The sequence below is a fragment of the Mesoplodon bidens genome (genome assembly GCF_964165515.1).
Source record: "Mesoplodon bidens genome assembly, chromosome: 5".
Taxonomy (NCBI): domain Eukaryota; kingdom Metazoa; phylum Chordata; class Mammalia; order Artiodactyla; family Ziphiidae; genus Mesoplodon; species Mesoplodon bidens.
In genome coordinates, this window is record NC_138161.1 from 2,720,497 (window position 1) to 2,864,140 (window position 143,644).

The 143,644-nt window shown below is 51.2% G+C and overlaps 2 protein-coding genes across 4 annotated transcripts; one reads left to right on the forward strand and one right to left on the reverse strand.

Moving 5' to 3' along the window:
* Positions 1 to 4,191: 4,191 nt before the first annotated feature.
* AGPAT3 (1-acylglycerol-3-phosphate O-acyltransferase 3) lies at positions 4,192 to 95,443 on the reverse strand. Of its 3 annotated transcripts, none has more exons than XM_081234748.1 (10): positions 95,346 to 95,443; positions 71,316 to 71,381; positions 26,986 to 27,212; positions 18,116 to 18,285; positions 17,362 to 17,523; positions 16,286 to 16,439; positions 15,704 to 15,806; positions 11,086 to 11,161; positions 5,088 to 5,286; positions 4,192 to 4,453 (listed from the first exon to the last, which is right to left on the reverse strand). In XM_081234748.1, the coding sequence occupies exons 3-10, from the start codon at positions 27,161 to 27,163 to the stop codon at positions 4,365 to 4,367; spliced, it is 1,131 nt and encodes a 376-aa protein (XP_081090874.1). In that variant the 5' UTR covers positions 27,164 to 27,212; positions 71,316 to 71,381; positions 95,346 to 95,443; the 3' UTR covers positions 4,192 to 4,364. The 3 variants fall into 3 exon arrangements, with proteins under 3 accessions (XP_081090874.1, XP_081090875.1, XP_081090876.1); XM_081234749.1 differs by lacking the exon at positions 95,346 to 95,443 and adding an exon at positions 71,696 to 71,926; XM_081234750.1 differs by lacking the exon at positions 71,316 to 71,381.
* On the forward strand, positions 36,891 to 37,450 carry LOC308617481 (enhancer of rudimentary homolog). Its single transcript, XM_081234695.1, has one exon. The coding sequence runs from the start codon at positions 36,933 to 36,935 to the stop codon at positions 37,245 to 37,247; it is 315 nt and encodes a 104-aa protein (XP_081090821.1). The 5' UTR covers positions 36,891 to 36,932; the 3' UTR covers positions 37,248 to 37,450.
* Positions 95,444 to 143,644: the final 48,201 nt, after the last annotated feature.

The window sequence follows — 143,644 nt, forward strand, 5'->3', positions numbered from 1 at the left end:
AAGAGAGATATTTTCATTTACAGCTACAGTACTTGCTGACGACCCTTATGATTAAGAAGCCAGTTGAATTTCCTGGCGTTTAGGCAAGTATTATTTGATTGTCACCACGTACAACTCTGAGACAATAAATACAAGTAGATCAGATGCATTTCTTCATGGTATCAAGTAACTCCAGTTTAATACAATTTAGTGCATTTCAGCATCTCATTCACAGTTCAACTTCTGTCCAAAATACTTGTGCAACAAAAAGTTAAGAAACTGAAAAGTTTATGGGAAAAGAAAACTCCAAGTGAACTTGTTCATCACAAAGCTTAAAACTTTAAAGCGATTCAATTGTCTTTGAAAAGAATACGCGGCCGCTGCCAGGCTGACTGGCGTCAGCCACCCTGTGATTCCCTGGGCTCCCTGAAGTGCTCTTATTTCCAGAGCGTTTTGTGGGAAACTCCACCATTGCCACTGAGTTAGCTAGTGGCTGATGCTTGCAGTGAATTTAACTCACGTGTGTCCACCCCTTCCCTCAAGCAGAGTGCAGTGTGACATCTCCTACCCAAAAAAACGTCCCTGCATTCTTGTGTCCTGGCCCTGATATGCAAGGACGCAGAACCCGCATGAACATCTGCACACACCCCGCAGCACCACTCACCTCGTGGGACCAAGTCAGGGCCGTGGCCGGGGTGTGGCCGGTGCCACGGGCCACGCCCAGGTGCTGGGGAGAGGCTTGCCTTTGCTTTGGGAGCTAACTTGCTAGGGAGAGGGGCAGACACGTGGGCCGGGGACATGCTGTCTCCAGACGGAAGGCAGGTAGGCACGTCAGGCCCATGGTTTTAACCCTAAGCCCGGTTACACTGCAGAGGGTTGAAGGCCACGTGGCACCACTGCCCGCTGTGTTGCATGCCGGGGCTGCATGCAGCTGTGGGTGAGAAATTTGCAGCACGAGTTCACGCACAGGGTCGGACAATTCAGCTGAAAATCAGTTGGGCTGAGAAGATTCTATTTGGCTTGTCTATAGGTGTCTTGGGCAGAGACAAAGCAACATGCAGAGAAATACTTATTCTTCACCCCAAATCTGACACAAATGGGGGGGTCCCATGGGTGTGGACAGCTTGGAGACAGCTCTTGACCTGCATGTGACTGCACGCACCGCTTTCTCCCCAGATCGATTTCGGTGCTCAGTAACTAGTGTGACAAAGAGTGCGTGCCACGTGCACACGGGGGCGACGGGGCAAACGGGGTGGAGATTCCAGACTGACCGGCGATCATGCCTGCATTGCCTTTGCAAGAAAGTTCTGTTCACGTCGCTGATTTGTGTCATTACTGAGTGGTTTGTATAGAGACCACTCTTCAGCCTGACTCTGTGTTTCTCAGGCAGGGGCTGTGGACAGACAGGGCCACACATCCCGTACGCCGTCACCGAAGACCGGATGACCGACATCACTTCTTTCTTTGGGGTTAAAACTCTTGTCAGTGGTCTCCCTGAGCAGGTAAGCCTTTCCCCAGCGTCTGCTCACCTGCAGGAGCGAGGCCATCTCTGCTCAGTGCTGTCACAAAGACCCCGAGAGGGGCCAGAAAGTCCCCAGGTGCTGTTAGCTGTCACAAGGTCACCATGAAATGCCACAGGCACCCTAGAAGCCCCCTGGAACTTCCCAGAGGGGACTGCTGGACACACGGGGAGGGCCCAGAAGCCAAACTCTACTCGCCAGGCTGCACCAGGATATGTGTGCAGGTGACAAAAGACACGGCACCAGGACCTGAGCTGAGAAACACTCCGGCCAGCAGCCCCCGGGCTCAGAACTCAGCCTGTTGGGCATTTGTGGAAGGGGCCCAAGGCCTGGCACCCCGCCCTTTGTATATCTCCAGTGGGAGGGGGGCTGGCCCTGGAGGCTGCCACAGGCCACAAAGCTGCCCCTACAGAGAGGTCAGCAGACCCCTCCCCTGCAGAGAGGTCAGCAAACACCACAGAAATTCCTTGCCCCGCCCAACTCAGGGCCTAGCGTGTAGGCTGCCAACGACTTCAGTCTAGAGAACACCCTCCCCGACTATGACAAGCACGACTGTCCCAACATTCAGCCTGAATTTGGACAATGGTAACATCAGAAACAAAGGGGGTAAAGGAAAAGAAATAAGAAAAACACTGTTCTGAGATTTATTAATTTAAAAAATCAAAGGGGCCTCCCCCTTCCCTTCTGAAGTGCATGAAAAGCAAAATCCACCCCTCCAAAAAAAAAAAAAAAAAAAAAAACCCAAACATTCATGGTGTAGTTTTTATTGCTCTCAGACGGCTTGGTATTCAAATGCACAAACTAATCTTTGTTAAATCAGAAGGAAGTCACTGAGATTTAAAACCTACACGTAGTCTCAATCTCCATTCATCTAGGAGTCTTCACAGCTTATCACTGACTCAATATAGAATTTACACATTGTGTATTAATTTCAAGGGGAGGGAACTTAGCTGAGAAGCAAGAACTATTAATTAAATGGTAAAAGATCTAAATTTGCATTTTCCAGGTAATATATCTTCACAGTAGTACCCTTCAACTTTTTCCTTTAAGATTTTTAGGGATTAGTGAATTAGCAAATGACATAAACACACAGAGACAGATGAGCGGCCTACTGTGTGAAGAAATAGAAGATCTAAGGTAGCCGCTCACCGCAGTGGAAGCAGCGCCCCTGCTCGGTTAGGCTCCAAGGGAAGAGGGGAGACGAGCTCTGCGGCAGAGGGAAGCTCTCTTCTGAGAAAGCACTTCAAAGCTGCCTTTCAACCTCATGAGGACTTGTGTGCATTCACTACCGCTCATGAGCAAGCCCAGAACTGTGATTCGCTTCCCTGTGACCTTGGTCCCTTCACCAAGGTTACCATGCACAATTCAGTAGTGTCATTATGAAGGGTATATGCTGTTTCCATAGGTCTCCCCAGAATGCATACTTAGGGCCAATGCATTTTTCCAGTTTAGTTTAGAATGTTTTCCTTGCCTCTCTTCCATTTTTTTCCCCTAGAAAATTCAACCTGCCTCTATTCTAAACGCTGGTTACAGTATTATCAGAGATAACACCCATTATTTTTCTTTCCCTTGCTAAAAAAGATGAGGGGAATGTGACTTAAAAAAAACAGGTTGAACGTTTAAGACGAAAGTCCGATGCAGGCAGGGTGACGGTGGAATGGCCTGGCGGAGTGCGGGGCTCCCGTCCCAGTCCCCCGACTCTGCCCAGCAGCCCGCAACTTCCAGCCCGGCCAGGCCAGCGGCCAAGCGCGCACGAAATACCTCCCTCTGAGGAAGAAACGGCTCCCACCAGGGCAGCAGGCTGGAGGGGACGAGGTCAGGGCACTCCGGTCGCCCGCCCCCAGGACAAGTGCATCTGCTCGGAAGGGGGGCGGCGGAGGAGGGGAAGGCTCGCCACCTCTAGTTTCCATCAGGAAGTTGAGAGCCATCAACAGATCAACTGTGCAAATGAAACCTCTAAAAGCTGCGTGTTAACAGTCTCCTTTAGAAGACAGGGTGATGGTGACACTGCCTTTTCAAAAATCCAACAGTCCTGCGGGCTGCGGGCGGAGGTCTCCCCGGCACACAGCGCCTCCGGCTCCGGCCGGCTGGGGAGGGGGCCGCCCTGCACCCCTGCACCCGGCGGGGCGACCGGGTGGCACAGAGGAGCTGAGCTCCAGGCACGGGAAGGACTCGACGTCTCACCGCGTTCTCGGGCTCCGCTCGCTTTAAAACCGATTTAAGGTGTGTCAGGCAGGCTTAGGTGGGCAGCGCGGGGACGCTCCGGAAACGACCAGGGGGCGTGTCCCGCCGCCAGCCCCGCCCAGTGTGCTTATCACCGAGGGGACGCCCCCAGGCCCCGCCCCCATCGCCTGGAATCGAGGTGCCAGCAGGTCGGGACCAGCGGGTGCTCTGGGGACCCCGGGACCCACGCACACCGTCCCCCGGGGGGACGGGGGAAGAGAGTTTGCAGGGAGAACAGGGGAGGAGGCGAGGGGCAGGAGGAAACTCCCGAGGTAACGGATAAAAACCAAAAACTGGATCTAAGTGTGAGAAGAGAAAGCATCCAAAGGCTCCCTCGGTCAGGCAGAGCTCTAGAGAGACGGCAGGGGTGAGACCCGTTGTCCCGGGAGCGGGTCCCCCGGGCCTCTCTGCCGGCAACGGACGCGCAGGTGCGAGGCTGGCGTCTGTCTCCATCTGCGGGCCTTCCGACTGCTTTGCTCTTGGCTCAAGTTTTATTGGTCAATATTAGTCACCAGTTAATAAGAAAAATAGTTTCTAAGTGTCTTTTTTCCCCACCCCCCGCTCTGTGTGTGTTGCTCTGTTTTTAATTGAGTTAATTGGATACCACGGTCAGGTGTATGTGTGTTCAATCACAGGCGTTAATTATTCCTTTTTCTTAAATTCTTGGTTTCCATAGCTGGAGCCTTTCTCTATTTCAGTCACTCCTATCAGTCGGCGGACTCCAAAGGAAGCTTTAAAATAGGAAACAGGTGAGGTTAGACCGATTGCTGGCAAGCTGGGAAAATCGTCACGGGGGCGGGCGGACCTTCGGCCTCAGACTTCCCCGGGCGGGGCAGGCCGGCCTCCTCCCCTCCTCCGCCCCTCCCTGCCCTGGCCGCTCAGCCTGTCCCGGGCGGCGGCCGGCTTTGCTCCCCCACCAGCCCAGGGGAGTGTGTGCCCGCCGCGAGGTGCAGTTCTCAGCCAGGGCTGAGGGCCGTAGTGCCCAGCCAGGTGCCCGACAGACCGGGTGCCCAGCAGTGCACTCAGGGCTGCAGGGCCTCGAAAGCGTCCTGGGAACCTCAGCCCATCACACCAGCCCACGCCCCTAACTGCCCGAGTGCAAACCGGTGGCCCAGGCCCTCCCCACACAGCTCTCAAAACGAGATGCCAGGCGGGCGGATGGCCGGCCAGCTTTCTGGACAGATGGCCCTGCAATCTGGCTATGGTCTTCACGGCCCTGTGGCTCAGTGGCCAGAGCAGCTCTCTGAGGCCGGCAAGGCTCAGGTTGCATCCCGGCTCCCAGGTGACCATCTCCAGGCCTGGGCGCCGCGGCCGGCACACGGAAGACTCCCAACCTCAAGCCGCGCCATCATGCCCGTTCATTACCTGCCCCGACAAACCCCAGGAACGTCAGGATCAGGAGAGGAGATCCACTGGCAAAGACGCCTAAGACAAAGCTGAAGAGAGGAGACAGGAGAAGTGTGGCCCAGAAGAGGAAGTTCAGGAGTGTCCACGGCCGCCGGGCGGGTTTGAACTGCTCCCCCGGAAACACGCCCTTCTGGTTATACATCTCCTGCAGCGCATCCTGAAACAGTCAACCAGAAAAGGGGCCTCTTTGTGTGCTGTTGTTACAACCCCACAGTGAAAAATGACTCAACCTATAAATAAAGGGGACGGATCATGCAGGCTGCGGGTGGGAGATGAAGCTGGCATGACCTTCGTGGAGAACCTCAGTGGCCTGTACCAAAAGCTTGAAAAATACAAACCCTTCGACAGGGCAACTTTCCTAGGAAAATTATCAGCCGGTGCCTGGTGTGCGACACGCACCTTCAACACCCAGGACTGCGGTGTCGGCCAGCCCCTCACTGTCTCCTGGGACATCGCCAGGGCGAGGGTGGCGGCCACCACCTGCTGGGAGTCCAGCGGCCTGGCATCACCCCCCGCTGGCTATGTCACCCACAGAAAGCTATTTAACCTCTCCTTCCTCCGTGTCCTGGTGGCTCATGATGGGACGACAGAGGCCCGGGTGAGGACATGAGAGCATCCTCAACAGGGAAACGGGACACACGCTAAACACTGAGCACCAGCTGCCTGAGAAACTGCGATGCTGACATAGATTTCTCTGCAGCCACGACACGTCACGTGCTAACAAGGAGATACACTCACGATAGTTTGTTTTCTGAAAGAAGTTAAGTGCCACATAATTCCACTTAAGTAAAAATATGTACGCCTATATATTTGTCTAGGACAGAGTCTGGAAAGATGCACACCCACTCGATCTTAATTACCCGGGGGAGTAAATCTCACCTGTCCTCATTGTTTTTCTATTTTATTTTCTGCATTTAGCTTTCTACAGCTGTGTTGTGTATTACATAAAAACAGGGCAGGGGGATTTACAAACACCCAGCCTCGCAGCCTCTTCCAGCTTGTGGTCAGGTACCAACTGCCCCTGCTGGTCGACGGGGCACGGGGCAGGCACCACAGGTCCTGTGCGGTCAGGAGCCACTGCGACCCTTATGCCCATGTGTACACCTCCGGGTGACCACACGAGCCCCCCACCAGAAGGCCCTCCCCTGTGCAGCCCTAGAACATCTTCAAGCCCGCTCGCTCGGCCAGCTCCGCTCTGACCACCTGCCCCACACAGACGGGCCATGCCCTCCTTCTGCTCCCAGAGGACCTGTCGGGGGGGAAGCAGGGGCGCCCTGGGGCTCTTGGCGAGCTCACGGGTCAGGTCAACTGGGCCCGGAGGCCACCCAGAAACAAGAAGGCAGGACCTAGCCCCGCAGGAGAGTCCACTGTGCTTACAGATTTGCACCAAGTTTGTGACAGGCCTTTTGATCACCCGAATAAAACACACACACACACACGTGACCCTAACGCAGATGCTCATGTACAATCTCACCCACTGCCTGCCATCGGCACCCACGCCTGGCGGTCCTCCCCGTGGGGTGGGCCTCCAGGCAGTGGTGGTAGCCTCTGTCCCGTCCTGACCTGTCAGTAATCCCACACACACCCAAAGGCTTCCCCCGTCGCTGTCCCTCCCACCAGCAGACAGCACCCCGCGCCCCCGACGGGCCTGCTCCTGCTTCCCGACGTTTCTCCAGATGCTCCTGACCCCCCCTTGCCAGGCCCCGTCATTCTGGGAGGGCACAGAGCAGGGTCCAGAGGCCAACCCGGCCACCTCCAGCCAGGCACTCAACTCCAGGAGCACAGTCCCCTTGTCCGTGTCCTGCTCGCAGGTGCAGGTGGGGTTAGACCACGGGAAGGTCACCCACTCTCCTGGGGAGGGACCTACCCCACGCACTGCTGCTCGTGTCGCTCGGACATCACGTCCTTTCTCCCAACCCTGACGCCTTGCTTGACTCATCTCGTCTTTCCCCTTTCTAACCTCTGTTGAATGTGCTTATTGTGGAACTTTAGAGAAACTGACCCCACCTAAACCATCAGCGTCTCCAGCCTCCCTCGCCCCATCCCTCGGGGGCTCCAGGCCGTCGGTCATTACAGGCCCCTTTCCTTCACCAACCCCGCCTGGTCAGCACAGCAAGCATGGCGGGGGTGGGGGGCAGAGGCTGGGAGACCTGGGGACAGTTCCACCCACAGGATAGTCACCTCCTTCTCAGGACCTTAGTTCCCACATCTGCAAAATGGGGAAACTGTCTGGAATGCCCTTCAAGGCCCTTTGGTGACACCGAGGTCTGTTTCCACGTTACGAACGGAGCTCACTGGTAAATGACCAGAGGCGTCGGTGTCTCCGGAAACACGTGTGTTACAGCAGGACCAAAGCACCCAGTTTGGCTGCTTCAGGGTCTGCGTATTCCCTGGCAGGGGGCAATGGGGCCGAAGGCAGTGCAGACCCCCCACTCACAAGACGGGGAGAAAGGGCTTCTCGTGCTCGGCTGGGGACATAACGGGCAGGCTCTCTGAAGCACAACTTAGAGACATTTCACAAGGGACCAGAGCCTCCTACCACCAGTCACGGCGTTAACATCTGGCAGAAACGCTCCCACACATGCCCTGCCACACAGGGAACAGCAGAAAGTTCATAAATAGTTCATAAATGTTCACAGGTAGGAAGACGACCAGCCAAAACGGGGCGTCATCACATGGGAAACACACACGCTGGAGCACAGCATCTAAAGGGGTGAATTAAATCTATGTCAATGCTGACAGATGTAACAAACAATGGTCACTCAAAACAGAATAAATGGGAGAACGTGACACACAGTGTGGTCCCTGATGCAAATTACAATATAAGTGACATGAAAAGCGATAAAAAATGTATATGTTTCAATATTATGGAAAAACATAGCAAATAATAGAAAACACCCAAATAAATCAGTTATGTCAAAACCTGTCACTTGCTGTAGTTGCATCAGGTTGTTTTAGAAAGTAACCCTTAGAGATGAAGACAAAGCCTGTGGTCCCATCCCCGCCAGGAGTCATCACACTTCAGCTGGCGATCTCCATCCCCAGGAAGGGCTTACACCTGCACTCCTGTGCTCGGGTACCTCTACGATAACGCACCGTACTGCGCCTGCGCTTGGTGATTTTCTGTGAATAGCATCACACTATACGCCTATTGCAATCTGCTTTTTTTTACACCTGCTTTCTCAAGATTCATTTAGATTGATAATGTGCAGTTCATTCATTTTAACTGAATCACAGTTAAATTAATACACATACATAATGTATCTATTTCCTAATAATGCACTTCTGGGTTCTCATTTCCTGCTAAACAAATACTGTTGCTTGCAAATGTCACTCTTTGTAAGAGTTTCAAACTTTAAAAAATATTTATTTATTTATTTGGCTGTGTCAGGTCTTAGCTGTGACACGCGGGATCTTTCGTTGCGGCACGCAGGCTTCTCTCTAGTTGTGGCGCGTGTGCTCCGGAGCGCCGTGGGCTCAGTAGTTGCAGCACACGGGCTTAGTTGCCCTGCAGTATGTGGGATCTTAGTTCCCCGACCAGGGATCGAACCCACGTCCCCTGAATTGGAAGGTGGATTCTTAACCACTGGACCACCAGGGAAGTCCCTTCAAACTTTTAAAACTTGACCCTGATCCAGAGATGCATCTCTTGTGCAGCGTCGTGCATACAGCGTCTTTCTGCCCATCCACCATGTGATGCACACACACTCTATTCCTTTTTATTTAGGTTTCTTTTTCTTCTGGAGAGTTTTATTGTTCTTGAAAATCACACATTTCATCCAAGTTTTCAAATGTAGGAGCATAAAGCTGTCATATTCTCTCATACTATTTCCACTCCTTGCTCTTTGGTTGTGTCACCGTTTTTATTCCCATTAATGCCGGCACTCTTTTTTAATTGGTCAGTCTCGCCCAAGGCTTTCTATTTTATTAATATTTTTAAAGAAAAGCTTTTGGTGCAGTAGATTCACTCTTTTGTAGCTTTGCTTTGTGCTTAAATAATTGATGCTATTTTTATTTTCTTTGTTCTCTCTCTGGGCTTACTCTATCTTGTGTATGTTTGTATAATGTATATGTGTGCATATGTGTACACACATATATGTACATTATATACATTCTTTTTATCTATCCTATCCCAGACTTGGGTTTCTTGAAGCTGGCGAAACCCATGTTCATCGGTTCTAGAAGTTTTCTGGTTTATCTCTGACAACTGCTCTTCACCATTCTTCCCACCTTCTCCTCTGGACTTCCTAATTGTTACATTCTGGACCTCTGTTTATCCTCTGGATCTTTTAAACTTCCTTTCTACATTTTCACTTCCTCTGTGCTGCATTCTGAGTAATGTCCTCAAAACCTGCCAGCTTACTAATGATCTCTTCAGCTGTATCTAATCTGTTAACTAAGATTTTGCTGTCAGTTAGTAGATTTCTCATGCCTATACATTTTACTTGGTTTTTCTCAAATCTGTCTCATTTTTTAATAGGTTTTGTTCTTTTGTTTTCAATCCCTTCTTTTTTGCTTAGTCATTTCAAACATACTGATGCAAGTCTGCCTGGTGGTTCCATTAGCTGGAGTCTCGGGAGGGTTTAATGTTTCTGTTTGCCTGTTGTACTTGCCCACCATGGACGTTGGTGACGAGTGCATTTCCAGCAGAACTTTCCTGAAGAAATCTCGGGCAGCTTAGGTTTGGAGTCGTGTTCTTCTAGTTGTACATGTGCTTTTCTCAGGGACTCTACAGAGATTCACCTAGAACCACGTTTTATGCAATATTTTGGCTCAGTTCTTCTTGAGCTATGCTGTTAGCATAACTTCAATCCCCACACCTGTTTGAGGACAGCGTTGTGATTATGAATTACCGGGGAGACGTTTAGAGACCAAGGGGGAAAGGCAACTTCAAAGTCACTTCCTATGCTGGCAGTTACATTTTCCAGTTTAACCACTTGAGGGCGAAACGCCCAGAGGGTCCCAGCTTCATTAGGGTCTTCAGTTCCAACTTCCAGCCCCGAGTGAGGTCAAATCTTTGTTCTCTGCTTCCATGTAGGCATTAAAACTCAAGACTTCAGGTTGGGTGGACCAGCAAACTTCTCGAGCTTCAGCTCACAGCGTTCCCACCTGGATTTCAGTCCCACCTCCTCTTTTGCTCCCTAGAGATTTCCCTTACTTTCTTCAGCACTTGTCAATGTATCTAAAAGGATATGTGTATTATACTAGAAGGATTTTCTGATTATCCAAGCCTCCCCTATTGCTGAAGATGATAACCTAGTGTCCTGTTTGTTTGTGTGTATAAAATAAACTTTATAGGGGCTTCCCTGGTGGCGCAGTGGTTGAGTCCGCCTGCCGATGCAGGGGACAAGGGTCCGTGCCCCGGTCCGGGAAGATCCCACATGCCGCGGAGCTGCCGGGCCCGTGAGCCATGGCCGCTGAGCCTGCGCGTCCGGAGCCTGTGCTCCGCAACGGGAGAGGCCACAACAGTGAGAGGGCCGCGTACCACACACACAAAAAAACCCAAAAACTTCATACACACAGTATAAAGGCGGGGGTGAGGCATGTTGGGGGATGGAGGAGGGACCGGGTGGGGTCATCATAAGAAGCCTGTCCCATCAGGTATATTGTGCCTTACCTATTACATCATATATATACACATACACATACATAATGCGTGTTATAGGTCAAATTTCTTTTATATGAAAAATTGAAACAAACGTGATAAAATGTTATTGCCAATGGCTATACAAGCATTATGGTATCCATTACACTTTTCTCTAGTTTGTTAATTCCTCAAAAGTTAGGGAAAATGAAAGACGAAGAAGAGGATTGGAAAGAAGAATTGGAGAGTGGGCAGCGCTCCCGTCCCCAGAGGAAGCCAACGTGCTACCGCCTGCCCCGTTAGCTGCCCCTCTGAAACCTCTTCGTGAGACCCCGAGAAGGGGGTGGGGTGGGGAGAGCCGAGCGCCTTTACCTTCTCCTGGTACAGCTTATGAAGCCACTGAGCCGCTTCCTTTTCATCCAGCGGGATCTCTTCCAGAGGAAATCTCCTGTTTTATTAAGAAGATTGAAAGCAAAGTGAATTACCAGATGACATCAAACTGAAAAGGGGAAAAATAAATCATTATGCATCCGGGTTACTTGTCAGCCCTGCCTTTTCTATTCAAATCTGACTTTCAATTTCTAAACACACACACACATCAAAGTAACTTCTCGGGCACTGCCCGGTGGGACTGCAGGGAACCATGGAGGGGCCGGGAGGTGCTTCATGTGCCCGGGAGCGCGGAAGCCTTGCCCGGGGACACCCAGGAGCAGTCAGCTGAGCAGACTGCGCCCCCAGCTCCGTTGGGAAAACTGACCCTTCATTAAGCAGTTTTGGTCTTTCTTAGTAGTTTGTTCTTTGGGAGTGACCATGGCTGAGAGTGTCTTTTATGAGGCAAAGAAGAGTTTGTGTTTCACAAATGAAATCCATTTGCTTCAAATATGAAAAGCAGTGGAGATTTCGAAACTTTAATCTCAATTAACAGACGGCTGGCTTCAACGATGACACTGACTTCTGTACAAGCCCTATCACCAGCTGAATTACCAGCCCCACCAGGGGAGGTGTCTACCTGGTAACACAAGCAGGGCAAGGACCGCTTTCTACGGCAACTGTAGTACCTCTGGATCGCCAGGAGGGGCCACTGAGCGCACGTGTGAGCAACAGTAACTTAACAAGGGACCGTGATCATTCCGGGGGCCTGGCTGCCCACCTCAGAGGGCCCACGGTGACAGCAGAGCCAGGAGAAAAGTCCACGGCCAGAGGCAAGTCTCCATGTGTTTAGGGATCTCCACCTGTTTGGTTTTTAAAATAAATTTATTTTTATTTATTTATTTTTGGCTGCGTTGGGTCTTCGTTGCTGCGCACGGGGTTTTCTCTAGTTGCAGCGAGCGGGGGCTACTCTTCGGTGTGGTGCTTTTCATTGCAGTGGCTTCTCTTGTTGTGGAGCACGGGCTCTAGGCACGCGGGCTTCAGTAGTTGTGGCACGTGGGCTCTAGAGCGCAGGCTCAGTAGTTGCGGTGCACGGGCTCAGTAGTTGTGGCACGCAGGCTCTAGAGTGCAGGCTCAGTAGTTGTGTTGCATGGACTCAGTAGTTGTGGCATGCGGTCTCTAGAGTGCAGGCTCAGTAGTTGTGGTGCACGGGTTCAGTAGTTGTGGCTCGCGGGCTCTAGAATGCAGGCTCCGTAGTTGTGGTGCACAGGCTTCTCATTATGGTGGCTTCTTTTGTTGTGGAGCACGGGCTCTAGGTGCGTGGGCTTCAGTAGTTGTGGCACACAGGCTCAGTAGTTGTGGCCCGCAGGCTCTAGAATGCAGGCTCAGTAGTTGTGGCGCATGGGCTCAGGAGTTGTGGCACGCGGGCTCTAGAGCGCGGGCTCTAGAGCGCAGGTTCAGTAGTTGCGACATGCAGGCTCTAGAGCGCAGGCTTAGTAGTTGTGGAGCACGGGATTAGTTGCTCTGCTGCATGTGGGATCTTCCCGGACCAGGGCTCGAACCCATGTCCCCTGCATTGGTGGGCGGATTCTTAACCACTGCGCCACGAAAAAGCCCAAAGCCCTACCTTCTTGTCTCTAAAAGTTGAGAACTTTGGTTTTTGTGGGTTATACTGATCCATCTTTACCATCCATCTTGTAAAACTTCCCAGTTTTACAAGCACACACGCAACCAGACATCCAAGCGATGCTGGGCCACATGTCATGCAGCCTCTGGGAGACTCCGCTGTACGCTCAGAGGAGAGAAGAAGACTTAGAACCTCCTACTAAACAAAACGGTTTAACTCTGTGGACCCGAAAGGTGCTGGGGACCTCCAGGAGTACACGGTGAGAAGTAGCGCTTGAAGGGTTTGCCACAGGTGCCGTCTCAGGAAGGAAAGGAAGTTGGAAGGGGTCTGTCCACAGAGGGATGACGGCCAAAAGTGTCAAACTCACGTGACTGTTCTCCCCTGATTTCACATTACCACATTCAGGTTCTGTTGTATGTCTGTTATATGCAGGACAAAATATATAAAATAAGAATTTTAAATGATGAGATAAAACATAAATACAACTCTGGAGTTGACTCCACTTTGAGGACGCTGGCCCCAACTGCCAGCATGGACACAGGAGAGCCTCAAACCACCATCCCCAAGGCCCTGGCCATGCCCAGTCTCAGGCCCCCGGGGAAATGAGGCACAACTCCACTGGGTCACGGGAACCTTGTCTTCTTTGATTACAGGCATGTTTTGGACCCACTGGGATATTGCTTTTACTCAAGACACCCGTTTGGTAATACAAAACAGTAAGTTAAAACGTTTAGAAATTCTAAGAATATATTTATTAAGATATGATTGGGTGAAATATAGCCTCACGTTTTCTGCAACAAAGGGGAAAAGGAGCAGATTAAAGCACCACTCTTCTCCAGCTGGAGCTGAGCACCCACGTGGAGGGGCGGTATAGCCTAGAGGGTGGTGTGAGCATCGGCCTGCAGCTGGACCAGGCGGGCTCCCACAGCTCTGCCACCTACCAGCTCTGATCCCGGGCGGCTAAGGCTGCCAGAGCCCTCCTACCCAGGGACAAGAGCACCATCTGCCTCTGAGGGCTCCCGTGAAGATGACCGGGACCATCCAGGGCCCCTGTTGGCCACCAGTGGTCAGCCCCCCGCCAGGGGTTCTAGAGAGCTAAGGGCAAGGGTCCTGGGCTCTCCCTTGATCCCGGGATGGAATAAGAGACCTTACAGCGACTTTGAGCTAGTCCTCTGTGAATGTCAGAGGGAAAAAGCCACCCAGCTTCCTGTTTATCTTCACTAAATTATTCCTGGAAACTTCCTACACTGGGGCAGGAGAACTGAGTGGTATTTTTTTTTAACTTGTCCTGGCTCAAGCTCTCAAGAAGAGGGCCGGTCAGATCCTCCTTGGGTCAGACTGACCAGGATGGACACCAAGTCAGTGGTGGTCAGTGGCCGACATGGGGCTGACACAGAGATGGGGCTAAGTGGTTTATACACACAGGAACGTCCTGCCTTTCTGGGCACATGTGAGTGAAACAGGAGACTGGTGAGTTCAAACAGGATGATCCAGACGACACATGGACCTGGAAGGTCTGCCTGGAATTAGGCCTGGAGCCGGAATCAGGTCAGAACACCACTTAATGAATAGAGCAGCCCCCAGGTTGTGCTTTAAGGTAAAAAGACTTTTGGGTGGATTCTGTTCTCTTCACGAGGCAGAAAAACATGGAGCATCAGAGCGTGGCGTGGCGGAGAGACACAGCGACCTCCGGTCACAGCCCTAGTCCTTGACCTTGATCTTGTGTTACAGACATGGAGCCCGCTCTCCCAGTGGAGCCTCAGGCTCTGCCAGTGGCCCTGGACGTCTGGACATTTCACCAAGACCACGAGTCACTCGGGATGGAACCCAAAAGGCATTCTGTTCCCCTCTGACCCTGAGATCCCTGCCCCTCTAGGCCAAAAGCCACCAGTGCCAGCAAAAAGTCACTGCATAAGCAGTGCAGCGTCAGGCCGTAAGGTTCCGTGGGAGGGAGACCCTGCACTGCAAAGCTCAGAGAGAGGCCGGTTTCTATCCGGGGTGAAAGGTCAGCACCATGGGGGGGGCGGGGAGGGAGCGGAGCCAGCCGCAAGGGCTTCTGCAGAGGTGGGAGGACAGGGTGCGGGTGGCCTCTGCCATTATGGCCCAACAAACTGGAGAAAAAGACGGTCACTTTGTCGTTTCCCTTCCTCTGCTCCCAGAGTGGCGCCTGGAGCCCCGCCCGCCGAGCACGTTTCTGCATCGCGGCCCCAGGGAAGGGCTTGGGATGGGCCCTGGGAGCTCCCCCGCCCACCGAGCACGTTTCTGCCACTGCAGCAGGGAATCCTTTCAGAAGCTCCCTTCTCTCTGATCCCTCTACCCTCTTCCTGTGCATACAGCAGACACGCAATAAATGCTCACTGCACAGACCAACGGGAATAGTTTCTGATAACCTGGGGACACTTTAAGGGCCATATGGGGCCCCTCCTCGGGCTGAGTTTCGCTTCTGGGGGATCCTCGGGTGTCCCAAGGCGGCCATCCAGAGCTGCCCTGCGTTCACCAGTTCGGGCGGGGCTGCCTCTGAGCCAATGGGGTGGAGGCTGGCTGGGTGGAACCTCCCAGCTCAGACCAGGCAGCCAGGAGCCCGAAGCCCAGCATGCGGCCCTGACCCCACCTCCTCTCCCAGGTGGTCTGCGTGGCTGTCCACCATGAAAAGGGGGACACATGTGCGTCCCATTCAGACGGGGACAGCTTGTCCTTCTCCTGTCTATGCAAGTCCTACTTGCTGTCCAAGGTTTAGCTCAGAAGCCTCCTCCAAAAAGCCTCGCTCCCCCTGGTGGGAGGGGTCACGCCTCCCTTGGAGCTTCTGGAACATTCCTCCTGTAAGTCGCACCCACTCCTTTGCTCTGTACTGTCCCCACCGTGTGCCCGCCCTGGAGGGTGGAATGCCGGCCATCTTCACATGGGGGCCGCAGGGAGGCAGCCAGGAGGTGGGAGGAGCCGGCCCCAGTCCCACCCACCTGCCGGCCCCGCCCCTGTGGGCCCCTGTCTGCTCACCTCACACACATGTCCGCCTCGTACTTCTTCCCGTAGAGGATCCCCAGCAGAGACGGGTTCTTGTTTCCTCGGAAGTTCAGTGTGACGTCGTAGACAGCTGCGACTGCAGGGAGAGGGGCAGAGGGTGCCAGGTGCCAGCTGACACCCTGCAGCAGGGCGCGCCGCGGCTCCTGACCTGGATGGCTCCTTTTAGTTGATTCACATCTACTGTACTTACCGGCACGTTTGTGTTTAAAGCTACTTTTCCTATCCATCCTGTTCTTTGTCCCTTTCATCTTGCCTTCCTTTTGGATTAATTGGATATATATTTTTTCCTTTATAAGGTTTCCAGTTATATAACTTTTTTATTATCATTTTAGTTGTTTTCCATTAACTAGTATTTTATCACCTCAAAAAAATGATACGAGAATCTTACAACGTGTAAATCCGAGTACTCAGTTCTCCCTTTAACGCCACCGGCATCCTGTATTTTACACGGAACTCACTGATCTGGTTTTTGGCAAATCACTGATTTCACGTCTTGCTTTGCTCGGAGCCCAGGCTGGAGACAGTCCCAGCTCTTAGTCCCAGGGTGGCTCTTACCTGTCCCACGGAGGCACTGGACCGCGGTGGTGAAGCCCTTGGTCCGAGGCAGCAGGTGGTACTTGAGGACGGGCAGCCCCTTGGAGGCGGCCACCTCCATGCTGACCCGGTGCTTCTTCTCCGTGAAGCGCGTGCCCTCACAGTACAGGAGAAACTAAGACACAGACAGGGGACGGAGGTCAGTGCGGTGCTGGCGACCGGGACTGGAGCCCGACAGGCTCCTCATCGCCCGTGTACGTGCCCCCGCCTGGCGGCAAAGTCTTGTGGAAATGACGCCCCCCAGCAACCAGAGCGGGGCATGACCAGAGATGCCGCAATCACACTCTGCACACAACTCCTTCACAGACAGCGACAGCCCTGCACCTATTCTCAGGGAATGAAAAGACACTTCCCGGAGAGAGTGAGACAAGGTATCCCTAGGCAGCAGCCTTCCGATGGCGAGTGGAAAACAAAGTCTTCTATCCCTTTGCCTTGATGAGTTACAAACACCAAATAAGTAAGTAGCCAGTTCTCAAAGAACTGCCGTCAGAGACCGGAACTGATATGCAAACCGATGGATACCGATCGTTTCAGATGGCTGTCCATCAAACTCCATCCAGGGGCTCAGAAAGGACCACCAGAGCCCCACCCCAGGGCCCTGCCCTGCCCTTGAAGGGTGGCTGTTTTAAGTGCAGCGCAAACCTTTTAGCAACTGAAGTCCACGTCAACCCACAGAACTGTAGCTCACGAGATCTTGTCCTGAGCCCTGACTCGGCAGAACAGCCTGGGTGCTGCTGGGCAGACGGCCCGCTAATGTCTCCAGGGAGCCCCGGCTCAACCGAGCAGGCTCTCCTCTGAGTGGGGCCGGGTGTGAGGGGCGGCGGTGCCCCTGGCGTGGCGGGTCCCACCTGGGGCAGGTGGAAGCAGGTGGTCCAGGAGGGGTTCCCGAGCCTGCAGGCTCAGAGGGGCGGGGCCCCGGCCCTCCTCAGACAGCTTCCCTGGTGCTCGGAGGCTCTTGCCGGCTCACCGCTAAGAACTCAGGCTGCGCCCCTGAGACTCAAGACAGCACAGTCCGTGCGGCTCCACCCCTCACTCACCCACACGTATTCGGGGTAGCCAGCCAGGCGCCTCAGCCCTTTGATGACGGCATCCCGGTCTTCCTCCCATTTCCGTTTGCAGAACACGATCTCCAGGAAGTACCACGTCCAGCCGATGAGGGGCACGTAAAGCAGCTCCCTTTTAGCCAGGACTTTGGAACTCTGGGGGGAGGGCAGAGCAGCTGACGCATCAGGACCGCAAGGTCCCCGAGGGCACGCCCCCGCAGGCCGCCCCCAGGACTGGCTGTCCTCGGGAGACCCTGCCTCTGAGTGTGACGCTCTAGATAAGCACAGACCCAGAGTGCAGGCGCCACCAGATGGGGAAACCACGGGCAGGCAGGCAGGACAGGAGCCAAGGACATAAGAGGTTGTGCTGGCCACCAGGCCCGGGGCTCTCTGAGGAAGACGCCAGGGCTGCCACGCACTGCGCTTCCACCGTAGGGGACCCCTCATCCTGTCTCATCTGAGGCGGCTGAGCTAACCGGGGGAGGAAGGATTTGAGAGGAAACGCAGTTAACACCTGGTCTCATGAGCAAGCCCTGGGGCAGCTGGGGGCAGCCTGCAGTCCCAGGCGCCCTGCGGTCAGCCATGCTTGGACTCCTAGCTTGGAGGGACCAGGGGCTAAACCAGAGGGAAGGCCAGACCCCAGGGAGCCATGCCAGCACCTCCCTGGGACCCCATGTCACTTGCCCCACCCTCCTGCAACCCTCGCGTCTCGCACCCCGCTCCCTCCCGGGATCCCCGCATCGCTCACCCCCAGCACGCCAAAGCGCTCACACATGGTCCACCCACAGAGGAAGTCGATTTCGAAGTTGTGGTTGAGGATGATGACCACATGCTCCTTCCCAAAGTGGTCCACTGTGGCCTGGTCGGTGAACAGGGTGCACTCCGTGCATGACCACCACTCCAGAAGCATGACCAGCTCTGAGGACACACAGGCAGGGACGTCGGTGAGGTGCAGACCACCGCACTCCGGGCCAGGCCCTCCCTACCTGCTCCCTGCTCCCTGACGTGGGCAGGCTTGTACGGTATCAGCCCGACTGGGATTTTCGGCTAGAAATGAGTTTTGATGGTTTATGTTTATGTTTAAAATTAAGTTTTCTAAAATTCTAATTATGCTTCTCTAGGCAGAAGTCAGGGGAGAAGTCAAATGAAAGCAGAAGAGATGGAGGAGGGAACCCATTTTAGGTGGATGTGTTTCTGACCAACATATCTAAAGGACTTAATTTAAAATATTTTTTCTTAAAAATCAGATCTTCGCTTTTCTTAAAAATCAAATATCCCATAGGATGGCATGGTGAGCAAAGCATTTGCTTATTAAGAGAATACACCATCAGCATTATATTATATTATTATCAACAACTACAAGTTATTGAATACCGACAGTATACCACGTGCTCTGCTATGTAAATTACATACGTTATGTCATCTACGTCTCAGGCGACTTGAGTTAGTGCTATTGTTATTCCCAAAGCACAGATAAAAAGTGGTGGAGTTCCAATCTCAGCCCAACACACTGAGCCCGGGGCTCTGTGGAAAGTTTCAGAGGAAGCTTAAAAACACAGAAATAGACAAATAAACTAGGGTGCTCATGGGGCTACACAGGGGTCCTCAGTTTATGTACGTGAAGCACTGCTACTTTTACCCACGTTACTCTTTACAGAGTTCAGGTGGATGCCTTTAGCGTCACGTCCGACTGCAGTTCTCACAGGTGCTGTGCACTGACGGGACGGCACACATTCCGTCCCCAGAAGAGCAGGAAGGGGAACCTGCAGGCCCACAGCCAGCCAACACCACACCCACCACGGCCAGGCGCCCGAGGACGGTGGCCTCAGACCAGGAAGCGTGGCTCCCAGGCTCAGGACGCCCACCAGACAGCCTGTCCTTTGTTTGCTGGACACCAAGCCATCGGTTTTCCGGAGACCGGCCCTTGGGGAGGGAGGCCAGGGAAGGCTGATGGGGCAGGACAGCCCAGCGTTTAGACAGTGGGCTGTGAGCCTGACTGCCTGGGCCTCGGTTTCCCCGTTGACAGGAGACAGTAGTGGCTTCCTCACAGGGCTCTGGGGGACTGGATGGGACTCGGCACGGGGCCTGGTTTCTCCTTCCACTTAAGTTTCTCCTCCCCACCAGCCCAGGTGGAAGTGGGGGACACACGGCTCCACCCCACGTGCTGGCGTCTTAACTTCCTTTTCTACACAAGGTGGGGACTGGACGGAAGGCCGACTCTCAAGGTAACACCTGAACACTCTTGAACCACAAACCGCGGTCCCTCCTACCCTCGGGGCAGTCAGAGGAGGGGTCATAAAGAGGTCAGCTCCAGGACATGCTCGCCATAAGCTTCATCAAGGGACCAGAGAGGGCTCTCAGGGGACACAGGCCAGGTCAACAGAGGCAAACTCCCCCCCTGGGATGAACCTGTTAGCCTGGCGACTTCCAGCCAGCATTCAAGGCACGAATAAAGACCCAAGGAATGGAAAGACAAGAGGCCCTGAACAGACATTCTCCAAAGATGATTTACAGACGGCCAGCAAGCACACGAGTAGGTGCTCGGGAAAGCGCAGGCCAAAGCCACGGCGAGGCAACCACGTCACACCCACCAGGACACTGGCATCCAACAGACAGACAATAAATAGCAAGTGCTGGTGAGGACAGGGTGCCTAGGACCCCTGACGCTGCTGGTGGGGATGTAAAAGGTGCAGCCACATTGGAAAACTATGTTCCAGACAGAGTAACCAGAGGACCCAGCGATTCCACCATTAGGTAGATGCCCAAGAGAAATGAGGACGGATGTCTGTGCCAAAACTTGAACCCGGATGTTCATGGCAGCGTTATTCACAAAGGCACAAAGGGGAAACAACCCAAATGTGCGTCAGCTGATGCATGAACAGACAGTGCATAGCCATACAGGGTGACGTCTTTCAGTGACGCGGGAACGTGGGCCTCACACGCACTACAGTGTGGACGAACCTTGGAAACACTGAGCTGTGAGTGAAAGGAGTCAGACACGACCACACACTGCATGGCTCCATTTGCATGAAACGTGCATAAGAGGCAAAGCCACCGAGACAGGAGGTAGAACAGTGACTGCCAGGGGCTGCGGAGGGGTCAGAATGGGGGGGGAGGGTGACCACTTCTTTACGGGGTGAAAATGTTCTACCATTAGACTGTGCTGATGGGCACGTGACTCTATGAATACACTAAAACCACCGGACTGCATGCTTTAAATGGGTGAATTTCACCCCCTGATAGCTGTTTAAGAATCACAAAGCAGAAGGAAACAGGGACTTTCCGGGTGCTCCAGCGGTTAAGACTCCACGCTCCCAATGCAGGGGGCCCAGCTTCGATCCCTGGTCGGGGAACTAGATCCCACATGCCGCACCTAAGACCCGGCACAGCCCGATAAATAAATATTAAAAGAAAAAAGAAATAAAGAGGCCCAAGGTTAGGCTGACCTGTCCATCTGGAAGCACAGGCAGCTGCTGGGGGCTTGCCGAACACCCCACCCAGGCGGCAGGGACCAGGGTTGAGACAGACCCACGTGCAGCTTGGCGATGGCCTGTTCCTGCTCCTTTCTCGATGACAGAGGCCTGGGCAAACCTCCATGTGTCAGCTGGTCAAGTAAGAGCCTGTGACTGAGACCGTTGCTTCTGAAGCAATTTGCTTGGGAACAAGGAAGGGTTTATTCATTATTGTAGTGAGGACATTTATTTTATTTATTTATTTTTGGCTGCATCGGGTCTTCGTTGCTGTGCACGGGCTTTCTCTAGTTGAGGCGAGCTGTGGCTTCTCTTGTCGCGGAGCACGGGCTCTAGGCGCACGGGCTTCAGTAGTTGTGGCTCACGGGCTCAGTAGTTGTGGCTCATGGGCTCTAGAGCGCAGGCCCAGTAGTTGTGACGCACGGGTTTAGTTGCTCCGAGGCATGTGGGATCTTCCCGGACCAGGGTTCGAACCCATGTCCCCTGCGTTGGCAGGCGGATTGCTAACCACTGCACCACGAGGGAAGCCTGTAGTGAGGACATTTAACTCGAGGCCTACCCTCCTCACAGATTCTGCGTGGACAGTACAGTACTGGTAACTGTGGGGCTCTAGAACTTACTCACTGTGCGTAACTGACGCTGCACACCCATCTGACAGCGCTCACCCCTTCCCCTCCCCCAGCCCCCGGCAGCCCCCGTTCTCTCCTCTGCTTCCTTGAGCTCGATTACGTCAGGCCCCTCATACAAGAAGGACAAGTGCAGTCTGTCCTTCTGTGACTGGCTCCTCCACGTCTTGTCCTCCAAGTTCACCCATGTTGTCACATATAGCAGGATTTCCTTTCTAAAGGCTGAGTAATATTCTCTTGTACGTATGGACCACATTTTGCCATCCGTTCGTCCGCTGATGGACACTGACGTTGTTTCCACATCTTGGCTATTGTGAACGATGCTGCAGTGAACACTGCGGTGTGGCCGACTCTTTGATGGGGAAATCCTGCGATGCTTTCTCACCACAAGTCTGAGAGGAATCAATACCGCCTCAACCCACTGACGTAAAAATCACCCGGCAGGGAGGGTGACGGCCTGGATGAGCTGCTCCGACCCGCGGGCCCCTCGTCCAAGGAGCAGGGACCTCAGCCGCCCTCTGGGGAGGATGCAGAGCCTGCGGGGGTTTCTCAGGACCCCAGAGAACCCGGCTCTCCCAGCCGTCCCCGTGTGTGACGGAGGAAGCCCTGGACGAAGCGAGTAGGGGTGCGAGTCTAAGACCCGCCCCCAGACACGGAATTTTCTAAAAAAGCTACCTTTCAAAGTCATTTCTTCACTTAGGCCTGACAACACATGCCTCACTCACGTGGACACTGACGCCGCATCTAAAGGCCCCTTGTTTCCAAGACTGCCTCCCAGGATGAGCTGCGAATCACGCTGCTGGACACCACAGCGCCGGCTCAGAGCTGCGACCCTGTGGCACCGTCTAGGCACGTGAGGACCACTGCATGGGACTGTGCGCTCATCCCTGGGCGGCCTGCACGGGTACACGGCCTCCTCGCTACACGGCGGGCTTCTGTGGGCGGGAGCTCCGGCCAGCAGCCAGGATGCAGAGGAGAAAGTGCGCACGGGGTGCCTTCCCCTGGCCGCACACCCTCCCCTGGCAGCACTTGGGACCTGGGCATTTCTGGTCCAGCGCGCGAGGTCTGGCCCAGGTGGGGCTGGTGAGCAGGAATGAACTGAAGACAACACAGGCAGCCCCTGCAGGCATCCTACCCCCCGTCCGGAGAGTGGGCCCAGCAGAGGGTTGCCTGCAGGAAAGCGGCGTGTCAAGGCAGCTCTGTTCCACCAGCTGCCAGCACGGCCTGGTGGGCTGCTCAGCCCATTTCCAGTCACATCGGTCTCTTGTAGATCATAGATCGTAGATCGTAGATCGCTACACATGCGGCCAGGGCTGACGCCGTGACTGTGCTCACGGTCAATTTGGAGAATACTTTGGATGAGGAATCGTTCTGTGATTTCCTTCATTCACACATGTGCTTGCCCTGACACACATGAGCAAGCCGTGCTCCGCACATTCCGACGAATGATTGTTTGAAAAATTCAAACCTGCCTACTAATAGTGATCGTTTACTGAGCAGTGTTGTATGCACACTCTATGCGCCAATTTAATCTTGATGGTCCAGCTGAGAGGCACCGCCTCTATTTCACAGCCGAGAAGGATTAGAGCCTTGGCTGAGGTCAGCAGGGAGCCAGGGCCCCAGCCAGGCTGTCTGGTTCCACATCTGTGCCCTTAACACAGCATGAAGACTCCTCGGGCCTGAGGACGACAGAGTCACCCTGGGCTCGGGAGGACAGCAAAAGACACCTGGCATCACAGAATGAACGCAGGGATGCTCGCAGAGTTGAAAATAAAACAGTGGTTCAGGGTCGTCTACACCAGGGGTCCCCAACCCCCGGGCCGCAAACCAGTACCGGTCCTCGGCCTGTTAGGACCCAGGCCACACAGCAGCAGGTGAGCGGCTGGCCCGCTAGCGAACCCCATCGCTTGCATTACCGCCCTCCGTGCGCGGAAGAACTGTCATCCACGAAACCGGTCTCTGGTGCCAAAAAGGTTGGGGACCGCTGGTCTACACATTTGTGTGACTCTCACTCACCCCACATGCCCACGGAATCGGGGAAAGGTTTCACCAGCTCAAATCCGGGAAGGACTCCTGCTCGTGTATTTAAGAAACAAACAAGTGGAGAAGCTCCCCAAATTCACCGGGTCCTGGGGGAAACTCTCACAGAATGTGGATTCAGTGGGCACCTGTGTTCCTTCCAAATATTGGGGGATTTTACATAAATCTTAACTCCTACCTTGAGTTTTCTTATTTTTATGCTTTTTTATACTTTCTTGCCTTAAAAGATGAATTTGTCTTTGCTTTTTTAATCCATCTTTTTCAAATAGTTTAGAAGTTATGTTTGATTTCTGTTTTCCACCCTACACTTAGTTAACAAAGTCTTAAGGAAAGATCTCTGCTGCCTTCCTGACAAATACAGGAATGACGGAGCCCTAACTTTGGTCCCCACTCCTGACTGACAGACTGCCTGCTGCTGGTCCTGTCTGCTCTCAGCCACGCGGGTTGGGGCATCGTTATTATTTTATAGGACTGTTTAGATCTACCTGCTTACCAATTTCTCAGTCTTTCTGGTAACTCATACCCTACTTTTTTTGATGGCTTTTGTTCTTACTGAAGAATATTCTTTAAAAAAATTTCAGGTGATGATATACTCACTTTTTGTTCCCCTCAGGCTGTTTTATCTCATTCTCATTCCTCAAAGGTCACTTTGCTGGAGGTAGAGTTCTAGGCCGAGGCTAGAGACAGCCCACTGCCTCTGGCTCTGATTACATACGTTCTGCCGAGTCAGCTGGGCGTCTGTCAATCTTTGTAGGTGTTCTAGATTTCTTTTCTGGGCGTTTTTTTTTTTTTTGCGGTACGCGGGCCTCTCACTGCTGTGGCCTCTCCCGTTGCGGAGCACAGGCTCCGGACACGCAGGCTCAGCGGCCATGGCTCACGGACCCAGCCGCTCCGCGGCATGTGGGATCTTCCCGGACTGGGGCACGAACCCGCATCCCCTGCATCGGCAGGCGGACTCTCAACCACTGCGCCACCAGGGAAGCCCCTTCTGGGCGTTTTTAAGATTTTCTTTTTGTCTCTGGTGGCTTGTGAGTTCTCTGTGATGGGTCTAAGTGTGAACTTCTGCTTATATACCCTGCTTCGTATACATCTGCTTCCTAGAGCTGCAGAATCTTGTTTTTCATCCGTTCGGGAAAATTCTCAGCCATCATTTCCTCCAGTGGTGCTTCTGCTTCCTCTTTCCTCGGGTGCAGGAGCCCAAGACCTGTTTCATAGACTTTCACTCTCCCCTTACATCTTTTAACTCCTATTTTATATTTTTCATCTTGTCTTTCTACTGCAATCAGGATGATTTCTTCATAGTAATGTCCAGTTCACTCACTCTCTCATTAGCTGTATCTAATCTGATGTAACATTCATTCACTAAGCTTTTACTTTTGAAAAATATTATAATTACAATTTTTATTCATAGAAATTCTGTTTGTGTTTTTTTTTCCAATCTGGTGACTTTGGGTAGTCTTTTGTCTAAATCTGTTGTTTTGTGTTTGTTGTTCTTTGACTCTGAGCTCATATATGATTTGTTTCAATCTGTGTGATTCTTCAGGCCTGAATCAGAGACACTCCCCTGAGAGCACATTTCCATTTGCCTCTGCTGACCCCATGGGCACTGCTAACCTGCTCACTTCAGCGAATCCTCAGGATCCTGGTTTAGACTCAGCCCCTCTCCTGCAGCTGCTAAGGCGAGGGCCCCTGGGAAGCAGTGCCGACACCCCATCTTAGTGCCCTCTTCTGTGAGGGGGCGGGGGCGAGGCTGAGGGATTTCCTTTACTTACTATGAACACAGCAGTGCATTAAAAAGCCGGCTTTATCCAGAGTTTGGCTGTTTTGTAGTGTTTTAACTTCAGAATACTGCCGGAGGTGGAGTCTATGATTTTCATCTAGTTGGCATTTGCCCTTTAGGTATGTACTCATCTCCCACGGCGATACTCGTAAATAACTCACCTGTATGTCCTATATGATAGGATTTCTAATTCTCCTTCTCACACACACACAAAGGTGGCCTTTTATTTAGGAAAAGACCACCTGGGAACTGAAACTATTGCAGTTTATGCTATTTATTTATTGCAATTTAGACTATTTATGGCTGGAAGCACAGGCGGGGCTGCTGCGCCTTGCGGGGGGGTGCACACACCTGGGGGTGGACACTCCCATGGCAGCGCTGCCGTCTTCCTGCTCCTGCACTGAGAGGGGTCACAGGGACAGGCACACAGACTCACCACTTCCCATAGGAAGTAACGTGTATTATTTTCTCTTCATTGTAAAAGAAACGTGTTCTCATGCTAAGAAGTGTAAACAGTACACAGTATGAAATAAACATAAGAGTCCCCGCCTTCCTTCACTCCGGGGGTAGTTACGTTTTCTGTTCACCCTTCAGCTTTCTCTAAGCAGGGGTGGCCACACACAAGTGCAGACACGTCACACACGTCTTTTAAAAGTAAATAAATGCAAAGCACCCTCTGTGCTTTGTTTTATAGCTTCCGTTTTCACTTTAAAATGTTTCTTGAACTTGGTTCTCTATCAGGACAGAGAGATTCTCCCTATTGTTCTCAGTGGCCGTGTGGGGTTCCATCCAGTGGACACGCCACAGTTAGCTTCCATTAATGGGCATTTAGGCTGCTCATTTTTATATTAGTCTTGTGTTACTATAAAAGTGGTAACATGAGGATATCTGCACACATATGTACTGTTGCAGATATCTTTCTAGGTTACATTCTTACTTGGTGGACTATTTAGGTCAAAAAATAGAACCGTTTAAGTTGTCCATCGCTACCGGCAAACTGCCGTCCAAAGATGTGCCCCATGACCCCAACCTGCAGGGCAAGCGGCCCCCCAGGCCCCCTGTCAGCAGCTTCTAAGTCTCTGTCCAGCTGATGGGTGAAGACAGATTCTGTTCGTACAAATGCACACACATCACAAGGGTGTTATCGGTAACACCTGTACATGCCTAAACACATACATTTAATTAAGAGACGGGTGAGAGTCCTTGCCTTTCACAGAGAGATACCGCAACATTTACACGTGATGACAGCCCCCCCCGAGGGTAGCTTCACTGTATTCTGGTGCTAGGGTGACTGGGGATCTGGTGACCCAAGACTGGCCACGTATCGGCGGCAGCTGTTAGGGCTTGGTCATGGTGAATTGACTTTATCATTGCTCGTTTTCAAATATCCAGAGTACCGTGTGAGACCACGTGGAACTGCCACCTCTGTGGGTCCAGAGGCTCAGGGGTTGGGACGTCATGTGGTTCAGCCCAGTGAAGAGCTCGGGCCAAACCCCGCCCCCCCCACATCTACTGGCCAGGAGCAGCCCCCAGTTCCTACCGGGGGAGCAAGAGCCAGCCCACTGCGTCCTGTCTCACCACCACAGGCGTTCCCCCCCAGGGGCCCTGCACTGGATTGTCTGGGATCATCCAGCAGGAAGGTCGCTGTCCCGACGGCCCGTGGCCCCCCGATCCCCGCCGTGCACATGCGGGGGTTACTCACGGCTCCAGAGCGAGTATGCAAGGCGGCAGTTCAGCCGGCGGTACAGCTGCTTGTTCACGGGCCAGAGGACTAGTGTGCAGAGCTGGATGGAGTTGATGATCAGCCCGCTCACCACGAAGACGAAGCCGATGAGGAGGTGCACGACGAACTGGGTCTTCAGGAAGGCAAGCAGGCCCATGGCCACAGCTCAGTAGCGAGTGCAGGGCCCTTCACTGAGAACGGCCGTCCTGCAAAGACGGGGCAGGCAGTCACGTGGGGCGCCAGGGACCCCAGGGGTGAGGGGCTTCGGGCGGAGGAGGGGTCCACGGTGCTCACGCCAGAACGCAGATCTGCAGCTACCCACCACGGCGTCCTCAGGACCTTGCCTCCCGAGAGCTACGTACGTACGGGGTGGACGGGGGAGCTGATACATCATGCACACAGGCATCACCCACAACATACACACACACACATTACATACACACCACACAACGTATACACACATGCATAAAAGAAAGGAAGAAAGACAAGACTAGAAGAAATGCACACAAATATTAATAGTGAGTATCTCTAGGTAAAGGCATGATGGGTAATTTTTCTTTTCTTTTTTTAGCATCTTACTTAAAAGATCAAAACTGCACACTCAATCTCTATAAAAACATTTCAACTACTGTCTTTTAACTCCCAAGCTGCTGTACCCTTTTTTAGCTGAAAGGCTTTTGTTTTGGTTTCTAACGCAGAAGCGGTGACCCCCCGGGACTCAGCCAGCTTCTCCCGCTTCCCTTCAACACTGGTTTCTTGGTTTCAAAGATGAAGCCAGAGGCTCGCATTTCATGGCTGTACTGCTCCGCAAGCTGCCCTGGAATCTCGTGTGGACAGAAACAAGCAGACGGCTGTGACGGAGCCCTGGCACTTTCAGAGCCGGCCACGTCACAGCCTGGTGGCTGCCTGCCTCGACCGCGGCTGGGTCCTCCAGAGACATGCCCCGCGCTCTCTGGGATGCGGGTGGAGTGGGCTCCAGAGGCCTCCAGGGTGGCCCCGCTGGGCACACTGGGGCACAAGGGCCTGGCTGCTGTGCCAGACATGAGGCCATGTGACTCCAGAGGATGCCCTCCGTCCGCCCTTGGCCCCCGAGTGGCTGCCAGCAGCCACGTGGGGAGGATGCTCGGGAGGACAGGGAAGGAGCCGAAGCCTGGCGCCAGGTGTGGGAGTCCCCAGGGGAGCCGGCCCCCCAGGCCCGGGCAGGCCTTCTGATGCCCGCAGCCCCCGAGAGGCCCCAGCCCCCCGCCTTCGTGTCCAAAGCTTTGATCCCGAGAGGCCCCGAGAGGACGCACGTGCGGCGCTGCACACACTCCCTGCCACCGCCTCCTAAACTCGCACGAACCCCGGGGGACGCCGTCACTGCCCCTACGTGACGGGAGAGCAAAGGAAAGCGCAGAGGCTTTGTGACTTGTTCAGGGCCACACAGCACAAAGCAGGAGGGCCGGACTCTAGTCCCAGCAGGGAGACCCGCATCTGTGCCCCCGTGGGCGGGGACCCCTCTGTAACGCACAGACTCACACATCAGCGAGGCCAGGCCTGAGGCCAGCTGCCTTCTGGGACCAGAGATAACGGCTTTGACCAGACCTGACGCTGCCACTCAGCATCTGGACCGGCACCTGCCACCCGGCAGGCTCCCTGCACCCCCGGCCCCAGGAGACCAGGCTGTTCCCCAACCCGCCATCCTGGGTCAGGCACAATAACCATGTGGGCCACAATAACCAGGGTCCCCAAAAGCCAGCTCAAAGATTGGCCCATCAGCTGTGATGCTGTTAAAAGCAGGTTCCCCAGGTCCGTGCCAGACCTGCTGGAGAATCAGTGTCACAGAGGTATCACTCACACATGCGCAGTGTGAGGGCACCTGTCAGACTGCTGCTCGATCAAGACAAAGCAGCTCCATCACCCCCAGTCCACGCCCCCCCAGCCCCTGGCAGCCCCTCTGGGCTTTCTAACACTGGATCAATCTTCCTTTGCTAGAGGTTCACATAAAGAGGACCGCATGGGATCTGCCCACGGGCCCTGCCTGGCTGTGGTCCAGCCTCAGGTGACAGGGCGGTCTCCAGTCTGTCTGCTCACCTGTTCACCTGCCGACGGCAGCAGGTGTGCAGCCTCTGGCCCCGCACTTTCCCCAGCGAGCCTCTGTGCGGACACAGGCCTTCACTCGGGAATCTGTTTAACAAGCGCCAGTCCCTGGTCCATCTCCTGAACCTCTGGTCGAGGAAGTCCACCCCCAGAGGCCCCAGAGAGCTGCACCCCCACCTGGAACGGCCCTCCAGCCCCGCCTGGAGGTGAGCCCGGCTGGGGCTCCCGGCTGCAGTCGGCTGTCCTCCCTGGTGGTCAGTCTGTCCCCAATGCCCAGATGCGGGTCTGGTGTCCTCGCTCCCTGTGGGCCAGACCCCGTCCTAAGGCACGTCAGCAGCTGCAGTCCCGGCCCCTCCCCCCTGCCCCCGCCACGAGAGCACCCAGTGCCCACCATCTGCTTGGACAGCGCTGCCTCTCGGCCTACCACCTCTGACCCAGCTGGGCCTGACAGTCTAGATAACACGTCAGGCACACGTGCTAACTTGGAGGACCTTCAATGACGGTGCGGGGGGCTGACCCCGCAGAAGACACCCTGCTCCCCACTCAGCCCACACCCTCCCCGGCTCTCCCCCAAGGCCTGCACACTGGCAAGCAGGAAAGCATCGACTCGGCAGCCCCCCAGGAGCACTGGCTGTGCAGCCCTTGAAAACATTAAAATATATATATACATAAATTATATATATATATACATATCATCAGACAATTCTAAGTTGATTTCCACATTTTTAAACCCAAGTTTAAATATGCAAGGGGCATAAATTCTGTCATACTGTGAACTTTTACTTTTAAACATACAGATCTTCCTTAACTTACAGTGGAATTACATCCCAATAAACCCATCATAAGTTGAAAATTATCTTGTTAAGTTGAAATATATTTAATACACCTAACTTCCCAAACATCAAAGCTGAGCCTTGCCCACCTTCAATGTGCTCGGTGTACACGCACATTATCCTACAGTTGGGTAAAATCATCTGACACAAAGCCTATTGTATAGTAAAGTGAATATCCCCATAACTGATGGAATGCTGTACTGACAGTGAAAACCAGAGCGGCTCTCTGCGTCCCGCATGGTCGTCAGTGTACCGGTTGCTCACCCGCGTGACGGCGGGGCTGGCGGGGCTGCAGCCACCTCTGCCCAGCATCGGAGGGAGCATCCGACCGCATGCTGCCAGCCTGGGAGAAGGTGAAAATGCACAATTCGAGGGCTTCCCTGGTGGCGCAGTGGTTGAGAGTCCGCCTGCCGATGCAGGGGACACGGGTTCGTGCCCCGGTCCGGGAAGATCCCACATGCCGCGGAGCGGCTGGGCCCGTGAGCCATGGCCGCTGAGCCTGCGTGTCCGGAGCCTGTGCTCCACGACGGGAGAGGCCACAACAGTGACAGGCCCGCGTACCACACACACACACAAAAATTCACAATTCGAAGTATGGTTTTCACTGAATGTGTATCATAAAGTCAAAAAACCATAATTTGAATCATCATAAGTCAGGGACTTTGTACTTTTAAATGTAGAAAATGGGCTCTAAATGCCACAGTGATTTGATAGCCACATCACCATCCATTTTCAAAATACATGAAAGCAAGCTTTTCTTTAAAAGTCAGGAAATTCATTCCCTTTTCTCTTTGAATTTGTATTTCCATTGTACGTCCTCTACAGGATCTCATTGTAATACAATTTATTATGATGGAGAGTCTTTTACCAATCATCTTAACCTAACATTATGTAACAAAAATATGTATGAATATTTAATGTTTACATTTCTTGTGCATAGGCTAAATTTAAGTTTAAAAACTTCTTCTGGAATATTTGATGAAAATCCACTCCTAAGCAGTTCAGCCTATATCACCTCAGAATCCGGGCATTTGGTTGACCCAACGCCATGATCACATCTGAGAAATTTATCACTGACGTGAGCATATTACTGAATATCCTATCTGTGGTCCCCAAAATGGCCTGTGTCACTTCTTTCCATCCAGGCCCCGGTCGAGGGCCAGTGTGGCGTTCGATCGCACGCCCCTGTTCTCCTCTGACCTATAACACACTCATGCTCCCACCCACTGGAAGAGCTCGGGACAGCTGTCCTGTAGATACCCCGCAGTCTGGCTCTGCGTCATTGAGACTAATTCACGCTCAGGATGACGCTGGAGGCTCCCGGCTGCAAGGGGCACTGCCCCCTGTCCCCTTCCTGCCACAGCTTGGTGAAGGCAGCGCCCCTAGGTGTCTGAAGGCAAAAGTTCAGCCTGCTGGGCTCACCGCCCCCATCTGATGGGAGACGTTTGAGTTGATATCCACCCCCAACCGCCTCTGACCCCAGTTTCCGTCAAGGCCCCCTCCCGCCTAACTCTCACATCCTGAGCGCTAAGTGGGCAGAGCTTGTTCTGACCCGTAACCACTGCCCTGTAATGGGTGCTGTAGGGACCACCCCTGCCTGTGTGAGGCACTTAACCTCACGACACAGATGAGATGCTTCAAAACTGCAGCAACACGCAGCTCTTCCACTGACGTTGGTGTAAGCTTTTAGAAGACACGTGATACGTCCTAGAATAAAAGAACCCATCTAAGGTAGAAATTATGAGGCATAATTGGTATCCATCCATCCCCCGACACCCCCAAGGTAACCGCCATTTTCCCATAAAGTTTTGTTTTAAAATAAAAGACATTGGCCCCTTTTCATTAATACTCAGATGCTGTTGCTGAACTGGCCAGGAAACCTGAGCCCAAGTCCCATCGTTAGGTAAGAGTTTAGGTTGTTCCAGAAGCCTGGCACCTGCACAGCCTGGTCCTAAGGGTATTGTGGCCCCGTACAAGCTGCCAGGACCCCACCTTCTCGGGGCAGGGGATGAGGTGCACTCACCCTCCCCAAAGGGGAGACAGAGGGTGGCACTGCCACTTGGGGACAAGGGGCACAGAACAGAGGCCGGCCGGGGGAAGGGGAGGGGCCGGGCACTCGGCAGAGCCATGCTGCCCACAGTTCCAGGGCGGGTGAGTAAGGCTCCCAGAGCTGCAACACGACACGCGTCCCCTGAGAGACACCGACCGGGGCCTCTCGGGAGCTGCCAGAGCTCCGGTGGGGCAGGAAGGGCCGGGAGCCAGACCAGACCCTCCTCCCAGCTCCAGCACTGCCCCCTCCCCCTGCCCCAGAAGCAGGACCCTCGTGGATCTGACACTGTCCCTCCAGGGCTTTTGCTGCTAGTTCCGAGCCAGTTCCCGTGGCCGCGTTGCTCGGGGCTCAGGGTGGTGAAGGGGAGACCTGGGAGCCACGAGCGCCTGGACCACCTCCCCACTATCCCGCCAGGGTCCCGGCCCGCTGCTGGGCTCTGCCGCCGCCACTGCCAGCCCCGACCTCGGCACCTCTTGTTACGAGTGAATTGTGTCCCCTCACAAGGGTATGTTGGGGTCCTACTGCCAGCACCCCAGCATGTGGCTGTGTTTGGAAATACGGTCTCAACAAAGGAAATCAAGTTAAACGGGGGCACTAGGGTGCGCCCTAATCCAATCGGACTGGCAGCCTTATAAGAAGAGATTAGGACACAGACGTGCACAGTGATGGCCACGCGAGGACACGGGTGGAGGCGGTCTCTACACACAGCTGCTTCCTTCACAGCCTCCGACACCCTGGCCTCGGCCTTCCAGCCTCCAGGACAGGGAGAATCGGTGTCTGTTGTTTAAGCCCGCAGCCTGCGGTGTGTGTCAGGGCCCCAGAGCAGAGGAACACAGCTCTTAGAAGTATGCAGGCCTTGTTTCCAGATCCTGTAATTCTATACGTGCACAGGCCCCTTCCCACGTCCTGCTGCCCAGGAGGCCCGGGGTCTGCCGGGGACCCTGGCCCAGCCTCACCCTGCTCACGTCCCCTGCACCTGCCTCAGGGCCCACCCCCAGATGCCCATAGGACCGGCACTGGTCCCTTTGTCCCTCTTCCTCAAGAACTAGCCCGTCAGATGGTATGGTCTTCAGATCTCCTTACCAGGCACACCCCCATCTTTCCAACGAAGCCTTTCCACAGAAACCAAAGCTGTAGTCGAGGGCCCGTCAGGGTGCTTCCTCGCTCCACGCAGGGAAGGTGAACGGCTCTCTCTGAACGTGGAAGACCGCTATTCCATTTACACACAGGGCCCACGTCCATCCCTCCAGCCTCTGCCAACTCGGTCTAATCTTACAGCTGGGGGAGCAGCGCCCGATCGGAAACTGCACCCCCAGCCTGAAACATCCAGGGCTCTGGCTCTCCACTGGGGCAGAAGCTGGCCAGCTCTGGGGGACGCCACTTCAGCTGACCTGCTGCCCTGTTCCTGAGATCCAGGGAGAAGGCATCGCCGCTGACAACCACTCTGGGCCAGCTACCTCTTGGAGCTGAGGTCAAAGCCTGGCAGCCTCACCCTGCCCTGTGGGGGCAGCCTCTCGTGAGCGGGTCTGACCTTGAGCACAGTGGCTGGTGAAGGGAGAAGACATTAAACATGCCAAAAGTGCCTCGTTTTTTTTTTTGCAGTATGTGGGCCTCTCACTGCTGTGGCCTCTCCCGTTGCAGAGCACAGGCTCCGGACGCGCAGGCTCAGCGGCCATGGCTCACGGGCCCAGATGCTCCGCGGCATGTGGGATCCTCCCGGACCGGGGCACGAACCCACATCCCCTGCATCGGCAGGCGGACTCTCAACCACTGCACCACCAGGGAAGCCCAAAAGTGCCTCGTTTTTGATGTTCTAGATAGGAAGTCTGGATTATAGGATTAAAAGAACGGTTTAGTTATATGTGATCCAAATTCAAAGTCTATAATGAAGGAGAACCAAGGCTGTTACCTTCCCTTCTTCCTTCCTTTGTCCCATCCACCCACCCACCCACCCATCCCTCCACCCATCTACCCATCTACCCATCCATCCACCCATCTACTCATCCATCCACCCACCCATCTACTCATCCATCCACCCACCCATCCACCCATCCATCCACCCATCCACCCATCCATCCCTCCACCCATCTACCCATCTACCCATCCATCCACCCACCCACCCATCCATCCACCCATCCACCCATCCATCCATCCACCCACCCACCCATCCATCTGTCCCATATCTGAGTGCCTATATGTGCAGTGAGCAGAGCAGACGTGGTCTGCTATGGGGCAGCAGAACAGAAAGGCCACGCTGGCTGGCTGCACGGGGGGCAAACTGCATGGGGGGCAAACTGCATGGGGGGCAAACTGCATGGGGGCAAGCCCTAGGTTTTTGTTTTGCGTGTGAATAGTTCTGTGGTTTCCGAGTCAGGAAACACTGGAGAAAAGGTCTATGAACAAGACTGACTATTGGAAACAAAGGACAGTAGAGAGAGAACCTTATCTCTAATAGTTTTAAAGTATCTTAAGATAATTTAGGTGGCAACGTCTGCTGTTCAGAACATAGCCAAGAATGGGAATAAACCCCCATCGCTTTCTGAGCAGCCAGTCTGGGTATCAGGGACGCAGACACGTCACCCACGGGGACTCCTCAGCTCCTAGAAGGGCTCCTCCTCACTCCTGCTGGCAACACAGCTGGGACCTGTGGGACTGGGTGGTCTCCTGGCCCACAGCCGAGCCGAAGTGCCAGATGAGAAAAGAGGGGGCGGCAGGCGCTGGAGGCAGGCATCCTGCTGACGGCAGCACGAGGGCAGAGGCAAGCCCGCGACCGGACACAGCACCACCTGGAGGGCATCCGGGGCTGGGGCAGCTCGCAGACCCAGCGGCCCCATGATGACATCACAAATGAGAACATAATGCAGCAACTGTTGTCCGCCCTGACCGCGCCCCCGCGCCAGGGGGGCTGCGCCACTCACCGCGGCACTGATGGTGCCGAGGGGCAGAGAAGGATTTTCATGAGTCTAACGAAAATTTTAGATGAGACCAACACAATCCTGTTTTTGAGGTTTAAAGGGGCTGGCTTCAGTTCTCGGGTAAATTCACTTACAGGGACCACCTTGTCTTTCAATAAGGCTGCAAAATATGACATTTCTTTGCTAATAATCATGTGTTGCTGGTCCAACCTCATAAGCCTAAAAGCTGAAAAGGAGGAGTAAAATCATCCCTGCTTACAGCTGGTGGGTTTGTACTGTATAGACCCAAAAGAGTCCACTGTAACCAAAGTGCCACTACAAACAGTAAAGGCTTACAGTAATGTTGAAAGGGACGAAATTAATACAATGTCAGAAGTCAACATTCTAATAATGTTCAACAACTAGTTCTACCTGAAGTAATCAGGAGGCACTAAGACAATAGAGAAGTTTATTTCTTTCTGACGTAACAGATCCAGGTCGCTGGCCCCAGATGGTTATTTGGGACAATGGAGCAACCTAGGAAGCCATGCACTGAGATGCAGCCCAGCAGCTCCGCCCACCGTGGTCACCTGGGGCCCAGGCTGCCAGGAGCCCTGCCATCTTCAATGCGTGGCTTCCTGGGTTGCTCCATTGTTCCTCTCTAGCAGGTACAAAGGGGTAAAATGGCAAGTCCAGGACTAGGGATTTCCTCTAAAGCAAGAGGGGTGCAAACTCACAATCCAAGCCCTTGGTGACCAGAACGATGAGGACACAGAGCCCTGCTGTATGTCCAGGCCACCAGACAGTGTGGCCCAGTGGGCACACCTCCACGTGAACACACAAAAACAGAAGACACAGTGGAGAAGACCCTGTGTACGTTTGCAATAAAAAAGACAAAATACCTAATCACAAAATTCAGCAGAAATAAACAGGTTTATATGGGTAAACCTCAGAATATCCAGAAAGAGACAAAAGCAGAAGTAAACAAATGGGAAAACACTGTGCAGCAGGGGCAACACTGCCCCCTGCGCTCACGCCCTGGTAAAGCAGCACTGTTCTCCCCATCAAGATGTGGGGTCGGCTTCCCGGTCCCGGAACGCAGGCTGGCCACAGGGCTCACCCCTAAATAGACCGGGGTGGGTGGGCCTTGCATCATACGACTGACTCCCGAGCCTGGGCCTTCAGAGCCCTTGCAGCTTCCAGGGCACCCTCCGGGCACCAGAGGAGGAAGCTCGGGCCAGCCAGCTGGAAGGTGGGCCCACATGGAGCAGAAATGGACCCACGGCCCCAGGCAGGCTGCCGACTGACTGCAGCCTTGCAAATGACCCCAGGTGAGATGAGCAGAAAGCTGCCCTGATGAGCCCAGCCCAAAGTGATGACCCACAGCTGTGAGCTAAGAAAACAGTGGTTGTTTTCCATCACAACCTTTTGAGGTGGTTTTTTAGATAGCAATACATAAATAACACACAAGCCATTCTTTCTAAGTTAATTTATAAATGTAATTGAACTCTAATTAAAATACCAACAGGTCCCCCATCCCTCAGCCCTGGAGCTAGAAATGCTGATTCTGCGGTCCACATGGAGAAACAAACAGGAAAGAAAACCAATAAATCATGAAAAAGAACCAGGGAACAGCCTGCAAGATACGATCATGTACAACGAAGCCTCTGCTATTAAGAGTGTGGACCTGGCCTCCTGGAGTCCCTGGGCACCTAGAGCAGTAAGCCTGCAGCCGCTGGTGGGAGACTTGGAAGCCGTGTGGCCTGGGTGTTGCTGCAGGCTGAGCCGAGGGCACAGGACACGTCTCACATGACTGGCTTTCCTTTGCACTTGCCTTTAGGCAGACTTGTATTTCTACTGTATGTACAATAAGTAGGATACAGTTGGCACTTCCCTGGCAGTCCAGCGGTTAAGACTTCCCTTCCGACGCAGGGGGTGCAGGTTCGGTCGAGCTAAGATCCCACACATGCCGCACGGCCAAAAAAAAATGCAAAACAAAACAAAACATAAAACAGAAGCAATAGGAGTCGGCGGCGGAGTCGGCAGCGGCGGCAGCGAGAGTTTGGCGCGATGTCTCACACCATTTTGCTGGTACAGCCTACCAAGAGGCCAGAAGGCAGGACTTATGCTGACTATGAATCTGTGAATGAATGCATGGAAGGTGTTTGTAAAATGTATGAAGAACATCTGAAGAGAATGAATCCCAACAGCCCCTCTATCACATATGACATCAGTCAGTTATTTGACTTCATTGATGACCTGGCAGACCTCAGCTGCCTTGTTTACCGAGCTGATACCCAGACATACCAGCCTTATAACAAAGACTGGATTAAAGAGAAGATCTACGTGCTCCTTCGTCGACAGGCCCAACAGGCCGGGAAGTAGTTGAGTTTGGAAGCGTTAGGGGGATGGGGGTGGACTTGGAACACAGGTGTGTACAGTGTGCTGTAGTAGAAGTTTTGTATTATAGTAATCCTGTTTCCATTTTGGTACACTCTAGCCAGGATTGAATGTATTAGATGAAATCTGAGGATCTTGTTCAATCTGAAGCCCCCTTTGTCCCCTTCTCTCCACTCCTTTTTTTTTTACTTAAAACATTTTTATGATGATTTAGGTGGAAGTTGGTTTTTGTAAGTTAATGTTGGTTCCAGTCCTTCAGATCTGCTTTATAACATTCACTGTACTAACCCTTCTTCAAATCAGGGTGGGGGTGGTGACGCGGTTTAGTTATGTCCTCAAGACAAAGTCTTAGTGAGAAAAAAATAAATGTTCTTTAGTTATAAAAAAAAAAAAAAAAAAAACAGAAGCAATATTGTAACAAATTCAATAAAGACATTAAAAATGGTCCACATCAAAAAAAAATCTTAAAAAAAAATAGGATACAATTAACTTAAAACCATCACTGGGCTCACGAAACTCTTTTGGCATTCCGTATCTCTCAACCAAGGGGTAAGGAAGGTATCATGAAAGGATGTACCAAACGGCCCCTCCAGGCCTCCGTGACAACCGCCCCTCATGAGAGAGCTCGGCCATGGCAGCAGCGCTCCTCCTTGGGCCCTGGGAGGGGACCCCCAGCCCCAGATCTAAGCCATAAAGGTAACCCTGTCCCCAGTTGGAGCGGCTGCTCCAGGGATGGCCCAGTTCCAGGCAGTGGGGCCTTCAGGGGCTCCCAGGAAGGCGTCTGCTTTCCTAGACCAGAGACAGCACCCGCCCCCCACACCATGCTGCCCCTCTGTTCTTGGCTCTCCTTGAGTGAGTAAGGGGTGTCCACGGCAGCCACGTCAGGAGCACGAAGGGACAAGCAAGGGGAGAAAGGACCCACGCTGTGGGCGGCGGCATCGGCGAGCAGCCGGCAGCTGCCACAGCCAAGAGGCAGAGGGGACACAGGTCTCGGGTATTTCAACCACCACTTCTGTTACCTGCGGCCCAGACCCCCGCCCGCGCACCCTCACCGCTGCTGGCACCGTCACGCACACAGGTCCCACACATAACACACGACGCTCCGGCAAAGCTGGCTAAAGGGACGCCTCGTTCACGTGCGACACCAGCAGCGTGACTCCGGAAGCTCGTGCCTTTCACGTGTCATCACGAGCTGCCTCAACGACAAGTTTCCTGAAAGACCAACATTACGGCAGAGCCGATGTAGCACGTTACCTGACGGTCTCATCTGAGACTCTGGAAACCCTGTCCAACTCCGGACGGGCCAGTGACGTTGGCTGCAGAGGGGCCGTGCAGGCTGGCGGGGGAGGGCTCCGGACTCAGGACAAAGGAAACCGCCCATATTTCCAGGTCCCATGGGAGACACCTGGGGCATTGCTGCAGCGAGCGATGGCCGGACAGATAGCTGGCTGCCCCGGCTGAAGGGCACGGGCCACGCGCAGCCAGCACTGCCCTGACCGCGGGCTGCTGGAGGAGCCTGCTGGATCAAAGGGTCCCCAGGCCCCCAGGCCCCTCTCAAGGAGGCCGAAGCTCCCAGCCAGGCTAGGAGAAGGGCCTGGGGACTACAGACTGAGGACAAGGGTGGGGAAGTGCCGTCACGTCCCCAGGGGGCTTCCCACTGTAGAAACGGTGCCCCAGGCAAGAAGGGAGGGGGGGCTGGAGCAGAAGCCCAGGGACAGACGGCCACGGGCCACGGTGAGAAGGCGTGAGAGGGACCTCCGGGCCCCCCCCACCCCACCTCCCAGAGCTCCAGGATCCTCTGTCTTTCTGAGGTTGTGCTGAAGGTTTTACTGGCCCGAGCAGTGGTGAGGTTTGCAGTGCATGGTGGGAGGAACGTGAAGAGCTCCCAGGCCTGATGACTGCACAGTAGGCCTGTGACAAGCCTCTAGGCCTGAGGACACAGTGGGCACCCCTCACACAAAGGTGGCCGCCTGGCCTGTACGCACACGCGCACACATGCGCACACACGCACTCACACGTGTGCACGTGCACACATAAAACAGGCACAGCTAAGTTGCCTTGGATGTAACTTTGTGACAGTGATCTGCCCTTTATAATAAAGTTTTACTCTTAGAGAAACAGATGGGAGTTTGCTTTATAATTATTCAGTAAATTGGTTGTTAATGCACTTTTCTACATGTACAATATATTTCACAATTTAAAAAGTTACATCAAGTCCTGGTGTTCCCTTAGGAACGCAGAGAGCTTGTCACTCCCAGCCTGCAACAAGATAAAGCCAGACAAACTGCAAGTTCATGACTTTTCTTGACCCCATCAGAGATGTGAGGTCACAGGACAAGCAATTAAAAAATGTGGAGTGAGGTGGGCGGCTGCAGGGGGCGGGACTGAGCCCTGGGTTCCCGGGGACAGACCCAGGAGGAGCTGGTCACAGGAGGCCACGCAGCTGGGGACGGTGTGAGGTCCCAGAGCTGCCAGTGCGGAGGGAGTCTCCCCTCCCGCAGGCTTTTTCTCCATGACTCCCAACCAGCATGCCCGAGAGAGTCTGGGAAAAGCTTCTCCTACACAAACCCTAGAATCTAGAGGTAATTGACAGTGCTTTTTGAGAAAGCAGAACACAAATCTCAAAGGATGAACAAGGTCACTTACAAAGATAAAAAATGTTGTCACATTTGCCATTAAAGAGGCATCATGTTTCACACACTTAAGAAGATAAGAGTTTTAGAAAGGCAGGATTGGGACATTGGGATTGACATATATACACTAATATGTATAAAATAGATAACTAATAAGAACCTGCTGTATAAAAAATAAACAGGGCTTCCCTGGTGGCACAGTGCTTGAGAGTCTGCCTGCCGATGCAGGGGACACGGGTTCGTGCCCCAGTCCGGGAAGATCCCACATGTCGCGGAGTGGCTGGGCCCGTGAGCCGTGGCCGCTGAGCCTGCCCGTCCGGAGCCTGTGCTCCGCAACGGGAGAGGCCACAGTGGTGAGAGGCCCGCGTACCGCAGAATAAATAAATAAATAAATAAAGCCTGGGTCGCGGGCAACGTGGGCACATCCGGGGGTGGGGTGGGGTGGGGTGGGGTGGGGTGGGGGAGGAGACTTGAGACCACTGGACGTGACGCAATCAGAGGCCTGCAGGGCGCCCTAGAAAGAGCATGGCTGTATCTGAGGAGCAGGCCTTGCTTTTGCTCTTTTGGGGGGAACCAACCTCTTGCTGTGATCACTTTCAGATGATCCTGCTCGGGGAGGACAGGTCAGCAGCTGCGGGAGGACGGCTGCCTCCAGGGCAGACCTAGCCCCACAGTGTCCTTCCCTAAACGGCGGGCAAACCTGCAGCAAGCAGGCTGGCTGCTGTTCTGCCCTGATCTCACCCAGTGCCCAGCACTCAACAGAAACAGCACAGGAATCAACGACGAATCCTGTAGGTGAACGTACCAGCCACACATCTCCCACTGATAGCCCCGTTATGTAAGGTAACACATCTACTTCCAAAGATACGAGTTATAACAAAATTTGTTAATATTTAAAAGCACAATAGATAAAACATTTTCTGAGTTTAATGTTAATAGAGCCATGGAAGGAGTTACCAGGGAATCTGGTGACCTTTACAGATTTGTCCAGCTGTGACAGAGAGTTAATACTGAAGCCTGAGCAAGAAGACAGAGGACGACCTTTCTAGCTCTTTCTAGCGCTGGACTTTTCTCCTTTATCAATAAATACTTATGAAGCACCTGCTGTGGGCAGCCACTGTTTTTTCGTCCTAAGAGATAATGGCACAGATCACCACCTAAGTTCAGGACGCAACGCTCTACTTGACAGAAAGACCAAGTATCAAGATAGAATAATGCACTGAGCGGAAGAAAAGAGAATTAAATTCATGAAATGGCAAAGATTCGCTAGGATTAATTTCATCTACCAAATGATACCCCGTTATGGTGGCAATGATTTTGCAACATTTAAAATGTTAAATTGCTTATGAAGTTTTAATCCCTTCCAGTCAGCATAGAAACTCCAAGTCCTCTACATTTGGCGCTGCTGACGGAAGGTCCCAACACGGCTGGAGTGCTCGCCGCCCCGCCCTCTGCCCCTGCGTGAATGGCCACGCACTCTGTCCAGTACCCTTTGGAAAAAGCACCGGGAATGATCACCCTCTCTGAGCTGCCCTTTCTTCTCTCCTGCACAGCTCACTCACTCCCATTCTACGGATTTTTCTAACTTGTAACATACATAGCAGTGACGGGTCTATTGACTGAACCAAGAAATAATAATACATTCGTACTACAAATGCTTTATTTTCATATTAAATGTATTGAAATGGTTATCTCACTACCAGCAGCATCTGCTTCCTAAGTGCTTTCAGGTTGAAACTTTTATTTAGGTCAATAGCAGTGGAACACAGAAGGTTTTTTCTCAAGGATTTGATGCTTGAGCCCAATCCAAAATGTGGCCACTTTACAAATTTCACAGAATTTGGACCCTGGGACCAAGAACAGTAAAATTTAATTCCATGATTCTCCTCCTACTTTCCCCTGGACTCTCCTTCCCCACAAAAAAATGTGCTGAAATAAGTCACACTATCTGCAAGAACTTGTTAACTCAAGTTCTTTTTTACCCTCTTCTTGCTTTCTTAATCTCTGCCTACACCTTTGTAAAGAGCCCCTTTACTAATCCTCCCTTCACATATTTGTTTTCTGTCAGGACGCTGACTCACACAAAGAAGAAGACAAAAATTATGGCAACCTCATGATAGGCAAGGTTTCAGAAAATTTAACTTCCACTCATCCTTTGTGAAAAGATTATTTGAGGATGTAGTCCAGCAAAACAAGAAGGAATCTAATGAAGAGGAAGACATGGAATTTAAGAAGAAGAAGAAATAGGCAGTTCTGCAATGAAAAGAAATGCCAGGATAACAACTTTATAGATGGCCTGGAAAGAAACTCATCCAAATTAAAACAGGAAATCTTTCAAGAAGAAAATAGAATTTGTTCAACAAAGAATATAACTAAGGAGCTGGAAGTTTTGGGTATTGAAGAGGGAATATGTGTCTTTTCTCAAAAATAAAAAACAAAACAAATAAGATTTTTCAAGTAATAAAAATGCTATGCAAGGAAATTGTGACCCAAATGTAAATCAAATTAACAGGGGGGTTTAATAAGGTGCTTAAAACTTCCTCCTTCAAGCAGTAGAGACTTAAGGGCTTAGATTTCTAGTTCTTCCTTTGCAGCGTCTGCAGCAACAAATTTTTAAAAATTTTGTTGTGAATGCTGTTTCTGGACTTTTAATATTTACAATCAACCTACGAAAGAAGCATGGAGAATTTAATTATAATTACACAACAGAATATAAACATCATAAACCCAAATTATTTTACATAATGGGGGTCTAGAGATTTTTGTCTAAGTTGATCCAACAAAAAGTGGAAATTTGAGTACATTAAAGTTTTAAGGGAACAGTAAAATAACTAAAAACAATAGTATAAGTAACAAAAGTTAGTGGCAGCATTGGAGAGAAGGTGGGAGGCCTGTAAGTTGACTAAATCCCTCATGACTCAGCGTGAGGAGTGGACAGGTACCTCTGATGAGGATGGGGGTTTGGTCCATCCTACACACTGACAACCAAAAATCTAGAACAGTGCCTGGGACACGGTGGACACTCAGTAAAAATCTTTCGGGGAACTGGATAAAGTTTAAGTCAAGAGAGAGAGGCACATGCAAACTCTGTGGAATGAGCCCGAGCACTCATTCTCAGTGGCGACTCTGAAGATGAATTCTGTCAACGTGTCAGTGTCCACCCTCAGTGCCCAGGGTCCCGCCCGCCCGCCACGGTTTTCTCCACCAAAAAGGGGGAGTGTGTTGGCACTGGGGCTTAGGACTGCATTCTTGTCCCGTGTCTGTGGCCTCGGCAGGTGACATGATCCTTTTGAATTTCTGTATCTGTTTGAAGATGGGGGTGAGGCAGGCTTTACATGCAGTAGCACAGGCTGGCTCTAAGGGTTAATAAGCCTCCCTCCGTCCTTCCTTTATAAACAGCTGAGGTCTGAAACAGCCTTTGTAAGCCAAGTTTTAAAGGGCATTCAAGTTCCCAGGTCAGCAAACAAAGGTGCTATTTTCCCTACAAATTATGGATATCTGAATCATTTTGAGCGTCTGTAAAACCGCATAATTCAGCTGCTAACCCCAAGAAACGGCTTATACAAGAGGGTCTTGTTGCCACATTAGTTTGGGAAATCCTGGGTGCCCCACTCCATGCTGAAGATAACGGATACACACTCTGAGACGCTTGGCAGGGAAGAGACGGGCTGAGCAGTTACTTCCCAAACTGTGAGCTCGTGAAGCTCTTAGTGTCTCTCGTTTGCCAGTTTCACTAATTCAGACTCACTTTCCCTCCTCACTCTACATTAACGAGGTTTTAATTATTCTCTACACATTTCATTTCGAAGGGCGTGGTTGGAATCTGATTATTGGACGTGGTTATAAATAACTACCATGAAAAACAGCTACCGTTATAATTTCAAACAAGGTTTTCAGCACTAGGTTTTTTTTCTCTCCCCCCAAAACACCCTAAAACCCCAGAGCGATAAACACACTTCAACAGGGAGGGAAACTTATCAAACTTAGCAAGGCTTCCTGAGAAGAGCAGGGCTCCATCCCAGCCCCGCAGCCCAGACGAGGCGACTCTCCCCCACCTCACCCCCCGGTCAGAGGTTCCGCGTGGCACCTTCCGTGACCCCGCAGGGCTGCCAGACCAGACTCCCCCACATAAAGCCTCAAAAGGGGACCCCCTCACGGGGCAGGGCGCCTTCTCCCCCAGACCGTGCTGGCCGCGTCCAGAGCCCTTGTGAGCAACGGGCTCACACCCAGCAGCAGACAGAGCTGCTCTGGCCAGAGTCCCTGCCCACGGAGAGAACCAGAGGAGGTGGGCCTCTGTCCTGGGTGCTGGGACGTCCCGGGCAGCTGTGACTGTAGCCACCCCGGTGCCCGCCAGGGGAAGGTCCCTCCCGCTGGACTTCCCGTGCTGCTCCCAGTAGGGGGAGCCGAGATTTACATGATCTGCAGCACGGAGGCCGCCACCCTGTCCTTGAAGTGTGCACACGTCCACGAACGTGCGCCGGCCTCTCGTGGAGCAGGACGCTCCTCCCCGCACTCTCCGACTAGGAGCTGGGCTGCGTCTGTCCAGTGAGCTGCGAGCCCCCAGTCGCCCCTCCGCAGGGGACCTTCCGCCAGCACTGAGCCAGTGCCCGCCCGGAGCAGGGCGCGGGGTCACTGGGGACAACAGCCACGGAACAGGCGGCGCTGGAGTACAGCCCTGGCTGGGAGGACAGCTCTGCAGACCCAGAGAATGACAACCTCGACACCCCCTCTCAGTTCTCAGCCTCGGGGACCCGACAGGGGCCGCCAGACTCTCTGGTTGGATCATGGCTGCTTCAAGAATGTTCCTTGAACTGGGTCTCTACCCGTTTGTGGATCAAGAGACCACTGAGTGGCTGGGACAAGCGTCGGCGGAGGGAACGTGGGAGGACCAACCAGACTAGAAACCAGCCGCCCCTCCCCTGCCCCACGCCCAGCAGGAGCGCACAGACTGCCCCGTCCCTGCCTTGACTCGCCATCCACATGACGACGGGGTGACAGACACACCCGCCGCCCACACCAGGGGCCCGAGGCCGGCCCCCCGCGGAGGCTACCTGTGGGCAGTGGTGCTGCACACCTGTGCCGTGGCCCTTCACCCTCAGGAGTGTCCCGGAGTCTGTGGTAAAGTTACTGGTCACTCCTCCTATGCGGGCCACTCCTGGCCAACAACGGCTGCTACTCACCCTCAAAAGAGGCCAGAAACCCATTTAACAAGGGACACAAGTCTAATTAGGAATTAGGGCTAACTCCGCCCCACACTCATGGGTTATCTTTTGGTTCTGTGTAATCCTCATTTGTAAATTGTATTAACCCTGGGGGTGGTGCTGCAGAGCCTGGGGCCAAGGACAAGCCTGCCCGGGGGGGGGGGGCCCCCTGCCCACCCCCCACCCCCCGCCTGCCGGCCTGGCCCCTCCTCGTCATCAGAAAGAGAACCAGCATTAATCGGATCTACGGGACAGAAAGCTTCCAGATCAGAGAACTGAATTCCCAATCAGACAAGTACAAAAAGGGAGGAAACAAAAATAATCCCGGGACAGAACCTTCAAAAGAGCAGATGTCTCCTCACAGGAAGCTCTAGCTAATAAAGTCAGCCCCGCACCTGGGGTCTGGGTTTCCGCACGGCCGCCCTGCTAGCTGCCACTATCGGGTGGGTGCCGCCCTGTGTGGGCCGCTCCCTGAACTCAGCGGCATCACCATCAGCCCCCTGCACGAGGTTGTCACCTGCAGAGACAGGACATCGGTGTCTTGCTCTCCAGACGGAAACTGGGGTCCCGGAGCTCACAGGCCCCGTTTACGATCCCAGCCTCGCGAGGGGCCAGGCTGGAAAGGGGCGTCGGGAGCCCGGGCGGGTGAGGTCTCCAACTCGCCACCTCCCTGCATTCACGGCAAGAACTGGTGGGCACTCCCATCACGGCTGCGCACAGGGTCCGGGTGATTCGCTCTAAGCCAGCTCGTCATTTACGGCTACAACGAGTGGCACCCCTTTAATGGAAACTACCTGTTTTCCACTTAATTTACAGACCACTATGTACATTAGCAGCCGTGGCAGCCTCGCCTTGCGGAGACGCAGCTAGCTCTGGTGACCTGCTTCCCTTGTTTGCTGCCAGGCCCCCACCGACGGAAGGGACTTTGTCAGTGCGGAGAGCAGAGGGGGCGGAGCCGCAGCAAAAGTAGAAGCAAGCATGTTCTCCCCTGCCCGCCCCCTGCCCCCGGGACAGCCCGGCCCGGGCGCCGGCCACGCTCACCAGTAGAAGTAATAGGCCAGAGCCACGGCCAGCAGGGCGGTGCAGACCCCCGAGAACAGGCAGGCCGAGTAGCTGGCCAGCATCTTCGAATCCTTCTGAAAGTCGGTGAAAGGAGACTGGCAGCGGGGGCAGGTCAGCCTCCAGCCGAGGATGAGAAGAGGGGTTACAGCCAGGCCCACACTGCCTGGGTCTGTCGGGCCTCAGCCACCCAGACCACCTGCCCTGCAGAGAGGGGACACCACTTCTGAGTCCCGCCTTCCCAGCAGCAACCTGCCGGTCTCAGCGGCCAGTGCAGATGCAAACGGAACTTCTGGAGCCACACAGAAAATGCGGGCCTCTCCTCGGCCACGGCGGGGGCTCTGCGGGCACACGCTAATCCAGTAAGCGGCTTGCAGCCTGGAGCTGTCGTAAGCAGGTGGCGTCACGGGGCTCGGCCAGGAGACAGGTCAGCGGCCCCCCCCACCTCCCGACCCGACTGCGGATGGAGGGCACACACAAGGAACCCCGACAGTGTGACGCCCCCAACCCCGCCCGGCCTGGGGCAGGTCACGCAGTGAGCTACACGGGTGGGCCTGGCTCAGCCCCCGGGCTGGAAAGGTGACAGGCAGAGGTCCTCTATGCGGGGCTAGGTCCAGGCTCACAGGCTCCCCAGCCCCCTACCCGGACGCCAGGCCACACGCGCCGCCCAGTTCCAAGTCTGCGCGCTGGGTGCACGGCCGCTCCGGCACCGTCTCTGCAAAGAACCGTGGGGAGGAGTTGCCCCTCTTACCCTTGGGAAAAGGGTGTGGAGTGAACTGGATGAGGGAACAAGCGAACTGGGGGCTGCTGTCCTCTGATGCCTCCCCAGCCTGCAGTGTCCGAACCTGCAACGAGGGGCCAAGGTGACACGAGGTGACCCAGGGGCAGAGGTGGCCCCCGCAAAACCCATTCCCAGGGCACAGACGCGCGGGGGGTGGCAGAACGCTTTCTGAGGGTTCTTCACGCTGCACGGGGATGGAACGGCAGTCGTTACGCTGTCCACCTTTGCGGCACTCGGCACAAAACACCGTCTTCCAAACTGGCAGCTGCCCCAGCTGCTGCCTGCCTGGCCCCCTCGCAGCCCTGCGCCCTGCACGGTGGGGGCACCCACAGCTGGAGAAGCCTGCTTGGGCCCCGAGATCCACGGTGAGTCTGCGGGGTGTGAACATCCCCGAGTGACCTGAGGCAGCTGACCTGGGGCCTCTGGACAGGCTCTGTAAGGCTCCTTCTAGACGCGTAGTTCTGCCATTCCAGCCTCTGGCTCCCGGCCCAAGAAGCTACCAGGCGAGGAGGCAGTCATCACTCGTCCACTGAGCCCACGGGCGGGGCTCCAAGCACTGCCCAGCGTGGTCCCACTGGCTAAGGCTTTCCAGTCCTTAATCCCTACAGCCATGGAGGAGCTGCTGAGCTGGGAGGCCAGCTTCTCGGAAGACGCGCGGAGCCCCAGGAGAGGACATGCCTCTGCCTTCCCAATGAGTAATGACACAGCCCTCCTCCCCCAGAGCTGCCCAGTGATCTACGTCCGCAGAACAAGCCCCCAAAGTTGGGCAGACGCAGCCTTGAGACCCTGGGGCCTTGGGTGCGTCTGCTCGTGGGGCGGCAAGGAGGCTGCCCGTGAGGTTGTGACCTGTCACTGAGCGGAGGTCCCTCTCGGGTCTCCTGGGAAGGCGGCAGGCGCCCTTGACTTGATCCTTGACTGGCAGCACCTGGATTCAACCTTTCCCCTGAGGCCAGTTACCATTTGAAAAGCTATTTGTGGGGCTTCCCTGGTGGTGCAGTGGTTAAGAATCCGTCTGCCAATGCAGGGGTCACGGGTTCAAGCCCTGGTCCAGGAAGATCCCACATGGCGCGGAGCAACTAAGCCCATGCACCACAACTACTGAGGCTGTGCTCTAGAGCCCACGAGCCACAACTACTGAGCCTGTGTGCCACAACTACTGAGCCTGTGCTCTAGAGCCCGTGAGCCACAACTACAGAGCCTGTGTGCCACAACTACTGAAGCCCATGCGCCTATAGCTCGTAGTCTGCAACATGAGAAGCCACCGCAACGAGAAGCCCACACGCTGCAGCGAAGATCCAACACCTCCAAAAATAAATAAATAAATTTAGAAAAAGAAAAAGCTATTTGTGAGGGCTTCCTGAGCCCCGCTTGGCTCTGCCCTGCTCCTGAAAGGCTCTCCAGGCCTTCTCCACGCGCAGCCAGAACTAACTGCTCGTCTGAAGCGAAATCAGGCCACGGCCCACCCTGCTGCCACTGCCAGCATCCCAACGGTCACCTTCGATTCCAGGCCTTGGGGACGCTCCCAAGTCCTGTCCTGTCCCCAGCCTCCTGCTGCATTCTCAGGGCTGGAGCCAAGCTCAGAGGGCAGGCGGTGTGGGTGACCGGGGTGGGGTGGGGTCCCTGCACACCCCACGCAGACTCCTCTGAGCCCTTGTCCTCAGACCGCACCCCCAGGGGCTCCTCCGGGGGCTATGCTGTGTCTGCTTCTCCTCTGTTTTGTGCTGGACTCTGGACCCTGGGGAGCAGTGACGGGCCTGCCCTTGGCCCCGGGCCTTAGATGGTCCCTTGGGCCCAGACTCTCTGGCCACGTGTCGGGGACAGAACAGAACAGTCAGGCTGAGCCCACTGGTCCCATGCCTGACAAGTCCCGGCTTGGGGAAGGCGGCTCACTGGCAGATGCGGCGCTGGCCCTTGCTCTCCTTTGGGCTGTGGACCTTTGGGGTCTTCAGCGCGTCCTAGAAAGAGCCCCCAGGGAGAGGTGCACAGCACACACGTGCTGTCACTGGGCTCCGATCCCTGCACCCCGCCCCCGCTTCCCGGCTGAGCCTCAGTCTCCTCCACTGTAACGTGGGAGTGGCCACTCTACTATCTCAAGGTCCCCACGGAGAAAGGCCTGACATGGCAAATGCCAAAAGCGGTTAGCTCTTATGACGACATCCCCACTGTCCCCAAATCGTTTCCTTTGGAGGCAACAGATGAGCAGAGATTAAAGAAATACCCGAGGTGTCTCTCCAGGATAGAAGCAGGGGGGAAGCAAAACCTCAACCCTGGTTTTGGCTGTACTGACCACGTGGGACATGGGGACCGCAGCAGGTTTTTATGATGCCCTTTAGGTGATTTGCGTAAAACACGCCAAACCTAGAACGTTCCGTAACTTGGTTTTATTTATTTTGAATTAAAGGTTGGCATAGGAATTTTGCCAAAACCCTCCTCCTATAAGCAGTGTTTCTGCTGAACGGAGGCTCCCCATGGGGGGCCCGTCTGTGCTTGCATGGCTGTGCGTGGCTGGGACCCACGGAGGGAAGGGTCCTCTCCATCCTCTGCTGAGAGCGGCCCACAGGCCAGCGTCACTCGCTATAACTACTCGGGTTTGTTCTCCACGTCTCTTCTTTAAAGTTAAGGAGAACAAATACTACACAAGAAAATGACACAGGAATATAATGGCTCTATTTCCCTGGACCTGAAAATTATTGATTTATACAAAGTATTAAAAGACCAGGGAGAATGTTGCTAGAATTTCCTGGCGGTTTCTGCACAGCAGCAACACAAAAGGAATGCTTTAAAAACTTGGTGAAACCTTTCTTTTGACTAGATGACTCTTCTCATGACATTTCCACGTTCCCTTTCTTACACAGCTCAGCAGAACTCAAGGTGTTAACTAATTATTCCTGCGTAACTATTAGTAATCACTATGCCCATCACACGCGGGCACATATGAAGAACATGCAGTTATTATTGTGTAGCTTCAAACAGCAGTCCTCTTTGTCATCCCCGCTGACCCCCCTCATCCAGCAGGCTACCCCACACTGCCTGCCCACGGTGGCGGACACCAAGGACCACAGGCCGGCCAGCAGGGCCCGCAAGGCAGCAGGCGCGGTAGAGCCCTAACGAGAGGCAAACCCCTTCCCTGGTATCTGTAGGCCACGAGCTCCTGACCCAGAAACAAGGAGCCAGGAGTTAAGCGGAAAGTAGACCATATGCCGAGACACGTGGGTGGGAGGCCACGGGGGCCACACCAAGGTCACGCTGACGGGTACTGTACACGGATTACTCACTGAACGATCACCGTCCTGCTGCCCATACATAGAATTCTGCCCAAGGTTACCAGGATTTGAAACCAGTTTGGTCAAGGTGGCCTGTGAGCACATCGCTGCCCCCTGCCGGCCGGTCCAACCCAAGACGCCCCAGGAACGAGCGAGCTGGGCTTATCCTGTCTCCTGCAGTCCCCAGGGGCCGGGGTGTCCTGGAGTTGGTCCCCACGTCTCCACGCCTCAGATGCTTGTTAAACGGCAGTCAGTCACCCTCTGGCCCAGTTTCCCCAAAGACACTGTGTCAGTCCCGGCACCTGGCTCAGGACGATGGGACCGCGCACACGCAGACGGGCAGCGACAAGGCTCGGGTGTGGGGAGGAAAGGGCTCGGATCCTCCTCTGCTCAGTCCCAGGCGGCAGGCCTCTCGCTCCCGGAGTCTCCTGCCGAGATGCCACCAGCTGGCTGGGAGGGCCGGCTCAGCGCTTGTTTATCCAGTTAGCTGAGCACCAGAGCTGGGGGAGGACCCTCACGTTCAACCAGGGGACACGTTGCCAAAAGCACTCACTCATGACTTCCGGGCCCCTGAAGGCCTTGCTGGGCTCCCTCCCACCAAGGACACCACCCTCCCCCACCCGGCCCCCGCCCCCGCCCCTCGTTCCCATGCCCAGGGCGTCCCTCCCGCTGACCGCTTGGACACTGAGCTCCTGGTGTCTGCAGGCAGCTCGAAACTGGAAAGGGCGTGAGTTTCTCGGTTTTTCTCCACTGGTCCCGGAGGAAGCAGGCAGCTGCGGCGTCTGCAACCCAAGCACTTCCCAGAGAAGATGCTCTGACCCACGCCTGTCCACACGTCCTAGAGGAGGGCCTGTCCATGCATTCTGCTGGGACCCGGCCTGGGACGGACGGACGGGGGGAGAGAGAGGGAGAGAGAGAGAGAGAGAGAGAGAGAGAGACACACACACACACACACACACGTTTTAAATACACGAATAAATACGTAAATAACAAAGATAAACCCCACACGTGAAAAGCTCTGGGGTAAACAAGCCGGTGGTGGCAGAGGCCCCAGGAAGGAGGCCGCCGGGGCTCTCAGGGACCCACTGATACAACACCCTTCCAAACCAAACTGGGACCCTGGAGAACACAGGTTACTATGCAAACCAAACACGAGTAAACAGCCTGAGGTGTGAGCCCAGGAAAGCCAGACCAGGTCTCCAGTGCGGCGGAGCAGCTCAGAACTCCCCCAGCGCCGTCCGCGCAGCGGCAGCGACCCTGCAGCATCTGTGCGGGCCGGTCGGGTGAACTAAGGCAGAGGGGACAACCACAGTAGGTGTCCTGGGAAAACTCTGCTCCGTGGGGAGCGGGGCTAGATGAGCAACTCCCCCTGAGTCAGGGGGTCCGCCTGCAAAGCCTTCTAAGGACCAGGCTCTCTGGCCCTCGGCCACCTCGGGCGTTGAGATAATGGGGACACACTTATTTTTGTCAGGACTGGTTGGTAGACCTTCCAAAGGCACGTACAGTTCAGTGGTTGGTGATGGTGAGGAAGACGTGCACGGAGCATGGACGCACCTGCAAGAACTACCTGTTGGCCCTTAAAGGAGCAAAATGACAGCACGGTAAGCAAGCGAACTGGCATGCGGACAATTTCAGTTCATTGTGAGATAACGTTGAACAGCCCAGCATTCTGAATGGAGTTTACACACACGTGTACACCCTTCTTAGTGAAACTCACAGTTGCCAGGAACTAGTACCACCCGTTTGAAACTCATCCCAGAAAGAAAACTCCTACGGGGAAAGCAACTTTTTATTTTTTTATTTTTTTTTATTTTTTGCTTTATAACAAATTAAATCAGTTATACATATACATATGTTTCCATATCCCCTCCCTTTTGCGTCTCCCTCCCACCCTCCCTATCCCACCCCTCCAGGCGGTCACAAAGCACCGAGTTGATCTCCCTGTGCTATGCGGCTGCTTCCCACTAGCTATCTACCTTACGTTTGGTAGTGTATATATGTCCATGCCACTCTCTCACTTTGTCACAGCTTACCCTTCCCCCTCCCCATATCCTCAAGTCCATTCTCTAGTAGGTCTGTGTCTTTATTCCTGTCTTACCCCTATGTTCTTCATGACATTTTTTTTTTCTTAAATTCCATATATATGTGTCAGCATACAGTATTTGTCTTTCTCTTTCTGACTTACTTCACTCTGTATGACAGACTCTAGGTCCATCCACCTCATTACAAATAGCTCAATTTCATTTCTTTTTATGGCTGAGTAATATTCCATTGTATATATGTGCCACATCTTCTTTACCCATTCATCCGATGATGGACACTTAGGTTGTTTCCATCTCCGGGCTATTGTAAATAGGGCTGCTATGAACATTTTGGTACATGTCTCTTTTTGAATTATGGTTTTCTCAGGGTATATGCCCAGTAGTGGGATTGCTGGGTCATATGGTAGTTCTATTTGTAGTTTTTTAAGGAACCTCCATACCGTTCTCCATAGTGGCTGTACCAATTCACATTCCCACCAGCAGTGCAAGAGTGTTCCCTTTTTTCCACACCCTCTCCAGCATTTACTGTTTCTAGATTTTTTGATGATGGCCATTCTGACTGGTGTGAGATGATATCTCATTGTAGTTTTGATTTGCATTTCTCTAATGAGTAAAGATGTTGAGCATCCTTTCATGTGTTTGTTGGCAGTCTGTATATCTTCTGTGGAGAAATGTCTATTTAGGTCTTCTGCCCATTTTTGGATTGGGTTGTTTGTTTTTTTGTTATTGAGCTGCCTGAGCTGCTGATAAATTTTGGAGATTAATCCTTTGTCAGTTGCTTCATTTACAAATATTTTCTCCCATTCTGAGGGTTGTCTTTTGGTCTTGTTTATGGTTTCCTTTGCTGTGCAAAAGCTTTTAAGTTTCATTAGGTCCCATGTGTTTATTTTTGTCTTTATTTCCATTTCTCTAGGAGGTGGGTCAAAAAGGATCTTGCTGTGATTTATGTCATAGAGTGTTCTGCCTATGTTTTCCTCTAAGAGTTTGATAGTGTCTGGCCTTACATTTAGGTCTTTAATCCATTTTGAGCTTATTTTTGTGTATGGTGTTAGGGAGTGATCTAATCTCATACTTTTACATGTCCCTATCCAGTTTTCCCAGCACCACTTATTGAAGAGACTGTCCTTTCTCCACTGTACATTCCTGCCTCCTTTATCAAAGATAAGGTGACCATATGTCCGTGGGTTTATCTCTGGGCTTTCTATCCTGTTCCATTGATCTATCTTTCTGTTTTTGTGCCAGTACCATACTGTCTTGATTACTGTAGCTTTGTAGTATAGTCTGAAGTCAGGGAGCCTGATTCCTCCAGCTCCATTTTTCGTTCTCAAGATTGCTTTGGCTATTCGGGGTCTTTTGTGTTTCCATACAAATTGTGAAATTTTTTGCTCTAGTTCTGTGAAAAATGCCAGTGGTAGTTTGATAGGGATTGCATTGAATCTGTAGATTGCTTTGGGTAGTAGAGTCATTTTCACAATGCTGATTCTTCCAGTCCAAGAACATGGTATATCTCCCCATCTATTTGTATCATCTTTAATTTCTTTCATCAGTGTCTTATAATTTTCTGCATACAGGTCTTTTGTCTCCTTAGGTAGGTTTATTCCTAGATATTTTATTCTTTTTGTTGCAATGGTAAATGGGAGTGTTTCCTTGATTTCACTTTCAGATTTTTCATCATTATTATATAGGAATGCCAGAGATTTCTGTGCATTAATTTTGTATCCGGCAACTTTACCAAATTCATTGATTAGCTCTAGTAGTTTTCTGGTAGCATCTTTAGGATTCTCTGTGTATAGTATCATGTCATCTGCAAACAGTGACAGCTTTACTTCTTCTTTTCCGATTTGGATTCCTTTTATTTCCTTTTCTTCTCTGATTGCTGTGGCTAAAACTTCCAAAACTATGTTGAATAAGAGTGGTGAGAGTGGGCAACCTTGTCTTGTTTCTGATCTTAGTGGAAATGGTTTCAGTTTTTCACCATTGAAGACGATGCTGGCTGTGGGTTTGTCATATATGGCCTTTATTATGTTGAGGAAAGTTCCCTCTATGCCTACTTTCTGCAGGGTTTTTATCATAAATGGGTGTTGAATTTTGTCAAAAGCTTTCTCTGCATCTATTGAGATGATCATATGGTTTTTCTCCTTCAATTTGTTAATATGGTGTATCACGTTGATTGATTTGCGTATATTGAAGAATCCTTGCATTCCTGGAATGAACCCCACTTGATCATGGTGTATGATCCTTTTAATGTGCTGTTGGATTCTGTTTGCTACTATTTTGTTGAGGATTTTTGCATCTGTGTTCATCAGTGATATTGGCCTGTAGTTTTCTTTCTTTGTGACATCCTTGTCTGGTTTTGGTATCAAGGTGATGGTGGTGTCGTAGAATGAGTTTGGGAGTGTTCCCCCCTCTGCTATATTTTGGAAGAGTTTGAGAAGGATAGGTGTTAGCTCTTCTCTAAATGCTTGATAGAATTCACCTGTGAAGCCATCTGGTCCTGGGCTTTTGTTTGTTGGAAGATTTTTTATCACAGTTTCAATTTCAGTGCTTGTGATTGGTCTGTTCATATTTTCTATTTCTTCCTGATTCAGTCTTGGCAGGTTGTGCATTTCTAAGAATTTGTCCATTTCTTCCAGGTTGTCCATTTTATTGGCATAGAGTTGCTTGTAGTAATCTCTCATGATCTTTTGTATTTCTGCAGTGTCAGTTGTTACTTCTCCTTTTTCATTTCTAATTCTCTTGATTTGAGTCTTCTCCCTTTTTTTCTTGATGAGTCTGGCTAATGGTTTAAGGGAAAGCAATTTTTAAACAAAACGTAGTTTCAGTCATGAAATCTCTTTGAACAATTATCATGATTCTTAAAATTCATATGAATCAGCTTGCTTTGTTCCTAACCATTGCAACTAAAAATCACTATTAACATTTCTATCTAACCTCCAGCTAAGCGAGTGGCATACGGCCACCGCAGCCTGTGGGTCCCCGTTCCCAGGCAGGAGTGTACATAACCCTCACTCCGGTCCTTACAACCTCCTGGTGAAAGCTATCCCAGTGCAAGAAAACAAACACGGGAAGCTGTCAATGTCATAATGCTGCAAGCATCAAGGCTCTTCCCGCAATGCTTACAGATGTCAGGGTACAGAAACGAGCCAGGTGTCTATAACAAGGATGTGCCCAAGTGACTTAATACTTTGCATCCATTCAAATGACGTGTAGACAAAAGCCCTGAAGCAGCCTGGGGAGGGTTTGTCCAACCCTGGATGTATTCAGGGAGAGCAAGAGCGAGCACACGACAGTACCGCACAGTGTACTGCTCTTAGGGGCAGAATGCCCGCCCTGGGTGGGGGGCTGGGCAGCCTCTCGCAGGAAGAGGAGGAGGGAGCTGGGCTGGACCCCAACCTCCCACATCCCCAACAGTGGGGAGGGACTCCCCTCCCCTGTGCCCGTCCCCGTCCCCGCACTGCTCCCAGACATGGGACGCACAGCCACCAACTTGCTCTGAGCTCCAGGAAGTGGCAAAGAGAAGGACCTTCGAGGCTGCTGAGTTGAAAGGATGGAACCACGAAGCGCCCCCTCACCTGCAGACAGGCTTCATTCCTCCCTCAGGGGCAGCTGCCCCCACTGGCTGGGTGGCTATCACGCGAGCCCGCTGCATCCACAGGTGGCTCAGCGGCCCAGCCAGTGGATGGCAGCTGGATACACTGGCAGACCCGCCCGCCCCTGCCGCAAGCAGCAGGCCAGCGTGGGCCCCCCCCACCCTCCCAGCTCACTGGAGAGAGAACCTGAGTTGTAGAATTTCAGGCCACACCCCTAACACCAGCTGGAGTTCACGGTCCTGCCTGGTGATGGTGACCGCTGTCTGTAAGTAGCGCCCTGCACGCAGGTCACCGTCCCCCTGCACGCAGGTCACCGTCCCTGGGCGTCCTGGCGGCTCTGTGAGTCTGCAGCCTCATGCTTCACAGCTCTCTCGGGAGGCGGGCACTCCTAGGAGCTTCATTTACAGATGACGGAACTAAGGTTCAGAAAGGTTACGCAACTTGCCCAGAGTCACACAGCGAACACGCAGCAGAGTCAGGAGTCGGAGCCAGGCCAGCTAACTGCAAAACCAGAAGTGGGAATCGCGTCTTAAACAGCAAGGAGCAAAAACCAACCAAAACGTTCGGGAAATGCCTATTTTCCCCACATCCACTGAAAGGCAGATTTCCCCTGGATCTGAGAACATTTGAGCCTCACAGCTGCAAAGAAACCTGCTAGTCTCTGCGGGGAGCAGAGAAGACGGCGGGGTGGAAGATTAGAGAAGTAGCTTTGTTTCACTGAGGGGCGGGGGGAACTCCTTGGACCCTCCACTCAGCGGGACACGCAAGGCTGCACCTCTCAGCCTGGGGGAGAACGGCCCGCCCAGCTCTCCAGCTCCAGCGAAATGTTTCCAGTAGACAACACCCCAACTTCTGAACTCCGTTTTTTAAAAGATTTTGCAAATTAACAAGATTCTGTAAATGAGCAGGGAGGAATAAATTTGGGGCTGTAAAAATGTGAAACCATGCAGAAGTGCACAGTAAGAAGGGAAGTGTCTGCCGCGGCCCCGTCCCACCCCCAGGCCGACAGCTGTGGAGTCTGGTGTCTCTTCTTCTGACGCTTGTAGTTTTCAAATGTGGTGACTTCAGATGATCACACTTTGATACTGTAGACTCTGTAACTTGCCTTTTTCCCTCCATGCTCTGTGCTATGGACTGAATGGTTTCGTCTTCCCCCAGATTCATCGTTGAAATCCCAGTCATATCCAGTGGGCGGCATTTGAGGTGGGGTCTTTGGGAGGTGATTAGGTCATGAGGGTGGAGCCCCTTATAAAAGGGACCCCAGAGAGCTCCCTGCCCCTTCTACCATGGGAGGACCCAGTGCCAAGATGGCTGGCTGTGAACTAGGAAGTGGGTTCTCACCAGACGCTGAATCTGCCAGCACCTTGATCTTTTTTTTTTAATTATGTCTTTTTATTTATTTATTTATTTATTTATTTATTTATTTATTTATTTATGGCTGCATTGGGTCTTCATTGCTGCACGCTGGCTTTCTCTAGTTGCGGCGAGCGGAGGCTACTCTTCGTTGCGGGGTGCGGGCTTCTCACTGCAGTGGTTTCTCTTGTTGCGAAGCATGGGCTCTAGGCGCGCGGGCTTCAGTAGTTGTGGCTCGTGAGCTCAGTGGTTGTGGCTTACGGGCTCTAGAGAGCACGCTCAGTAGCTGTGGCATGTGGGATCTTTCTGGACCAGGGATCGAAACTGTGTCCCCCTGCACGAGCAGGCGGATTCTTAACCATTGCGCCACCAGGGAAGTCCCAGCACCTTGACCTTGAACTTCCAGCATCTAGAACTGTGAGAAGTAAAGGTCTGTTCTCATCAGCCCCCAGTCTATGGGAGTCTGTGATAGCAGCCTGAGTGGACTAAGCACTATAGCAGGAGAGTCTTTCGGGTCAGTACAAACCTCTCCTCTTCTGCCAAAGTAGTGGAGACCACGGAGAGCACTGCCTGGGTTCGAACCCTGGCCTCGCCACCAACGAGCTGTGTGACCCTGAGGAAGTTACGCACCTCTCTGAGCCTCCATTTCCTCATCTGTACAGTGGGGAAGACAAGGTGAAATGAGCGAATTGTGCAAAGTACCTGGATGAGGGACCGGTCCAGGGCCCAGTAGTGTTAGCATCAGCATCACCGATTTCATTCTTGTAAAGTCAGCTGCAGAGTATTTCATCGTATGGATGCATTAATGGCCGAAGAAATGGCCATTCAGCCGGCGGAAGCAGGAGTGCCAGCCGATCGGCCCCCCTCCTCTCTCAGCAGACTCAGCGTCCGGCGCAGGCAAAGCAGGCTGGCCAAGGGAGGCACCGTGAGCCCCACGTGTAATTTAAGTGTTCTAGTTCCACGTTTAAAAAGTGAAAGGTGAGGGCGTCCCTGGTGGCGCAGTGGTTGAGAATCCGCCTGCCGATGCAGGGGACACGGGTTCGTGCCCCGGTCTGGGAAGATCCCACATGCCGCGGAGCGGCTGGGCCCGTGAGCCATGGCCGCTGAGCCTGCGCGTCCGGAGCCTGTGCTCCACAGCGGGAGAGGCCACAACAGTGAGAGGCCCGCGTACCGCAAAAAAAAAAAAAAAAAAAAAAAGTGAAAGGTGAAATTCACTTTAATGATGTATTTTTATTTAACCCAATATAGCCAAGATATCATCATTTTAACATGCAGTCAATATTAAAAAGGCAATAATGAGATGTATATCACCCCTTGGTCTGGGTCTTTGAAGTCCGTGTATGTTTTTAATTCTCACGGCCCCTCAGCTTTCGAGGGCTCAGCACCTGCGTGTGGGCCGCGGGGTCTCACGTTGGACCGTCAGGCTCTGTCGCTCCTGTTACTCACATGACATTTGTGGCAGAAGAAAGCTCTTGACCACCCTGACCAGGGAGACACTACAGACCCAGAAACCAATCTGCTGTGACCGCCTGACGGACTCCAGCATCGAGTGTGAAGCACTGGGGTCGGGCACACGACGTATCAGAACAAGAACTCTAATGTCCCCGGTCCTTGCCCGTCTCCTGAAGCTCAGGCTTAGGACAGACAAACTGCGGTACCTTCCATGCGTTGGAAAGGAGCAAATTTTCAAATTTCGAGGCCAGCCAAGGTGGGGAGGGGTCCCTGGATAAACAACTAACCCAACCCCACTCTTCTGCAGCCAGGGCTTAGGAAGAGGGGAGCCCACAGAGAGTGCAGACTTGGAGACCGCGGGCCTGAGATGCACGGCCCTGAACTCCCATCCTCTCTCCCCACCACAGGGAAGGAGGAAGGCTCTGCTGGGGAGCAGCTCACCAGCCCCGCCCTTACCTGTGGGCCCCGCCCTTACCTGTGGGCTCTGGGCGCCAGCCTGCAGGACCGTGCCTCGGTGCCTCCGGAGCACGGTATGCACCGGAGTCCCACGAGGTGGCTTTTATCCTGCCCTCAGCCCCGCCCAGTTGGCCAGGAAGGAGCTGCAAGGAGGCTGGGAGGGAGGATCCTGCTTCCTGCCTGGGTCCAGGGAGGGGCGCTTTTCACCAGTGACCCAAACTCTGTGCCCTACGAGCCAGGAAGGTAGGAGCGGCCAGGAGCGCGGCCTGGGGCAGCCGCTGCAGGGCCCAGGACAGAGGGAGCTGCTGCCCACGGCCAGCTGGACCCGCCCCCGAGGAGGCGGGGGGCCATCCGGGAAGAGACCGTGGCTGTCGTCTCCTCCTTCTTCTTTTCGGAGACTGAAAGCTGGGGCCTGACCAGCCCCCCACACTGAAAGAACAAGTACAGGTCAGCAGCCTAGAGCCGCCAAGGCATGGACAGCAGTGAGAAGGGGGGACAGAGAAACGGGGAAAGGCCAACCGCTTTCCACCAAATTCAGGCCAAAGGTCAAGGATACTCACAGCTCCTGGAAAACGGCTACCCTGCGAAGTGGCGGAAGACACTGGACAGACGTCCTGCCAGGCGGGCCCAGCGCGGAGCACCAGCAGAAGCAGCGTCTCCCGGCGGCACTTGGCTCCGCCCAGGCGTGGCCACACCGCACGTGGGGTGGGGGCCGACGCTCCACACACCTGCTCCCCGCCCTCGGCCAAGGCACCCCTCCCGCCCATGTGTGCACCACGCACGCACCCCACCCCGCAAGCCGGGCTGCCCTCCGGCCCCTCTCCCGACCTTCACGCGTGCCCCTCGCCGTCTGCAGCGAGCCGGGGCCCCCGCTGTCCGGTGAGACCATGACGGTGCCGGGCCTCTGCCGGGGGCCCCACTGAACCGAGAGCAAACCCCCAGCCTAGCTGCTGGGCCCGCTGTCCGTACTCCACTGCTCCCCACCCGCTGTGCTGTGTCCGTCCTGCCGTCCCTCAGCCCGTCTGTCCCCGCTCCAGCGCGCTCCTGCTGGGGCCCTTTACCTCCTGCCCCTCCCCCCAGGAGGGGCTGTCTGTTCCCCCGCAGCGTCCACCCCACCGTCACTCTGACACACCCCCAGCTAGGTTCCTTGCAGCACCTGTCACCCGGCATTTTGGTGTCTGTCTGTCTGCACCACCTCGGTGCCACCGCCCACTGGAACGTCGCCCTGGGAACCGAGAAGGGCCCTATAAATCGACGGAGAACAGATGGCCCGAAGGTGGGGCTTCGCGCGCATCTCATGTCGATCCGTGCTGCCTCCCCGGGGCCCGGGGCCTCCACAGGCAGCGAGGCCTGCAGGCGTTCGCCCACCCCGACCCCAAGCGGCACGTGGCCCGTGGCCTCCACTACGGTTAGCGATTGCTGGACGCGATCTGTGATGGACGCGCTGCAGGCTTGGCGCTGCGCCTCCCTCCCCCACCTGGGCACCTGACCTCCTGCAGGGGTGGCCCGCCTAGGGGCCTGGGCAGGTGCACAGTCATGGTGACCAGGTCCTATCCTCACTGACAAACCACAGTGGACACCAAGGCCTCCAAACCCAAAGAGCAACAGACCCTCCCAGCCGTCCCGGAAACCCCAGATCAGAGTCTGTCTTTACTGCAAAGCATTAAACGGCAGGTCCTTTGTGAGCAGCATGGCTTCTGAGAAAGACAACACGTGTTGCTCGCTGGTTGAGATATTTTTCTAGCACGTCCAACACGAGGTACCTAGAGCAGAGAAAAAACACCCAAATGGATGTCCCATGTCCCCCACGTTCTGCTGGCACCAGCCACTAAAACTCCCTCCTTCCTCAAGTTTTCGCTCCCCACACCCAGATCCGGGGTGTGAGGATTTTCTTTTACTAAAGAGGAAATCGTTTTCACTAGACAGCATTTACCCCAAATGAAGAAGCCTGCATCCTCTCAACAATCTATCAAGTGTTTGTTAAACCTTCACAAAAACAGCATCAAGATACAGAGAAATCATAAAGGACTATCCTGACACTCGGACCTACTGCTGGTCTCCTGCGACGTCCCCCTGCGCTCCTGGAATGTTCTCCACCACACGCCCACCTCCCCAGACACCCACCGGCCCATCCCCAGACTCCAGAGATCAGGGGTCACAAGCATGACCCCTGGAGACTCCTCAGAGAAACAACAGCCAGGGGCTGGTTACTGATTAACAGAAGCACAACCATCAACTGAAAACAAGCTGTTGGTGGCCGCCAAACAGCGGAGCTGCTCTGAAGTCCGTGATAAAGCCCTGATAAAGCCAAGTTCCTGGCATCACAGAGCCAGGATGGGACGGGCAGCCCTGAGCCCCACCCTCCCACAGGGGGACACACACACGCCCACAGAAGAATGAGCCGGTGGGGGAAGCTGCCCTGGGAATGGTCCCCACGCTTGGGGGTGCAGGCGAGGGTGAATGTGGTGGTCACAGCTGGTTGTGGACTTCAACACCCGCTGGGCTGCTGCAATCAGAACTGTATGGGCGTCTGGGATAGAGAAAGAACAGGATAAAAAGGCAGGCCGTGGGCTTCCCTGGTGGCGCAGTGGTTGAGAGTCCGCCTGCCGATGCAGGGGACACGGGTTCGTGCCCCGGTCCGGGAAGATCCCACATGCCGCAGAGTGGCTGGGCCCGTGAGCCATGGCCGCTGAGCCTGCGCGTCCGGAGCCTGTGCTCCACAGCGGGAGAGGCCACAACAGTGAGAGGCCCGCGTACCGCAAAAAAAAAAAAAGAGCAGTCTAAAATTCCAGCTGTCTGCTAGACGTACAGGAGACAAGCTAAGACGCGATGTCACAGAAAGACAGACACTGAAGGCAAAGGAAAGACACGCAGACAAACACCCATGGGCAGAACGCTGGCGTGGCACAGTAAGATGGAGAAGCAGACTTGAAGCAGGGAGGCCCTAAGCCATGAAGGGGGCTGGCACACGGGGACAAGTGGTTCTGAACTGGTGCCCACCACACGGCTGGAGGACACCGCCTGGCCACCGGAAGGAGCTCTGGCGTGTTCCAGGGGAGAGAGAAGACCAGGTGGAGACGGCTGACCCGACAGGATGGCAACCAAGCAGGGCAGGCGGGCAGAAGCAGGTACACTGACGGGGAGCCCGCGTGCAGGGGCGTCGGGAGCAGGTGCCAGGCAGAGGAACGCCGCGGGGAGGGGAGGTCTCAGGGCATCTTACTGTCACTCCTAGTAGAGAAACAATAGACATTATCCAGAAGGAGGGGACCCAGGATCTGACATAAAGCTACTCGTGTTAGGTGACCACTAAGGCCAAACACATTTTCCCATCTATCGGGTCAGCACCACCAAACACAAAACAAAACACCAGAAAGGCTACGAACAGACACCACATACAGAATCAGTGAGTGTGTTTATGTATGGGCACCATTCTATCTGTATTTACCCTTGAAATACACAAAACAGGGACAGCACTAATCCAAACACATGGATCATATCAGTCAATACAAATGGGCTAAGATCAGCTACAAAAAGGGATATACTTTCATACTGGCTTGTGAAAAAAAATTCAGCTCTGCTAGGTATAACAGAATACCTCAACCAAAACAATTCATCAGGGTCGAAAATAATGAATAAATATATACTGGGAAATGCCCAAAAAATAGGGTTCAAAATCTTGATATCAGAGAATAAAATATCAGGCACGTGAAATTAGTGAGACAACACAGGACTATTTATAATTCTAGAAACTGAAATTCTCAAGGAAGATATAAGTTTAATATATATGTACCAAATAATGCAGCTTTACTTTTCATAAAGCAGAAATTACAGGGATGCCATAGAAACAAATCGAAGCATGCTAATAATAGATGTTATGCATCTCTTTTAATCCAAGAAAGAACAGTGGTCAAGAACTAAGAGAGACCACAGACGATGCAGCAGCCAGACATATGAAGTGGATCTTTAGGACAGGTAGCCAACCCTGCACTTGATAAGAGAAGACACACTTTCTCTCAATTGCTCATAGAAGCATTCATGAACAGTGCCCATAAATTAAGCAACAAAGAAATTTTCAACAAATCCCAAACAGTAATTAAAACACAAACAGGGCTTCCCTGGTGGCGCAGTGGTTGAGAGTCCGCCTGCCGGTGCAGGGGACGTGGGTTCGTGCCCCAGTCTGGGGGGATCCCACATGCCGTGGAGCGGCTGGGCCCGTGAGCCTGCGCATCCAGAGCCTGTGCTCTGCAACGGGAGAGGCCACGGCAGTGAGAGGCCCACGTACTGCAAAAAAAAAAAAAAAAAAAATACACAAACAATATTGCCTGGAAATCAGGAAACAGAAAAGGCCTTTTTCCCACCCCACCGCCCGCCCCAAATATGAATATTTTCCTCTTAGACGCTCCTCTCCAGGGGAAGTAGAAACCCAAACTGCAGAATTTCTAGAAAACATAATGAAAACTAAAGCAGTGCTTGGAGGAAAATTTATCACATTAAATACTTTAAATCTTTAGAAATGAGAGCATGAAAATAAGAGAGTTAAGCCTCCAATTCAGAAAGTTAGAATTACAAAAGTAACTGAAGGAATTAATAAGGTAAAAGCAAAAAGTGAGTTAGAAAAAAAAGCATTATAATAGTTAAATCTTTAAAAACTGGTTTTCAAAAAAATTCCCTGGTGGCGCAGTGGTTGGGAATCTGCCTGCCAATGCAAGGGACACGGGTTCGAGCCCTGGTCTGGGAAGATCCCACGTGCTGCAGAGCAGCTAAGCCCATGAGCCACAACTACTGAGCCTGCGCGTCTGGAGCCTGCGCTCCGCAACGGGAGAGGCCGCGACAGTGAGAGGCCCGCGCACCGCCATGAAGAGGGGCCCCCGCTGGCCACAGCTAGAGAAAGCCCTGGCACAGAAACGAAGACACAACACAGCCAAAAATAAATAAATAATTTTTTTAAATTAATAAAACAGATACACCCCCTAGAGCAATAAAAATACATAAAATAAGAAAAGAGAGAAAAACCATCAAAAAATAAAGTTTTTAAAAAATCACGGAAATAATTGTACATCTCTATGCAAATAAACTTGAAAACTTGGATGACGTGGATAATTTTCTAAGAGAAAAAAATTTACAGAAACAGTGACCACAGAAAAGATAGAAAGTCTGAACAGACCTAGGTTTTTTTTGTTTTTGTTTTTGTTTTTGGCGGTACGCGGGCCTCTCACCACCGTGGCCTCTCCCATTGCGGAGCACAGGCTCCGGACGCGCAGGCCCAGCGGCCATGGCCCACAGGCCCAGCCGCTCCACGGCACGTGGGATCCTCCCAGACTGGGGCATGAACCTGTGTCCCCTGCATCGGCAGGCGGACTCCCAACCACTACACCACCAGGGAAGCCCCAGACCTAGTTTTATAGAATTAAAAGAGTTGTCTGTCAGAGTTACCTCTAATGAAAGATACCAAACCCAGATGACTCAGAGGAGAAATCTACCAATCCTATAAGAACAGATTATCTTGACACAACTTAACATTCTCCAGAACACAGAGAAGGAAGGAAATTTCCAAATGCCTTTTTATGAAGGAAGTGTGATGCTGAATCCACAATGTGAGAGTGAAAGCAGAAAGAAGGGAACTTGTCTAAATCAACAGTTCTCAAGTGTGATGTGAGGACCCCGGGGTGGGGTGGGGGGAGTCTGAGAGTCGTCTGTTTTCCAAGCACATACTTGGTGAAGCAGAATTTTCATCGCATAGCTCCACCAAGCAACACAGTAAAACAGACTGAATGCAGAAGCAGATATTTCAGGGGTCTCCTATTAGCTCAGATGCCTGAGAGATTAATTACATTGTAGAAATATAAAATAATGGCCCTCTCCTCATTACATTTTTTTTTCAGTTTTGGAAAATACAGTTCCTCTTCATTAAAAAATGCTATTTATGTTAACATGTAATGGGTTTATTGCTGCTCTTTTAAATGAATTATTAAATAAAATTTTTTAATGTTCTGTGTTGATTTCTAAACGATTACCTATCAAGAGCAGGGTTTCTCAGCTGCGGCACTATTGACATTTGGGACCAGATACTCTTCTGTCAGGGGACTGTCCTGTGCATTGTAGGACATTCAGCAGCATCCCTAACTTCTACCCACTGGATGCCAGTAGAGATGCCCCACCACGCCAGTGTGTCAACCAAAAGCATCTCTGATGTTGCCAAATGTCCCCTTGGGTGGGGGAAGGATCCCCCCCAGCTGAGAACCACAGTAGATATAACTCACAAAAACAAAAGCTTTTTAGGGTCCTCAATAATTTTTTAAGAGTGTAAAGAGACCAAAAGTTTGAGACCCACTGCTCTTTACTTACGAATATAAGTACAAAAATTCCTCTAAAATTAGCAAACAGAATCTAACAGCACATTAAAAAGATAATGCACCATGACCAAGTGAGGTCTGCTCCATGAGAGCAAGGATGGTCTGATAGGAGGAAATCTATTAATAAAATCCATTATATTTCTTTAAAAAGAATTCTGGGCAGATACTTTAACAAAATCTAACCTCACTCCCTGACAAGAACACTCAATAAAGTAGGAGCAATTTAAAATGATTACATACACTCATTATATGCTTCCCCCTAAGATGACAGACTCGCCCTGTACTTCTCCTTGAGGTGATAACATCTAAGACTCCAAATCAGCATTTACTTGATGGAGAAACACAAGAGGCATCCAGCAAGCATCAGGAAAAAGACAAGACGCCTGTTACTTAACAGGCCAATCAGATACATGAACACAGACTGGACATTCTCAATAAATATACCTTAGCAAACTGATTCCAGTCACATAGTTAAAAAAAAACCCCAAAACATCATGACCAAATTTGGTTTATGCCAGGACACAGGAATGGTCTACCATAGAAAATCAATTAGTCTAGTGATTGTCAACAGAGACAAAAGAAGAAAAACAACACGATTATTTCATGAGATTCAGGAAAAGCAGCTGACGATGCCCAGCAACACCCGTAACTGTCTAAGGACGTCCGGCATCAAGGCCCCTACTCCCCAGAAAGCTCACTGCAGCCACGGTGATAAGACAAGGGAAGAAATAAGAGAAATCAGGGTTAAAAAGAAGGAAACCAGCTTTCGTCACTTGTAGGTGATATTACTGTCTACACGGAAAATCCAGGAAGTTCTTGAGACAGGTTATTGGCGATAGCAAGGGGGCAGCGAGGGTTCCGGCGTGTGGGCAGCCGGGCAGGGCCTCCCTCCTCCTGGGTCTGCTCCCAGCCAGCAGCTCCCCGGAGAGAAGCTCACGTCGCTGGGGGAACCAGGAAGACAGCACAGCAGTCCTAACCCCGAGAAGGGGCCACACGCGCGCCACCCGACAGGCACTCACGGGCCAGGCCTCTCTCCAGCATCTGTGCTGGGCTGTGCAAGCTGGACTGTCCCTCGCCTACCTTGGTCCTGGGGTTTCTATGTTTCCATGGACACGCTTCCTAATTTCAATTCACACACAAGCCAGTGTGAAACAACTTCAGGCAAGGCCAGAGCCAAGTGCGCGAGACGGCTGCGGGAACTCGCGGTTCCAGAAGGCGCTTCCCCGGACGCCCATCCCCGCTTGTCCTGTTCCAGGCCCAGGCCAGCCGGCGGCAAGCGTCCTGGTGCTCAGGCACAGCGCTTGGCTTGAGAGGATTCTTCCACTTTCAGTTCTATTCACCGAGAGATAAGGAGAAGCCAGGCAGACGGCGTCTGTGGGACACGGTGGCCTTGTGGCCAAGCAGAGCCAGGTGGAGGCCCCGGCCCGTTTCTGCTCCTGCTGTGCTTGCACTTTAGATGCTTGAAGGACCCGGCTTTGCTACCGAACGCTGGTGACCAGGCGATAAAGCGCGCGTAACCACGTGTGCGCACAGCCCTTTATATGTGGACCAGCGACAGGAACGCAGCCTGGAATGTTCCAGAAAACAGACCCTCCTCAGTGGAGAGGGAATCCGGCCCAGGCCACTGTCCATGTAGAGCCTACCCACGCCCACCCCTCCAACTTACAAACATCACCAGCCAGAGACTCCACACGGGCAGGGGGCAAAGTCCACCTTCCAGCAGGTCAGGCATCTGGGCCGGGCGGGGCCGCTCAGACACTGCAGAGCCTCGAGGCCCATCACCACCCTCCCAGAGGACTGTCCCCACTGCGCTTACCCAACACCCCCCAGCCCCTCAATACAAGAATGAGTGTGCCAGTTATGACACTTTCTGAGACACACAAACACATCTCAAGTCTTGAAAGCACACTCTGGCTCTAAGAAACTGATAACCGGGTAACTGTGCTCTGGAACCATCACCCAGACTCCTTATAAAGCGTGTGCGCGTGTGTGCGTATGTGTATATACAGCCATGCCCTTTAGAACATGCATAAAAGAGGAAGCTAACTCTTTTTAAATGAGGTAGATCTATGTGTAGTAAAAGACCCCCAAGCAAGTTAAAATTAAGTTGCACAGATGGATATCATGACACATAAACACATTTTTAGAAACTCTGTGCCTGTGTGTTCTTACGTGTATTTTGACAAGCTCTGAAAGGATAAACCACAAACCATTTATACTGGTTCCCTCCAGGAAGAAGGGTGGGATTTGGGAGGGAGTAAAGAATGGAATTTTGATTACTTATTAGGTTTGGTTCTGTGTTTAACTTTTATAAGCACGTATCGCTTCTTTAATTAAGATTTAAATATTAACAAAAAATTACCTGCTGGCTTATAAACCTCCAACCTTCTGTCTCTCCAGCGGTTACGAAGTCTAAACAATTATGCTGAACACTGTTAAGACTGTTTTTTAAGGGTAAAAGCTTATCCTGCAGGATACCAGGCTCCTCCAGACACAACTTGGCCCGTCGAAGTCTGAGCCCTTTGCTCGGCCCCTCGTGTCGCCTTTAGAGCAAAGAGAACCCGTCCTCAAACACGGCCATGCAGGGGGCTGCACACGGGGGCCTCCCACCTCGGCCGCCCTCACAGCCCCTCCCCCTGCCCCCCTCCCTCCACCCCCTGGACTGAGTTCTGAGTCTGCAGTCCACGTGGGCCACAGCGGGGGAGGGAAAGGCACTGTTTCAGCATCAGTACCTAAGAAAGACTAAGGGAAACCTTCCAGTCATCTTAAAACTTGTAAGAAAAGTTAATGGAAAACTCGTGGGAGCTAAAATTGCAATAAGCTATGTAGGAGAGATGTTTTGTTTGTTCTACCATTCATCAGTGAGGGGGCCACAGAGCCAGCCGCTAAGCATGCTGCCTTGGGACCACGTTGGAGGCGGGCGTTCTCAGGTCCCAGAGCCCAAGGGTCCGCACAGCCAAGGTCCTAGCGCTCTCCCGGCTTCTCCCCCAGCCTCTCCCTCCTGGGCAGCAACCGCACATCCTGCACGGCTGGCGCAGGACCTGATGACCAGCACAAGTGTCCACCAGGGTGCCAGGGGCCACCAGGGACAGGACCACATACACCTGCCCTCTGAACCCCAGGGGGCCACTCGTGAGCACAGGCAAAGGACTCATCCTGAGCCTGCGTCCTCATCAGAAAAACACAAGTAACATTCGCTCCGCACTATGGGAAGAGAACTGAACAGTGAGGGATGTTTAAGTGCTCAGCTCAGAGCCGACACGCGTGATAGCAATGATAAGAGTGATGGATGAGGGGCGTCCCTGGTGGCGCAGTGGTTAAGAATCCGCCTGCCAGTGCAGGAGACACGGGTTAGAGCCCTGGTCTGGGAAGATCCCACATGCCGCGGAACAACTAAGCCCGCGAGCCACAACTACTGAGCCTGCGCTCTAGAGCCCACGAGCCACAACTACGGAGCCCGCGCGCCACAACTACTGAAGCCCGTGCGCCTAGAGCCTGCGCTCCCAACAAGAGAAGCCACCACAATGAGAAGCCCATGCACTGCAACAAAGAGTAGCCCCCGCTCACCACAACTAGAGAGAGCCTGCGTGCAGCAATGAAGACCCAACGCAGCCAAAAGTAAAATGAATAAATTTTTAAAAATAAAATAAATGTTAAAAAAAAAAAGCGTGATGGATGAGCCCCGCTGCCCCCCACCCTGGTCCACTCACCTCATCCTTCCACTCATCAAACCACACTGGGGTTTGTAACTTCCATTTCTCTGATGACTAATTAAGTTGCACATCTTTTCAGATGTTTATTAGACATTTGGACATCTTTTGAGAGGTGCCGGTTCAGGTCACAAACGAATGATTTGCTTTAAGTTTCAATACTGATGATTACTAGCTTGGGCGGCAGGGGCGGGGGTTATATCTTACCTGCCTCTAAAAAGTGGTAAGTTGTACATGCGTAACTGAAAAGTCATTTCTTTTTGTAAATGTTGAGTTAATCTTGCTGGATGCTTGGTTATAAGTCTGACTGTCCCGGAGCTGAAAAGCACGTCTCCACTTGCCACTCTTCTCCCCGTCCCTTTTCCCAGCCCTCAATTGCTAAAGAACTTTGAGGGAGAGCAAACTGATTTCCATCTCCAACCTCCCCCAATCCCATCTTTCTGGGAGAGGTCTGGTTGATGACCAGGGCCCCCCGGTCACTGTCCTCCAGAAACAAACCAGTGTTGACGATACATGCCTGCCGCGGAGGACGTGACATGCTTCACACATCAAAAGGCTCTTGGTGCCACCCACAGCCCCCGTGGCCATCGCAGGCCACATCCTGGGCAGTGGCAGTTAGAGGGAGAGAATCCTTTTAGCCCCAAGTATAGTTCACCCACTGCCAAATGATATTCAAAAGGAAAGGAATACATGGAGAGCTCAACTTTAGGATACAATGTAGTCTGATTTTCTTTTGCACAGAACAGAAGCTTGCAACAATTTAACAGCTAAAACCACAAGCTGTGTACTCAATCAATAATGAGCAAAAGAAGCAAATAAACTTTTGTTGATTCAGAATGTTGGGAGGTGAGCTACCTGCTCAGCGAACCGGGTAGCTGAGAGCTGCCATGTAGTCACATTTATATTTCCAGTTATCCAATGAGCACTCATAGTAAAATACTTAATTATAAAGAGACACTAAACAGAGTAATTGTAACTGCAGTGCTCCACTCATACATTTAAGCAACATTATTTTCAATAAGTCATGACGATAAATATAAAAAGTATGCGACTGACACCGGCTTGCATTCATCCTGTTCACATCCCCAGAGCTTGTTCTTAACCGGCTAGGCTAGTCGCTATCAGAACACCGTGTAACTATTACACACGAGGGGAAACTGCCTGCCCACCAGGAGCTGGGATCCCAGTGAAACTTATAAACTTCCAAACATAATGGCTGGACTCGCTCTCTGCAGAAAGCACTTTAAGTGACAGATGTCTCCTGGGTCCAAAGAAGAAATGGCAGGGGGAGGCCTTCTGGTCAAGGCTGGATTAATACAAAAGGAACCTGTCACTCAGTCACCTAACGCGGCAGATCCCTGAGAACGCGTCTGCGCGCAGAAGGTGAGGTCAGCGTGGAGCCTGAAAGGCAGGACCTGGACGGCCCGAAGCCAGGACACGGGAGCACGGGAGAGGGCCGGGTCACTGGCGGTCACTCTGCGGCCAGGTTCTGTCCTCAGCCCCGGAGGAACCAAGGCCACCTGACCAGTGCTCTCTGCCACAGCTGCTGACGACCACTGAGCTTCCCGGAGGAACTACCCACAGGAGCAGAACATCCTGATGGTAAACATGCTCCCTGACCTCCAGGCCACAGTCCAGCCCTGGACAACTCGGCTGGACAGCTACGTCCATCTCCAAAGACTCACGGGCTTCCAGGTCTGCTAACAAAAGCCGGGTCCAGCTCTGCTAGGGGGCCGCCCATTCTTCACTTCCCGAGATGCCCTCCACCCAGCAGCAGTTTTAGCTTGGCCCCTTCACTCATCCCTCCATGAACGAACAGAAGGGGAACCGCGTTACCGGGACTTTTTCATTTGTATTCTGATTACAATAAATATCCTTTGGCTGTAAGAAAACTTTAAAGTGTATACCCCTTTAAGAAAATCCAACAATGTGTTAAGGCCCGGCTGTGCCCTGCTCAGTCCCTTCAATGTCACTGAAGCTGGATCAGCGAGCCTGGCTCTCAAGGCGATAGACTTCTGTGTCTGCCGACAGTCAGGTCCAGACCACTGGGGCAGGACCCACTCCAGGGCTGCTCCAGGGAACAGGAATCAACACACGTGTGCACACACACGCACACACGCACGCGGCTCAAGCATCAGGTGCCTCCCTCTCCTGACTCACCGCGGCCCAGGGTCAGCAGGGTCAGCGGGGTGAGCAATCGTCCTCAGAGGTTTCCAACTTGAAGGCCTGAGAGTTAAAGACAAACACAAATGTACTTCGGCAGGACTGGAAAAATACCCAGTGAATAAACTACACGCAGTTACTTTAAAATCAAAAAGACTGCACATCAGGGAAGCAGACAGTCATGAATGAACTTGATTCAGGTCCCGATGACCTGAATGGTCCACTAACTTAAGCAAACACCAGGGACACAGCCTATCAGGCCTTTCCCAATGCTGTTACTTCCCCCCGCCTGACAAGAAGGCCCAACAGATGGCCCATAACTGAACAGGAGAGATGCAGAGACCACACCCCAGGACGGACAGCGAAGCAATTTCAACCTCCCCTGCAGGCTCGCAGGAACAGCTGAAGGTAGGCCACCTCCTGGATGGATGGACAAGGAGCAGAACAGCCTCCAGGCCTCCCGGCCCCTCTGGGCGCCGAGGCTCCCGTTCCCAGGACAGCAACTGTGCCGACCTCGCCTGCACTCTCCTCCCTCCCAAACCCACTAACCCTGCGGGAGGGGCTCTCCCCAGGCCAGCCCAGTCTGCCATTGATAAAGCCAAACCCAGGCCTATTGGCTAATTTCAGTCCCTGTTTTTGTTTATTTTGAACTGTGGTAAAATACACATACACATCACCATTTAAACCATTTTACAGTGTACAGTTCAGTGGGGTTAAGTCCATTCACACTGATGTGGAGCCATCACCACTGTCCATCCACAGAACTTTCCATCTTCCCGAACTGAAACTCTGTCCCCATGAAACACTCACTCCCATCCCCTCCCCAGGCCCTGTCCCCCACCGTCCTGCTGTCTGTCCCTTTGAACTTGATGACTCTAAGGACCTCATATAAATGGAGTCACACAGTATGTGTCCTTTGGTGTCTGGCTTATTTCACTGAACATAATGTCCTCAAGGTTCATTCAGGTCATAGCATGTGTCATAACTTTGCTTTTAAGGCTGAATAATAGTACACTGTATGCAAATACAACATTTTTTTTCTTCTATAAACCTTATAGCTTTAGCTTTCGTATTTAGGTCTGGGCGACCAGACCATTCTGAGTTAATTTTTAATACGGGACAAAGTCGGGCGAAGGTTCACTGTTTTTGCACATAGCTGTCCAATAGTCCTGGCACCAGCTGTTGAAGATACTATCACTTTCCCATTGAATTATGTTGAAACTTTTGTTGGAAATCAACTTACTATAAATGTGTGGGTGAGTCTCTGGAATCTACTCCGTTCCAATGATCTGCATGTATACATTTTTGCCGTTCCACAACGTCTAGATTACCACAGAAGTAGAGGAAGTCTTTTAAAGCCAGGCACTCTTTTCTTTGCCTCTTCAAAATTATTGGAGCTCTCCTAGGTCCTTACATTTCCAATGTAAATTTTAGAATAAGCTTGTAAATTTCTACAAAAAGCCTTGCCAGGATTTTGATTGTGATTGCACTGAATCTATATAACAGTTTTGGTAGAATTGACATTTTAGTAACATTGGGTCCTGTGGTCCATTAACATAGTATAGCTCCCCATTTATTTAGGTCTGCTTTAATTTCTCTTGGCACTATTTTGTTATATTTATCCCTAAGAATTTCACTTTTTTTTTTTTTTTTTGCGGTACACGGGCCTCTCACTGTTGTGGCCTCTCCCGTGGCGGAGCACAGGCTCCGGACGCACAGGCTCAGCGGCCATGGCTCACGGGCCCAGCCGCTCCGCGGCATGTGGGATCTTCCCGGACCGGGGCACGAACCCGCGTCCCCTGCATCGGCAGGCGGACTCTCAACCACTGCGCCACCAGGGAAGCCCTGGGTTAGCTATTTTGACTTGAATACGTTTTAGTGATTTCTTTTGCTCCAGGAATTTGTCCCTTGCATCTGTGATGTCACATGTCCTGGCATGGAACATTGCAGAATATTCCCTTAGGATCTCTAGTGACTCTTCCCCTCTCAGTTCTGATTTTGGTAGTTTTTCTTCTCTCTTTTTTTTCTGATCAGTCTAACTAGAGGTTTACCAATTTTAATGATTCTTTCAAAGAACCAACTTTCGGTTTCATTGATACTTTTCTACCGTTTGTTTTCTATCTCATTGATTTTTGCTCTTTGTTATTTCTTTCCTTTGTTTACTTTTTCTTAAGGTTGAAGCTTAAATTATTGATTTGAGAGCTGCTTTATGTTCTAATACGATCATTTAATGCTATAGATGCCTAAGCACTATTTTACCTGCATTCCACAAATTCTGATACCTTACGTTTTAACTTTCACTCAGTTCATAATGTTATCAAACTTCCCTTGTGACTTTTTCTTTGACCATGGGCTATTTAAAGTGTCTTTATTGAGTTTTCAAATATTTGAGGATTTTTCCAGATATCTTTCAATTACTGACTTCTAGTTTAATTCTTTGTTGGTCACAGAAAATACTTTGTATGGTTTCAGTCCTTTTTCAATTACTGAGATTTTTTTCATGGGCCAGAATTTGGTCTACCTTGGTGAAAGCTCCATGTGTACTTGCAAAGAATATGTGCCCTGCTGTTGTTGGATGGGTGTTCTATCAACACCAGTCAAGTCAAACTGATTGATGGTGTTATTCAAGTCTTCTCTATCTTTATTGATTTTCTGTCTATTTGTTCTGTCAGTTATTGAAAGAGGAGTGTTGAAATCTCCAACTGTAATTGTGGATTTGTCTAATTCTCCTTTCAGTTCTATCAGTTTTTGCAGTATGTATTTTGAAGCTCTTGTTAAGTGCACATATATTCAATATTTTATGTTCTCTTGATGAACCGACCCCTTTTATCACTATGAGGAGACATTCTCTTCCCTGGCAATATTTCTTGTCCTGAAAATATAACGTGTCTGATTTTAATATATCCACTTGGGCTATCTTGTGATTCATGTTGGCATGCTATCTATCTCTCCAACCCTTTACTTTTAACCTATCTCTGTCTTCATATTTAATGTGGAAAGCACTTTTACCTAATCTTTTCCCTCTGCTCTGACACTCTGACAAAATGCCTTTTATTTGGAGTTTTCAGGCCATCCATATTTGATGTGATTATTGATATGGTTGGGATTAAATCTATTATTGTTCTATCTGTCCTATCTGGATTTGTTTGTTTCATTTTCTCCTTTTTTCTGTCTTCTTCTGGATTAGGGATTTTTTTAAGATTCCATTTTATTTCCATTATTAGTTGATTAGCTATACCTCTTTGCTGTTTTTTTGATGGTTGCCCTAGAATTTACAATGTATATCCTTAGTGTATCACTGTCTACTTTCCAACAATATTATAAGACTTCACATGTATTTTAAGAACTTTACTAGTTTCCATTTTCCCACTTCCAGATTTTCGGCTATATTACTGCCATACCTCTTACTTCTACTTATAAACTCTATAACACATTGTTAGTACTTTTATTTTAAACAGTAAAGTATCTTTTAAAGGACTTTTTTAAATGAGAGGACAAACGTCTTTTACATTTTCCTGCATTTCTGCTGCTCTTTATTCCTTCAGATCCGAATTCCTGTCTGGTGTCACTTTCCTTGTCCCCAGAGGACTTCCTCTATATTTTCTGGAGTTCAAGTCAGCTGGTGATAAATTTTTTTCAGCTGTTAAATGTCTAAAAAAGTCTTTATTTGGCTTTCACTTTGGAAAGAGACTCTGTTAGCTACAGAACTGTAGGCTGAAGCTTTTTTTCTTTCTGTATCTTGAAGATGCCCTTCCATCCTCTTCTGAATTGCACCACTTCTGACAAGAAGTCCACTGTGACTGCATCTCTGTTTCCTCTGTACAGTGTAGGTTTTTGCCTCTGGCTGCTTTTCAGATCTTCTGACTAAGATTTCCAAAAATTTGATTCTGATGTACGTGGGTATAGTTCTCTTCATGTTTCTTCTGCCTGGGATTTATTGATCTTCTTAAAAATCAGTTTTCATCAAATTTGCAAAATTTTAGCCATTACTTTTTTCAAATATTTTCCATCACACACACCTCTTTTCTGAATTCAATTTCATGTTTGTTATCCCTCTTTTTATGGTTCCACTGATGCTGTTGTTTTTTTTCCCTGCCCTTTTCCTGTGTTTCATTTTAGAAAGTTTCTAGTGATATGTCTTCAAGAATACTGAAGATAAATATTGGGTCTGAGTGTCTGACCCACTGTGAACCCCGCTCAGTGCATTTTCCTCTCTAGAAGATTTGGGTCTTTTTTATATCTTCTATTTTCTCCTCATTCTGTGCATATTTTCTCTGTGTCATTGGACACATGGAACACATTTATAACAGACATTTTTAGCATCCTTCTATGCTAATTCTACCATATGGATAGTTGTGGATCCACCTGGATCTGTTTCTAGTTGATTTTTCTCGACTTCTGGGTTATGTTTTCCCACCTGTTTGCATGACAAGTCATTTTTGCTTGGTTCCTGGACACTGTGAACATGGTGTGTCGGGGGATGAGCTTGTTGTGGTCCCTCAAATATTGTCAGGCTTTCTTTGGGAGTGTCATTAACTTTCTCAGAGTTATTTGACCTTCCCAAGCTTTGTTTCTGTGGGTCCTGAGTAAGCTTGCATCTGTGGGGGAGGCGATGGCCTCTGAGGTGCCTACCCGACATCCTCTGAGCTGTGAGGTCTTTCCACCTAGCTGGTGAGAACGCAACTTCATTCACAGCCCGTGTGAACTGAGGGAACGGTTCTATCTACTCCTTTCCAGGCTCCCCCGACCTTGGTGGCATCCCACCCACGTGCGCAGATCACCACCGTCTAAGAACGAGGCGGGGGGTACCATTCTCAGCTCTCTAGAGCTCCTGAGTCATGCAATCCTATCCTCTCCAGTATCCCCACAAATTCCAGCCTTCACGGAGTCCCTGAACACCAGCCTCTGTCTCCACCTGCCCTCCCTGTGCTCAGCTGGCCGCTGCCGGTGATAAGCTGGGAGAGGGGTGCCCCACTCACACCCTCTCGTGGGGTCACTGTCCGGTGCTCCTGCTGTGCATGTGTGAAGTCGGTAGCCTCACACACTTTTGTTTGTTTTCCTTTGTTTAAGGTGGGATGTGCGGTCTGGTCCCTTTCATCCCATCATGGCTAGATGTGGATGTTGGGATCTTGCGTTTTCATTCCATTTCTCACTCATCCATAGTGGGCAGCGCTAGCAGATGTGACCACTGCACCTTAGCTGAGAAGCGCTGATCAGCACGTCAGAAGCAGAGGCTGCAGCTGCACAGAATGGAGATGCCTGCAACGTGTGGAAAGATGACCAGCGACTCTCCTGCACGTGGGTAGATGGAAGGGGGTCCGGGCGGGGACGACAGCACAAGGCAGGAGGGCGCAGCTCAGAACCAGCGGCAGGTGGCAGGGCCTTCCCCACTGTTGCCCCTTCCTGAGACGTTCCATCCTGGCACTCAGGCACCGACCGCTCAGCCTTGTCAGAACTCTTTCTACATTTTGGTACGAGCCCCTTGTCAGATGTGTGATTTGCAAATATTTTCTCCCATCCTGTGGGTTGTCTTTTCACTTTCTTGAAGCACAAAGGCTTTTAATTTTGATCTCAGAAGCCAGAGAAAAAAGGCGGATTACCTGCAAAGGAGAGACACCCTGACAATGATTTGTTCACATATGAAGGACGTCAATGGCCAGCACAGGCTGTCATCAACATGATAAAAGGACCCGACTGGCAACCCAGATTCTACAACCAGCAAATGCGTCTCTGAAGGAGCAGGGAAAACTAAACAAAAGTGGGGAAAGCTTGCCACCGTCAGAATCGAACTAAAGGAATTTCTAATGCACGTACACTTCAAGCAGGAAGAAGTGATCTCAGATGGAAAGTCAAAGATGAGAAAAGAATAAAGAGCAAAGAAAGTGGCAGATATATCTACGGATCAAAAACAGACATCATACTAAGGACAGAGCAACAAAGGTCTGTGAGGTTAAAAACATTCAATACACAATAACACATGAGTTGGAAGGGAAACGTAGGGGTGATCTCAGTCCTTGGATCCCCCCTGAAAGGTAAAGTACTTGTTAATTGTAGACGTTTAATAAGTAAGAATGTTGTAATTTCTGGGAAAACCATCAAAGGAACAGAAAGAGTCTATAACTTCCTAGTGGTAGCGGTCAAAAAAAAAAAAAAAAGAAAGAAACAAAGAAAAAAAGAAAGGATCAATCATCAATTCAAAAAAAGCAAGCAAGGAGAAGGAAAGAAAAAATAAACATAGCACAGATAAAACAGTCAGTAAAATATAAGATGGTAGCTTTAAACTCAAATCTATCTGTAATTACATTTAAAGTAAACCAAATAAAGACTCCAGTTGAAAAAAATTTTAATTGTCAGAATATTTTAAAGAGAGTATCAAACTTCAGTTAAAGAAAACCCACTTTAATTATATGCTGTTTATGAGGTACATCGAAGACATAAAAATACAAAAGGGTTAAAAATAAAAGAATAGAAAGAGTACACAAGGCAAGTACTACCCAAAGGTTCAGCTACATGAATTTCAGACAAAGCAGACTTACAGGCAAAAAACACTAGAAGAGATGGACAATCACTTCATATGACAGATACTTCATTCATAAAAAAGATACAATTTAAAATCTGGTGTCATTCATATAACACAGCCGCAAACATATAAAGTAAAAATTAATAGAAATGATGGACTTCCTTGGTGGTGCAGTAGTTAAGAATCCGCCTGCCAACGCAGGGCACACAGGTTCGATCCCTGGTGTGGGATTCCACATGCCACGGAGCAACTGAGTGTGTGCGCCACAACAACTGAGCCTGCACTCTAGAGCCCGCGAGCCATGACTACTGAAGCCCGTGTGCCTGGAGCCCGTGCTCCGCAACAAAGAGAAGCCACCGCAATGAGAAGCCCGCGCACCGCAATGAAGACCCAACGCAGCCGAAAATTAATTAATTTTTAAAATTCAATTTAAAAATTGATAGAAATGCAATAATTAATAGGCAAATACACAGTGATAACTAGAGAGTCTAACAGACCTCCCTCTGTATTGGATAAAACAGATAGATACAAGAAGTCAACGAGGATACAAGAGCTGGCGAACGTCTTCTGGAAGGGGCCAAATAGTAAATATTTTAGATTTTTCAGGCCAAACGGTCTCTATTGAAACTACTCAACCAAGTCACAGTGCAAAACAGTCACAGACAATACATAAACTAATGGGTGTGGATGTGATCTCATAAGAATTTATTTCTAGAAGCAAGTGGTGAGCCAGATTTGACCCATGCGCTACAGTTTGCCGAGGCCTAACACAGACAGCTTAAACAGCATGATAACGAACCTACCAAAACTAATCTCACCAACCGCAGAATACAGTCTGTTCAAAGATGCACAGAGCATTTCCAAAATTTGACCGTATGCTGGGCCATAAAACAAGTCTTAACAAATTTCATAAGATAGGCATCAGTATCAGAGTATATTCTTTGACCAAAATGTGCTGATGCAAAAAAAAAAAAAAAAAAGGCAACAAAAAGATATTTGGAAAAATTCTCATATGCTTAGAAATTCAAAACAGTTATCAACAATCAAAAAATAAATCAATTAGATACTAGAAAATCTATTGAATGGAAGAGTAACAAAAATGTGTCATATCACAACTTATAGGCTACAGCTAAAAGTTCTGAAAGGGATCAAAGGTTATACTTAAGTGTGTGGTAGAAAATTTCAGAAGGCTGAAAACAAATGACCTAAAATATAAGTTAGAAAAACAGAGTGTAAATCAAAAGGAAGGAAGGAAATAACTTAGAAAGTAGAAATTGATGAAATAAAAAGCATACAGAGGGCTTCCCTGGTAGCGCAGTGGTTGAGAGTTCGCCTGCCGATGCAGGAGACACGGGTTCGTGCCCCGGTCCAGGAAGATCTCACATGCCGCGGAGCAGCTGGGCCCGTGAGCCATGGCCGCTGAGCCTGCGCATCCGGAGCCTGTGCTCCGCAACGGGAGAGGCCACAACAGTGAGAGGCCCGCGTACCGCAAAAAAAAAAAAAAAAAAAAGAATATATATATAGTATTGATATATATATGTATATATTGAAATCTACATGCATACACACACACACACACACACACAATGGAATATTACTCAGCCATAAAAAAGAATGAAATAATGCCATTTGCAGCAACATGGATGGACCTAGAGATTATCATACTAAGTGAAGTAAGTCAGACAGAGAAAGGCAAATATCATGTGATACCACTTACATGTGGACTCTAAAATGTGATACAACTGAACTCATATACAAAACAGAAATAGACCCACAGACATAGAAAACAAACTTATGGTTACCAAGGGGAAAGAGGGGGAGAGATAAATTAGGAGTTTGGGATTAACAGATACACACACTAGATATAAAATAGATAACCAACAAGGACCCACTGTACAGCACAGGGGACTATACTCAATATCTTGTAATTACCTGTAATGGAAAAGAATCTAAGAAAAAGTATACGTGTGTGTGTGTGTGTGTATGTGTGTGTGTATGTGTGTGTATACATACACATAAAAAATGGAATCACTTTGCTTTACACCTGAAACTAACACAATATTGTAAATCAACTAGACTTCAATAAAAAAGAGAAATAGGCAAAAATAATTTAGTAATACATTTATTTAACTCAATATATCCAAAATATTATCATTTTGACATCTATTCAATCTAAAAGAATCAGTGAGATATTTTACTTTTTTTTCACACTAAGTCTGTGAACCTAGTGTGCATTCCTCCCTAACAGCACATCTCATTCCAGACCAGCCACATCTCAGGTGTGGCTCCGTGGCTCATGGCCTCACAGGTTCAGACACAACATACTTGCTGTTATTTGCCTCTCATTCCCTTTTCTGCTTACATGTTAAGAATTTTAGAAATTTTTAGTTCCACCAACTCTTTGGCTTCCCATGTATCTGCAATGGTTAATTCCTCCACTGGACGGTAGGTACAGGGGCTTCAGTATTCTATGTGTTCCATATACTAAAGCATTTCTTAATTTGAAAAAAAGAAGCTAACCCATTCCTGGAAGTACAATATAATCAACAAGTTACAAATAACAATTATGACAAAATTATTAAATATTTCCAATTTTCTTTTCCTTCTATAAAATTTGGAAGGAGAAGAAGAAACCGATCCCTCTCTGGAAATAAATACACTATACCTGACAAAGCACGAACACCTAGCAATTCACTTCCTCTTCAATTTTCTTTTCTTCCTATAAAAGTCTTATTTACAAGAAGCCTCTCTCTTATTCATGTTCTCTCTCCCTCTCCTCTTCCCTGTCTCTCTTTGTCTCTGTCCTGTCTCTGTGTCTCTCTCCCCATCCCCCCATCACCCAGTTTGGAAGGGTCAACCCTGTAAACACACCCCAAGCCTGGAACAAATCTCTCTCGTTGAGCACAGCTAACATACTGCTACTTGTCACACGTGTCAAGTTAGACACGATGCCTGATAAAGCTCACCTGAAACGTCCAGGCCACCACCGTCTGCTCCCGGCATGTCAGCGCACCGGGGTCGGGTTCCACCCTCTACCTATGTGCTTATTTCGGGTTTTGGTGGATGTATGTGAGTGTGAATAAACAGAATAACTGGCAAAAGTCATTGCTTTAAATACAACTGTGCTACCATACATGTGATTGCACATTTTGACATTTATTTTCAAAGGGCCACAGGTGTGTATGTGACACACACACACACACACACACACACACACACAAATGGCAAGAAAACTGCTGAGAAAGGGAGCTTATCCTCTCTGAGCCCATCAGAGTCCCTGAGGACAAAGCGGGACAGGCTCATTTAGGCCCACTCCACCAAAAGCCTGAAACTGAACTCGCAGCATTAAACAATCAAGACTCCATGCAAAGTTCCGGCTTGATTTTCTCCCAGTGATTCACAAACACAGCCTCGCACCCCCAAGGAGCAACCTCAGAGCCACACAGAGACAGACGGACGAGGTGCCCTGCCCGCTCCCGCCACACAGAGGGCAGGTGGCCCCCGAGGCTCGGCGGCCAGCGTCCCTGCTACCCTCAGGGATGCTTTAGAGGGAAGAGAAGCTCCGCTCAGATGTGCTGAGCCATGAAGTGATTCAGCACCGAGGGACATGTCAAGTTGGCACAGAAAGCCAGCACTTCTGCGATGTTAGACAAGCGCTCAGTCTGGGCGCAGGCTGGTGGACAGCAGCCTCTCCCGTGTTCCAGAAACGCGCCGGACACAGCAGGACGCAGCCTAAGCCCTCTGCCACATGCTTCTGCAAAAACGGAGGGCAACGCGGACGGACAAAACCCACCATTCTCTTGCTCTGCACCTGAGGGGCACCAGACGAGAGGCAGCCGGGACCCTTGTCAGCTGCCTAAGGACACGGTGGCCGTTTGGGGAACGAGCCTGTGCAGAGCTCAGCCATGTCCGTCCCTGCCCTCCCTGAGGCGCTCACGGCCTCGGGTCGCTTGTCCACGTGCTGCTGTCCCCGGGCAGCCCTGCCGGGACCCGCCACTCACCCCCACGCGTGGCATCGCTGCTCCGACACGCGTGCGGCGCCTCGTGTGTGACACCGCTCTACAAAGTACCTGCAAACGTGATGTTTTCTAATCCTCACCAGCCCCTGGGGGAGAGATGAGGCGCAGAGGGCCACCACCGAGAGGCATGAAGTCACCTCCCGGGAGCCACTCGAGCCCGGGGCCCAACCCGCAGCTCCCACGGGGGAAGGCCGGTCACCTGCCATGTATTTGCACTGCGGGCCTTAACAAACGGGGGGCAGCGTCGGTTATGCTACTGCCTACGGCCGCAGGGCACGGTGAAACGCAGGGGCAAAGCCTTAGCAGGCTGGATTTCAAAACTGGAAAATAAAGTGGAAATGAGAAAACTATTAGGCACCTAGAAAGGTGTTATTCTTTCAAGTATTACTGGTGTGAGTGGAAACAGGCGTGGTCTCTTGGGGGGTGAGTCGGCCACAGGGGTCGGAAGGCTCTGGCCGTGAGGACCCTGGCTCAGCGATCCCTGGGAGGACTTGCCCTCAGGAAGCCGACCAGGGAAGAGCCGTGCAGGGTGCCCGCCGGACTTCCGACAGGGAAACAGAAACAGCTTTGGTGCCGCCAGCAGGGCTGGCTGCAGGCGTTGCTATTCACACAACGGAGCCGAGCACGGCCCTCGCGGTCTTTACCCAGGGACGGGGGCAGATGGCAAAGCTCAGCAGTGTGACGTGAACCAAGGAAAGCGGGCTGCAAAGACAGCCTGTACGACGTGGTCCACATGTGGGTATACGTGAGCATATGTGTGTGCACGTGTGAGCACAGGCGTGCGTGCGTGTGCATTCCGACTCAGACTCGGGATGGGGAAGGCCTCCTGGTGAAGTGAGAGGTCCAAGGTGCAGCGCGCCTCGGGGGAGAAGCCGGGACCAGGTTGGGGGACATCGAGGACCAGGAAGAGGAGGAAGCATCGGTGGGGCGTCACCACGGGGGCTGGAGCCAGGGAGTGACAGGGACAGTACTGGGGCTACTGAAACAGAACCTCGATGCGCCCTAGGGAGGGAATCTGGTGGGAGCAGAACTGGAGGCCTGGGGACCTTTGGGGGCACTGGAGCAGCCCGTGTGTGGCCTGTCTCGGGGGGAATCAGTGAGGTTCCACGAGGGACAGTGGGGGTTTGGGGGAGAAACACGGAGGAAGGGGTCACGGCGGGGCAGGGGCCTGGCTTGGACCCCAGCGCAGTGACCTCACCGCAGGAGCCGGGGAGAGGGTAGGGGTGTTTCACAGCTGCGGGTGGACAGGGGAGGCCTGCTGAGATCGGGCGCCTGGGCTGAGGACACACAGCCTGCGGGGGAGCCTGTGGGCCTGGGGTTTAGGGCTCGGAGCTGAGAGGACAGCGAGCTGGGGTCACGGCCTCACAGGTAATTAAAATAACAAGGGGCAACGGGAGGCCCCTGGCAGACACGACCTCAGGCAGAACCCCCCAAATAACACCATTCCAGATGCTTAATGGTCTTTCCCTTCACATTCAGTTTCCTTTTTAAAAATATTTATTTATTTATTTAATTTATTTTGGTTGCACCGGGTCTTAGTTGTGGCACGCGGGATCTTCATTGCGGCACACGGGATCTTTAGTTGCTGCGTGCAGACTCCTTGGTTGCGGCCTCCATGTGGGGATCAGTTCCCCAACCAGGGATCGAACCCAGGCTCCCTGCACTGGGAGCGCAGAGTTTTACCCACTGGACCACCAGGGAAGTCCCGACATTTATTTTCCAGTTTTGAAATCAGACATGCTAAAATGTATTAACCATCTTAAAAAACACGCCCTTTCACTTTTACTGGCATATACTGCACACTGCATATGTATGGTAGTTTTCCAGCTACCAAAAACGTCATTTGAAGAAAACTGTTTGGAAGGTGGCTTAGTCTCCAGTTCTAAAAAAGCAGACATCACTTCAGTTGTACAGATGACAGAGAAGTTGACGGGAAGTTAAGTTCATTGAAGACAAAACCTGAGACAGGTTTTGCAGTTGTGTCCCAAACTGGTTAAAGCGCTTGATAAAGATGTGCACTGGGAGGGAGGGACCCCCGGCTTTAAGCTCCCCGGACACCACAGTTGTCTTCCACCAGGCAGTTGTAGGCCAGGATAAAATTTACCCCAAGTTAGCTTAGTGACTTAGGTATACTTGAACCTACGGCATTCCTTAACTTTCATCATTGTTTGTTCATCAGGATTTGTATCGATTCACCTTAGCAATCTCTTCAAGCTCAGAGTTTTGTTTTGGGATCATTTTCCTTCTTTGTCAATGATGTCTTCAGAAGTTCCCTTTTATGAGTCCAGAAAATTAACCTATAATGGTTCCAGATCAGTCCCACTCCTGGGCTCCTGGCAGAAGCAGGCAGAACTCGTGAAGGCAGAACCTGTCCAGGGAGATGTGCTCCAGGGAATCTGCAGACAAAGTCCTCCTGAATACAAGATCACAGTCCAAGTTACAAGGCACACGAGAAACTAGCTTCAGGGAGTTGACTAGCTTCAGGCAGCATGACAAACAGTGGAATTCAACCCCCAAGACATGTAGACTTCGGTATTATTTGGGGCGCTATTATTACTTTGGCATTACTCTTTGTAGCATGTAGAATAATATGCTTAGAGATAAAAAAGGAAATTGAAATATGTGCAAAGAAAAGAACACCATGCAAGAGAAGAGGCATGGTTCGGAAAGAACCACAGAGAACGTTCGAGAATGAAAACTATAATCACCAAAATGAACAGTTTAATGAGCAGGTTAAGCAGCAGATTAGACAGAGATGAAGATGGAGCTGGAAAACTGGAAAGGAAAGCTGAGGAAATTACCCAGAATGTGGCAAAAAAAAAAAAAAAAAAGACTAAAAGACAGACATGAACAAGAGTTGAAGAGGCCTGGAAGATGGTGTGAGAAAGTCAAGCATAAGGTAGAAAGAAAATTCAACAAAAGAATGGCTGAAATTTTTCCAGAATTACTGAGAGACACAAAACTTTATCCTCAGGAAGCATACTGACTCCAAAGCAGGAAAATAAGAAGAAATCCACTCCAGAGATGCCACCATGAAATTGAAGAATACTGGGGCTTCCCTGGTGGCGCAGTGGTGGAGAGTCCGCCTGCCGATGCAGGGGACACGGGTTCGTGCCCCGGTCCGGGAAGATCTCACATGCCGCGGAGCGGCTGGGCCCGTGAGCCATGGCCGCTGAGCCTGGGCGTCCGGAGCCTGTGCACCGCAACGGGAGAGGCCACGACAGTGAGAGGCCCGCGTACGGCAAAAAAAAAAAAAAAAAAAAAGAAAAAATTGAAGAATACTGGATGTAAAAGGGACCACACACCCAGCAGAGAGGAAACATTACTGATGCAGGAAGGACAGCGGACCTGACAGCGGGTCCCTGAGCCAGGAGGAGGTGACAAGGTGTAAGCCACGTCTCCGAGAATGCCAGTCAGTGCCACACAGACCATGTCCTCTGCCCACGAGGCTTCTGAGGTGAAGTCAGTAATAAATATATAACCTAAAATCCCAGTGCATTTGGAAAATAAAAGTACCTCTGTATCACTCATGGGTCATAGAAGAATAATAAAGGATTTTTAAATGCTCAAAAACTCAAATACTGGGCAATGACATTACTGCACAGCAAAATATACAGGACACAGAACAGCAGAACCAGGAAGGAAGGTTATAGTCCTAAATGCTTATGATAGAAATAAAGTCTGAAAATTAAGAAACTATGCTTAGACAAAATAAAAAAAGAGGTTAAGCTTTCAACTAAATAACCTGTAAATGGAACACCAGGAAAGAAAAAAAAAAAAACCCAGGGAGTGTACAAAGATACGATTACAATGAAAGGATAAATTAATGACACAGGAACCAAACATGTGTTGGACGAGATCTATAAAACTGAAAGTCGGCTCTTTGCGAATGGCAATGAAACAGAGAAGCCTCTGCTAAGATGAACCAAGAAAAAAGAAAAGCAAAAACATTTTAGGAATGAAAGGGGGAGCTTAATGTCAGATACAGTACAGATTTAAAACTTAAGAAAAGCTTATGACTTTTGTACCAAGAAACTGACAACGTAACTGACATGGATACTGGGGTAGACAGGTCTAAGATGACCCCCATGGTTCACACCCTTGTGTAACCCGTACCCTTGAGGGTGGGCTGGACCTAGTGACTGGCTTCCAACAAAAAGTGGACAAGAAAAGGAGTGGAAGGTGGCATGCGAGATGTGGCTTACAACACTGAGACTGCGTCTAGCTGGTGCGCTCTCTCCCTCCCTCTCCCCCTCTCACTCTCACTCTGACGGACAAGTTGCCAGGTTGGGGAGCCCTCAGAACAACTGGCAGGGACCTGAATCCTGACAGAAACATGAATGAACCTGAAGAGGGATCCTTGCCCCGTGGCGCCTTCAGATAAGTCTGCAGCCCCAGGTGATACCTTGGTCACCGCCTGTGAGGGACCCCGGGCCTGAGGACCCAGCTATGCTGAGCCTGAATTCCTGGACCACAGAAACGGTGAGATGGGCAGTGTTGTCAACAGCCAGTTAAGTGTTGGGTCATTTGTTATATAGCAACAGGTAGCTAATGCAGATCACTCCCTAGAAAATAATACCAAATCTTATTTTTAAAAGGCTGGAAAAGCTGAACAGATCTGTACTATTAAAGTAATCGACCAGGATGTAACAATCTGTCTGCACGAAAGCCAGGCCCAGACCAAGAAATCACGTAAGAAACGCATAACCTCAGTCTCACATAAGCTCTTTTATTACCACAGAAAAGGAGGCAATACTGTCCACTCATATGACGAGACCAGTATAAGCCAGCAGCAAACCCAGACAAGACGGGGACTGTATAATAAAGGACAATTACAAGCCATGCGCACTTCTCAACAAAGGTGCAACACATTCTAAACAAAATGTTAACAAACCGAACGTGGTAACGCAATACAAAACAATATATCGTGGCCGAGATGGGACACTGCCAGAAAATCTACTCATGTACTTCACCAAATCAACCTATCAAAGGAGAAAATCTTATACAATCAGCTGAATACATGCAGAAAAAGTCTTTGATAAAACATTTTCAGTCAAATATTCGTATAAACAAGACAACTTTCTTAACCGGAAAGGGGGCATCTAAAGAAAAATAAGCATTCTCTCTCTCTCTCTCTCTCTTTTTTTATAATTTCATTATTGTAAACAGATAAACATAATCAAAGGAGATAAGTAACACGCTGTGGCCCCTCCCCGCTGCACCCTCCCACCCCTTATATGAAGTCTTGAGTCTCCTCCCAGTAGGTCGTCACTTCAATACAAGAAATTTGAAAAGGCGTTCTTACCGCCCCCCCATGACTTACGCTTAGCCCTAACCCCGGCCTCTCCCCCCGCAGTGTCCCCGGGGCCGTTAGGAAGCAGTGCTGCTGGGGACACCTTGCCCATACTGGGGGCGCCCAGACGTCCCGGGGACCATGTGCCAGGTGCGCCTAGAGGTGAAAGCCCCCTGTGCAGACACGGCCCACCAGTCCACACCCACACCTGCGCTCTGTTGACTCACGTCTGTGCCCACACCTGGCCCAGGCACTCTCTCTACATTCTGGCTCCCCCGGTGCGGTAGGCCGGCATCTCACTGTGCTTTTATTTTTGCGTCTCCCTGATGACCCATGAAGGTAAGTCTTGAATCTCTTCTCTTATTTCCTTCCATCTGTTTGCTCCTTTGTTCCCAGGAGGAGCCATAGGAAGATTCTGAACTAAGCAGCCTCCATGTTTGTACCAAACTGAGCAGCATTTCCTGAAAATCAGGAATAGGACAAAAACGCCCCATCACACTTCCATTCAAAACAGTCCTGACGGCCCTGGCCCAGGCAGTAAAACAGGGTGGAAAAATAGTAAAGGCATAAGGAAGAAAGGAAGCCATCACCATTCCCTGTCTACACAGAAAATCCCCGAAATCTACAGGTAAATTATAAGAAATAGAGATTGGCGAGGTGACTGGATATAAAATCAACATCCAAAGTCAACTGCATTTCTGCTCAACACCAACAAGAGTTAGAAATTTTTTTAAATAAAAAAATAAAATTTAAAAATACCACTTATGGGGCTTCCCTGGCGGCGCAGTGGTTGAGAGTCTGCCTGCCGATGCAGGAGACACGGGTTCGTGCCCCGGTCCGGGAAGATCCCACATGCCACGGAGCGGCTGGGCCCGTGAGCCATGGCCGCTGAGGCTGCGCGTCCGGAGCCTGTGCTCCGCAACGGGAGAGGCCACGGCAGTGAGAGGTCCGCGTACCGCAAAAAAAAAAAAAAAAAAAAAAAAAAACACTTATGAAAGTGACAAAAATAATAAGGACACCTGGGAATAAATTTAACCACAGAGTCTAAGAGAGTATACTTATAGTATATACAGGGCCTTATTAAAAGCCATTTAAGAAGATCTACATTAATTGAGACACACCACGTTTACAGCAGGAAGTCTTAATACTATAAAATAGAAATTCCCCTCAACTGATCTATGGAATTGGTGCAATTTCTATCTAAATCCTGACAAAGTTTTTCATGAAACTTGACAAGCTGATTTTAACACAGAAAAACAAAGAGCAAGAATAGCCAGGCGCTCTAGAGAACCCAGGTGGCAGGGGGGCGGTAGAGGGGAGGATGTCTAGACAGCAACGGGGGCAGGTGCCACTCACGCAGACACACGGACCGGCAGGACAGAGAAGCCAACCGAGGGGACTGGACACACGGCCGCAGTGGCACAACAGGTCAGCAGGGAAAGAGGACCGACCGGCTGAGGCTGGTGTCAGGACAACTGTTGTCCACGTGGGGACAGAGCTCCCTACTCGCCACCACAGAGTCCACTCCCGAGGGACTAAGGGCTTCGGCGTGGAAAGCAAACGTTACAACTTCTACGAGAAAACACAGGAGAACACACGAGTGACCCCAGGGCTGGGAAAGACTTCTCAGCGACACTCGAAAGGCCACGAAAGAAAAGATGGATAAACTCCACATTAACTTAAGAATTTCTATTCATCAAAATAAAGTAAAAAGACAAGACACGGCTAGGAAAGGTACCTGACGAACACATTACACAAAGGATCACTATCCTGAATACATAAGGAAACATATCGTATAGAATTATATGTAAGGAATATGCACGAACAAGTTATCACCTAACAGGAAAATGGGTGAAGGAATTCACAGGGGAGGAAACACGTCTACCAGTAAATACAAGGAGAGTATCAACTCCATCTACCAGGAAACACAAATCAGGCCACAATCAGACAGGAACATTTTGCATCCAATCTATTTGCAGAACTTAATGACAATACCACGTGCTATGGAGTATGTGGGTCCACTCACACCCTTAGTCTGAGTCTTTCCCATCACTCTGGGAAACAGCCCAGTGTAAACATCACTGTGTAAATTTTAACCTGCCTGGACTTCCCCGCCCAGTGGTCCCATTCTACACGTGTAACAAGAGGCGTGGACACAGAACATGCCATCAAAACAGAGCAAGATGAGGAATGCCTTCTGGTAAAAGTCCCGATGCGTTTTGTAAACATTACTTCATCTTTACATGGACCTCAGGAGGGCCTCCTGCACGCACTTGGAGACACACGGAGTTCCTCTGTTCCCAGACTGACACCTCTCTGGGTACCATCTTCTCTTTTCCTCTACCCAGCATCACGTAACCCCATCCTGTTTCCAGCAGCCATGGTTGAGATAAGAAAGACAATTCTTTTGGTTCTCATCTGTACATAAAGTGTTGGGCCTCTGTTATTCTTGTTTTGCTTCTCTTGCATGCATTTTGAAAGTGCCCATTTAGCCCTCATTTAATTGGCTCACTTACTTTATTTTGAAAATTAAACAAATATTGTAGACCAGAGGTTGTAAAAATAGTGGCCCAGAGGCTAAATTCAGGCAGGAACATTTTTTCGTTTGCCTGCAGCTTGTTAAAAATAAATAATTGCATAGAAAGATCTAGATTTTTGTCTTGTCTCAGCAGATCAAAGAGCTAGTGACTTTGGTCCCGTACCTGCCTGGCGTGTCTGCTAGGGGTCCGTGGCTGGGGGTCCGAGGCTGGGGGTCCGAGGGGTCAGAGGCTGGGGGTCAGGCAAGGCACATCCGAGAGAAGAGACGTACAGTCATCACTCATCGGCACAGCCACCCCTGCCTGGCACTTGTTAGATCTGTGTCTACAGCTTTCACATATAGCTTTGTTTCCAAAGTAGTAGAAACATTTATACCCAACAACTCATTAAAATTTAAAGAAGTACCAGGTACAAAGCAGTTGGGCCTCCAGGAAAACACCCTGTTGGCTTGGAGCTAGAAGTGGACCACAGGCCACCAGAGCATTTTCTAACAGAAGTTCTAGAACTGAAGTTACGGTAGTTAGTGCCTCGATTTAGGAAGCTGAAAATAGCTGTCGTGCACTAACACGCGTGTGCTCTGACCTGTATCCCCCGTCTAGAAGCACTCTGCTTCCTTTCATCGCTGGACACTCACTTTTGTGTACCAGCTCACCACTAGTTATAGCAAAGGAGCCCAAATAACAGCTCAAAGGGGACCTGCCAGACTGCAGGGCTTTTCCTAAAACTAAACCAAAACACTGCCGGGGGCCAAGGGACTATTCAACGGTTTGGGATTATTTTTACTGTTGCGATTATTTATTTCTACTTTGGTGGATTCCAAGTCACTAAACTTTGTCTCTGAGGCTGTCAGGGTGCTTTGACACTCAGACTCCCCTCAGGAGAGAACCTGCCGCCGGGGGTTGGGGGTGCCTGCCAGTACCTGGCTGCCCGAAGGACGGGGCCCGAGGCCCCCAGGCTGACTTTCTCAGAGCCACATCCTCCCAGGCCTCCCCGCCCCCTGTGCCCTCACTCAGGGGTCGGATCGCCCCCTCCAGCCCCTCCCTTCAGCCCCCACAGCGTTCCCCCCGCGAACCTCCTGCACGTCCCATCCTGGCGTCCTCCTCACGTGGAGCCCAAACAGGTGACGGCTTCATCTAACAATCTGACTTGTCTTATTTTGGCAAAAATCACTCCTAGCAAAAAGCCATATTTTGGAAGGTACACCGATTGATTAATTTCTCTCTGAACATAAGGATGATGTGTATCTTCATTCATCCATTCAATCAGTCACTGCAATTAGCCTGGGACGATGGTCTACTTAGAAATCAATGTATGAAAAGCATAACCCAATCACCAGCACATTCTTTACGTTGAGAGTCAATAGGCAGCTCTTTACTTAACTGCTACTGAGTGGAAAATGAAAAGCTGAGCACAGATGAATCTGCATAAATGGAATTTCTTTCTTCCCCAGGCAACATCATTTCTAGCGTGTACCTGTTTCTATCATCTTCAATGGGGGTTTCCGGGCCCCAGTCCACCAAGTCTCGCCTCCTACAAGCGAAAAGGTTTTTTTTAAATGAATACTTCTGTGAAGCCAGTCACTGAGTTTCTGCTTCAAAAATGCAGATTTTCATAGACTGAGTTTTCTGAGCACTGCGTTGGTTTGGATTGAATGAGACCTTGTTGGAAATCTAGATGCTTCCCTTGCCAGCCGAGGGACTGTGGCCAAGCTCTCCCACCCAGTCCCTCCAACTGTGTAATGGGGCAATACCCTGTCCTCACAGAAACAATATAATGAGCCCATAAGATGCCTCATGGAGATGCAATAACTGGAGCTGTTGTCATCAGACTAGACGCAAAGCAGGGACACACTGAACGTCAGTTTTCAGGTCAGCAAAGTGAGTGATGAAGAGAAAAACAGCCCCCGTTGCTGGAGCTGTGGAATTCAGTCCCCCACCCCACGCCCGCCCCCAGGGATGCAGCCCACGGGGCTCACAGGCCCCGTGAGAGCAGATCGGGTAAAGGTGTTCCTCGCTGCATCTTCTCACGGCTGCTCAGAGTAGAACTCAGTACCACCCTTCTTATCGCTGCTTTCATTCCCCACCCACTTTCAGAGGGAACTGAGAAGAGCCACCTCAATGATGCATGGCCTCCTGGGGCCACCTGAGGACAGGCCTCTCGGCTGCTGGCAGGCAGCTCCCAGCAGGAGCGCCCAGCTTCAGCTTCGGTTTTTAGTCCTGCGTGACGCGAAGCACTCCTGCCTGAAGAAGACTTCTGCCTGTCACATATTGAAGGATACAGTTTCTTTCAACACTAATATTTAAAATGTATCCTATCTGTGACCTTCTGGCTGCACTTGCGGAAAGACACGGCGAATTAAAGCACAGCGTCCAGAGCCAAAGGCTCCAGCCCTGCAGCGGGAACTTGGGCCAACTTTCCCCGGGCATCTGCTCCTCCGCCTCCAAAGAGAAACACAGATGCCGCCCCCAGATGATCCATGTTTCGGTTTCTAGCACTTTGCTCCACAAAGATAATCAGGACACGGTGAATTCTTCTAAATAACTAAATGAGAGACTGTCCCAGGCTGAACCACTCATGTGTTTGCCTAAAATCCAGCATTTTGAAATTAGTAATTTAGGATTAAAGATTATTACGAACTGGTTTTAGAAACAACAGATTAAGTCAGAGTCATTTCGCTTTACAATGTGAATCAACTCATTTAAAACCTCAAGCATTCCTTGGTTAACCAAAAGTAAAATCCATGAAATTTCCAAGCAATTGTTTTACAAAATTCAGTCCAATCTGACTGTAACATACATTTCTCAATGAGAAGACTGAGTAACTAAACATCTTATGTCATATAGGCAAATCATTAAGAAAGGAACAGGCAAATGTAGCCAATTGTATCCAATGCTTTGCTCTATAAATATCAATCGGCCACAACTTGCAACAGTAAAATATTAGAGTTTCTGATGAGGCCCAAGAGAGGGAAGAAAAAGATGGAAGCAGAAGCCACTGCTTTTGCCCCAGGTGGACTTTGATGGGGTCAAGGGCTAACTGCTAACAGACAGGGACCGCCACTGATCTCCACTGAAGCCCCCTCTCGTGTCTCCCACGCTAGGTCAGGCTGAAAGCCAGGGGAAGATGTGTGTTTTGGGGGTCCAATGCGATTGGACACGTTGACCACACCCTCCCCTCCACCCCGCCCCGGAAAACCCAGTAAATTGGCTCTTCTCAAACACAATTTCTGTTTCTCATTTTCCTTGTTTATATTGATTTCAACATTTCCCTCCTACCTCTGATTTGACCAGAGATAAAAGTGTTTCCAGACTTTTAGCAGACAGATGGGGCTGAGAAGGTGGGAGTCCATGGATCTCAGTTTAAATTCTGGCCATGCTGATTTGCGACCCAACCTTCATGGGGCAACCAAACCTCTGGGTTTTCTCAGACCACTCTTTTCCAAGGTGGAAGTGCCATCAGAGTTGTCACATGTAAAGGGCTAACCCTGTGTATCAGGACCCACGCTAGTTAATGTGGGACGCTGGAGTAAAAACTTACAGCCCAGATCACTTCGGTGGATGCACTTTTTCTAACTTCCAAAATAAACAACTGCTTTCAGTGTGCTTCCCTGGCCCTGGCACCTAGACGTGGGACAGGCACATGGAACATCAGCCTGCCGGCCCAGGAGTAGCAGCATCCCCCCAGGAGGCGGCTTCTAGAGTCCACACCCTGGCAATGCAAGTGTCCCTCCTGCACCTCCCTTCACCTCCTACGACAGGGGCTTTAACCCTGCTACCGCACCTTCTCCAGGCTACTGCTCAGCCTCAGCCCTCTTGGCAGACATGCCCCCGCAGGCCCCACGCAGGTGGGGCAAGCAGCATGCTCCGGCCAACACAGCCAGTCTGCGTGCCCGTGAAGTGTGGCTCAGAACATCAAGGCCTGAGCCTTGCAAGGCCAGGAGGAGGCCCTGAATCTCAGCCACGTGTGTGGGCATTCTGAATATCAATCACGTGTGTGTGTGAATGTCAATCACATGTAGCACCTTTTTGTAAACAATGTAATCACGAAGATTCCCTCAGAGTGGCTGAGAAAGGGATACAGAAGTGAGTTGTAACAGGCCAACTCTGCAACTTTGAGGGAGAGGAGGGTGGAGTCAGGATGATCCAGAAAAGGGGAAGGGAAAGCAGTAAGGAAATGATCAAATTAGAGAATGTTCAGAACCTCACTGAGATCCCTTATGAAGCTTTTAAACGGAGAAAACGTTGATTAGCAGTCCCTAAATGAGTACAGTCAGCCTGCAGAGCTGTAATTTAGAACCTGTAGGGGATCCCCGCTGGCTTAGTCCAACATCACTGGGCCCCTCAGCACACAGCCATCGCCAGGCCACCACACACCACTCGGGCCTTGGGATCTCTGGGTGGTTTCCACCTTTAATATGGGTGGCAGTTCTCATTCCAGTCTATCTCAAGGCCAACGGCCCACCTCATTTTTCCTTCTCATGAGATCATATTTCCTATGAAAAGGAACCTAACTGCTCTAGTATTCTCTTAGAGGAGACTGTATATAGTCTGGGGGGGAGGGTTCCCTGGTGGTGCAGTGGTTAAGAATCCCCCTGCCAATGCAAGGGATATGGGTTCGAGCCCTGGTCCGGGAAGATCCCACATGCCACAGAGCAACCAAGCCCGAGCGCCACAACTACTGAGCCTGCGATCTAGAGCCCGTGAGCCACAACTACTGAGCCCACGAGCCACAACTACTGAAGCCCTCACCTAGAGCCGGTGCTCCGCAAGAAGAGAAGCCACCGCAGTGAGAAGGCCGTGCACTGCAACGAAGACCCAACACAGCCAAAAAAAAAAAAAAAAAAAAAAAAAAAAAGTTGGAAGAAAGAAAGAGAGAACCTGCACAATATTTTCAAGGGAGCCTCAACTGCTAGTCATCCTCCCTGAGACCCTCGGGCAGGATCAACCGACCTGGGTGCTCTGGGCGGCCCTGGGGTGGCGGTGGTTTTCCTCCCAAATGGCTCCTGGATTACTGATCGACCCCATCACCTGACTGGAACCATGGAAATTCACAGTCGGCCTTTGGTCCAAGCGCCAAAGTCAAATCTGAACACTCAGCACCCACCACTGCTGCGCATTCCCACCTGCAGCCCTCCCTCCTGGCCGAGCAAAAAGTGAAACTAACCCCTGGCCGTAGACAGAGCGCAGGGTCGGGGGAGCGCTCGGGGCCCGGGTCCCCAGCGCCCAGAAACCGGGGGGAGGGGGGTCACGTCGCGTCCGCGGGGAGCTGAGGGGCCCGAGAAACCCCGCGGGGAGAGGGGCGGGGGTGTCGTGCCCTCGCCCAGCCGGCTCGCCCTCCCCTCCTGGGGTACCCCGGCCCTGGCCGCGCGCCAGCCCGGACCGGCGCGCCCGGCTGCAGCGCCGCAGGCGGGCCTGCAGGGACGGGGAGGGGGACGGGGCCTGGGCCTGGCCGGACGAGGCCCCGGGGAGGCCGGGAGGGGACCCGGGGCCTGCGGGCCCCAGTCCCGGTCCTCCCGCAGGCCCCGCGCCGGGCGGAGCGCTGCCGGCCCACTGCGGCGCGGGGCCCGGGTCGGGGGCGACCTGGGGCGGCGGTGGAGGCAGCCCCGACCTCGGGCGGCGGGCCGGGCGGGGGGCCGACCTGGGGGCAGCGCCGCTCACCTGCAGCCGCCGCCACCTGCTCGTCGCGCGCTCGGCCCCGGCGTCGCCTCCGGGCCGTTCCGGCCGCTGCGCTCCGGCCCTGGGCGCGCCCGGCCCTGCGTCGGGCCTCAGCTAGTGCGGCGCCCGCCGCCCCCGGCCCCCATCCCGCCCCGCCCGGCCCGCCGCCCTCCGCCCTCGGCCGCGCCGCCCCGCCACTTCCTGTGCGCGGCGATCCCACAGTTCCGCCGGCGCGCGGGGCGGCGGGGACACGCGGGGAGGGGACACGGGACGTGCGGGGGGGACACAGCGGGGAGACATGCCGGGGACACGGGAGTACAGGGGAACAGTGGGGAGGGAATACGGGTCGGGGGGGGACACAAGGGGGGGGACACAAGGGGGGATAAGCCAAGAGGACAGGGAGGTACAGGGGGACAGCGGGGGGAACACGGGACACGGGGGGAGACAGGGGACACCGGGGTGGGCGGCCTGGCGGGGCGCCGGCTGGGAAGGGACGGGCCCGTGTCCAGTAACGGACGCCGCTGGAGCACCCGGCGGGCTTGGGGCCGGCGGGACACTTGGGGGGCGGGACAGCGAGGTCGGTGGGGGGCCGGATTGGGGGTGGAGGGAGGGGATCCGTCGGGGGCACAGACCGCCTAGAGGCTGGACCCAGGGCTATAGGGGAACTGTATATGGTGGGCCGGCATACGTGGCGGTGGAGGGGGGGGGCAGGCAGCACCACGGACAGTGCGGACCTCGTGGACTGCCCCCATCTCCCTAGGGGCCCCGCTGCGCGTACTGGGGGTGTTTCCAGGCACGAGACTCCCCCCAGGCCACGGTTACCGCCGTGGGGAACGTCCTGGGAGCCGCTGGTCCGCACGAGGTCGTGTTTCAGACCCAAGTAAAGCGCCCTTTGACTTCTTTACAGTTGGCCCTCGGCTGGCAACGTTGTATCCGTATTTGACTCTGGAGGAAGCCTCCCCGAATTGGGGTGGGGGGAGGCGGTTGCCCTGAACCGGCCTCGCTAGCCCCACCCGTCGCCCGCGGTCCCTGACGCTGTCCTCTCCTGGAAGAAGGGCTGCCTGTGTCCCCTGCCAGGCACCGGGCCTGAGGGAGCATCCAGGCAGGGCTGTCCGGCGCTGGGCTGTACACAAGGGTAGAGGGTCACCTCCAGTCTGCTTCCCTACTCCGTATTTCCGTGTGGCCTGCCCCCTGTTCGGGTCCTCAGGTCCAAGGTGGACCTCCTGAGCTTGGAGGAGCTTCCTTCGAAAACTATTTACAATACCAGGTGCTGTTGCCGTCTGCTGTGCCTTATTTTAAGCCACCTCGAATTATTTCAGAAAACACCCCTACTAAAATAAACATACCTGCACCTGTTCTACTCACAATCCCCTTATCCTTGAAAAAGAAAGTATGGTTGGCAATGTTCATGTAAATTTAATATTGTAAAGCTTTGGGCCCGGCACTGCTACTTCAGTCATGGATCCTATAGATAAATCCCCACAGGCATCTGCAGATGTGTATATAGGAGGTTCTGACACAGCATATATTTACGGGAAAAAACAAAAACAAAACAAAACAAAAAACCCTGAAACAACCAACAAGACACCTTGTTAAATAAACTCTGGAATATTCATTTAATAATTTTTTATTTTAAAAAAAATTTATTTTTTTTAATATTTATTTTTGGCTGTGTTGGGTCTTCGTTTCTGTGCGAGGGCTTTCTCCAGTTGCGGCGAGCGGGAGCCACTCTTCATTGCGGTGCGCGGGCCTCTCACTGTCGCGGCCTCTCCCATTGTGAAGCACAGGCTCCAGACGCGCAGGCTCAGTAGTTGTGGCTCACGGGCCTAGCCGCTCCGCAGCATGTGGGATCTTCCCAGACCGGGGCACGAACCCGCGTCCCCTGCATTGGCAGGCGGACTCTCAACCACTGCACCACCAGGGAAGCCCCTAATAACTTTTTATTTTAAAACATTAAAAATTGTAGTAATTCTATACATGCTGAGAGTACATAATCTCTAAGATTAAGTTAAAATAAAAAATAAAGATGCAGAGCATCTTCTATCCAATGACCCCTTTTCTGTATCAAAAAGCAATATATGCATATACACGTCCAGAAAACTTCTGGAAGGATAAACATGAGACTGTCATTGGCTGGGCTGGGGTGAGGAAACTTTATTGTATGCTAAGTGGTAAAGTTTAAATGCATCATACCCACACATTTTATAATTACTTTTTTTAAAAAACGAATTAAAATGCACCTCATCATTTAGGCATTCGATGGCCCCTTAATAGTTACTTTGAGCTTTGAGATCAGCTCAGTAAGACCGTGTTTGTCTCAACAACATAAATTGTCAGCAATCTAACCTATATTCATTGTGAATCTATGATCACTCAGACCTCAGCTGAGCAGGAATTGGCCTCTGGAAAATCTCCCCTGAGCATATGAACAGAGTAAACATATGAAGGGAACTTGGAAGTCATCCAAGCAGCCCTTAGCTCCTGACCAGGCCCTGTGCAGGGCACGTGCTCATGTTGACAGGAGATGTGGTCATGGCTAAGAGTTACTGAAAGCTATTATTTCACCTACTTATCAAAGCAAGGCTGTGAGGTAGAGACTATGAGCATCCCATTTTACATTGGTGGAAACTGAGGCCCAGCAAAGCTCCACATCTTTTCCACCGGTATACAGCTGGCGGCAGAGCCAGCAGCCTGGCTCCAGGCCCTGACTCGGCCACAAGGATGGAGATTCTCATGACCCCAGTAAGGATGCTGTCTTGCTAAGAGAGAAACTCTGGCCCCTAGCCTGCTGAATTAAAACGGGGAAAGGAAGGGTCTCACCTAGAATATTACTTGGCACAGGTATGTAGACAGAGGGCATTTCTGCCGTGAATGAGCCAAGGAAAAGTAGGATCTGAGTACCAGAAATAGGTGTGAGCTAAGCCCTGGGAGAGGGACTTCTCTGTTCATTATCTGTTCTAATTCTCAGAACAAACTAGCTGGCATCCCATTTCACAGATAAGTAAACCAGAGACTGAGAGGTGATGCCAAATCAAATGGCAGACTGCTGCCCGCCCCAAGGCCAGAAGGAGTCTTTCCAGCTCTGGAGCACTCTCATTGGGAACTTTCCTGTCAAGACCAGCTCAGGCGCCTGGAGCAAAGGTGAGGGGTCCGGGCGGGTCTGGAGAGGGGCCAGCCTGGCTGGCGGAGGGCTCCTGGAGCAGCTGGACATCCTACCCGGGAACTGAGAGCCGAGGCTTGGAGCCAGCCTTGGACTGTGACTTCGGACAAGGACCTTGTCCTTTGGAGTCTTAGTTTCCTTTTCTGCAAAGCGAGGAGATTCCCACCAGGACTTCCGTAATGCCAAGAGTGTGCCAGGAGAGCCCCAGGCCCTGTGGCTAATTCAGGCATTTTTAAAAGTCTAAGACAAAACTTTATGTTTACTCAAGATGCAAAAATTAACCAACACCAAAGACAATAACTTTGCTGGAAATGTATGAACTCCAGCACGTTAATACTAATCTGAAATGGGTAGATGGTACAGGCTTTTAATACATAATAGGAAAACGTTGATAAATGCAAAGTTTTCAGGAGACAAATTATTTTACATAAATAAGTTGTGTGTGTATAGATATAATTTTTTATTTTTATTTATTTATTTTTGGCCGCATTGGGTCTTTGTTGCTGAGCGCGGGATTCTTCTAGTCGCGGGGAGAGGGGGCTGCTCTTCCTTGCGGCTCGGGGGCTTCTCACTGCGGTGGCTTCTCTTGTTGCGGAGCACGGGCTCTAGGCGCGCGGGCTTCAGTAGTTGTGGCATGTGGGCTCAGTAGTTGTGGCTCACCGGCTCAGTTGCTCCGCGGCACGTGGGATCTTCCCAGCCCAGGGTTCGAACCCGTGTCCCCTGCATTGGCAGGCGGATTCTTAACCACTGTGCCACCAGGGAAGTCCCTAAAATTTTAAACATAAGCTCTTCAAGGGCAAAAATTACACAAGGGTTTTTCTCAGCAGAGAGACTAGAAGCCCCAGGACACACCAAGCCCCACCCTCCAGGTGACTGTTGAGAAACTGAGTTGGGCCTAGAGGTGCGGAGTCAGACAAGAGTGTCGACACCCATCAGACATCCAAGTGTCAGTGGAGAATATAATGCAGAGGGGGCTCCGGGGAGATGCCTGGCCTGACCAGCCTGCAGGTCAAAGTCAAGGTCACAAGAGCGGTGAAGCCAGTGCCCAGCCCAGGAGAGATCTCCGGCAAACCTCCAGCACACAGGGAAGCTGTGCGTGCAGGGGTGAAGCCCTGGGTTCAAATCCGCTCGGCCAAGTGGGGATGACAGTGGCTGCTGTGTGTGGTCATCCTGTCCTGGGGACCGAGGCCCTGTAACCTGAGCACAGGGCCTGCTGAGCTGTTAGCTGTGGACTGTCATCAATACCCTTGTAGAGTCCCATGGGAGAACCAAGGCGGCAGAGGCAGGGCAGCTGGGCCAGAGGGCAGGCCACGGGGCAGAGACAGGGAGAGCAGACCAGGGCTCCGCAGGCCCCGACCAGTCAGCGTCTGGGGCACTGGGGCACGTCTGCCTGTGGACCAATGCCCCTACCAGGCAATCTTTGCTCTGAACCTCAGTCAGCTGCATGGAGGTCTGAGGCTTCCCCCGCCCAGTCCTGCCCCCCTTTATCTTTCACAGGTGTTACAGTGGCCCCACCCAAGCCCCTTGCACCCTAACCCTGATCTGTGTTCTGCCCTGGAGACCCCACTTGACACAGAGACCTTGCCCCCCACACCTTGCTTAGAAGCGCTACTTGACCAGGGCACTCCGGATATGCACTCAACTCTGCAGACTGACTGGGGTATGCGGAAGACATCCTGGCTTATACAGGACTTGGCCTGTACTTTATGTGAACTAGAGCACCTGTCTTATGGCCTGGCAAACATGCATTACCTCTGCTCTAACCATTAAAGAAAACTGCATTATCCAGAAATAAGAATGTCCACTTTGAAGACAGGGATGAATGCTGGTCCTCTTTCAAAGATAAGTTTCCCTCCCAGATGCCAAGGCCATACTGACTTGCTGTGTATGTGCTAATCTGTCTCTTCTTAAACCTTGAAGGAATATACCCCTGTCATGTTTGATGTTTGTTCTCCATTCTGGCAAAAACAATACAAGACTGCTGAAGACCATGCTTTCTTCCTCGGTGGAGACTACACTCCCAGGCTAGAGTCCTTGGCTTGAATAAAACTCTCTTCCATTCTTTGTTGTTGTTGTTGTTAAGAATTTTTTAATATATATATATTTTTGATGTGGATGATTTTTAAAGTCTTTATTGAATTTGTTACAATATTGCTTCTGTTTTATGTTTTGGATTTTTTTGGCCGCAAGGCCTGTAGGATCTTAGTTCCCCAACCAGGGATCAAACCCGCTCCCCCTGCATTGGAAGGCGAAGTCTTAACCGCTGGACCGCCAGGGAAATCCCCTCTCTTCCATTCTTATTATAGATTGCTTATTTTTTATTAGCTATCATTTATTTTTATTATTTTTTTAAATTTTATTGTATAGTTGATTTACAATATTCTGTTAGTTTCAGGTGTACAGCAAAGTGATTCGGATATACATATATATATAAAATAAGAATATATATATATATATCTATTCTTTTTCAGACTCTTTCCCATTATAGGTTATTACAACATATTGAATATAGTTCCCTGCGCTGTACAGTCGGTCCTTGTTGTTTATTTTATACATAGTAGCGTGTATCTGTTAATCCCACACTCCTAATTTATCCCTACCCACCCCCTTTCCCCTTTGGTAATCATAAGTTTGTTTTTTATGTCTGTGAGTCTGTTTCTGTTTTGTATATAGATTCATTTGTATTATTTTTTAGACTCCACATATGAGTGATATCATATAATATTTGTCTTTGTCTGACTTACTTTGTTTAGTATTATAATGTCTAGGTCCATCCATGTTGCTGCAAATGCAAATGACATTATTTCATTATTTTTTATGGCTGAGTAATATTCCATTATATATATATATATATATATATATATATATATATATATATATCTCACATCTTCTTTATCCACTCATCTGTCGATGGACACTTAGGTTGCTTCCATGCCTTGGCTATTGTAAATAGTGCTGCAATAAACATGGGGGCACGTGTATCTTTTCTAATTATGGTTTTCTCTGGCTATATGACCAAGAGTGGGATTGCAGGATCATATGGTAACTCTATTTTAAGTTTTTTGAGGAACCGCCATACTGTCCTCCATAGTGGCTGTATCAATTTACATTCCCACCAACAGTGCAGGAGGGTTCTCTTTTCTCCACACCCTCTCCAGCATTTATTATTTGATGACGGCCAGTCTGATTGGTGTGAGGTGATACCTCACTGTGGTTTTGATTTGCATTTCTCTAATAATTAGTGATGTGAAGCATCTTTTCACGTGCCTGTTGGCCGTATAGATGGTGTTTGTTTTGTTTTGGCTGTGCCGCGGCATGTGGGATCTTAGTTCCCTGACCAGGGATCGAATCCATGCCCCCTGCATTGGAAGTGTGGAGTCTTAACCACTGGACTGCCAGGGAAGTCCCTAGATTGTTTATTGATGGCGTTCGAGACCAAGACAAAGGTGGCATCAGGTGTACACACACGTTCTTCTGACCTGAGGCTGTGGGTCTCCAAATCTGTACAGTCATGGGGGCTCCTGGTGAAGGTGGGAGCTGCCGCCCTGGGCAGGCTAGTCCACAGGATGGGCAGGCAGGGCCTCTCAAAGGAAGGTCTCACTCCCCACCACACTCCCCGCTACCTGGACACACACACTCAAGCAAAAACTTTCATTTTTTCCTTTGCACCAAATTGCTTTTCGAATTGTTCTCTGGGGTTAAGAAAAAAAAAGTGCACGCTGTTTCTAAAAATTCACCTGTTCAGATTTGGTGTTTCTAACACATGTAGGAAAACTAACTCATCTCACAGGCCCAACATGCCACCTAATTCCTGAGAAGTAGGAGAAGGAACCACTCGAGTGCTGTTTTTAGTGGGTTCAAGGAAATCGTTCCAGAAAAAGTCATCCACTGTGTTGGTATAAGAGGAGGTGAACCTTGATGGGTGTGGGGAGGTGGGGAGAGGCTATGGAATGCCTTAAGCTTAGAGATTTAGACATAGATACAAGATCATGACATGATTTTACTGGGAACACAATATTCTAAAAACCCAAATATTCAGAATAACAGAAGAAGAGTTGTTTCTGGAAATAAAAAGAGAGGTGTGGGGCTTCCCTGGTGGCGTAATTGTTGGGAGTCTGCCTGCCGATGCAGGGGACGCGGGTTTGTGCCCCGGTCCAGGAGGATCCCACGTGCCGTGAGCCATGGCCACTGAGCTTGCACGTCCGAAGCCTGTGCTCTGCAACGGGAGAGGCCACAGCAGTGAGAGGCCCACATACCACAAAAAAAAAAAGAGAGAGGTGTGGATAAGTGCCCTCAGCCACCAGGAAGGAGCTGGTCTACACAGCACCCTGGGCATTGAAGACAATGTCTGGGTCACTTCCTGGATCCGCCCTTCTGTGTCAGGTCTCTCTGGCTAAGTTGCTAATGTCATCGGTTACGACATCACATCAGAAAATGAGCCCAACCTGCAGCATCAGGATGGGCTGTAGCCTGGGAACCGGGTAGATGCAAAATGAGTCAGTTTATGTTCTTTTTCCTCAGGACTGGTAGGCTTCGAGGGGGGCGGTACGGCTGAGTCCTCCAGTGCCTCCTGCCCCTAAAATGGAATGACTTCTGTGAGAGCTGGTGGAGAGGGGCATGGTAGTCCCGGAAGGACACTTGAGCCTGTGTCACAGGGACGGTTCAGCTGGGGGACGGGCGGCTCCTGCCAGCATCTGTGCCCTGTCTGTGTGAACAGGTGCAAACCTGCTTGCATGCTTGGGAGGCTCTGCCGCGAGGCCTTCCCCAGAGACCTCTGGACGGGGGTCCGCAGGGATGAGCATGCTCTTCACTTCACATCTTCTCTGAGTTTGTTAGGGCTGCAGTGACAAAGTGCCACAGCCTCAGTGGCTCAAACGACAGATATTTGTTGTCTCACGATTCCGTAAACTGGAGGCCCAAGATCAAGGTGTCAGCAGGCCTGTCCCTCCCGAGGCCTCTCTCCTGGGGATGTAGACGGCCGTCTCCTCCCTGTGTCCCCACATGTCATCCCTCTGTGTGTGTCTGTGTCCTCACCTCCTCTTCGCATAAGGACACCTGTCCTATTGGATTAGGGCCACCCCGTGACCTCATTTTACCTTCATCACCTCTTCAAAGGCCTCATACCGTCACATTCAACACATGTTGACTACACAACTTCAGTGTATGAATCTGGAGGGACATAGCCCCCCAGACACTCAGCCCATAATATGAGTGTCCTCTCTCTTTATTTTAATTTTTTGCAATACACATGTATTACTTATGGAACACTGAAACGTACTTTAAAGTAACCTACATCTTATAAATACAAAGATGCCAGGGGGAGATGAGCTGTACCCGGAGCTGCCGTTGTGAAAGCAGAAGTGGGCTCACGTGGAGAAACGGAGACACTAATTGGCCGGGTCAGTTCGCGCCTCTGTTGCATCACTGTCTTCCCTGCCGTCCACCGCAGCCAGACTCAGCTGGGACCGCCTCCCTTTGGGGAACAGAATCTAAAGGGAATTTGGAATCTGGTAGGACAGAGAAGATGGGAACACAAGTAATGACGATTTGAGTCCCAGGGCATTCCTCTGACACTGTGCTGGGATCACCTTTGACAGGAAGAGTCCCAGCTCCTGCCGACCCAGCGAGTCGGAGTCGGGGCCGAGAGTAATCAGAGCCATGCAGTAGTAATAACAGCGATGCTGACGCTGATGGCAGCCCCTCCACGGGCAGGTCCATTCTACGTGTTTTCACTTCGCCCCCCAACGTCACTGTGAGGCAGGGACTGTTGTTGTTCCCTGTTTTCACGTGAGGAAACTGAGGCACAGAGAGGCTAAGTAATTTGTGTGAGGTCACACAGCCAGAAGGGTTGAAGCCAAGTCCCTTGGCTGGAGATCTTGTTTGTTCAACCCCTTGTGAATAATTTCAATAAAAGTAAAAGGGACAGAACCTCCCCCCTTTGATGAAAAAACTTCCCCCAGTTAGAGCTGGCCACGGAGACTTTCAGCGGAGTAATGAAGGGGTCAGGAATGGAAGCCCCCCAGCGGGTGGGGGGTCGGCCTGGATGTCTCCACGCCCCTCTCAGCCCTCCAGGTAGAGCTGGTCCACAAGCAGGATGCCTGCTCGGATGGGGTGCAGGTCTGCCTCTGCCGTCTCTCTGGGGACAGGCCTCTCCTCCTTCCGCAGCCCCTCCCCCAGTGCCAGACCCCTGCCAGGACCCCCAGTTTCACAGCTTATGACCTGGGCATACTTGACCTCTGGAGGAACATGGAAACCAGAATTCCTGGAGTCACTGCCCAGAGACCTGAGCAAGCAGCAGCCCCCAGCCCCCCGCCTGGCCCTCGCAGAAGTGAAAGTGGGCTGTATGTCTGCAGAGGAAGGTCCTCCCAGGGGGGTCCATCAGGACCCCGGGCGTGGATGACTGTCACTGTGAGCACCAAACCTGCTGGGGCCACACCAGCACCTGCTGAGAGCCCAGCCATCTTATAGCAGACCCTGCGGTCCTTTGTTTTATAGCCTGTGTAAGAGGGACGTCGTGGTTTCAGTGACATTTCTGCCTTTGGAAGATTAGGTTTGGATGTAAGATCCCCCTGTGGCCCAGCTGCCCGTACATACCAGATGCCTGTACGTCTGCCAGCTCCCTTGGACCAGGGAACGTGGAGCCTGCCCACGAGGTAGGACTCCTGCCCCACGGGGGGTACCTTCATCCGCCACTCTGAGCCCTGCCTGGGCGCCATGGTGGGGGTCTGCACAGTGACTGCCTCTGCCTCTCTCCTTCCATCCACCCCAGCACACGATGGGCTTTGCCCTGCGCTGTGGCTGGTGTTCACCAAGTGCCTGTGAAGCGTCTACCCCCAGGCAGGCTGGAGTGCCCTGCCAGTGCCAGGCCAGCCGGTGGCACCCTGACCACCTGCCTTGCTGGACCTGTTCCCTAGGACACTGCACCAAGGTCCATGCTTCCAGCCACTGGCTGAAACCCCTATATCCAAGCACCTGCCATCTACCTGCCACTCTCCAGGGTCCCTGCTGCCCTGTCCCTATCAGACACAAGGGCCACCCTGGGCCACTTTTCCTCAAAGGTGGCCTTCAGGTATCTGGCCCACCCACCCCCTTGGGTGCTAGCTGCACAGCCCCACTTAGCACTGCCATGGCCCAGCTGTGGCCCTGGGCACAAATAGCAGCAATCATGCTCAGGTCCTCAATGACCTTGAATCTGGGCTGCTCTTGAGATTTGCTTTGGCTGTGGGACTCCAGCAAAGGCAGTGCAAGATGTCTCTAAATGATGACACCAAACTAAATTTTAAAAGGGGTAAAATGATAAAATTTGTGTTATGTATATTATACCACAATTAAAAATAAATGGGGACTTCCCTGGTGACACAGTGGTTAAGACTTCGAGCTCCCAATGCAGAAGGCCCGGGTTCGATCCCTGGTCAGGGAACTAGATTCTCACATGCATGCCACAACTAGGAGTTCACATGTCATAACTAAGGAGCAGGTGAGCCACAACTAAGGAGCCCGCCTGCCGCAGCTAAGACCTGGTGCAACCAAATAAATAAATAAAATATTAAAAATAAATAAATAAATAAATAATAAAATAAAATAAATGATTTTTTTCTGAAGAAGTGGCTTTAAAAGGGCCTGCATGTGGGGCTCATTGTCCTGCTGCTTTTGGCACCCCTGTGATCCTACCGTATATGAATGGCTGGCCTCTGGGTCCTGAGGCACACAGCCCAGTCACCACCGTCCCCCCAGGGGACTGCCAGCCAACCACCGGTCACAAGGCCACTGACTGCCAGTTGACTTCAGACGCTGGTGAACTCAGCCAAAACCAGCAGAAGAACTGCCCAGCTGAGCCCAGCCTAACTGCCAACCCACAGAATCATGGGCTAAATAGATGGTTATTTTAAGCCCCTAAGTTTTGTGGTGATTTGTTACAAGGCTGTAGCTAACCAATACACCAGCTCATCACCCTCCCTCTGCCAGCTCACACCAAGAGAGGTCTCAGCATACTCTCCTTTCAAAATAGATGGAAAGATATAACTAATGCCTTACGTTTCCTTGTTACTTTACAGCTGTGATCAGCTGATGTATTTCAAAGTGCTGTAAGCATTTGAGCTACCTTAATGTTGATCTAAAAAGAAATGAAAACCAGTGGTGTTCATTTATCCTAATTCCACCAGGAAGCCGCTTGAATCACTGCTCCAAGAATTTCAATTTTATAGAATATAATATTGGGAACATCCGACTGGGCTAGATTTTCAGAACTTGCTAAACTAAATTACCATAACTCCTTTCCAGTTATGCATCAGTGAGAATAAGATCAGGAATCGGGTGGGGTTTCTAGCTGTTGTACAGCACAGCTGGGCCCCAGATGCCCTTCCAGCCCACACGGCTCCCGCCCCGACCCGCTGCAGACGGAATCCTGCCTCCCCCCTCCCCCGAGCCCCCGCTTGGTGTGAGGGATGGAGCACGCACTCAGTGATCATGTGCTGGCTGCCCAGCACCAAGCCAGGAACTGGGTCAAGCGGCAAACTCCACGTCAAGAGGCCCAGTCCGTCTGGGGTGTGTGCACCATCCATCCATCCAAGAAGTGTGGGGAAGGGGCACAGAGGCAGTGACCGAGCAGGGCACGGAGAGGTGGACACAGTGCACAGGGCAGAGGAGGTCTCCTCTTGCTGGAAATGTGGCCTGTACCAGGGCTGCGAAGGACGGCTGGGAACGTGCAGAGCGGCCGGTGGAAAGGACAGCAACTTGGGGTCTGTGCCCACCTCTGCGTCACCCGAGCCCTGGCCATCTGGCCTCCCACGTACAAAGCTCGCGCACACGCTGCTCTAGCCGACGGTACCAGGAACGTCCACGGAGCCAGCCCCCAGGTGCCGTCCAAGTGGGATCCTGCTACCCCCACCGACAGGCACGACACCAGCAACAGCTGCTGTTCACTGAGCTGCTGCGCCTGTTCCAGGTCCTGGGATCCAGGCCAGCAACCCTCCCCCACCTCCCCCACCGGCCTGCATCGCTTCCATCCTGTGAGGGCCGTAACACGAATCCCATTTCACAGATGAGGCAAGTAAGGCTGGCAGAGGCTGACAAGCAGGCTCCTGTCCTCACAGCTAAGGACCGGGTTTGAAGAAGCTTCATGTGATGTCAACCTTGAGATAGAAAAGGACACAGAGGAAACATTGTCCCTCTGAGTCCAACCTTGTTGACTGAGAATTTGGGACTGAAACCTGTAGCCTCATTTTTAAAAAGTTATTGTTTATAATTTTATTAAGACGTATGTTTATATATCATACAATTCCCCCGTGTCAAGTGTACAGCTCTGTGGTTTTTAAGAAACTTCCCGAGGCGGGCCACCTTCACCGGCGAGCTGTGAAACCTTCCCATCACTCCAATGGGACCCTTCTTGGCCATTTATTATTGATCCTGCTGGGTCCCCACAGTCACCACCGCCCTGGGCACCCTCTAATCTACTCTCCGTCTGTGTAGATTCGCCTACTCTGAGCGTTTCGTGTAAACTGCAGCCTGCATTTGGCACCTGGAATCTCAGGCTCAGCTGCAGGCAGGAGCCACTTCCCTTCCTCCCCTCTTCTCATTGCCCCTGGGGGAGCATCTGCGCGTAAAGGACGCGCCCCACCTGCCAGGCTAACCCCAGGGCAGGGGGAAGGACGGGGAGCCAGGGCCCTTCCCGGTGCCGCGGCCCGCTTCTCCCTCGGCCCCCCGAGGTCCTCTCAGGCTCCCAGAGCTCAGCGTGAGTGCCATGGCCCTGGCGGCCTCAGCAGGCCTGCCCTGGCAGGCAGGGGTCCACGTCGGGACTGCTCGGAGCTCGACCCTGGGAGCCTGGGGTGGAGGAGGCCGGGCGCTTCTCCTGAGCATGACCTGAGGCTGAGCTCGGCTGCAGGGGCCGCCCACAGACCACAGGGCCACCCTGCCTCTTGAGGTGCCAAAGAGGCACCACAGAGATACCCAGGTTCAAGCCTCAGGCTGCTGCCGAGAAGGAGGGGCGCTGTGAGCGCTTTGATCTCCTTGAGCTTTATCCGCCGATAAGGTCTCGCGGGGCTCATCGCTCGTCCCCAAGACACAGCAAACGTGTCGTCATTTTCTGCCCCTGAGGATACAGGCAGATGAGGGTGTGGCCCACGAGGACGGCCCGGGCCCCCAGCTGGAAGTGGGTCCAAGTTAAATGCACCCGTGAGTTCCGCTTCAGACGGTCCATCATGTGGCACCTCCCTCCGGAGCGCCGTCCACCCCTTCTCCGCGTCCGTCCCACTGTCATCACTGCCGCCTGTTCCTGTAACTGTGGCCGGCTGGGCCTCCTGCACCGTCCATTTCAGCAAGTCGTGTCCAGCCCACCCGCTGCTGCTGGACTCATCTTTTTTTTTGAAGTACGTGGGCCTCTCACTGCTGTGGCCTCTCCCGTTGCGGAGCACAGGCTCTGGACGTACAGCCCCAGTGGCCATGGCTCACAGGCCCAGCCGCTCCGCGGCATGTGGGATCTTCCCGGACCGGGGCACGATCCCGTGTCCCCTGCATCGGCAGGTGGACTCTCAACCACTGCGCCACCAGGGAAGCCCAGCTGGGCTCATCTTGATTCATCTTCCCAAGGTGACGGCTGTGTCCCTCCAAGCCCCAAAGCCTTCAGGAGCCCCGGGCCTGCGGGGTTAGGTGAAACACCTCCCTCTGGTGGTCCAGGCTCTCCAGCTGGGCTCTTTCTCGTCCTGCTGGATCACAGAGCTGAGACAGGCTTGGGTGTGATGCTTTGTCCAGGAGCTTCCATCCCCAGGCAGCTGGACACAGGGAAAAGGAAGTGAGGCCGGGGGGACAGGAGGAATGTGGGGTGCAGTCCACTGTGTCTCAGCTCCCAGGTCAGGTTGCCTCAGACGGGATAGATGGAGGGCTTGTGCCTGGAGGCCGTCCGCAGAGGCAGGCGGAAGAGGGAACTGACCCATGGGCCCCTCCTCTTGCCCAAAGCCGACGCCCTGGCTGTCAGCTCCTGGGGTTTGGCCTCAGCGGCTGAGGCCCTTGCTGAGGTCTTGCTGTTTCCCGGGACTGGGTGATGGGGTGAGTTCGGTCAGCCCAGCCCAGCTTGGGGAGAACAGGGAATCAGGACACAGACACGTACAGAGGGACGACCACGCGAGGACATAGGGAGAGGGTGGCCGTCCACACGCCCAGGAGAGAGGCCTCAGGAGGGACCAGCCCTGCGACCCCTGGTTCTTGGACTTCCAGCCTCCAGACTGTGAGAGAATCCATGTCTGTTGTGTGAGCCCCCAGCCTGGGGTGCTTTGCCTGGCAGCCCCCCTGCCCTCCCTGCCCCGTTGAGTGGCTCCGCCCCCCAGCTTGGCAGGCAGCCTGCTACCCCTCACTGTGGTTAGTGGGCAGTGCCCCCCAGGGTGTCCCCTCACTTCTCTGCTGAGCACCCACTGGGGGCTGGACCCTGAGCAGGGGCCGTGAGGAGGAGCTGGGGCCCCACTGACGGATAGGCAGAGGGACCGGACCAGGCCTGCTCTCTGTGACCCCCGCTCTGTGACCTAAAGTTTATGGACTGACCCCAAATGCTCTCCCCAGCTGAACCCAGCCCCTCACTGTTCAACGCCACAGCCCGGCACCACTAATCAGGGCTAGAGGCTGGAGGTCTTGTCTTCATTCACCGGGGTACGGGGCTGATTACTTCTACATTATACACCCTTTTCTGTACTTGTTGCAGCATACTGCAAATTAATAGAGTAAATAAAATTGCTGAGGGAATGTTTAAAATATTCGAGGAGTATTTTCGAGCAATTTAGAGGCAATCTTCTCACAGAAATTGAAATGCTAATTATAAATAATTATGATCTATTTACTAAGATAATCAACACTATTATACTGGCCTGAGCTTCTGCTGGCATCTGGAATAAGAAAACTGCATTCCCCAGACACCCGGTGGACAGGGTGAGCCAGCCTCAAACTCAGGCAGGCCTCCTCCCGGCTCCTCCCAGCAGCCTCCACCCTCTGTCCTCTCCTCCCTCCTGGCTCTGGCACCCCCTCTGAAATGTGCTCCCAAGAGCATTAACAACCTGCTTCCACCCTGTCTGGACCAGTCTCCTGGGTTTGAGGTCTGACTTTGTAACTTACAGCTGTGTGACCTTAGGCAGGTTTCTTAACCTCTCTGTGCCTCAGTTTTCTCAATTCCGATGGGGCTAATAAAAGTACCTGCCTCATAGGAGTGTCATGAAGATCAAAAAAGATGAGGTCGACAGGGCCTTACCCAGCACCTGGCGTGGGGTAAGTGCTACACAAAACCAGCTGTGTGGATGACGCTCAGGATCGGGGTGGGGGGGGTGATGACCATCTCTATCTGCCCTTCCTCCCTCCATTCATGGGGAAGGTCAGGGATTACTCTTATGATCTGAATTATGTATGCATTGATCTTTCTAAAAAGGTAGACTCTAGACCAGCCTCAACAGCAACAGCTGGGCCCTAAGCAATTCTCTGACCTCATCCCAGACCTGCTGAAGCAGAAATTCTGGGATGGGGTCTGGCCACCTGCATTTCAACAAGCCTACCAGGGAATTCGACGCAAGCTCAAGTTTTGAGAGCCACTGCTCTAAAGGCTCTACCTTAAAAAAGTAAATAAAAATAAATTCAGTATCCTAGGTTGCAGAGTTGCACAAGAAAACAGAAAAATATGTCTGTTCTTTCTCTTCCCGCACGAAACATCATGATTTCTTTACTATCACAGAGGTCACACTCAGCCCGCTCTGACCCTGAGTCCCCAGCCAAGCCCAGCGTGTGTGTCCTGTGGCTACCATAAAGTGCCATAGACTGGGGTGCACAGACAGCAGAACGTTATTCTCTCACGGTCTGGAGGCTAGCAGTCTGTGGTCAAGGTGTCAGCAGGGTTGGTTCCCTCAGGAGGTGCCAGGGAATGATCTGTTCCAGGCCACTCTCCTAGCTTCTGGGGGTTGCTGGTCATTCTTTTTTTTTTTTTTTTGCGGTACGGGGGCCTCTCACTGTTGCGGCCTCTCCCATTGCGGAGCACAGGCTCCAGACACGCAGGCTCAGCGGCCATGGCTCACGGGCCCAGCCGCTCTGCGACATGTGGGATCTTCCCGGACTGGGGCATGAACCCGTGTCCCCTGCATTGGCCGGCGGACTCTCAACCACTGTGCCACCAGGGAAGCCTGGTGGCTGGTAATTCTCGCTGGGGGTTCCTTGGCCTGTAGAAGCATCACCCCAACCTCTGCCTCCATCTTTACATGGAGTTATCTGTGTGTGTACTTCTGTCTCTGTGTCCAAATTTCCCCTTTTTATAAGGACACCAGTCATACCGGATTAGAGTCACCCTACCCTGGGATGACGTCATCTTTACTCATTACATCTGCAAGGACCCTATTTCCAAATAAGGTCACACTGTGAGGCACTGGGGGTTAGGACTGCAGCACATGAGTTGTGAGAGGACACAGCTCAACGCCAAACCCCCAGTAAAACCCACCCTTCTGTCTGGCGTCTAGACAGAGACTGTACACAGGTCTCACTCGTTTCTGAGTGAGCTTTCCAGGATTTCTGGTTTGTGGAAGGGATCAGAGCCTGGTTGCTTAGACTTTGTGACCCTGGAGCTGACTATGAGGGATGCGCTGCCTGCTGAGAAGGGCTCCTGGGCCTGGGCGCGTGCTGGGCATGACGTCCCTCCCACCCCTGGCCGGGCACGCGGCCTAGGAGCGACCTGAGCTCCATCCGCACGTGGCTCGCCCGTGAGCAGGTAACAACACACCCACCTACGCTGCGGGCTGTACCCTGACTCAGCGCTGATCTGCCCTGGCTTCTTGCCCCAGAGCCTCACATGAGTGTGTTCCCCTGTGGGAGGTGTTGCCTGTCTCATTTAATCACGGAATCCAATGTGAAAATGGTGTTTGTTTTACAGAACTTAGAACACAGACAACTTACAGACAGGCTTTAGCTAAATAAAATGACACGTATCTGCTAAATATTTGCCCTCACGAGCATCATTATTTTTTTAAAGTAATGAATGCCGCTTGTGAAATCAGAGAAGGACTCGGGTACGGAAATAACTAGTACCGCGTGCCTTTCTCTACGGCTGTGCCACATCCAGGCCGAGTAAAGAGAAGAGGCCTTGCTCTCACCCCTGTGTGTGTGCATCATGGCATCTATGGACACGAGACCTTGGAAGGACCGGTTTCTGGAGGGGAGTGAGTGCTCACGTCCAAGGGCGGCTGGGCCTGACGGCTGTTCAAGGTCAGAGTGGCTCAGACGTCCTGTGACCATGTTGGGGTCACGGTCCTCTGGTCTCACCTAAGCTCTGTAGGGAGTTGAGTTGTGTGTTGCACGTGGGGTCTGTCTCAAGAAGGAGGAGGCCAGGGTTCCAGGTTCACAGGGGGAAACACATAAGTAAAGCCCCTCCCCAGGGTCGCCCCTCAGCTAGGACGTGGCTTCCGGCAAAAGCCCCCTCGTCTCGGCTTCAAGTTGACTCTCTCCTCCCCTCCGCCACTGGCAGGCCACTTGCGCCCCCAGACCCCCTTCCAGGGCCACCCCGAGGGCCTGGAGCCTTGGCACCAACTGGGGAGGCCTCGGAGGAGTCGGTCCCATCTCTGCAGCCCCCGGCCAACCTCGGGGTGAGGCAGCCCCAGGAGCACGCTCTCCTGGAGGCCCGGGAGAGTTTCCTGACAAGACACAGGTGACCCAGCAAGGACCCAGCCCCCAGTGGAGACAAAGGGCTTGGTCTGTCCCCTCCACTAGAGCTGAACCATACGAACGCCAGGCTGCAAGGGGCTGCAGAAGCAGGCGGGCGCTGGGTCCGCCGGGCCTGGGCCCCCGGAGGCCAGAGAAGGTCACTGACTGGGGGGCCTCTCGGAGTCCCGCTGGCAAAGCAGGAGGAAGGCCTCCGCAGGGCGGGCTCTTTTGGGAATGGGTCTGCGTCTACACCGCCGGCTGCCTGTTTCCTCGGCTATCTCCAGTTCAGTCTGCTTTATTTATTTATTTATTTATTTATTTATTTATTTATTTATTTATTTATTTATTTTTAAATTTATTTATTTATTATTATTATTATTTTGCGGTACGCAGGCCTCTCACTGTTGTGCCCTCTCCCGTTGCGGAGCACAGGCTCCAGACGCGCAGGCTCAGCGGCCATGGCTCACGGGCCCAGCCACTCCGTGGCATGTGGGATCTTCCCAGACCGGGGCACGCACCCGCGTCCCCTGCATCGGCAGGCGGACTCTCAACCACTGCGCCACCAGGGAAGCCCCCAGTCCGCTTTAGACTCTGGTGGCCTTGAGGACAGGTTTACAGGATAAGTCCATCTGGTGCTTCAACATTCCCGGGAATGTTTGGGGGATGGGAACGGGGTCGGGATATGGCAGAAAAGCCATTTCCACGAGACTAATTTCCTGAGGTATGAGTCTCCTGGGGGGCTGTAACAAAGCACCACCAACTGTGGCTTAGAACCCAGACCCATCCTCCCCAGTTGGGACTATAGTCTGGGATCAAGGTGTCACAGGGCCGCACTCCTGTCAGAGGCTCCAGGGGAGGGTCCTTCCTGCCTCTCCCAGCTCCGGCTCCGGGCGTCCCCTGGCTTGTGGCCACGTCACCCCAGTCTCTGCCCCTGTCATCACGTGGCTTCTCCCTATGTCTGCATCTTCTCACCGCCTCCTTTAAGGAGGCCCGTCACGTGTCCTTGGACTAGGGCCCACCCTGCCCCAGTGTGACCTCATCTTAACTAATCACATCTGCAACAACCCAGTTTCCAAATAAGGTCACAGGTACAGAGGTCGCGACTTCAACACATCTTTCTGGGGACACAGTTCAACCACAGCACCTAACAGATTGTAAACGCAGTACACGTGAGCCTCACCCCAGGCTGGGCCTCGCAGTCCAGGGCCTGTCTCTGCTCGTGGGTGCTGACGAGCACACGCAGGGCACAGAACCCCAGGGTGACAGGCCTGCAAGGTCGTTGCTCAGCAGCCCCTCTGTCCCAGATCTCCTGGCCAAGCAGCTGACGCAGTCCTCAGCGGGGGACAGGGCTGGCTGGGGCCCAGCTCCTCAGACCCTCCCACACCTGTCCCAAAACAGGGGCGCCAGAGGCCAAATGACTCCCAGGACTGGGCCTCTGTACTGGGAGTCCGGAGAGTGAGTGGTTCTCACACCTGCTCTCACGCTCCTTTTCTCCATCCCGCTGCCCACCCCACAGCACTGTCCCCACGGGGGTGAGAGGTCTTCCCGCCCCCTCTCCTGGTCCAGCCCCTCACCTGTGCCCGACACTCTGAGGGCAACCCACCCCTGGGGTCTCTGGCCCCAATCCCCAGGTCCCGGCCCTGCTGAGTGTCAGTCCCCCAGGCATTGCCGGTTCGCTCACAGACCCCCGAGTCTGGGTGTCCCAGGTCATCCTCAGACACAGCTAATGCGAGCAGAGATGGTCAGCAGGGGCTCGCCTGCAGCGCCTGACTTGGGGCCCTGGGAGGGACACCCACGCAGCTGGATGGGGACGCTTGTTCTTTCCCGGGGAACCACAAGGCCCTTCGAGTTCAGCTGGGAATTTAACAGAGAGAGTCGCCTTTCTCCTGCTGCTTGTTTCGATCGAATGTTGCTTTTAGGTCCAAGGAAAGCGACTGGATTTAGGGACAGTTCTGGTCCTCAGAGAGTATGATCGCAGAGGAACGCACACAGGGCAACAGACAAAATAGAAACACTGGCTGGAGTACATTACCCTTGAGAGACCCAGCCATGTACGCAGCAGGGATGGGAGCAGCAGCGGGGAAGCTGGGGAGGGCGGGGCTTCGACGCTGGGTTGGACCTGTTGATGTCAGTTCGAATATCACTTGATAAAGTGATATTTGATACTCATACCTCAAACGATCTCCAAGGCATGGAGTTTAATAGAATATCGGAATGATATGTGCTATACGATGCCGGTTATGGAAAAAGGAAAAAAACTGGGAAAAAAGGAAAAAAACTCCCTGCAGGATACCGTACATACTGTGTGTATCCATCCCTACATCAGCCCTTAGAAAAGGACCTGGAAAGATACACCCAAGCTCTCAAATGTTGGAGGGAAGAGATCGGGTTTGGGGGTGATAAAGGGACTGGAAACCTGCTGTGTAATTGCTGGGGTATTTTCACGTTTATCATTTTATTACAAAGGGTACAAATGAACAGCCAGACATAAAGGCACACAGGACGAGGTCCTGGCGCCCTGAGTGTGGAGTTTCTGTCCCTGAGGAGTTGGGGCGCCGTCCCCCTCCAGCATGTGGGTGCCTTCACCAAGCCAGAAGCCCCCTGATCTGTCATTGTTCATTTTGAAACTTTTACAAGGAGAATACATTTCTATGCCACTTAGGTAACAAAAAATTAGTTTTTAAAAAAGCCACAGCATTTTCAAGAGTGAAAACACTCCAACAACTGTAAAAAGAAAAAGAAAAAGTTCTAGAAAAGCATAGAAAGTAAGTGTTGCTAGTAAAGAAAGCCTAGGGGATCTGAGTTGAAATGATAGGTCATTTACCTTGGCTGTGCCTTTCCTGGCAGCTAAGGTAGAAGAGAAACACCAACAGCTGCACGGATTTTGCTTTCTAACTATTTAAAGGAAACAACGTATATCTGACGAGAAAAAGTTTTCTCCTGGAATTGAATCGACAAGATTTTGCCTTGAGGGTCCTTGGAGGAAAGTCGGAAGTTCCACTGAGGGTATCGGTCCCGGCTGTGAAATGAGGGGCTCCTCCAGACACCGAGGACGCTCCCCACCGGTGACTGTGACCAGCTCCTCCCCAGGTCCCACCTGTGCTGTGTGACAGTGGGAGGTTGGGGGGGAGATGCAGAGGGCCTGCCCCACGTGAGAACGGGACCACTGATCCAGACGCGCGGGCCAAGGGTGATGGACCTGAGCACACGCCTCTCAGAAAAGCTCTGTGAGTAGATATAACTTCTTACTATCATACTCCCATTTTACAGCCGAGAAAATGGAGGCCGAAAGCACGTACATATAACTTGCCTAAAATTCTGCAATCACTGAGCACTAAAACGGGATCATTTGAACCCAGTCCTTTGATGCCAGGACTCCGTGCTTTTCCGAGGAATACATTTTCCACAAATACACACATACACACACACACACACACACACGCCTCTTTCCATCCACGCTTGGGGCACTTGTAACCACGCAGCCGTCGAGGGTTAGCCCCCTGGGAGGCTTCCCTCCCCAGGGTTCATTGTAGCTGTGCGAGTTCTCATTTCCCCACGGCTCCCCTGTTGGACTGGAGATTCGGGAAGGCGGGTCTTCACGGCCGTGTCTAGACCAGGGCCAGCCCACGAGAGGGTCTCAAGCAACATTCGTGGACTCAAATCCACACCAGCGACCGCCATCATGCGGGTGAAGGAAGACGAAAGTCTTCCACGCTCCAGGCAGCCCCAGCTATAGCTGTGGAGAGAATCCACAGGACCAAACCCACACCCGCAGAGAGAGGCTGTCAGTTGCAAAGGTTGACAAGGGTGGGGCCGCTGGGGCAGCTTCTCAGGGAGAAGTAACGCCGGGAAGACCCGAGCTCTCGTGACAGCTGAGCTGCTCCAGGCAGGAGCTCAGAGGGGCGGTGGTCCCGAGACGGGGCCTTAGGCTGCTGGGGGCGAGCGAGGGCTGCCTGGGTCCCTTAGCGCCAGGGTCTGCCAAGAGTGCTTGCTGTTCTCAGTCCCCATCCCAGGAAGGTAGAAGTGTGTGAAAGAACACAAGTCTTCCCAAACTCCGCCCCCAAATATGACCAATAGAAAATATAATCGTCTGGGGGGGCGGGAACGCAGGACTCTCACTGCTGTGGCCTCTCCCGTTGCAGAGCACAGGCTCCGGATGCGCAGGCTCAGCGGCCATGGTTCACGGGCCCAGCCGCTCCGCGGCATGTGGGATCTTCCCGGACCGGGGGTGCCCCCTGCATCGGCAGGCGGACTCTCAACCACTGCGCCACCAGAGAAACCCAGAAAATATAATTTTGATATCAAGCCCTCAGACCTTTTAAATGTAATTTCGCATCTTTATCATCAATAAGATTGTACGATCCATGTCCCGGAACCTCTGGGGTTTGTTTGTAGGGTTGACAATACGCTGTAGATTTTCCATGGCGATGCCTGTGGCTGGTGAGGAATGTTCCTGTGTGAATATCCCACAACAGGGACCGAGTCCTGTGAATGGAGATTCGTTAGTTTGCTGTGGTACTGTCGGTTTCGCTGCTGCATACCATGACGCTCTTGTTTGACAAAACTGAGCATTTTACAAAGAGGAGTTGGCCTTTCTCTGGAAGGTGGAGCCAGGTGTCCCCACCCTTTGCAGAGAAGGACTTCTCAGTCTGCACGAGTCCCTGGAAAGGCCAGCGTAGGACACAGGCGAGCCTGGGCCCAGGGGCAGGCACAGCCCATCCGGGGACTGAGCAGGGCAGGGCAGGACCATTGCTCCCGGGCCAGAGAGGCTGCTGGCAGGACAGGGTCGGGGCCACACTCTGTTCCCGTTCATTTCCCTCTGAGGTCAGGGCCGCTAAGCTGGTCGGACGCAGACGTGGTCCTGGCGAGGCTGCTGGCTGGGAAGAGCCAGGGAAGGTGGCGCCTGGACTGTGGTCCGGATGTTTGCAGAGAGCTGGCTTTCACCCAAGGCTGGTGCTGAAACCAGAGCTGCCAAGGCACAGCCATGGGGCAAGCACCTGGCAGAGCATGTGGGACCCGGTCTGACCACACATGCTGTGATGGGTGTCGTGCTGGGGACAGGACTGACCTCTGGGCTGATGAAGCCCTGGGGGTCTTGGGCATGTCGAGTGGAGGCTTGGTGACCACAGGAGGAGGTCCAGGCTTCCTTCTGGTGCGGACGGGGTGGGCATGCCCCCATCGGCCAGCTCAAATCTATGTCTTTGAGCACTTGCTTTGTGGCTCCCACCGGCTAGGCTTCTAGAAAGAGTTTTCAGGTCAGAGGATAAGGGCATTTAACCTTGATTCCACGGTCGGCGCAGCCCCAATTGAACCCCCTCCCGCCCCAGACTGAGGAGGCCCAGCGGCTGCTGCCCCGAGTCCAGGCCGTTCTCAGGACACCCCGGCCCAGGTGCTCCACGTCTCGGACCCCCGCTCTAGCTGGGGAGGCAGCATTTCACAGACCCAGTAGCCAGTCCTCCTGAAAAGCCCACACACAGGCCGAGCTGAGCACAAGGCCGGTGGGCCCCTTACCTGCTCCCCTCTCCAGGGCACAGCCTGAAGGTCTGTGTCCCCCCCAGATTCATAGGCTAAATCCTAAGGCCCAGGCGATGGTGTTACAGTGGGGCCTCGGGGGGGTAACTAGGTCAGGAGCGGGGGAGCCCTCATGAGTGGCATCAGGGCCCTTATAAGAGGGGACTCTGGGAGACCCCTGTCCGTTCTTCCAGGGGACAGCACAGAAGTCTGTCACCTGGAAGGGGCCCTCACCAACCCGGCAGGCACCCTGATCTTGGACATCCAGCCTCCAGAATAGTGAGAAATAAATGTCCACTGTTAGAGCCACCCACCTGTGGTGTTCCGCTGTGGCGACCAGGGCTGACTAATGTGCTTGTTTGTCTGTTTCATGGCCCGCGGTCCTCAAGCCTCACTGGGCTCTCAGGGACCCTGAGGGTTTCCTTGGGCACCGATGCCCAGGTCCTACCGCAAACCAACTGCATCTGAGTGCACAGGGAATTCTGGTACTAGGGGCAGCGGAGCCCAAGCCCTGGAGGGCCACTTCACCTCCAGGGACCCCGGCTGCAGGGAGCTGGAGAGACGGCTCACCCACTGGGCCCCTCACATACCGGGGTCGACTGTAACGATGGCTTTGTCCACGACGGCAATACTTTCACTGTTTCGATGATGAAAGAACACTGAGCATGAGTGTGCAGGAAACAGGAAGTATCCCCAGCCTCCGCTGGTCAAGGCCACGCTGCTGGACCCCAGCTTCCGGCTGCTCCATGCCCTCACCCCTGGAGACCCCCTTCCTTTGCCTGCTCTGGTCACCTGTGCCTTCGCCCCTCCCCCCCACAAGGAAGGCAAACCTCCAGCAAGTTCATCCTCAGCCTCAGTTCTTCAACATCAGAGAGAAGACCTTGACCTCAAGGGCTGGAGTGAGATATTCAGTCCCCTCCTGGAAAAACGACCCCTCCCAGCACACTCTGAAAGGCCCAGGTGGAGGGAACTGACTCAGACCCCGGGTCAGATGGAGAATAGAACCCTTGCGGCTACTCACACCTGCCCAGTCCACCCAGGGCTCCCTACCAGGTTTCTGGACACCCTTAATTCCTGCCGGAAGCGCTGAGTCAGCCGAAGTTTTCACCAGGTCTGAAGGTTCCGCTCTGGGACTTGGTTTCAGGGACCAACCGTCCCAGCTGCCCAGGACTGAGGCCTCCTAGGGCACAGGTCATCTTAGATTAAAGCACCACCGGGGGCGCCGAGTCCCCTGTCCCACAGAGCACACAGCAGTCAGCAGCTTGTTGCTCTGGGCAGCACTTGGGCTTAGGACACCTGTGGACCCAGCTCTGAAATCTGTGACTCTGGATGGAGGGGGTTGAATGGTGGCCTCGGAGAGAGACATGCACATCCTAACTGCCAGGACCTGTGAATGTGACCTTGTAAGACATCCGCTTGAAGACAGAGACGAGATGGGAGAGGTGCAGCCACAGCCAGGTGCTTCTGGAGCCCCAGAGGCTGAAAGGGCAAAGACCCCATCTCCCCAGTGTCTTCTGGGGGATTACGGTCCCGCGGACACCTTGACTTTGAACTTCTGGCCTCCAGAACCTGGAGAACGCATTTCTGTGGTTTTATGCGGCCTGGCTTGAGCCCCAGGAAACTCATCCAACTGGGCAAGTCTCTCGCCCCTAAGCTGCAGCCCCATCATCCGAAGGGAGAGAGTAACGACACTTCACAGGGTGGAAACAGAAAATGCACCGGAACCCTGCAGCTCCCCACCGCCTCACAGACGCTCCCTCCGCGGCAGCCCTCTGGGCCCTGCCAGCACCAGCCTCTTGACAGCCACGGTCTGAGGAACCCCAGCCCCGGCCGCGTCTGCAGAAGGTAGACGGGCCTCAGATCCCACGGCCGCCTTTGCTGCCTCTCACCTGCTCCACCATGCAGCGCCCGTCGTGTCCAGGCCGTGGCAGGCAGAATGCAGAGCTGGACCCCAAGATTCCCACCCTGGGGTGCACGCCCCTTCTCCCAGCTACTCCATCAAAGCCTTGCCTGGGGGCTGCTAGGAGGGGTCTCTCCCGATGTAACCAAGGTCCCGAACTATTGGCCTCAAGATGGGGAGACGGGCCTGACCTGAGCACAGGGGACTTTAAATCTGGATCCAGAGGCCACAGCAGAGGATCAGAGAGATGGAAGGGTGAGAGGGATTCGAGGAGGGGCAGGTGCTCTGTGGCCGCCTTTGAAGAGGGAGGGGCCATGCGGCAGGGAACTCGGCCAACAGCCCACGAGGAGCTGGATTCTGCCAACAGCCGTGTGAGCTGGGAAGGAGACCGGGGTCCGGATGAGAAGGCAGCCAGTCCGCACCTAGATCTCAGCTCAGGAAACCCCGGGCCCGACCGCAGACACTGTGCAGTGACCACGCTCATGTCGTTTGTCACCCAGCCCAGCTAGCCAACACAGGCACAGGTGAGGAACAGGGAGGCTGACGGACTGGGCCAGGTGTAGCCAGGAGGGGACACGGGCGCTGCAGGATCAGGTGGGCAGGACAGACGCCTGGCTGTCGCGGTGGGGGGGGGGGGGCAGGCGGGGGATGCGGTCAGAGCAGGTGCCCGACGGGAGCTTGTGACCAACTGACCAGTGGTGGCCTCAGTGGCATCAAGCTGCTTCCTTCTCTGAGGTGAGGCCTGAGTTGGCAGCTCCGACTCAGACAACCTGGGGAATTAGAAGCGCTTCCCTCTCTGGTTGTCAGGACCTCCCAGACCCTCCTTCCCACCGCAGAAAACGAGTCACTCAGGGTGACACTGGTTGCATGAAAGGTGCTGAAGCTGCTCAACCACGGTGATCCAGGGTCGGGGCTCCCTGGTCCTCTGGTTCTCCCGGTGGCCCCCCTACAGTGACCAGGTTTGCCCCTGGTCAGACCCTCCTGATGCCCTGACCCAAGGCCGCGGGGAAGCGTCTCTGCCGTCTGTGCGCCCCTCAGCCCCCAGCGTTTGCTGTGCCCTGTCTGAGACCGTGGCTTCCGGGGTGCTGGCCGTGCGGCTGCATGAATCACTCTTTACCTGGAGGGTGGGCCAGCGGTCCCGGCGTGCACAGAAGAGATACGTCTACATGCTGTTTGTTTCCCTGTCACCGTCACAGTTTCTGACAATGTGGCCTGTGTGAGTTTAGAACTTATTCCAGGCCAGGCCTCCCTCCCTCTTGCCCAGAACTTCAGGGCTGCGTGGCCCTCACGCCTAGGAAGGTCCTAGCACAGGGCGGAGTGTCCTCAGAGCCTGGGTCAGGGAAGGGATGTGAGGCCAGGCAGGAAAGCGCCCTGTGAACCTTGAATTAAACGACAGAATGAGGCTTCCCTGGTGGCGCAGTGGTTGAGAGTCCGCCTGCCGATGCAAGGGACAGGGGTTCGTGCCCCGGCCGGGAAGATCCCACATGCCGTGGAGCGGCTGGGCCCGTGAGCCATGGCCGCTGAGCCTGCGCGTCCGGAGCCTGTGCTCCGCAACAAGAAAGGCTGCGGTAGTGAGAAGCCCGTGCACCGCGACGAAGAGTGGCCCCCGCTTGCCGCAACTAGAGAAAGGCCTCGCACAGAAACGCAGACCCAACACAGCCAAAAATAAATAAAATTAAAACAAACAAACAAAACAAAAGCAAACAAAACAGAAATGACAGAATGTGGAGGCGCAGATGTCAGAAATCAGAAGTGCTACTTTCTCTCCCGCCGTTTAGGCCAGAGGCAGTCCTCGTGCCTCGGCTGTAACGCAGATGGACGCAGCCTGGCTCCACCTGACAAGCTCCCAGGGCTGATCCCCAGAAAGCTAGTTCCAGGAGGTCCCAGGGTCGATTCCATCCAAAGGATACCACGATCCTGATGGCGGGGCAGGGGCAAGGGTCCGGACTTTGGCCTCTTCCTCAGAGAGCCTTCGCCTGAAGCCCACTGGTATCCCCTTGGCTGGTGTGACCGTGGGCAGGAGTCGGGGCTCCCAGGCCTTCCTGTACATGGTGGGCGGGGACAGTAAGAAACCCTGCAGCCCTGGAAACGGGAAAAACCTCCCACACACCTGTTGATTGGTTTTGTTTCTTCTTTATTATTGTGGTAAAAACAACCTAACACGACATTTACCTTTCTACCCACTTCAAGGTCTGTCCAGCTCGGTGGCATTCAGTACATTCACATTGCTGTGTAAGGTTCACCACCGTCCGTCTCCAGAACTTCCATCTTCCCAAACTGAAACTCCGCCCCCATGAAACACTCCCTCCCATCCCTTCCCCCAGCCCCTGGCCCCCACCATCCTGCTGTCTGTCCCTATGAATCTGGCTCCTCCAGGGACCTCATGTAAGTGGATCATACAGTATTTGTCCTTCTGTGTCTGGCTTATGTCATTAGCATGATGTCCTCAGGGTTCATCCATGTCGTGGCAGGTGTCAGAATGTCCTTCCTTTTTCAGGCTGAAATAATATTCCATTGTGTGGATGGACTGCTTTTTCTCTGTCCATCTATCCCCTGATGGACACTGGGTTGTTTCCACCCCTTGGCTATCGTGAGTAGAGCTGCTGTGAGCATATGGGTGTACAAATATGTTTGAGACTCCACTTTCTCTTCTTTTGGGTTCACGCCCAGAAGTGGAATTGCTGGATCACATGGTATTTCTATGTTTAATTTTTTGAGGAACTGCCATACTGTTTTCCACAGGGGCTGTGATTCATTTCTGCTAACATTTTTCAAAAGATCTTTAAAAAGGAAACTAGGAGCAGACAGCAGGAAGTGAATCGTTTGGCCTGAAACCCAGAAGGGGAGTGGGTTCCTCGGATCCTGCGGGCCGAGGGGCTGTTCCTGGGCTCCAGCTGTGGCAGCCTCCGCGCCCGCCCACGCTCCCCACCCACTGCCCCTTGGGGGCTCCTTCCCTGGGCACAGGAGGCTGAAAGAGTGCAAGCCCCTGCCCACAAGCGGGACCCTCCCCCAACCCCAGTCCCACGAGCAGTAAAACCCCAGCCAGCGCCCTCCCCGCTCTGAGCTGCAATCCGACCTGCTAAGGAGCCTGCCCTGCTCTCCTCCAAAAGCCTGGGCATGAAGGACCCTTCCCCCACCGCGGGTGCACCTGTGGCATCATTGGCCTCCACCTCAGAACTGAATTTGGGATGGAGCTTCATCCGGCCTACGAGGGGTGACTGTACCAGGGCTTTCGCAGCAGGTCTGCTGGGCCGGGGCCTTGGCACCTGAGCACCCGGGTCCCTGTGTCCACAGGACGCTGTGAGCTCGGGCCGCACAGGGCTGCGTGGGGTGGTCTGAACTGTAGGTCACAAAGCCTCCACCTGCTTCTTTTTCACTCGAGGTGGATTCCCGCACCGTGTGTCCTAACTCCGGCCCATAAGGAGTGACAAGGAGGGGGACAGGTCAGAGCTGCCATTATGTCCCCATCCCAGCCCTGAGCCCACGGCACCTGGCAGTGCTCGGCAGCAGTGGACGGGCAGGAGGTCAGCTGGGGAGTCTACCACAACGCCCCCAGGGGCAGATCAGAAATCCACGCTCCTCAGACACACCATGACAGCGCATCTCTCCTTCAACTTCGGTCCTGACCGAGGGCCAAAGTCCCAGCCTGGCCCCCTCCCAGTGGGCCTGGGTCAGGACTAACCATAAGGCACTGCTCTCTGCCCTGGGGGATCCCACAGGGGAGCCTCACGCCTGCGGTGGCTGAGGGGTCTGTAGACTCTGAGGTTCAAGTCACATTGGAATGATTCTGCTGGATAGAAGAGATTCTGTGTGGGGCTTCCCTGGTGGCGCAGTGGTTAAGAATCCACCTGCCAATGCAGGGGACACAGGTTCAAGCCCTGGTCCAGGAAGATCCCACATGCCACGGAGCAACTAAGCCCGTGCACTGTAACTACTGAGCCTGTGCTCTAGAGCCCGCGAGCCACAACAAGAGAAGCCACCGCAATGAGAAGCCCGCGCACCGCAACGAACAGTAGCCCCCGCTCACCGCAACTAGAGAAAGCCCGCGCGCAGCAGCGAAGACCCAACACAGCCAAAAATAAATAAATAATGACTAAAAAATAAACAGTTTCTGTTAAAAAAAAATGGACATGATGCCATTATCACATCTAAAAAAATAAACAATAAAACAAGAAGAGATTTTGTGGTTTCTTTTAAGCCGGATCTTCCCTTTTTATTCCCTCCCTTATAATAGGGCAGGCTTGGAAAATCAGATGTCAGGAACACGGGGTGCTTCTGAGCTGTTCCCCCAAATTACTGTGCAGCTCAGAAAAGTTTAACTAGTTTAGTTAATTCCATGTGATGCGCCTTCAAGGCAAGCTGGGAAGGGGCGACTTAAATCCAAGGTCTAATTTTTATCCTTATCTGAAAAAAGCAGCTGTGAACAGTACCTGCTCCAGCGGGCTGCTGTTAAATTTGATTGTTTCTTAGCTTGTGCGTTTTCCTGTAGTGAGATTTGGTGCCAGCACCTGTGATGTAATAAACTTGTAAGCCCACCAGGATGTCAGCGGGAGGAAGAAGACCCCGATTATCGACGCTTCCTCGGGGCTGGGACCTCAGATGTGACTTCTCTTTGCCCTGTCCTGGCCTGACCCCAGGGCATTTCTACTGCGGACTCCACTCCACGCTCCCCCTTGGTGGCATGGGAGCCTTGACTTCAGCACCACGGCCAGCTCCGGACTCTCCTCTTTGGGGAGAAGCTTCCTGCCCCGCTCAGCCCAGATCTTTTATTTTTTTATTTTTTATTTTTTATTTTTTTTGCGGTACGCAGGCCTCTCACTGTTGTGGCCTCTCCCGTTGCGGAGCACAGGCTCCAGACGCGCAGGCTCAGCGGCCATGGCTCACGGGCCCAGCCGCTCCGTGGCATGTGGGATCTTCCCGGACCGGGGCACAAACCCGTGTCCCCTGCCTCGGCAGGCGGACTCTCAACCACTGCGCCACCAGGGAAGCCGAGCTCGATCTTTTGTTCTGTCCCCACGTCTTCCCAACTCACATCCAACTCACATCGTTAGACAGGAGGTCAAATACCCTGCAATGTGAGGGGCTTTGGGGACCAAGTTCGTTTAGGTGGGGCAGTTTCAGGACCTCAGCTGTACCTCCGGTGCCTGGTCCTCAAAGAGCTCACGTAGCTCCAGCCTGGACGTCCCTCGGACCTGCCCTCTCTCTCCAGATAACTAACCCCACGCTCGCTGTCCCTCCCCCGGATCCTGCGACGTTTATTCATGCTGCATGTTTGCTGAGCTAGCTCTGTGCTCACTGTGGCCAAGTATGAGCACCAGGGAATGAACAAGACAGTCCCAGTAGATGCTCTAGGGAAAGGAGTCTGGGGGGTGAGACTGGCACCAACGGGAGAGTCCTGGGCCTTGGGTCCCCACAGCTGTGACCAAATGCATGTCAGGGACAGAAAGGCAGCAGAACCTGCCCAGGATGGAGGTCATCATTCACATACCACAGCAGCAAGGGGACTCAAGGTCAAACAGCCGGGATTCAGCAGGCAGGCTGGCAACAGTAGGTCACAGAGCCCCAGCACCAGGCTCAGGGTCCAGGGTCGGCAGACAGGCTCGTGGATGGGACGTCAAGAGCAGGCCAGGGACTTCCCTGGTGGTCCAGTGGTAAAGAATCCACCTTCCAACGCAGGGGACGCAGGTTCAATCCCTGGGAGGGGAACTGAGATCCCACAGGCCGCGGGGCAACTAAGCCCATGCACCTCAACTATAGAGAGAGAGAAGCCTGCCTGCCACAACAAGATCCCATATGCTGCGATGAAGATCCCATGTGGTTCAACTAAGACCCGCAACTAAGACCTGATGGAGCCCAAAATAAAGAAAGTAAATAAATATTTTTAAAAATAAAATAAAGTCTAAAAAAAAAAAGAGCAGGCCAGGCAATGGAAGCAGGCCTGTCTGAGGCCAGGGCCCCAGGAGATACTGACTGCTGGATGCAGAGGGGCAGAGCCTGGAGCTACAGGTCAAGCTGTTGTGAGATGAGGTCCAGAGGCTGGGAACCAGGCAGGGCCTAAGAGAGGGTTCCGGGCCCCAGACACAGGGACCCCGACAGGAGGAGGGGAAGAGAGAGAGAAGGGCCAACAGTGGTCAACAAGCATGGCTCTCCTTCTCACTGTAATAGCCCCACACGTGGGCTAGGTCTTCAGCACGAGAGGAAAATCTCTATTCTCATTCTCTGGGCAGCTACACCAGGTGACGGCTGTCCTGTCCCCATCCCTTGGGGAAAAAGTCCCTGATTTGGGGGAGTCACTCTTCCCACTCCCAGGCCACGTGATGCACTTGGTGTCAACTCACTCCCACCGACGCTCAGACCGGGAAGGCAGCCAAGGGGCAGGGACTCAAGCCAGCCCTGTGGGACACAATCCCAGGACTTCTGTTGGACGTCTCGGCAAGTCGGGACTCTCTTTTCGCTGGGTTCCCGGTTGCAAGGAGTGGGAGCTGGGTGCTCCTGGGCCGTCACGTGTTCACATGGCAGGACCGTGAAGCCCACACGGAGGAAAGCAAAACAGAAGCAGAGAGAGCGAGGGGAGAGAAGAGCAATGGAAAGACAGAGGCCGAGACGGGGAGGGAGAGCCTGCCAGCCCCGGGTGCGCCTCGTCAGCAGGTGCCCTCAGCCGTTGGGAGTTGGGCTTCCCACACTTGCAGGCAGGCTCCCAACTGGTGCCTGGGACTATGCAGGTCCCACGGGGCTGGCCTGAGGCTGCTGTCTTCTTCTGGAAGGTTTCAGGACACACGGGAGAGATGGGAGGTGGACCCCAGGGGTCTGTCTGTTCCCAGAGCTCCCTGCATTGCCTGGGCCTGCAGCCAACCTTCAGAGAGACTTCCAGCACGGCTGGATTTTGCAGCAGCCTGACTGCGTCACTTCTAGCGTAGCCTGAACTCGTCCCCAAGACCGGGGTGCAGGGCAGGCTCCAGAAAAAGTTTTCCCACACCTCTGCCTCACTGCTTGTTCTTTCTTTTGTGTTTTTGCTTCTCCTTCTAACATCGTCCATCATGGGACTTCCCTGGTGGGCCAGTGGTTAAGACCCTGCGCTTCCACTGCAGGGGGCATGGGTTTGATCCCTGGTCAGGGAACTAAGATCCCGCATGCCGTGTGGTGTGGCCAAAAATAAATAAATAAATAAGAAAATAAATATAAAATAAAATAAAAAACAGGCAACATTTAATATTGTGTCTCTTCATCCTGAGACAAACTGTCCCATTTCTTCTGAATCAGGGAGAGTCATCTCCCCTTTCCTGTCAGCCATCCTCTTGGGGCACTGTAACCCAGCAGGACCCTACGGAGCAGACCCCTCTCCCCCATGTCCTCCGCCTGCCTCTTTTTTGTAGAAAAACTTTAGCCAAAGAAGAAATTAATCAGAGAAGTGAGGAAATGCAGAAATAAAGGAAAATAGTCAAGCAAGATGAAATAATATTAGTTTAGCCATTAAATAAAGTCAAAGACCTTTAGTCTCTCCTCAAGGGCTATGGATGATACTCTGTGCCATGTCCTTTGAGCTGTTTTGCAGATACTGAAACCCCACCAGGTGGAAGAAGTTAACTGCATGCTGCCCACCAGCACGTAGACCCCAGACCGGCTGGAACCAGAAGGTTGATGATGCTGACTCCCGATGACCTCACCACCAACCAATCAGAAGAACGTCCATGAGCTGATGATGCCCCCCACATCCCTCACCCCAGCACATAGCCCCTTCCTCTTTTCCCTATAGAATCTCAGAGCAAAACTCGGGGAGTGGGGCGTTGGTTCTTTAGGACATGAGTCCACCTTCTCCCCAGGACTGCCAGCTTCCTCAATAAAGCTGTCTTGCCTTTTACCCAACACTTGTCTCTCAGTATGGGATTCCTGAGCAATGAGCAGCCGAACCTGAGTTTGGTAACAACACCTGCACCCATTTTACTTGGTACAAAGTATTTTCAAACGTTCCTATGTGTGGCATATTTTTTTGGAAAAATTGTTTGATATGTGTCAAAAGCAATAAAATGCTCTATTTGAGTAAATCTCTGTGATTCTGCCTAAAGGCAATTATCTGCATCCCCCAAAAAACTACACACAAAGATGTTTGTCACAGAATTTAAATTGAAAACAGTACGTATCAAAAGGGAATGGTTTGATCAATTTGATAAAATACGTGGTCATTAGAATTATTAATATTACTGTGCTTACCAGAAAATCTCAAAAGCTGAAAGAAGGCTCAAATCTGTAAACATAATTGCTTACAACAATACAAAAAATTCTATGATTTGGGGGAAAGATTGAAGAAGTATCAGCCAAAATATTCACAATTATTGTCTTTATGTGGTCAGACTGACCTACTTTCTTCTTTTAGTTTTCTGAATTTCTCCAACTTTAATTAAAATTTTATTTTTTAATTTAGAAATATGCTTCCATGCCGGTTACCCCATTTCTGAGATGTGGGTCCTAACACATAAAGAAATTAGCCCCCACCCACAATTCCAGTGATGTGCACAAATGGTTTTGGGTCAACAATGAAAGGACAATAATTATGTACCATAAAACAGGAAATGACAGTTATTAATTATAGCCTCAGTGATTAATCTTCCATCCACCTTGCAGTCATGTTGGTGAAAATCAACCAGAAGGTAGGTGGGAAGGTACCCAGGAGGAAATTAAAGCCCAGTTCGAAGGCTGGGAGCTCACACTGTGGAGCAAAGCCTGGCGTACACTTTCTAAATCCTAAACAGGATGAGGAGACTGCGGTTTACATTTAACTAGACCATATTCTCCCCTCACACTGGGGAGTGCAGCTCTGCCATGGCTGAGAAGTGAAGGGCGAAGAGCAAGTCTGTTCAGACGTCCCCTGGAGCTTGTGAACATCCCCCTTTAAAGACCTGAGGTGGGTCCTTCAGCATCCATCAGTGAGGACAGAGTTCTGCAGGGGAAGAAGCCCTGGTTTCAGGGAACTCTCCAGCCACCTCGGACCTGATCCCAGTGTTCACCATCCATCCTCTCACTCATCAGCTGTGCCCATGGTATGTGAGCCCCATGGCAGTGGGGACCATGTCCTTCCAGCTCACCCCATATCCAGTGCCCAGCACAACAAATATCGGGCGCTGTGCTTGGATATTTGTGGTAACTCATTGCCTCTGTTTTAAGCATACTTAGGATTTGTTTTAATGAGGTATGTTAAGACACACAGACATGGACATGATGTCTGCCTGTTGATTCACACAGATCCCTAGAATCAGGAGACACATCTCACCACGCAGGGCCCCACGGGGAAGCACCAGGGTCGGTCAGGAGGCAGAGGGAGTGAGAGGGAAATGGGGGCAAGAGTTAGATGGTGGTTTCCACAGGAAGGAGGGGTGAGGCAGGGTCAGCAGGCTTGGGATTGGCTGCTCTGAATCATCCCAGCAGGTGCTGGGCGCAGGGGCTGTCCCCAGGCATCTGGCACCTGCCCTGGGTGATTAGGGCAAGTGGACACTGGCCCAGAGTGAGGGCTCCATAGAGGATGGGATTGGGATGTGGGCTCTGGATTGGTTGGTCTATATATGAAAGAATTGGAAGGTGAGCTGTTTACTATCTCTAGGAATTAGCTAACCTGGGAGGGGCCATCCCTCCATTGTCAGCAAGGCCCCAGCATGTCAAAGCATCAGACACAGAAAATAAAAAGATGTGGTGATACAGTCTCTATAGATGTGTACTTTATTGTCAGGAAGTCTAAGCTGAGGTTTACTGTACATTTGCTGGTTAGGTTCCTCTCTTGTGTCTCCTGGGCTTGGTGTTAGCTCTAATCCTTAGGACCTTTCCCAAATATTCCTTTTTTTCTGTGGGAGTCTTTGGTGCTACATGCCAGTCATCCCCATTCTCCCTCTGGGAAGGAACACGAGGTAGGATTGTTCTTCTGGCTTCCTGTAAACAGGAAGGGGAAAGGGACAGTCGTAGGGTCCTTACAATATGTGTGAAGTAGAACAAAATCATTTGAAGGTAGAATGTGTGAATTAAAGATGTACACTGTATACACATGGCAGCTTGGGAGGGTACAGGGGTGGGGGACCAGGAAGGGTGAAACAGAGGAGGGAGAGGGCACCCCACAGTGTGGCCTGACACTCCACACCTCTGTGGGCTCCCCCCTCCCCCGGCTCCATCCCACAGGCCCTGACAGAGGCAGAGGTCTCCTAACAAGCAGCTTTGGTTCATAATCATTTCGGAAAAACACAATTGAATTCTTGAGTGCGAGTGAATAAACTAGAATCCATTGCCTGCTGGGGATACAGCCTTGTTCAGAGCCCTCCCTTCACTCCTGCTGTGAGCTGCTCACTCGCAGGGGAAGAAGCTGGTGAGGGAAGCAGGCATCAGAAGTGAGATCATTATTGGGCCGGGAGCTCACCTGTGCCCGGGGCCGGGAGGAAGGCTCTGGGCTTTCCCCTTAGCTGGTGGTGAAGGGCCATAGGACACGCTTTTCCATAGGTGAGCCCATAGGTCAAGTTGTTATTTAGAGGTTGACCATCCAAGACAGAAGGAACAGCTCCCTGACTACCCCTGGAGCCCTCCGTTCCTACTAACCTAACCCTGTGGGGAAGGGGGTTAAATGAACATTTCACTGGATTGAACTTTTGAAAAACGTGTTTGCCAAATAAACATCCTGGCCGTAAGGGTGTGTTTCATCTCCATGGGGTTCTGTGGGACTTCCACACCATCTCAGGAGCAGTGCTAGGGGAACTGGCCTGCAAAACACAGGAAGACCACACTCCACACCTGGACCGAGAGGTATGGCCTGTCACTAAGCACTTTCCCGTGGGTGACATTCAGCATGACGGCAGAGAGCTGCTCCACCAGCAGCACCGCAGAGCGTCCTGGGCCTGATTTCTAACTCCAGGTGCTGGGTGGCACCTGTCCGCTGAGGGACACACTCAAGATGTTCCAAAGCAGCGTGATTTCCATCCAGAGGAGGAAAGAAAGTGCTGTGTTTGTATCTTCTCTATCTCCCTGAAACACAGGAGGGGGTAGCAGACTGCTTTCAGGCCAGACTCAAGCCTTACATATGCCCGTAGGGAGGAAAAGACACCCCATGAGAAATTCATCTCGGGTTAATTGATCTGATGATAAAATGAATGGCAGGTCCTTTGGGACACATTCCACATAAAAATAAAGTACTGAAAACACCACTGCTTTGCTCCAGCTTTCAGTCCATTCTGAATAAGACAGGGAATCTTCTGGCTTCCTTAATGAAATGATGGTCCCTCATTCCAAGGTTGGCGATGGGTTTCCCTCACTGTCATCAATAAAAAAAAACCTAGCAGATGCCTTTCCTTTGCTTGTTGTGGGCTAAATTCGAGACACCCTGCTCCCAAAAGGGCAAGGTGCACGAGAGATGGACCTCCTGGACACATGCTCCTTCCCAGGCCAGCCTTGAGCACCAGGGTTTGATTTCATTAAGGGAATCAGAAAGGGGCACCTTACAGACACAAAATCGTCAGGACCATGGCCCAACCACACTCTCATGGGCCACCATCCACCAGCTGAGAAGAAGGTACGGTCAGGAGGTGCCAGAAAGACCTACAACCTCTAGACGCACAGCCATGGACCATTTCCTTCCCCAGGTCCCCTCCCCCAACTCCACAAGGCCAACCGTTCTTGGTCACACAAATACAGCTGAGCTCGCACTCCACCAGAGCTGGGCTACTGACAGGGAGAGCTGGCCTTGCATCAAAGTTAGAGAAAGAGAAGCTTTTAGCAGGAGTAGCTGCTTTCAGAATGGCTGAGTAAGGACTTTCAAAAAACTTCCTCCATAAAGGCAATGAGAACACTGGCCAAAAAAAATTCTGAAAATGAACTTTTTCAGAACTGTGGAAATTAACCAAATGCTTGCAACAATCTGAGAAGCATTTATTCAAGAAAACAGCTGAATCTCAGAGAGAACAGTGAGCTTTGTACTATGTTAGCTTGCCCTAGTACCATTCCCCCATTCTTCTCTGCAGTAGCTTGAAAACCAACACCCTCAAAATCACAGTAGCCATGAAAGCCAGCAGCCTAGCACCCACTGGAGGGGTCAGACTGGGTTTGGGGCTCACCAAAACCCCAACTCCTGACGTGTCATCATTTGACCTGTGTGGTAGCCCCCTGGAAACCCCCACTTGCAGGGCTTGTCTTTATTTGACCTGAATCAGACCTTACTTATTTTCAACAAGTTGGAAACAATCAGTGGCAACTGTTTAACATCACAGCTGCCTGAGACAGTGTTTCCAGTTGAGACAAACAAGAAGTTGACAAAAACATAAAAGGAAAAGCTGGGGAATGAGATGCCCACAGGGGGCTTTGAAATGCCCTGGCAGAGTCCTGGGAATGTAGAAATTGAACATCACTAATAGAAGGACATTTAGGAGATTCACAAATAGGTGGAAATTAAATAACCCACTTCTAAATCACCAATGGGTCAAAGGAGAAATCACAGATAAATTAGAAAATACCTTCAGATGAATGAAAATGAAAATATAACATTCTAAAATTTATGAGTTGCAATGAAATAGTGCTTAGAGGAAGTTTATACCTGTAAATACCCACATTAGAAAGAATATCTCAAGTCAATAACTTAACCTTCCACCTTAAGAAATGAGAAAGACAAGAGCAAGCCATAGCAAGAAGAAGGAAATAATCAAGATTAGAGCAGAAATAAATGAAAGCATATAAAATAGAAAAATAATAGAGAAAATTAACAAAACCAAAAGTTGGCTCTTTGAAAAGATCAACCCTCTGATAAGCTTTTAGGTAGAGTGAACAAAAAAGAGAGCGAGAGAGAGAGAGAGAGAGAGAAGATCCAAATTACTAGAATAAAAGTGGTGGGATGGGAGGAATTGGGAGATTGGGGTTGACACATATACACTATTGATACTATGTATAAAATAGAGAACTGGGGGAACACACTGTATAGCACAGGGAACTCTACTTAATGCACTGTGGTATCCTAAATGGGAGGGAAATCCAAAAGTGAGGGGATATATGTATATGTATGGCTAATTCATTTTGCTGTGCAGTAGACGCTAACACAACATTATAAAGCAACTACATTCTAATGAAAAAAAATTTTTTTAATTACTAGAATAAGGAATGAAAGAGGAGATATTGTTACTGACCTTGTAGAAATAATTCAAAAAGAATTATGAAATACATGAACAATTGTATGCCAACAAATTAGATAAGTTAGATGAAACAGACAACTCCTAAAAAGACACAAACTACCAAAACTGACTCAAGAAGAAATAGAAAATGTCAATAGAACTGTAACAAGTTAAAGATATTGAATTAGTAATTTTTTTTAAACTAACCCCAAAGAAAAGGCAAGCCAAGATGGCTACACTGGCAAATTCTACCAAACATTTAAGGAATAGTGAGTGCTAATCCTTCACAAACTCTTCCAAAAAAATAAAAGAGTAGTGAATGCTTCCCAACTCATTTTACGAAGCCATTCCTACCCTGAAACCAAACCAGACAAAGATATCACAAGAAAACTGTAGACTAACACCCCTTAGGAATATACATACAAAAATCCTTGACAAAACACTAGCATATCAAATCCAGCAATATAGAAAAAGGATTATATACCATGACCAAATGGCAGTGATCCCAGGAATGCATGGTTAGCTCAAAGTACACAAATCAATCAATGTAAGACACCATATTAATAGAATAAATGATAAAAACCATGTGATAATCTCAATAGATTCAGAAGAACCATTTGGCTAAATCTAACAACTTTCATGATTAAAAACTCTAACAAGGTGGAGTCAAGAAGGCAGTGTGGGAAGAAGCAGAGTTGGCATCTCCCCACAACTAGGGTGCCTGCCAGCCGCTGGTGGGGAACTGTGATGCCCAAGGAGACAGGAGGAACCCCCAAGTGAACCGGTAGGATGTGGGGGGACAGAGAGGGGAGGAGAGGTGGAGGCCAGATGGGACCGGTGTCCCTGAGGCCAGGGAGATCAGGAGAGGCAGGTGGGAGGGACTCTCTGGAAGAGCGGGAGAGGAGTGGGAATGGGCCATTACCTGGCCCACTGGGCCGGGGAGCCTGCTGAGTTCCCAAGCCAGTCCCCTGCCCTCCAAAGTCCCCTCCAGGTCGCGTGGGTCCTGGCGGCATAGGAGGGAGGCCAGGGAGATCAGGAGAGGCAGGCGGGAGGGGCCCTCCCAGACCGAAGGAGCAGGAGAGGAGAGGAGGGCATTTCCCCACCCACTGGAGCCCAGGAAGTCTGCTGGGCTCCCAGGTGAGGTCCCCGCCCTCTGAGACCAGGGGTGGGGGGCACACCTGGGCCCCATCTATTCCTTGAGCCTAAGCCCCACCCCCCACAGCCCCCAGTGCCTTTTCCAGCTCTGTGGGTCCTGAGCGTTGGCCCCACCCACCACCCAAACCTCGCCCTCGCTTAGACCCCGTCCCCACAGCCAAGGCCTTCCCCCCCCTTTTTTCTTTTTCTTTCCCTTCTCTTTTTTACTGTTGTGCTACTGATGTACCTTCTGCTCGTTGACTCATCTATATTTTTATTTTTATATTATTTCCAACATATCTGTTAGTTTCCTAGTCTAATTTTATTTTTTACTTTGTTATTGTTCTTTTTATTTTTTTTTGCCACCCCCACATGGCTTGTGTGATCTTGGTTCATGAGCCCGGGGTCAGGCCAAAACTCCTGTGGTGGGAGCTCTGAGTCTGAACCACTGGACTAACAGAGAACCTCAGACCCAAGGGAATATTCACCAGAGTAGGGTCTCCCTGAGATCCTCATCTTGGCACCAAGACCCAGCTTTACCCTACAGCCTACAAACTCCAGTGTTGGAAGCCTCAGGCCAAACAACCAGTAAGATAGGAACACAATCCCACTCATTAAAAAAAAAAGAGAGAGAGAAACAGCAAAAAAATACGTCACAGATGAAGGAGCAAGGTAAAAACCTACAAGACCAAATAAATGAAGAGGAAATAGGCAGTCTACCTGAAAAAGAATTCAGAGTAATGATAGTAAAGATGATCCAGAATCTCAGAAATAGAATGGAGGCACAGATTGAGAAAATACAAGAAATGCTTAACAAAGATCTAGAAGAACTAAAGAACAAACAAACAGAGAAGAAAAACACAATAACTGAAATGAAAAATACACTAGAAGGAATCAATAACAGAATAATGGAGGCAGAAGAACGAATAAGTGAGCTGGAAAACAAAATGGTGGAAATAACTGCTGAGGAGCAGAATAAAGAAAAAAGAATGAAAAGAATTGAAGACAATCTCAGAGACCTCTGGACAACACTAACTGCATCAATGTTGAAATTATAGGGGTCCCAAAAGAAGAAGAAAAAAAGAAAGGGTCTGAAAAAATATTTGAAGAGCTTATAGTGGAAAGCTTCCCTAACATGAGAAAGGAATAGTCACCCAAGTCCAGGAAGCACAGAGTGTCCCAAACAGGATAAACCCTAGGAAAAACACACCAGGACACATATTAATCAAACTAACAAAAATTAAATTCAAAGAAAAAATATTGAAAGCTGCAAGGGAGAAGCAAAAAAATAACATGCAAAAGAATCCCCATAAGGTTATCAGCTGATTTTTCCACAGAAACTCTGCAGGCCAGAAGGGAGTGGCAGGATATACTTAAAGTGATGAAAGAGAAAAACCTATAACAAACATTACTCTACCCAGCAAGGATCTCATTCAGATTTGGTGAAGTCAAAAGCTTTTCAGACAAGCAAAAGCTAAGAGAATTCAGCACCACCAAACCAGCTTTACAACAAATGCTAAAGAAACTTCCCTAGGCAGGAAACACAAGAGAAGAAAAAGACCCACAAAAACAAACCCAAAACAATTAAGAAAATGGTAATAGGGACATACATATGGATAATAGCCTTGAATGTAAAGGGATTAAATGCCCCAACCAAATGACACAGACTGGCTGAATGGATACAAAAACAAGACCTATATATATGCTGTCTACAAGAGACCCACTTCAGATCTAGGGATACATACAGACTGAAAGTGAAGGGATGGAAAAAGATATTTCATTCAAATGGAAATCAAAAGAAAGCTGGAATAGCAATACTCGTATCAGGTAAAATAGACTTTAAAATAAAGACTGTTACAAGAGATAAGGAGGGACACTACAAAATGATCAAAGGATGAATCCAAGAAGAAGATATAACAATTATAAATGTTTATGCACCCAACATAGGAGCACCTCAATACATAAGGCAAACGCTAACAACCATGAAAGGAGAAACCGACAGTAACACAATAATAGTAAGGGACTTTAACATCCCACTTACACCAATGGACAGATCATCCAAACAGAAAATAAATAAGGAAACACAAGCTTTAAATGACACAATAGACCAGATAGATTTAATTGATATTTATAGAACATTCCACCCAAAAGTGGCAGGATACACTTTCTTCTCAAGTGCACAAGGAACATTCTCCAAGATAGATCACATCTTGGGTCACAAATCAAGCCTTGGAAAATTTAAGAAAATTAAAATCATATCAAGCATCTTTTCTGACCACAACGTTATGAGATTGGAAGTCAATTATAAGAAAAAAAAACTGTAAAAAACACAAATATATGGAGGCTAAACAGTGTGCTACTAAATAACCAAGAGATCACTGAAGAAATCAAAGAAGCAATAAAAAAATACATAGAAACAAATGACAACGAAAACACGATGACCCAAAACCTATAGGAGTCAGCAAAAGCAGTTCTAAGAGGGAAGTTTATAGCATATCAATCTCACCTCAAGAAACAAGAAAAATCTCAAATAAACAATCTAACCCTACACTTGAAACAACTAAAGAAAGAAGAACAAAGAAGACCCAAAGTCACTAGAAGGAAAGAACTCATAAAGACCAGAGCAGAAGTAAATGAAATAGAAATGAAGAAAACAATAGCAAAGATCAATAAAACTAAAAGCTGGTTGTTTGAGAAGATAAACAAAATTGATAAACCCTTAGCCCGACTCATCAAGAAAAAAGGGAGAGGACGCAAATCAATAAAATTAGAAATGAAAAAGGAGAAGTAACAACTGACACAGCAGAAATACAAAGGATTGTAAGAGACTACTACAAACAACTATATGCCAATAAAATGGACAACCACGAAGAAATGGACAAATTCTTGAAAAAGTACAATTTTCGAAGACTGAACCAGGAAGAATTAGAAAATATAAACAGAGCTATCGCAAGTAATGAAATTGAAACCATAATTAAAAATCTTCCAAGAAACAAAAGTCCAGGACCAGATGGCTTCACAGGCGAATCTATCAAACATTTAGAGAAGAGCTAACACCTATCCTTCTCAAACTCTTCCAAAATATAGCAGAGGGAGAAACACTCCCAAATTCATTCTATGAAACCACCATCACCCTGATACCAAAACCAGAGAACGATACCACAAAAAAAGAAAATTATAGACCAATGTCACTGATGAACATAGATGCAAAAATCCTGAACAAAACACTAGCAAACAGAATCCAACAGCACATTAGAAGGATCATACACCATGATCAAGTGGGATTTATCCCAGGGATGCAAGGATTCTTCAGTATATGCAAATCAATCAATGTGATACACCATATTAACAAATTAAGGAATAAAAACCATATGATCATCTCAATAGATGCAGAAAAAGCTTTTGACAAAATTCAACACCTATTTATGATAAAAAAACTCTCCAGAAAATGGGTATAGAGGGAACCTACCTCAACATAATAAAGGTCATATATACGACAAACCCACAACAAGCATCATACTCAATGGTAAAACACTGAAAGAATTTCCACTAAGATCAGGAACCAGACAAAGGATGTCCACTCTCACCACTCTTATTAACATAGCTTTGGAAGCCCTAGCCACAGCAATCAGAGAAGAAAAAGAAATAAAAGGAATACAAATAGGAAAAGGAGAAGTAAAACTGTCACTGTTTGCAGATGACATGATACTATACATAGAAAATCCTAAAGATGCCACCAGAAAACTACTAGAACTGATCAATGAATTTGGTAAGGTTGCAGGATACAAAATTAATGCACAGAAATCTCTGGCATTCCTATACACCAACAATGAAGAATCAGAAAGAGAAATTAAGGACACTTCCATTTACCACTGCAACAAAAAGAATAGAATACCTAGGAATAAACCTGCCTAAGGAGGCAAAAGACTTGTACTCAGAAAACACTGATGAAAGAAATCAAAGATGATATAAACAGATGGAGAAATATACCATGTTCTTGGATTGGAAGAATCAATTTTATGAAAATGACTATATTACCCAAAGCAATCTATAGATTCAATGTAATCCTTATCAAGCTACCAATGGCATTCTTCACAGAATTAGAACAAAAAATTTTACAATTCGTATGGAAACACAAAAGACCCTGAATAGCAAAAGCAATCTTGAGAAAGAAAAACAGAGTTGGAGGAAACAGGCTCCCCAACTTCAAACTATACCACAAAGCTAGAGTAATCAAGACAGTATGGTACTGGCACAAAAACAGAAATACAGATCAATGGTACAGGATAGAAAGCCCAGAGATAAACCCACACACATAGGGGCACCTAATTTACGACAGAGGAGGCAAGAACATACAAGGGAGGAAAGACAGGCTCTTCAATAAGTGGTGCTAAACTGGACAGCTACATGTAAAAGAAGGCAATTACAACACTCCCTAACACCACACACAAAAATAAACACCAAATAGATTAAAGACTTAAATGTAAGACCAGACACTATAAAACTCTTCGACAAAAACACTCTATGAGGGCCTCCCTGGTGGCGCAGTGGTTGAGAGTCCGCCTGCCGATGCAGGGGATACGGGTTCGTGCCCCGGTCTGGGAGGATCCCATATGCCGCGGAGCGGCTGGGCCCGTGAGCCATGGCCGCTGGGCCTGCGCATCCGGAGCCTGTGCTCCGCAACGGGAGAGGCCACAACAGTGAGAGGCCCGCATACCGCAAAAAAAAAAAAAAAAAAAAAAAAACACTCTATGACATAAACCACAGCAAGATCTTTTCTGACCCACCTCCTAGAGTAATGGAAATAAAAACAAAAATAAACAAATGGGACTTAATTAAACTTAAAAGCTTTTGCACAGCAAAGGAAACCGTAAACAAGACAAAAAGACAATCTTCAGAATGGGAGAAAATATTTGCAAATGAAACAACGAAGGATTAATCTCCAAAATATACAAACAGCTCATGGAGCTCAATATCAAAAAAAACAACCAATCCAGTTAAAAAATGGGTGGAAGACCTAAACAGACATTTCGCCAAGGAAGACATACAGATGGCCAAGATGCACATGAAAAGATGCTCAACATCACTAATTATTAGAGAAATGCAAATCAAAACTACAATGAGGTATCACCTCATACAGGTCAGAATGGCCATTATCAAAAAATCTAGAAACAATAAATGCTGGAGAGGGTGTGGAGAAAAGTGAACCCTCTTGCACTGTTGGTGGGAATGTAAATTGGTACAGCCACTATGGAGAACAGTACGGAGGTTCCTTAAAAAACTAAAAATAGAACTACCATATGACCCAGTAATCCCACTACTGCACATATACCCTGAGAAAACCATAATTCAAAAAGAGTCATGTACCACAATGTTCTTTGCACACTATTTACAATAGCCAGGACATGGAACCAACCTAAATGTCCACCGACAGACGAATGGATAAAGAAGACATGGCACATATATACAATGGAATATTAGCCATAAAAAGGAACAAAATTGAGTTATTTGTAGTGAGGTGGATGGACCTAGGGTATGTCATACAGAGTGAAGTAAGTCAGAAAGAGAAAAACAAATACCGTATGCTAACACATATATATGGAATATAAAAAAAAATGGTACTGACGAACCTAGTTGCAGGGCAGGAACAAAGAGATAGACATACAGAATGGACTTGAGGATACGGAGGGGGAAGGGGAAGGGTAAGCTGGGACAAATGAGAGAGTAGCATTGACATATATACAGTACAGAATGTAAATAGTTGGCTGGTGGGAAGCAGCAGCATAGCACAGGGAGATCGGCTCGGCGCTTTGTGGCCCCCTAGAAGGTTGGGATAGGGAGGGTGGGAGGGAGGCTCAAGAGGGAGGGGATATGGGGACATGTGTATGCATATGGCTGATTCACTTTGTTGTGCAACAGAAACCAACACGGTATTGTGAAGCAATTATAGTCCAATAAAGATCTATTAAAAAAACAAACTCTAACAAACTAGGAATAGAAGGGAATTTCCTCAATATGACAATGGACATCTATGAAAACCCACAGCTAAAATCATACTTAATGATGAAAAACAGAACACTTTCTCTCCTAGGATTCGGAATAAGACGAGGATGCCCACTCCCAGCAGTTCTATTCAACACTGTACTGGGGATTCTAGCCAGGGCATTTAGGCAAGAAAACAAGTAAAAGGCACCCGTTCACAGATGACGTAACCTTGGGTATGGAAAATACTAAGAAATCCACACACAACTTGCTACGAAGCTACAATAACCAAACCAGATTCCTGAAGGCAGAAAGTAGAAGAGTGGGGGCCAGGGGCTGGGGAGAGGGAGGAATGCAGAGTTAGTGTTTAATGGGGACAGAGTCCCTGTCTGGCAAGACGAAAAAGTTCTGGAAACAGTGGTGATGGTTACACAGCATTGTGAATGTACTTAATGCCACTGAACTACACTTAAAAATGGTTAAAATGGTAAATTTTATGTTACGTATATTTTACCATAATTTTTTAAACTGCTGGTGATTTAGCACAAGTCAAGGCCATGACCCCAAACTCTGCCAGTACACACTGGGCTCTTCACCACCAAGCACTTGAGGGCTTGATGAAGCAGATACATGATTAGTTTATTAAATCTTGAACACACATCTTTAATACTTAATGCAGAAAGCACTACTGCGGATTGTACAACACAGGGAATATAGCAAATATTTTATAATAACTCTAAATGGAATATAACCTTCAAAAATTATGAATCACTATATTGTACACCTATAACTCATATATTGATATTGTATATCAACGATATTTCAATTTTTTTTAAAAAGCATTTCTGGTTCAGACTGAAGGGCTGTGTTGGCTCAAAAGAGCCGTGTGTGTGTGTGTGTGTGTGTGTGTGTGTGTGTGTGTGTGTGTGTACTGTGAGCTGAACCAGGCTCTGCTCTCAGGGAAATCAGCTTTGCTTGAAAGAACAGCTGGTTTTTCAGGCTTAGGTATTGGGGAGACATTTTCTGAAAAATAAATTGTGAACCTGTCACTTCAAGGGAAAAAAACTGAGTTTTTGTTGTTGATGATATGATTCAAACTTTCAAGCAAAAATGTAAAATTTAGAAAATCTGGATCTACCACTAGGAGCTTGACAGCTTCTGACACTCAGGGATGTTCTTGATGAGGTGGGTGTGGGTATTAATGAGTGTGGCATTTGATATTACATTATGAGTGTGGCAACACTGGGAAGGTGTGCATAATTCAGGGAACCCCTATTTTCCAAATGGCCTCATACAGTCATGCTCAGATAAAAGGTCCACTCAGAATGTATGACAGACCAATGGATTTAATGTAACAGAACATGAAAATGAACCATTCATTGTGTGGTTTCAGATTCCACATTACAAGGAAACTTTATGGACTTTTGGTGTAGCATCAAGGAATAATATCCATGGGTATCTGAAAAGGGTATTTAAGTGCTCCCTTTCCCAATGACATATCTATGGAAGGCAAGATTCCCTTCATACACTTCAACCAAAACATACTGTAACCGAGGACCCTATGGGGCCTTCTTGGGACAGACCCTCCCACCATGTCCTCCACCTGCCTTTTGTCTGTAGAAAAACTTTAGCCTCCTAGGCCTTCCCTGAGTTCCAAAGAATAAATTTAATTGGAGAAATGAAAAAAGGCTGAAAGAAAGGAAAACATTCAAGCAAGACAAAATAATAAGTTTAGCCATTAAATAAAGTCAAGGGCCTTTCGTTCCTCCTCAAGGGCTATAGATGATACTCTGTGCCATGTCCTTTGAGCTGTTTTGCAGATACTGAAACCCCACCAGGTGGAAGAAGTTAACTGCATGTTGCCCACCAGCATGGAGAACCCAGACCAGTTGGAACCAGAAGGTTGATGATGCTGACTCCCGATGACCTCACCACCAACCAATCAGAAGAAGATCCACGAGCTGACCACGCCCCCACATGCCTCTCCCCAGCACGTAGCCCCTTCCTCTTTTTCCTGTAGAATCTCTGAGCAAAACCTGGAGAGTGAGGACTTGGTTCTTTAGGACATGAGTCCACCTTCTCCCCAGGACTGCCAGCTTCCTCAATAAAGCTGTCTTTCCTTTTACCCAACACTTGTCTCTCAGTATTGGATTCTTGAGTGACGAGCAGCCGAACCCAAGTTCAGTAACAATTCTACAACAGACAGAATGCAGAGGCAGAGATTTACAAAATGTAAAACAATGCCACACTTATTTAGTGTTTTTCTCATTGGGAACATATAATTATTTTCCATGAAAAGGTGTTACTTATATCAACATGAAATGAGTTTTTCGTTGTTATTTTAACATAACCAATAAACATATGTTGAAGTGTCCCCAGTTTTAATTGTGAATACAGTAAACATCAAGAGATATAACTCACATAAACAAAAGCTCTTTGGGGTTCTCAAAGATGTTTAAGAGTTAAAAAGATCCTGAGACCAAAAGGTTTGAGAACCACTGGTTTCAATAGTTTACTGTACTATTCTTTCAACTCTTCAGTTTTTGAAATGTTTTATAATTTAAAAGTTTGGGGGGGGGGGCTTCCCTGGTGGCACAGTGGTTAAGAATCTGCCTGCCACCGCAGGGAACACGGGTTTGAGCCCTGGTCCAGGAGGATCTCACATGACACCGCAGAGCAACTAAGCCCGTGCGCCACAACTACTGAGGCTGCGTGCTGAAACTACTGAAGCCCGCGCACCTAGAGCCCGTGCTCTGCAACAAGAGAAGCCACCGCAATAAGAAGCCCACGCACCGCAATGAAGAGTAGCCCCCACTCGCCGCAACTAGAGAAAGCCTGCACACAG

Excerpts from the sequence above, each read along its gene's own strand:
- AGPAT3 (XM_081234750.1), bottom strand. The coding sequence starts at position 27,163 with ATGGGCCTGCTTGCCTTCCTGAAGACCCAGTTCGTCGTGCACCTCCTC. Across the intron at positions 18,286-26,985 it reads TGCATACTCGCTCTGGAGCC|AGCTGGTCATGCTTCTGGAG; the intron begins GTGAGTAACCCC and ends GTGTGTCCTCAG. Across the intron at positions 15,807-16,285 it reads CCAGTGCCTCCGTGGGACAG|TCGCAGCTGTCTACGACGTC; the intron begins GTAAGAGCCACC and ends CTCTCCCTGCAG.
- LOC308617481 (XM_081234695.1), top strand. The coding sequence starts at position 36,933 with ATGTCTCACACCATTTTGCTGGTACAGCCTACCAAGAGGCCAGAAGGC.